The sequence below is a fragment of the Aphis gossypii genome, chromosome 3 (genome assembly GCF_020184175.1).
Source record: "Aphis gossypii isolate Hap1 chromosome 3, ASM2018417v2, whole genome shotgun sequence".
Taxonomy (NCBI): Eukaryota; Metazoa; Arthropoda; class Insecta; order Hemiptera; family Aphididae; genus Aphis; species Aphis gossypii.
The window spans coordinates 50,093,227-50,201,153 of record NC_065532.1 but is presented as its reverse complement, the minus strand read 5'-3'; the positions used below and the strand labels follow the sequence as shown (position 1 = coordinate 50,201,153).

The 107,927-nt window shown below is 26.9% G+C and overlaps 9 protein-coding genes and 5 long non-coding RNA genes across 22 annotated transcripts; 6 read left to right on the top strand and 8 right to left on the bottom strand.

Moving 5' to 3' along the window:
• Window positions 1-7,687: 7,687 nt before the first annotated feature.
• Window positions 7,688-27,120, bottom strand: LOC114130385 (uncharacterized). The gene is made up of 8 exons (XM_027995354.1): window positions 26,924-27,120; window positions 26,586-26,637; window positions 11,108-11,166; window positions 8,681-8,837; window positions 8,444-8,621; window positions 8,192-8,348; window positions 7,976-8,127; window positions 7,688-7,902 (listed from the first exon to the last, which is right to left on the bottom strand). Exons 1-8 carry the CDS (start codon window positions 26,994-26,996, stop codon window positions 7,894-7,896), a joined length of 837 nt encoding a protein of 278 aa, XP_027851155.1. The 5' UTR covers window positions 26,997-27,120; the 3' UTR covers window positions 7,688-7,893.
• A 183-nt stretch (window positions 27,121-27,303) lies between these two features.
• Window positions 27,304-43,233, top strand: LOC114130382 (FERM domain-containing protein 5). 4 transcript variants are annotated; one of them, XM_027995350.2, is made up of 13 exons: window positions 27,304-27,447; window positions 28,618-28,785; window positions 30,856-30,960; window positions 31,150-31,192; window positions 31,255-31,437; window positions 31,512-31,723; window positions 31,804-31,956; window positions 32,076-32,090; window positions 33,143-33,231; window positions 33,993-34,207; window positions 34,870-35,007; window positions 35,161-35,211; window positions 39,246-43,233. In XM_027995350.2, exons 2-13 carry the CDS (start codon window positions 28,690-28,692, stop codon window positions 39,554-39,556), a joined length of 1,611 nt encoding a protein of 536 aa, XP_027851151.2. In that variant the 5' UTR covers window positions 27,304-27,447; window positions 28,618-28,689; the 3' UTR covers window positions 39,557-43,233. The 4 variants fall into 4 exon arrangements, with proteins under 4 accessions (XP_027851151.2, XP_027851150.2, XP_027851154.2 ...); XM_027995349.2 differs by lacking the exon at window positions 27,304-27,447 and adding an exon at window positions 27,523-28,372; XM_027995353.2 differs by lacking the exons at window positions 27,304-27,447; window positions 35,161-35,211 and adding an exon at window positions 27,886-28,372.
• Window positions 43,234-44,773: 1,540 nt separating this feature from the next.
• Window positions 44,774-47,052, top strand: LOC126550808 (uncharacterized). The gene is made up of 2 exons (XR_007604824.1): window positions 44,774-44,862; window positions 46,724-47,052. It is a non-coding gene; the product is annotated as an uncharacterized LOC126550808 (long non-coding RNA).
• A 1,519-nt stretch (window positions 47,053-48,571) lies between these two features.
• On the top strand, window positions 48,572-62,058 carry LOC114130389 (AP-3 complex subunit beta-2). Of its 3 annotated transcripts, none has more exons than XM_027995368.2 (20): window positions 48,572-48,720; window positions 48,843-48,982; window positions 49,830-49,905; window positions 49,974-50,144; window positions 50,212-50,372; window positions 50,488-50,590; window positions 50,716-50,862; window positions 50,922-51,083; window positions 51,377-51,529; window positions 51,586-51,779; window positions 57,003-57,076; window positions 57,191-57,411; window positions 57,551-57,809; window positions 58,254-58,558; window positions 58,656-58,821; window positions 59,389-59,510; window positions 59,641-59,832; window positions 60,678-60,909; window positions 61,078-61,207; window positions 61,406-62,058. In XM_027995368.2, exons 1-20 carry the CDS (start codon window positions 48,703-48,705, stop codon window positions 61,551-61,553), a joined length of 3,174 nt encoding a protein of 1,057 aa, XP_027851169.2. In that variant the 5' UTR covers window positions 48,572-48,702; the 3' UTR covers window positions 61,554-62,058. The 3 variants fall into 3 exon arrangements, with proteins under 3 accessions (XP_027851169.2, XP_027851168.2, XP_050058962.1); XM_027995367.2 differs by having other exon boundaries at window positions 48,815-48,982; XM_050203005.1 differs by lacking the exon at window positions 48,572-48,720 and having other exon boundaries at window positions 48,780-48,982.
• Window positions 55,415-57,067, bottom strand: LOC114130390 (uncharacterized). Of its 2 annotated transcripts, XR_003592916.2 has the most exons (4): window positions 56,943-57,067; window positions 56,438-56,501; window positions 55,639-56,121; window positions 55,415-55,557 (listed from the first exon to the last, which is right to left on the bottom strand). It is a non-coding gene; the product is annotated as an uncharacterized LOC114130390 (long non-coding RNA). The 2 variants fall into 2 exon arrangements; XR_003592915.2 differs by lacking the exon at window positions 56,943-57,067 and having other exon boundaries at window positions 56,438-56,798.
• A 125-nt stretch (window positions 62,059-62,183) lies between the features above and the next one.
• On the bottom strand, window positions 62,184-64,576 carry LOC126550809 (uncharacterized). The gene is made up of 3 exons (XR_007604827.1): window positions 64,023-64,576; window positions 63,553-63,816; window positions 62,184-63,166 (listed from the first exon to the last, which is right to left on the bottom strand). It is a non-coding gene; the product is annotated as an uncharacterized LOC126550809 (long non-coding RNA).
• LOC114130401 (uncharacterized) lies at window positions 63,310-72,797 on the top strand. The gene is made up of 4 exons (XM_027995379.2): window positions 63,310-63,512; window positions 67,278-68,052; window positions 69,428-70,345; window positions 71,726-72,797. Exons 2-4 carry the CDS (start codon window positions 67,448-67,450, stop codon window positions 71,919-71,921), a joined length of 1,719 nt encoding a protein of 572 aa, XP_027851180.2. The 5' UTR covers window positions 63,310-63,512; window positions 67,278-67,447; the 3' UTR covers window positions 71,922-72,797.
• On the bottom strand, window positions 67,970-69,520 carry LOC114130402 (uncharacterized). Of its 3 annotated transcripts, XR_003592918.2 has the most exons (5): window positions 69,391-69,520; window positions 69,132-69,273; window positions 68,802-68,981; window positions 68,597-68,739; window positions 67,970-68,105 (listed from the first exon to the last, which is right to left on the bottom strand). It is a non-coding gene; the product is annotated as an uncharacterized LOC114130402 (long non-coding RNA). The 3 variants fall into 3 exon arrangements; XR_007604825.1 differs by having other exon boundaries at window positions 68,802-69,273; XR_007604826.1 differs by having other exon boundaries at window positions 68,597-68,714; window positions 68,802-69,273.
• LOC126550807 (uncharacterized) lies at window positions 70,307-72,827 on the bottom strand. The gene is made up of 5 exons (XR_007604823.1): window positions 72,761-72,827; window positions 72,249-72,320; window positions 71,712-71,901; window positions 70,907-71,171; window positions 70,307-70,400 (listed from the first exon to the last, which is right to left on the bottom strand). It is a non-coding gene; the product is annotated as an uncharacterized LOC126550807 (long non-coding RNA).
• Window positions 72,828-81,905: 9,078 nt separating this feature from the next.
• LOC114130394 (ATP-dependent RNA helicase vasa-like) lies at window positions 81,906-89,065 on the bottom strand. The gene is made up of 9 exons (XM_027995372.2): window positions 88,651-89,065; window positions 87,000-87,909; window positions 86,719-86,943; window positions 86,454-86,630; window positions 85,202-85,400; window positions 84,834-85,034; window positions 84,557-84,729; window positions 84,258-84,350; window positions 81,906-84,124 (listed from the first exon to the last, which is right to left on the bottom strand). Exons 2-9 carry the CDS (start codon window positions 87,900-87,902, stop codon window positions 84,071-84,073), a joined length of 2,025 nt encoding a protein of 674 aa, XP_027851173.2. The 5' UTR covers window positions 87,903-87,909; window positions 88,651-89,065; the 3' UTR covers window positions 81,906-84,070.
• Window positions 89,066-91,027: 1,962 nt separating this feature from the next.
• LOC114130399 (uncharacterized) lies at window positions 91,028-95,631 on the bottom strand. The gene is made up of 2 exons (XM_027995377.2): window positions 95,074-95,631; window positions 91,028-95,000 (listed from the first exon to the last, which is right to left on the bottom strand). Exon 2 carries the CDS (start codon window positions 94,998-95,000, stop codon window positions 91,116-91,118), a length of 3,885 nt encoding a protein of 1,294 aa, XP_027851178.2. The 5' UTR covers window positions 95,074-95,631; the 3' UTR covers window positions 91,028-91,115.
• A 2,776-nt stretch (window positions 95,632-98,407) lies between these two features.
• LOC114130404 (protein lin-7 homolog C) lies at window positions 98,408-99,986 on the top strand. The gene is made up of 5 exons (XM_027995381.2): window positions 98,408-98,632; window positions 98,720-98,761; window positions 98,867-98,988; window positions 99,060-99,296; window positions 99,368-99,986. The coding sequence occupies exons 1-5, from the start codon at window positions 98,596-98,598 to the stop codon at window positions 99,524-99,526; spliced, it is 597 nt and encodes a 198-aa protein (XP_027851182.1). The 5' UTR covers window positions 98,408-98,595; the 3' UTR covers window positions 99,527-99,986.
• Window positions 99,987-102,312: 2,326 nt separating this feature from the next.
• Window positions 102,313-103,334, top strand: LOC114130408 (protein FAM210A). The gene has a single exon (XM_027995389.2). It carries the CDS (start codon window positions 102,551-102,553, stop codon window positions 103,151-103,153), a length of 603 nt encoding a protein of 200 aa, XP_027851190.2. The 5' UTR covers window positions 102,313-102,550; the 3' UTR covers window positions 103,154-103,334.
• Window positions 103,335-103,943: 609 nt separating this feature from the next.
• LOC114130407 (GPALPP motifs-containing protein 1) lies at window positions 103,944-105,680 on the bottom strand. The gene is made up of 3 exons (XM_027995388.2): window positions 104,941-105,680; window positions 104,498-104,839; window positions 103,944-104,241 (listed from the first exon to the last, which is right to left on the bottom strand). The coding sequence occupies exons 1-3, from the start codon at window positions 105,487-105,489 to the stop codon at window positions 104,086-104,088; spliced, it is 1,047 nt and encodes a 348-aa protein (XP_027851189.2). The 5' UTR covers window positions 105,490-105,680; the 3' UTR covers window positions 103,944-104,085.
• Window positions 105,681-107,927: the final 2,247 nt, after the last annotated feature.

The following is a 107,927-nucleotide window of genomic DNA, read 5'->3' as shown; positions in this document are numbered from 1 at the left end:
AAAAAAAAAAGTATGAAACGAGCTGATATAATCCTGTAAACATAATTCATAAAATAATATGATTATATACAATAGATGACATGAAATAAGTGTTATATGAGAAAAAAATATTTTTATCTTATTCATTGGTTTTAAATATTTGAGGATAATTTGAACTATTTGAAGAGACAAACTTATACTTTCCCCTCTTCAAAAATAAAAAATAAATTTCATTGCAGAGTGTAAGTGCACCCCCCTTATCGGTTTTACCCCTCCTCTCACAAATAATTACCCCGCCGTTTATTACAATCACGTAATAATATTATTTCACAGTTGAACACCATTGTGCCACATAAAGAACCTTGCCGGTGAGCGTATTCAATAGTTCGTCGCGAAATGCAGCTTTTACCGGCTACTACCTACCCTACCTATCCCATTCTGAGGAGAAAAGTGTGCGTTTAATTTGTATAACTCGAAAAAGCTATACGCAAAACGGTGGTAAATTATTTCGTTTATTCGATTTAATTCAGTGTGGCGCAAATAATGATAGTATCTATAGGTACCTATAATACCTATATATATATATTTATAAGAAATATACATTTTTCATTAAAATATAACGACGGAGTTAAATGTTTTATACCTCTACGCAATCGTTGAATAAATATTATATTTGAAACCAGTGACCATAATGCGCAATACTTAGATAGGTACATAATATTAAAATTAAAAGAATGTGAAATATGAATGTTTAGACTTAGGTATTATTACTTGTTATTTATTACTGTAAATCCGAATTTGTATGTTTATTTTTCTTTTCATTTTTTAAATTCTCATTGATTATATTGCTAAAAAATACTAATTGAAAGTCTTTACTAATATGTTATTTGGCAAAGTTTTGCATACTTATTGCACATAGGTACCTAATTCAATGAAAATATTATGCGTCATCACGAAAATATTATTATGTATTATGTAGGTACAATATAGGTACATTATTTATGTGACACGGGGACGTATTTATGGGGTAGGGCTAAGGGGGCTGTAGTCACCTCCGAAATTTCAGATCGAAAATAAATTGTTACATTATTATCATTAATATTATATTTATTATGTACTTATTCTATTTCATTGTTAATTTCGTAAAAACAGCTAAGACTAGAGCAAAAATTAAAATTTTGTAGTTAATTTCTAATTCTTGTTTCTAATAGGTATTAGGTGTAATTGGGGGAAAGTTTACTTTAGAGAAAATACCCTGTCCCTCCCCTAAAAAAAATATATCTAATTACGCCCCTGTTATGACATATACATTGGAGATGGTTGAGGTAATCCCATCGTTTTAAAAGAAATAGCTCACTGAATGTAATCTTATAGTTATCGATGTAATAAATTTAATTTTATATTACCTACAGTGGTCAGCGGCTTCAGGCCATGAAATTAAAGTTTAGTACCTAAATAGCTCTATAGTTACGACCATGCTATAAATTGACACTAACTTCGTTTAGTTTTAAGCAAAGGTCTAAAAGTATTACCTAAAATTAATAAAGTATTATTAGCAAAGAGGTTAAACTAGATGAATTCTATCAAAACCTAGTAATTTTTAGCTCTATAAATAATATACTCCAACAGGCAACAACTATAATAAATTGAAGTTGAACGATTATTTTCGATATATCCAATCATTTATCAGATAACAAAAAGACGCCAATGTTTATTGGTGAAGAAAAGCTTGAATGTAATTTAATAATTTATTTTAAAAATAAAGAATAAAATACATTTTTAGTGGCATTTACTTAATTTACAAACAAAAATATTTTAATGTATTTATCGCATGCTTATTTTTTGTTATTATCGTATTTTTTTTTTTTTTTTGTACCTAATGTAATTTTTAATTTTTAAATATTATGTAGGTTAATATTGTATATTTCAAAAATTGTTACTGCATATTATATGGCATATTTTGATACACCAAGTGTATACAAAGTGTATGCTTCTTTTTTACATAATATATGAGATAGAAATCTAATTTTTATACATAAAATTCATTTCACGTCATTCTGATTCCAAATAAACCAATTTATTTTTGATTTTTTATGTAAATACTTTTTTATTGCTTTTTTTCAATTATTTCTACTGTGGATTTTTTATATGTTTATTATGCTATTCTAATAAAAAAAAAAAAAATAATTAATAAGAAATGTAAAAACCCACAATGCGAGTATTGGTTATTTTCGTTATCGGCTTGTTTATTATATATATTTTATGTATATATTAAAAGTTTAGATTATCGATTTACATAATATAGCCTGCAGTACACATACGGTCAGTATGCCTTTAACATCGATATCGACCGTTTCGAAATTTAAAATTTAGTGTTGTTATTTGAAACCTCTTGTATGCAGTATGCACTGATAACTTCAGTGGATGTAGAGAGTTCGTTTTCTATGTTAAATATTAAATATTCTGTCGGACAATAGAGTCAGTTTCATTTCTGAAAATCTAGTTAAATACCTACATGGAAGTTGATTCTTTTTTAATCTAAATTAATATTTCAAATTTTTTTATTCATTCTTATAACTAGTTTATGTTAATTTTTGGGTCATGTTTTTTTTTTTTTTACTTTTTTTAAACAATCGTGTGCTTTTTCATTTGCTTATTATGCTTTAAAATCCGAGCCCTATTTATTATAAATAAATAACTATAGTATTCTAATTTCATAAATTCCAACCTAATATAGTGTAAGTACTGCAATATTACTTTATTAGTTGTACTAAAGGGTAACTAGATACGGGGATACCACTGATACCCAATTGAGTACGATCGTTATCCCTTTTTGACGACCCGATTGAGTACGATAAAATAATAAATATCGTGCCCAACAATGTCAGATTTTCACTAGTAGGTTGGTACGTATATTGACGAGTAGATCACTAAAATATCTCTTACTAACATATTAGCCTAGAACAATTGATATTAATTAAAAAAAAAACTGGGATAAATAGAAAACGAGAATTTTATCTACGATTGCATAATGCATTAAATTGTGATTAACTGTTATTGTTATTGTATGTACCTACGACTTACCTACGCTATAAATAAGACTTGGTCACAGTCAGTCGGTGATGTTATCCAGTGCCTTCTCGTGTGCTTTCAAAAATAGTGTGTACCTATTTTGCAAATTTTACGATTTATATGATGGAAAAATAATGAAATACAAATTATTTTATCCGAGAGAGGCAAATGTTGAAGCTTTCGAGTGCATCATGTTTATTGTGTTGAGAAAAAACCAATAAAAGATTTTTATTTAAAAACATTTATGTTCAAAAGTATTTTATTTTTTAATAATAATATTGTACGGTAAAAAATGGTAACGTCGCACCTATTTTCGTGCTCAATCGTGTAGTTTTTCGGGGTTTTTTTTAGTTACTACTGTTTGATTGCAACCTTATTCAATACTCAATCGGATTGTGAAAAAGGTGAATCGTGCTCAATCGGGTTCCAGCCACTCATCGATGATGCTCATCGAAATATATGGTGTTGAATGCTGGTGCATTAATGGTAAATATCTATTTATTTTTACAAAATGTTTGGTATTTAGTTATAAGATTTTAGATTTTTGGAAATACATTATATTTTATTTCAAAATGTATTCAATGTTATCTTAGTACCTACCTACTTTAGTTTGATTAAATAACAAGTATAAGTTGTAATGATTAAAAGGGTGGGGAGCTTTCGTTTTAAATTTCGGATCTTGAATCATAATATTTTTATGAATATTTGTCATTCAAATATAAATATCATTATTTAAATTAATATTATACATTATATAGCTTATATTACAAAAGGAGGAAAGTTGCAATAGGATATAACTAAATAGTAACTATGTAAGTAGGCACTCGTCGAAATATATAGTGTTGGACGTTGGTGCACTTTACTTCTCCACTCATCTAACCAATGAAGTTTTAATGAAAGCTTATCTCTTAAACAGTTAAAGTTTGATTAAAATACACAAAGCTTTGATTACCCTGTGTTAAGCTTTGGCATGAATCACAATGGAAATACCCCATTATAACTATGGTAGATACCCAGAACCGATCCTAGATTTTTTGCCACTCAAGGCAAATCTAATTTACACTTTCCTTGGGAGCATACTACTTGCGTCCGAAATTATTATCAGTAGGTGAGTTGCGTCCCTCAAAAAAAAGATTCAAAAAGGTCATAGCGTATTTGCGTCCCGGTATACCTTTTTCTATGACCTAATTGCGTCCCGATAATATCGATATAATCGATATAAAAATGTACATTGATGATACAAATTTAATACAAATAAAAATGGTTATAATAAATTATCATTTCAATTCAATTGCAATAATAATAACATAAAAATTCATGTTATACATTTTGTCATAATAAAATATATAGTATAATATAATAAAAAATAATAAAAAAATCATATGTTATGAATTATTATATTGGTTGAAATTTAAATGAAACGTTAATTATAAAATTTAATGGTGAAATATCGTTTTTTTTAAAACTTTCAATTTGTTTATTTAAGTAATCTAATTTTAAATGTTTTTTTTTCTATAATCTTTCTTTTGAGTATTAACTCTATTAATTAAGACATAATATGTATTAATTAAGTTATTAATATAATATACTATTACAGTACAATTTATGAATTATCGATTTTAGTGACACGATACTATCGATTTTAATGATTTTTGAAGATAATATCGATGATAATATTATGGCTAACTTGCGCCCCCCAAAACGGGACGCAACTTTCCGGTCAAATTTACTACCTGAAAAATATATTTTTTTTTTGGGACGCAAGTAACATGCAGCCCTTTCCTTATTAAATAATTTATTTGTTAAGAAAGATGAGCATAGGAAAATAAATGTAGTATAAAAATGTCTTTCAACGCTTGATACACGTTTTGGCTCTGACATAGATAACAAAAGAGTTAAAGAAATTCTTTTAAAATCGTAACAAAGATGTTTTAAAGCTTGAGACTAAATACAAATGCGTTTATGAATTCTATAATGTAGGTACCTAGATATATTAAAAATGAAAAATGAATTTATCTTAATTGTTAGGTATTATAATACGATATAAAATGATATACCTAATGTCTAATAATAAGTACGATTTCAGTCTAATATTTTTTTTTTCATCTTTTGACAATCCATTTTATTTTTTAATCACCAAATTAACATCAGGTTCGTTGGTTTTAACAATTGTGGTTAGCTCAAGAATATTGCAATTAGTTCAATGGTTAATGATCATACATTTCAAAACAATTTGTGAAACTTTAGTGATTATTATAATATACCTAATAGTGTTATATTAATAGATTTGTATTATTTCTAACTACTAGGCATCTAATTACAATAAAGTGTCCATTTATGTTTTAATAATTAGTTTGAAAATAATAAGTAAACTGAGTAAGCGTTTACAATTTTATTTTGCATGTAATTATTATAAAAAATTCCTACCAGCTGAAAGTGATATTTTCTATTATCAATTAGCAGGCGAATATTAAGGAAGCAAATTTAAACAATTAATTAATAAAATATAAAATAATATAACAATATACCTAATTAGATATTCCTATTAGCAGAAAATATCAAAGAAAAATACCACAGAAAAAAATATTATTTTTATATTATTGTAATAGGGCACTAATAACTAACTTAACAACTTGCTTACTGTACAGTACAAAATATGTGTAAACATAGACATTTTTAAATAAGTTGTTCATTCTTAAAGTGAAGAATTTTGAATTTTTAAAATAAAATAGAAACACTTATCCAGTCACTCACCTGTCACCAATTATGCATACAAGTAATTTTATTGATATAACACTATAACAATACCTATAGTTTTACAGTTGTAAATATGTAAGTATAAACACAGTATAAGTGACAGTATGACTAAGTTAAATTATTTCTGATATGAAAAATAAAATAAAAGAGTACCATAAATGACCACTATAATTCTTGTTTGTTTTTATAGCTAAGAAATAATAGTATTTAGACCCAACAATCAATTATTTTTGGCTCCACTACAACTTTATTTAATACACATACAAAAAAACATAAGTTTACTTAAAACAAAAAATAACAAATAATTACTAATAACTCACTGTACAATTACGATACAATATTTTTTGTAGTCTACACTTAAATTCATAAAATTGGTTTACTACCTTTTAAGATACAACACATTAAACCCGTGGTTTATTAGTTATATAGTAAGGACATTTTTTTTCTTAATCTTTTATATAAAATTAACCACAATTTTTTTAATATTGCATGTTTCTATATAGTTGCCTACATTGGAAGACTTAATCATTAAAAAATAATATTATAACCATTAAAAAAAATTATATTGATTGTTATTTTATTTAAAAATAAATGTATTTAGATTAAATCAAACAATTAATATAATAAATTTCATATAATTTTTACAAAACTTTTTATTTTTATATTTATTACAAATTACAAATAATATTGAACTTCTGACAATGATATTTTTGACACTATATTAATAAATTACAATCACAATAATTACAACACAGACTATAATTATATTTAGAAAAACACTTCTATAAGTACATAAAGAATTTAATAAAAATGTATCAAAAATTTAATTATTAATTTAATCTAATTTTTATTAGTGCAGTAAAAATTAATATTTTAAATGCTGATTTAAAATTTTTCAATAATCATGTTTTTTCTATAAATAAAATTTACAATTATAGCCATTACTTAGTATTGTATGACTACATAAACCGAACTTTTTTTTTACTAACATCATAATAACAAATGTAAACATTTGAAATAACATATCCATCCACAAAAATACAAATAAAATAATAAACATGTAAAAATAATAATAAAAAAAAATATTGACAATAATTTAACTCAAAATATAACTTATTAAAATGGAATGATATTACAGAATATTGTTACTGAATCAATTACATGAGATAAAATATAAATTCATCATACCTACAATAACAATAAAAATTGGTTAATAATAGTTTACTATTGTAATATTGAGTTGAGCAATCAATTAATATAATTAAATATTCTACTCTCTATATGATTCCAATAATTAAATATTGGACTTTTTATAAAAAAAAAAAAAATTATAATAATAACAAAATATAAACAAAACACAAAATATGTGTTAAACAATATCAGATCTATTTCATACTATAAATAAAAAACATGATGTTCAATTTTTTAACGAGTGAAATCAACACTATTGACATTATATTATAATTTATAATAATTAAAAAAAAAAAAAACTAAAATGACTTAAATAATCTTATAAGTATTTTATATTCAAATCATTTATTAATTTGATTTTTGTTAGAAACATTTAAGTTTTTAATTATTTAAATGTGTTGATAATATTATAAATCAAGGAATGTAAAAAAAAATTAAATTTTAGGCACTTTTTCAAAGTTTTACTAAAAAAAAAATTATGTATCTACTAAAATTAATTATTAAAAATATGAATTTTACCTAAATAAAAGAACGAATGTAATATACAATAATAGCTAATATGTAAAAATTATAAAATGTTTATAAATTTAGAGAACATATGGTGCATGATGAATGCTGATCACATGTTGAATCATGGTGGACGGGTGGTACTGGATTATTGGATGGATAACGTTGAGGACTGAAAAAATCAGTCGTTGTCATCATGGAAGTAAACCATCCATGATTTACAGCTGGTTGTCTATTAAACATTGTTGAAACAGGTGATGTTTGTGATTGAAAATAGGAGCTGCCGGAGTTTCTATTAATGTCTGCGGATAATGGCGAGCAACGTTGGCGTGCATTGACCCCACGTACTTTAGACCTCGCCCCGCCAACAGCAGCTCCCGACTCTACTCACATAACCTGTAACACAAATAAATGATACATTTTAAAAGACAATTAAGTTTTATACTTAAATTACTTTTAGTTTATATACCTGTAAAATTATTGTGCCTTCATATGTGTTATTTGGATTTAATGTAATCGGAGTTACCACGATGCCAGCTTCAACACATATCATGTTTGGATATTCATCTTCACCAAAGTCACTCATTGTACTTGATGTTACATCCCATGGGTTCCATACAACTAAAATTACCATACTCATTACTTGATTATATAATTTATAAGAATTAAATATAATTCCATCTACCTGTATCTGGCATATTGTATTTAATCATTTTCATTTTTCTTCCAGATACAACATTTGAAATCACATGTTCCTGTTGTGTATTTTGATAGATTCTATCAGTCCAATGATTAACAGTCACCATTTCTCTCGGTTCTTGATACACACTATTTTCCTTTGTCTAATTTTTGTCAATAAATTAATAAATAATTTATTGATAATTACGTAGTGAATAATCTTTGAATGATATTAAATATCAATTAAATCAACACATACCTTGTCTACATACATGCATCCTTGAAGACCAGATATATTACACTTTCGGACATCTGGTACTTTTAGATACGTATGGAAAAGCATGTTAAATTGAAATGGTTCTAGAGATGAGTTATATAAATTAAAGCTGACTTGTAACTCTTTTTCTCTCAATATCACTCTTAGAACTAATTTGAAACTAAAAACAAATTTGAATTATAGTTTTAGATACATCATTAAAATATGAAAAATATTTACCTATAATTCCACATTTGTTTTGTAATGGAATTGTCCACTAATGAAAATAATGCTTCAATATCACCATTGTCTAACGGTTCAGGTTGTTTTTCAACATTCCATCTGCATGTCATGGCAAAACCATGAAGAGGTCCATAAGCCCAGGGTCCAAAATGAGCTGTGTTGAGAATAAAAACAAACATATTTTTAATTTAAAATTGATTTAAACCTATTTCATAAATCTATTATACAATATTATACACCCTATTAGCATAGGCGCAACTAATCTTCTAAAACAGGGGGTGCTAAATATGTGAATGCATCACAGAGATATTTTTTATGCGACCTATCGGTTAAAAATAGCTCGTAAGCAATATATTTCTTCTTAATGTATACCTTATCGTCCTTATAGTTAATCGTCTAACAATATTATGGGAATATCTGTGTATGGAATGAATTATAATAATGAATTATATTATATGACTTAATATTTTTCAGAAAATTTCCAATAATTTAAAAACATAACATTCATGATATTTCAATAAAATAATAAAAGTTATATATAAAAAACAGGGGGTGCTAAATTTTAACTTGGGGCTGCTAAAGACCTTTATGTACCGCCCTTCTCCTAGTTGCACCGCTGCCTTTAGTCAAGTAAAATGTATCAATAGTAATAATAATAATAATAACATTTATTAATTTCAACTAAAACTGTCAATGATATAACAATATAGTGATAGTTAATATAAAACAGTATTTGGTCACCTCTGAACCATTGGTTGTGGAAAGAGAGTTTGTTCCAATTTTATTTTATAAGATATTCATACATAGATTAAGTATTATACAAGCCAATTATAATTAAATATAACAAATGAACAATGAAATAAATACTAAAAGAAATTATTGAAAAGCATAATTAAATATAACATAAAAACAAAAATAATAATTTTTACTAGTAAGTTCTAATAAATATTGAAACGCATCTAAAATATCAAAAGAAATAAGAAAATGGTTAGGTTAAATTTAAAGAACTAATTGAGTGATACAGAAGTAATTTATAAAAATATAAGTCATTATAATGATAATAATAAATTAATTGAAAATTATAATAATACATTTAATAAAAAAATATATAAGTTAGTTATATTTATTAATTGAAAATATATTATAATAAAAAAATTATTTGAACTTTAACAATAAGCACTTTTAAATATTTACCTTTTAAAAAAATGAATAAATACTATTTTAACATATAAAAAAAATTATCATAAAGTTAAAAACTTTCTTAGAATTTCTTTTATAATATATTTTATTAGCATTTTATAAAACTACATTTTTATAATATTTTATTTAAAAGTTAAAACTATTATTTAAGCATTGCTTACTATGCTTACTAATAAACTAATAGTAATTTACTTAAAAAAAACTCAAATTCATATTTTATTAAAATCTGAAGAGTTCAAAATATAAGCTAATTGTTATACATTTGTAAAGACAACAGTCAAATAATATTTTATCAGTTATATTTATATAATACATTTACAAATATTTTATTCCTTTTATTAGAATATTTTACTAATTTATATTCTTCTTTATTATACTATAATAATAATAATTTAAAATTTTATTTTCAGACAGATATACAACATTACAACACAAATCCATAAAAATACTCAAATGTCATAATTTAATATTCCGAGTGGAATTATTGGTATACAATTAAAAGTAATTAAAAAAAAAAAATGTTATAAGTTTTATCATTCCTTTCAAATTTTTAATAATAAAAATAACACTATAATCTTGTCTAACTTTGTTTCAAAGAGAATAAATTGGACAATCATCAACACCTGGTTTCCATATTTTGCTTTTTTTTTTTTTAATTAATGACTATTGTAAATTATAACCTGCTGAAACTCCATTACCTGTGACACCAAGATGATTTTCATAATCCAGTTAATTGCATCAACTACAAATTAGTACCCTTAACCACATTAGAACCTGTACAGATTTACTACCTGGTTGACAACTGATAATGTTTCATCATTTCTTTAAAAAGTCATAGACAATTTACAATAATTAAATTGAATAGGTACGTATTATACTATTATTAATAATTAAAAATAATATATTAAACTAATTATACAATTAAACCAAACAGCATATTATTATTATAATTGTTAAATAAAATTAGTTAATAATTTCCAAAGTTATAAGTATGTCACAAAGAAAAATTATTATTATTTTAGTATTTTAAGTAATTTGTTTTAAAAACAAGGGCATAACAATTTTTAAAGTGTATTTTGGATGAATATACTTTTAACTATTGTGTTATTATTTGTTAAAGATGTTTTCATTGACTATAAAATTAATAGAAATTTAATTCTTTAACACTTTCTTCAAATTATTTGTCATCAAATGATCTATGAATATGAGCCTGAAGGTACTTACGAAAAACTATTGGAATGCCACCTCGAATTGATTTTTGACCATCAAAAACAGCCAGTTTACTAAACATAAATAAAAAAAATTATCAATAATTGATCAAATTAATAATTTCCAAAACTAATTATACTTATATAAAGTTTTATAATACAATTAAAAACAATCTATTCATTTTAATGAATTTAAATACAATATAATATGTAGGTTTATTATTTTAGTAGTTTTAGATTCTAAAAGAAAAAATACATTTTTTGGTATTACAATGATATTGATATTTAGTATGTTGTTTAATTTTTTGTCCGCTGTGCATTATGACATTTAAAGATAATATAGAAAAAGAAGTTTTGATATTCAACTTTGAGTGTAGTTTTTGATAGTAAATTGGATCTAGTTGGTACTTTTTGAGGGTCAAAGATAAAAGAACTAGCATTAGTTCTCAAAATAGGTAATTTAATTATGAGAGAGTAAAACATACTTTAATTCATATAATTTTGTTATGCTGGAGTGTTTTGATATTTTAAATGAATGAGTGGTTTCAATATAGTTTTGTTTGAAATAATTTGTTCATGATTTCATGAACCATGAAACTAAATAAGTTATTGTTTTTGTTTAAATTCACAATAAATAAATAACACAATTTTTACATATTATTAAAAACCTATTGGTATAAAAATATATTTCTTATTAACTATTATTAAAACCTTGTTTTCAAAATGTATAATGAATTTTACCTCTGTAGAATAAATATTACTGATTTTAAAGTATTTTCAAAGTTTTAGTAGTTTTAATTTTGATGTGGAAAAATTATGTTTTAGTACTTGTATATTTTTAATACATTCAACAAAGATATTTTTGTATAATGAATAATAAAGTATATTTTTTTGAATCTTAAATTATATACACTACCTATACAGTATTCAGGTTTATTATATATTCAAGTAGATTTTGTTTAGTTTTATAACATATATAAATTATTGTTGATATTAGTTGAAAGTTTAAACTCGTTACAGTAATATTGACCTGTATAGTGTATATATTTAAAATAAATACTAAAAAAACAGGGAAAGTCGCTATTTTGTATATTGGGTGTCGAGTGTACCTCATTAATGAGTAGGTCACAGTAATGAGCAGATACTGTATCTGTCTTGTTTGTTAACCTATATTTCTATGGATATTATATTATAAATTTATATTGCTAATAATAACTTAATTTTCTATTAGTAATATGGTAGGCTGAATTAATTTTTGCCCAAACCATATCGCATATATATATAAATTATACAATAATTATTATTACAGGAATTTATAGTTGTTATTAAGTGATACTACAAGTTGTGTGTTTTGAACTACGACAAAATTAAAATCGTTATTTTTGTTTAAATATTTAGACCTCAAAAGTGTATAAAAAAAAACATGTATATATAAATATTTAGATTTTTAAGTTGTTCTAAAAACTTATTAAGAACCTTGTATTCAATTCTTAATTTTAATAGCCAAGGCTTGACAATTGAATACAAATTCTGCATAAGTAACTAAATAACAACCTAAAAAATATATACGTATCATGTTCTTTTAAGGTGTTTAAAGTTAAAATTTTAATGAAATTAGATATCTACAAAAAAAAAACGAATAGTGAAAACTTAAAATGTATCCATATATTATTAATTTATTATATTTTACTATAGATTACGACTTTTTAAAAATATTTAGATTAATTTTAAGTTATAGCCTTTTTATACTATATACACCATTCTAAGGTAAGTCGCTATTGACTCAAAACCCAAAAGTTACCTAATAACAATAATATATGATATAAAATATTATATTCTATTGTAATAAATAATAATTAATATGATAAATGCGATGTTTTTAACAAAACTTAATTTAATTTATCGTATTACCTACTGATATTATAAAAAGAACTAATATAAATTTATAATAAAATATACTTTGACTGAATCTGTCTCCATCTAAATCACTTTTAGTATGCAATGTTTAATTCAGATTAAACAAATACAAAACAGTAACCTACTGAATTATGTAGAACGCTGAAAAGTGGAAAACTCTATATTAACAGAATACCGAGTCCACATTTTTTTTAATTAGATAACAATATATTAGATATCATCACTCGGTGATAACAAACCTAAATTTACATAGTTATAACTATAGACTATAAAGTTATAAATTAGTTCTCCTTGAAACGTTTTAGATAATATAAGTTCTAAGACAACAATTATTATTATTTTTTGTTCAATATAGCATCGTATTTATTAGCTTTTTAAATTTGTAATTATAAAAAAAAAAAATACGAATTAAAAATCTTTTGAATGTATGAAATAAAAAAAAAAATAATAAATTATATATTCGTATATGTGATATTTATATATAGTGAATCAAAAGTTTCAGTAAGTAACCAATATTTCACATTTTATTATAAATACATACTTTCTTCAATTTTTTTTATTAATTATCTAAAATTGTAACATTTAATTATATTACTACAATAAAATATGAAAAATGTCTAAGTATTTTTTTAAAAAAAAAACATTTAGATCATTATTAATTACCCATGTCCTATAATTAGAATGTGAATATCAACGAAAACACTAAAGTAGAACTAATAATGAGTAAAATTCACTAATGTTTCGTAATTTAGACAATTGTGTACTTAGAACTTCTGAGAAATTAAAAAGCAAACTATTTAAAATATGCATATATATTTGTCCAGTTTACAACCAACATAGATACTATATAGACTATAGATAGGTACACAGTTCACGTACAACTTCTAGAACAATATTTCTTTAGTATAATTTAACATATTTTATAAACGCTAAAAATTGCAACTAAATACAAAACAGTTACAAAATAAATATAAATTACTTAAACTTCTTCCATTCCAAATGCTTAATTAAGTTTAAATTATATTTGCATTATAAAATAGATAACATTAAATAATAAAAATATTGATAGGATATTATTTAATAGATTTACAAAAGATTTTAAATAGTTACTTTTAAAAAATATAATGATATACGTTTAAAAATAATTTTGGAAATGTAAAATAATATACTAATATTCGTAAGAATATCTACTGTAATAATTTATTTGTATAAAATTAATAAATTTATGATTTTGAGAGAACATTATACATTGATAGGACAGTACCAGTGATCAAAATACTCGCTAGTTATAGTATTACAAGATTACATGCAGACAATAAAAGTAGTAGTAAACCATATTTATTCCAAACGAATGCATAACTTATTCAATTATACACTACATTGTCTATATATAAACTACTACATATTATATGATACATTAATATACATAGTAGATTAGTAGATAATATTGAAAATATAATTCTTGTGAACGTGCAGCAATAGCATATAAACTCTGTAACTTTACTGCAAGCATGTGTGTGTGATATATATAAATATACATATAATATGAGCACGCGCAATATTTTTTTTGCATCTGTCCTCGAACCTTAAGGGTGTCGGTCAAAGAAGAGTTAACCCTGCAGGTCCACCCAGCCCATCCCATATACGCCGCATCCCTTTCATTTCCTCAGCGTGTGCCTTGACAAATGAGCGTTCGAGACAAAAACCGTCGAACGGCGGAGACCCTTTCTCTTCCTCTCTACCAAACCCCGCAACGTTCTCGGCCTTTGCACCCTCACGCGCGCTTTTCTTCATACTACAACACACGATCCCCTGCCTACCTCACCGCCATAACATCGATTCTTCACCCTTACCGCCACTGTCGTCTCTGGGTTTCTCGCTCGTTTTAATCCATACAGGACCTTTATCACTAATTACAATCGTGGCCACCATCGTCGGTATATTGTTACTGTTTGGACACACCATGGGGCAACATCGACTGCAGCAAAAAACTAGCCATGAACGACGCGTAAACACATTGCAACGTACAAGAGGGCGACATCCTCGTCCCTTAGATATATTATTTTATATATGATAAGCAGCACCGCAACCGCGTCAGAATAATAAATTATCGTCTATTCAGAAAATCATAACGACGATATTACGCGTATATAATAATATATAGATATTGTTGTGCATAGTAAATACTAAATACGTGTATCTATTGTACTCAAGCGTTTACGTCGTGGAGCGATATTGTTTGGAGAACTGAAAATATAAGAGATGGGACATTGGAGATAATATTATTTCATACCTACATGGCTACACACTATACGCACAATCAGTTATACTCAGCATACTAGATAATTCTTTGACGGGTACAGAAACATTCGTATTGCATACTAATTATTGCCTGCAAACAATTATAATATTACATGTATAATAAGATAATATAGGAATAATAACAATTTAGTGATTATCATATGTTTCTAAATAAAAATTGTTACTGCACAATAATATATTAATAAGTAATAACTAATAAGTTGTATAAGCACTACTATCTCGTATGCCTAAATAAATCATTACATAATATGCGATTGATCATGTGTACGATTTCGTATTTAACTATCATAATGTGTGCAATACTTAACTGATTGCTTACTTAAATAATATTATAATAATTTTAAATCGGAATGTCCGAAAATATATTATTTATATTACTTAACTACTAAAATATATATGATAATACAAACATGCTGTTTTAAAATCTAGTAATCAATACATTTTATATTTTCTAAAAATAAAAAATTGATAAAAGTGATCAATTGTAATTTCAAATATTTAAAAAGTTAAAACTAAATACTTTAAACATAATATGAAAACTTTCTAATCAAAAATGATCATTGAACAATTTAAAATTATTTAATGAAGTAAGCAATAAATTTATTAAACAAGTTTATAATATAACGCAATAAAACAACACAGTTCTATCTTCTATCTATTATTTGTTAATTTTGTAATACAATTAACTAATTATTTTAATTATAAGTATCTAATATAAATAATATAACTTGTTTATTTTAATTTTAAAGGAAACTGTAGAGTAAAATACCGAAAACATTTAATTTGTGATTTATACACATTTTTAGACGTTTTCGACGATTGTAGCATTAATATCGAATTAATAAGTTTTTATTTTAGTTTGTAAGATACATGATTGTTTTTTTTTAACTTTTTTAATTTTATTAGTTATTTTAAAAGAAGAAAGAGAAAAATGGCCTTTTAACATTGAACAAAAAATTCAAAAATTCAAAAGAGCATGTCAATGAACTATAAATTAAAAAATATTAAAATCTAAATTACATTTTTAAAAGATTAAAATACTTTATAGAGTTAAGAATTTGTGTAAGTATAAATTATTTAATTAAATATTTCTAACTTAAAATTATAATTTAAATTTTAAAAGAATTATATTGTAGAACATTTATTATTTCTCATAACTAACTGTAATAAGACATGTAATTTAATAAAAATCTTGTCCATAAATTGCAGTACTTTCAGGATATATTTAACAGTAAATACATGAATATTATTTAAAACTTTAAGTAGCTCAATGAACATAATAATATTGTAATGATGTATTTATTTTTTTGTGTATGTCTGAATAGAGTGGAATAGACGATAAATAGTATTAAATAATAAATTCGATTTTAAAGTATTAGCATAGGTAGTTTCTGATTGAAAATTGGATCTAGTTGGTACAAGTAAAGTAAAAATTAAAAATTATCAGTATCTTTCAAAGTAATTGAGAAAAATTAAGAAAAAAACAAAAATGTTTACGCAAAATCATTTTTAATAAAATTAATTATCTTGGCGTATCTTAAAAACGAATAACCGTAAATACTTAAATTTTTATCAACTACTTATGTTTGCATTTCCTACGTACAGACGTTTTCTATTATACATACATTATTTCTTGTAATTTATTAATTTATCAATAAAATATTATCAAAAATACAAATATAAATTTTAACAAATTGAATACAAAGATCCTTATGAGTAGTTATATTGAAACTGACAAATCTAAAAAATATATAGGAAGACTTATATATATATATATATTATATATTTTGATTTAAAATTTGGATGAAATTACCTACATGTTTAATCGATGAATAACAATGGCATTTATTTTGTTGTAATTCAAAAACTTTATTACCTATAACTGTGGTAACTTTTACACTTATTATTACATTTCATACACATTACACACAATAATATTTTTAAATGTAACGTTGTCGAATTTTTTCAGACAACATTACTGTACCTTCTATTACTTTAATAGCAATATCAAAAAACCTATTAAGAAATATACTTGGTGATATAAGCTAATAGACCGTCTTCACTCAAAATTGTTTTTTATATACCATGATTTAATAATATATTATGATACGAGTATAATGTATATAATATATTATACTCCGATACTCGTATCATTGAATTCAAATCCAACATAGAACAGTGACCCACTGTATAGTAAAGCGGTAACCACTGCCCACATTTTTTTTTAGTTATTAATACATCATAATGTTTAGACATTTACATCTAAATTAACCTTATCAGTAGGTATAGTATACTAAATTAAAATTATAATTACATTTATTTCATAAAAATGTTTGTATATTATCATATTTATACTCGTATAAGTATCTAAATAAAATGTTAATCTAATGAATTTTAAGGTGATAATGTTAACTTTATAAAGTGAACAGACCAAATTTGTATAAAGTATAAACTAATAAAATAATTATACTTTTTAATTTTTAATTATAATTTAATACAAAAATTAAGGCCAATAGCGTATAGTTTTAATTTTATATTACTCAAAATTGCATAAAGTGCAAGACACGACATGTATATATCATATTATATACATGTTTTGCTTACTGTGTATGCCATAGTTTAATTATTTTATTAATTTATACCTAATATATAAATTTAATCTTTTTACTTTATAGAATTAAGATTATCACTTTAAAATACATGTAGTGAACTACTGAACTCCAGAGTGATTTAGACAATATTCTGCGTTAAGTACTTTGACTTATTAGGGTTGTATAATCGCCTAACATTTTTTAGTGTTTATGAAGTTCGACAAAAAACGGTCTCTAATAGCGTACTATAAACTAATAAGCTCCAAATTTCTATGTGATTATAGTCGTGTAATTAATCTTGATTTAAAATTCAGCAATTCAATAGAACCCACCTCTTATATAGATATGATATGCAAGGCATTGAAAACGTTTAGAGTTGTAATGAGATTAACTGATAAATTGCCTAGACAAACCTACCTTAGAGTACAAATTAATAATTAGACCCATCACTAGCTGAAAGTGGTTTTTTTTCAACTTAAAAAAGTTGAACGCAACTTAAGATATGTAATGCCACTCGCATGATAACGCTCCAGTTACAAAGATTCTTGGAAATATGGCTAGATTTTTTAGCAGGCCGTAGACGGAAATTAAACAAGTCTTTTCTTAAGCGGTCTATTATGTAATGCTATTTACTCTCCTATTCAATTATCTTTAATTAATTTTAAAATCCACAATATTAAAACCCGTTTACCTATGTCTCTTCATATTTCCCAATTTAAAAGCAATTATACAAAAATAAGCTGATGAGACGCCTAATGTCTATCACCAATAAATATCCCACTTTTCTTGTTCAATAATTTTTCCTTTTGTTTAATTACTTCAAAACTGCATTTTGTTTAGAATTATTCTTATTTTTATTGCTTTTTCTACAATCTATTTTTACTGATATGTATCTACCTACTTTATATTTTAAAAAAAAAGGCGCTGTCCATTTATTGTTAAATTAAATATATAGGATAATTCATTTGAAAGTGAACACTTTTTATTTGAAAAAAAAATGGAAATTAGGTGACCGCTATTACAGTACAATCGTGTCATGTGTACTTCGTCATTGAGTAAGTCTCTATAATATACAATAATATATATGGGCTAAATTTAAATTCAATAATAAATCATTATACGTACAAAAAAACGATCCTGAGTGTTTATAGTATGTCAGTATCATTAGATAATATATTTTTTGATATTGTTATTAAAGTAAATTATTTTACTATAACTATTAAAGAAATTTGATTTAATTTACGCCGAAAAAATTGCATTTATTTTATTTATACTATTAATTATAATATATATTAATTTATAATTTATTGTTGCTGTTTTTAACTTTAAGTAAATATCGCCAAATATTATACCGTAAAACGGTATGAATAAATTAGTGGTATAAATAGGCAATCGCCTAAAATTAATCTAAATGTTTTGAAAGTATCATTGTGTAGGTATATAAAATATATAAAGTAATATACATAAAAATTTCAAGTCCTAAAGAATAACATTTTTGAAAACAAGAAAATAATTAAAACTGATTGATATTATTCGTTGTAATATCTAATTTTGTCCAAATTTTAACTTCAAATGAATAAAAAAAAATTGTGCTTACATATATTTTTATATTTTTTCATTTAAATTAAACTACAGATGAAGAGGGGGGGGGGTCTAAATCCTTAGCTATAAAAATTTAATACTTTATAAATTATTAGCTACAAAATGATTTACAGATGTTCATGATTTGTAAATGTCAAAACATGAACTTCAAATGCTTAAAAAAAAATCTTGACTAATTATTTTTAATATTTTTAAATAACTTTAATAAAAACTTATGAGAATTATTGTATTTAATTTTCAAGCTTATTGATAAAATAAAAAATTTATTGACATTTATTAAAAAAAAAAAATCGAAATTTTAAAATCACTGTAAATATCTCAAGGAGAGTCAAAATATTTTTTACAACTATATTTTATCATGTTCTTTATTGCTATTATAGTAATTGATTTTACTAGTAACAACTACATCCAATTTGTTACCTACTAAAAACTACTCTAATAGTTGAGTATAGTAGAATATTTTACAATAATAGGATGTCTTAAGACACAAAAATAAAATATTTTACAAAAAACCACACATCATTATAAAACTAAACTTTTATTACTCCGCTCAGCAAAATATAAGGGCAATGTAAAATGATAGATAAACATGTAATATATGAAGATATATAGTTTAAAGTTATTTGATAGTTTTTAAAATAATCAGTGTTTACTGTTAAAATAATCACAATGTATTACATGTGTTAACGCAGTTCAAAGCTAGATAACCTATTGGTAGTAAACATTTAAAAGCATATTATAAAGTTATGGAGTTAAAATAACTATTCAAAATTTTAAATTTTAAATAAAAAAAAATCATTGAAATTCAGTTTAATATCTATACAATGCATATTAATTTTACTCTATTATAAAATGAATAAATATCAATTTAATATTATTATGTACCTTTTTTGAAAAACTTTTTAACAGCATAAATTAATCGATTGAATAAATTGAATACATTAAAATTGAACACATATTATGCTTTAGAGCGCTCTTTATAAAGTTTCTTGAAATTTAAGAGATTTGTTTCAAAAAAAGAAATATATCAACCTCGGATTAAAATTTTGGCTAAATCTTGAACTTATGTGAACCTGGTAAAGATTAATAATTTCAGAGTGATGATTTATAAATATTTTCAATCAATAAATCATTAAAAATATTGTTTTGTTTGAGAAATTTAAAAAAAATAATAATAGATTTTATAGATTATATACGATTATGAAAAACTATTGTAATCGCTACCTTATATGTATTGAAAATATAAGACTCATAAGAGGATTCAATTACACTAGAGTTCAGTTTTAAACTTACATATAATATACAACTGGGCGGGGTTAACTAAGTGGATTATCATACGAAACGATGAATTACCGACTAAAAGTTTAAAACATAGTTTAACGGTAATGTATTTTATGTAGCGATATAACAGTTTTGGGTCTTATAGTAACTTGGCTCGTCGAGTAAGAGGTGGCAAGAGGGACCACCCAAAGTAATGGTGTGTGGCGTCAAGTTTTCTCCAATTGTTTTTCACACTGGACTTGGCTAGTATGAACCACCACCGACCATAGTTGCGGAACGTGGGGATCGGTCGTGTGCGACCGTGTAATTACCGAGTGCTCCCTGCAGCTCGTTGGCCATTAATATACGACTGCCACACCGAACGACATTAACAGCCGCCTTAGTGATTACAAAACGGATACAAGCAAAAACCTAGCCATTATCGCCTTTAACGCTGTTACAGCCGATGCTGACATTGTACTGTAGGGTGGACGAAGCAAATATGAGGTACCTATATGACTATATATGTGGAGACGGACGAAGGGGAGTTAACCACCGCCACACTATACTATCACATGCGTGGTGCACCAAAACGCGGTGAATAGCCGGAACAGCCGTACAGCGCGAGTGCAGTGATTCATGTAGAGGTATACATACACATGGGAGAAAGGGGTTGAACAATGGACGAGAATAATGAATCGATCGTTTAAGTTTTAAACGTATGTACATTTAAGGGTATTACATTTGTTATATAATTTACGAATCTTAAAAAATTGATTTTCCCCAATAATAATTTTAAGACCATAATTTATACCTATATTATATGTATAAATACCAACATACCTCATTAAAACGTATACAATACTTATGTAAATGAGTACCTAAAATAATATAATTTATAAATCACATTTAAATGTTAACAGCATATAATATGCTATTCAACTTATAATTTATTATCGATTTTATATCAAGTATAATTTTCAGTTTTATATACTGTTAAAAGCAAATCAATTAGATAAAATACGGAGAGTATAAAAGAAAATCTTCTGGTGTTTAAATATGTTTATATAGCTCTAGGGTGGAGTACAAAAAATGTCCGAGAACAAAGGTTACGCTTGATTATATTAAACATCAATGCCATAATTTAATCATTGTAATTAAACGGCGAACTGGGCCAATAAAACAAAGTCAAAGCTTAAATTTAATCTCGTCCTATGCGTACTGATAATGCTATTCAACTTTATTATGTTCAGGTCGGAGCACCATATATTTAAACAAGAGTCGAGCCGGGTCATTTCAGGCTTTTAGACATCAAACAATTACGACGAGACGAAATTATCGACTCGGGAAAACATTCACAAGTGGCACTTGACCTCCTCGGGAATCTCGTTTATACACAACCTTTTTTACATTCTATTTTTGTAAAAATGTAACATACAATTCAATGACTGCAGCAAAATATTTTATATTGTATTTATTGTGAAATAAAAGAGCCCAAAATACTTGGATTTAATTTTTAAACATAAAATTAAAATCTAAATGGATAAAAAAATATAAAACTAAATCTAAATTATTATAGATTTAATGACCTAATGAGATTTACTTATAAAATATTTTACGAAGCAATTTAAAATGTATTACAGGTTAAGATAACTTTGATATTTACCGACTATTTCTTACGTACCTACAATAATAATTTAATAAATATATTAAGTATTTATTATTTTACTATTTATTAATAATTGTTAAAAAAAAAAATAACTAAAATTTTAATCACAGCTATAGAAATTCTAATGTAAAATCATGGATCAATAATTGTTGAATTCTCATTATAAATATATTAATTCAAACATAATTACTATAGTGACTAACAAAAATGAATAAGTTTAGTAAGTATACTTGCATCATAGATTAAATATTATAATTTATATCAAACCTTCAACCAATATTAAATTATAAATGTAAATATAAATGTATGTATGTGTAAAATACATTCTTAACTTATAAATATTCTCACTAAAATTAAACAATTTTAGTAAAATGAAATAAAAAATATTTAATTATTATATGTTTATTTATTAATTTTATAATATTATAGTACTATGATAGACGCCACCCCTTAAACCACTCTATCTTGTTATGTTATTAATGATTATTATTAATTAGGTATACTAAATTTAGATCTTGTTTTCAACTTGATGATTGTGGATAATCATATTTTTAATTAATAAAAAGTGATGACTGATGAAATTTCCATTCATAGACAGTGGAAAAACTATTTAAACTTGATCTATTTTTTCTAGTTACATTAATATATTATATATATACATAGGTATACTAATAGTTATAATAAAATATACAAAGAGTTCACACTCTGCAATATAGGTAAAGTAACAAAATAGTACGCATCCATCATAATGCGGTGATTTGCGTCTTTTTAAATTCCACCTTATTACCTTTTAAGCAGCTCCTATACTTGTCTACCAGTATTTGAGGGACAAAAGGAGGAGTTATAATCTGATTAACGAGTCTCAAGGGTTGATCCGAGCCAAGGCTATCAGTCAAAAGATGTTGGACGACAATGACTTGGACAGAACGAGAGGGTGCTTACGCGGGATAAATGCTTCATCAGTCATTACCAGGCTGCCACACCCTCAGAGGGGTAAAAAAATAACAACGAAACCCTTTATCTGCCAGCTGCGCAAATTTTGCTTTGAATTGTCTTAAAAAAGTTTTTAGTATTTTTTAAAAATTTAGATAGAGTATTAATAATTTGTTTTATAACATAAATTTATTAATAATAAATACTTCCATGTACCTACACAGTACACATGTAATATAAGTTAATATATATCATATGATTATGCATTATAGCAAAGACAAGTACCATCAATCATCATACATTCATATATTATAATCTGACCATTTTTAAACAATAAAATATTAAAATATAGAGATAAATAAATAAAAAGCTTAAATGGTTAGTCAATACTTTATATTCATTTATAAATTATCGTCTGTAAATACAACGTAATTATAATATACGAATTTTTGTTAATTTCATTTAATAAAAAAAAAAGATATAATATTCAACTTTTTGATACTTAAACAGTTTAAATGTGATTTTTTTCCTTTACATAAGTATGTTTAAATAAAGAGTACGTAATTCAAATTTGGAGTTTAATATTGTCTTTTCAAAAGTTTTTATATCTCAAAAAAAATAAAACAAAAATTTTCGAAAAAAAAATAAAAAAGATATACCACCTCTTTTTACTTTTCGTGAGGACTTTCTGAAATATTATCTAAATAATCTATTTAGAAAATACAGTAAAAAAAAAAAAAAAATGATAAAGTTTTTCGAACCTAATAAAAGAAATGAAATAAATTATAAAAATATATCAACAATTATTTTATAAATAAACTATTTCAAGCTACTTAAATACTTTAATACACAAATTTTATAATTAATTAGTCAAGATTAAATATTTTTAAATAAATATCTATTCAGTTTACTATAATAAATAGTAAAATAACTTAAAAAATTATAATTTATACTTTAAATTGAGTATAATACATACATATATATACATATATTTAAAGATTATTTTAATACTAGGTTTGTATAAAATATTACAATAATACCTAATACTCGATGATTAATAAAAAACAATAAATATTTGAATGAGGGTCGCTGATTCTATTAACGAACAAAATTGATCAAAATATAACTATATAAGTAACCAGCATATTAAATTTAAAATATTTGTAACTACTTTTAACTGTATACATCGAAAATAATAAAATAAAATTGTTTTTTTTTTAAAAAAAAAAAAAATAGAAAACCTTAATTTGAAATGTTACTAGGTATACACCGTTACTATTTAAATAACTCTGAGCTGAAAATATTCTTAATATTTATAACTTACGCATAACCATTTTACTAAAATACTCTACGTTTAACAAGAAAATAAATGTCTGTAGATATGCTTAACCACGCAGTAAATAACTATAATGTACCTCCGAGATATATTTATACTACCAGAAAGAAAAATGGTTCAAGATTTTTATTGCCGTATTTTTAAAAGAAAAAAAAGGTACCTTTATGTAAGGTACCATCTTGAGAATAAAATGGACAAATTTCACGGTCATATTGTTGGTCTTTTGACACGTTTTATGACTTTATAACAGACTAAATAAAAAAAAAATCATTCAACCTTGAAAATCTAACATTTTGTTCAGTTCTGTTTGTTAAAAAGGTCTTTTCAAAATAAATAATAATATATGTTGGTAATCACCAAGTTACAATAACAATTCTTCCTATTTTTATGCACAGAGGTAATATTTTAGAGGTCAAACTAATAACTTATTCCAAATGTGTTATTCTATCCTGGTAAATTTAACTAAAAACTAATTTCGTTACAATTTTTTGTGTATTTTAATCCGCTTAAAACAAATAAATCAAAGTTTAGTTTATTATACATTGGCGTTATCGTCATCAACATTCACTGTGGCCGAAATCAGAATTTGTTTATAGCTAATTTTGAAAAAAGGGTTATTTTGACGTTAATTAAAAAGAGTGTATATTTAAAATAAATATTGAATCAGATTTTAATTTTAATTACACTTTTTTAAATTGAAAAACGATTAGATGAATTTCAAATTTCAATAAATATATTGAAAAATAATTAATATAATAGATATATTAAAAAAATTATTTCACGTCATGTATTTATTTAAAAATAAAATATTTTTTTCCAATGTTTTAAAAATATTATAGAATTACAAACAGAGTCACAGATAATAGTTTTAGTTGGTATTTTAATCAAGATAAATATATTAATTGTGATATAAATTACCAACTATAATAATATGTAGTTAATTACCCATCAATAGCACGCAGAGAGAATACAAATAGATTGTAATCAAATATGGTACATTACAACGTAATAGTATTATTATATAATAACATAATATTATTTTTAAATATTTATTCATACGTGCATAATATGTATAAATGTCAGCATTTTGGCTATCTTATACTGTTATAATATTAGGATTATTATTAACTAAAACTAGGAAGTGATAAGAATTTTATAATATACGTACTTAATACTAAGTAAAAATTACTAACTCCACTTTTTTAATTAGAAAAATGAAGCATAAAACATAAACTGCAATACTTTTATGACTTTCAAAATACAGCCTCCAGCCATAATTTGTTCAACAAGATGATCTTTTAATTTATCCATTACCAAAAAAAAATTATGAGAAAAATTATAGATTATTGTAATAAAAATGAAAATTTAAAAAAATCATGCCTATACATTAAGTCGTAATCTATATATTTAAATATTTAATTATATATATTCTTAAAACTACATTATATTATAATACTTGATAAGTAAATAACTCGGAATATTATTGTGTTCAATTAATGGAAATCGCATGCCCATCTAATCGAAATTATATATTAATTGACCTAAATTACTAAATTAATAGATTTTTTTTATTTAAAAAAAATGTACATCAAACCCAATGAAAAAAAAAACATTTAAATCTATCACTATAATACTATATAGTAAAATAACTAGATAGTTATAGACTATCGAGATCGGTATCTAAATAACGATATTTATTAATATTAAAAAACATTTAATTAAACTAATTTTTAACGATAGGTACCTAAACATGTCTAGATAGGAAATTATTCTATTTCACAAATAAAAAACCTTTGGTGTATTACAATAATTACGAAACAAATAGGTAGTTATGAATAAACAATAAAAAAAATAAAAAACTCACCTGACAAACAACTGTTCCTGATTGTTAACCCTCCAAGAGACCACGGTGGCACCTGTTAAAACAAGAACGAAGGTGATTAACTATAATATGTGTATGAAAAAATTACAAAAAAATAAAAATAATTGTCAAGTAGAAATTGTAACGAAAATATCATCAAGGATCATTGAAGTATTTTTAAAGGGAAATTAATTTTTTAGTAAGGATCAAGGCCAGTGACAGGAGGCGCGACCAGCCAAATAACAGATACCGTCCGGCGCACGAGCAATCATAGATTTTTTTATGATCGATTAAAGTAATATAATATTATTTCGAGTAAAGATGTGAACAATTTTCATTACCGTGCAAGTTGATCGTACATGTTGTATTATTTCCCCTGTCGAGAACGACTACGCTGGACGCAGTTGCTGCCATCGTCGACGCCGGTCAAAACACAAATGATACGAGTTGATAGTGATTAGTGATATCCAGGCCATCCGGAGCCGGAGCCGAGGTCCGCGTTATCAATCGCGAGTCGCCGCCGCCGCCGCCAAGCAAAACCACCACGAACACAGACTCTATAGAATAAATATATTCTGTGTAGGCTTCATGATAACCACCACCACCGCTACCAACTACCCGTCAATGCACCAGTGTAGCCACTGACCAATCTCCAAACCCCGCGCTCAAACCGATTTGACGATGAATGACCACCGTAAACAAATAGTAAGTACTCAACACTAAAGTTTTTACCATATTTACCAGTCAGCGCTCTTAGGACTTAGACACTTGAAAAGTTATATACATTACCTTAGCACTTTCTGCCACAATGACATTTGCATAGAAAAACCATTACAAACGGCTGTGGATATTCACTAATTAACAGGCGAGTATTTTACCCGTTTATTATAAATTTTCTACGATGTACAGAAATGTCATCAGAAACGGACCGTTTTCGAATAGATTATTATTTTTATTGTGTTACGGATACAGCGCCCTATAGAGGCGTAGGACAAGGATGGCCTACCCAATACAATCGGGAGCAAAGGACGATAAATAAAACATTATTATAAAACGATCTATAATAGGAGTTATTATTATAGTTATAGTTCGTAATTCATAAGAGATCAGCTAGTGTATAACTACAGCAGGTCGGTCAATGGTCACCTATCACATCCGTCATCCACTATACGTCTATACACCTATGAATAAAATAGGGCAGTGACCGCCAAAAAAAATAAAAAATTATGTTGTACGACCACAATCCAAGGAGACGTATCCCCACCACTATTAACCATTCGGCAATTATATATTATTTTATTAACACCGCGGTTATTCACGTGATCATAATAATATTTTTATTGTTGTTGTTATTATTGTTATTATCGGTCCGTAGCTTCAGTGACGGACGTGAGTGTGTAAACAAACCGAATCGTTTGGTGGGAAGACTGCCGCCGAGATAAGGACGCGGCGTAATCTTTGAGCGCGACGAATCGGATATTGCGTCGTCCCGTGTTGTGTACACTCTCCACACTTCCCGCCGCCCGAACTTCGTGCGCCGGCGACCTTCTTTGGCCAGCGCTGTGGGCCGGGTGATAGTCAATAATTAGCGGTCGACCGACGAACGAAACCTTTCGCGCGCACCGATAATCGCCCGTAGTCCGTGCAATAGTATTATGCACTGTTTTTTTTTTTTGTTTGTTTTGCCGTAGTTGTCAGTTTTCCACGACGACGCGTCCCCGACTTGTAAGCTGCCCGCACCAAACCCGAATAGGGTAGGGCGACCATCGATTATTCACAATAATACATAGGTAGGTGGTAGCAGGATCATATGTCTGATATATTATGAATAATAACAATAGTGTGTGATGCCGCTTAGGTACGTCGACTATAGCAAAAGGTACGGTTCGCCGAACTGACCATCGACTACCTACTAACTGCTCGGCCGTATTGCACGTTATATTTTCTGCAGTCGCACGACGATTTTTCAATTCGTCGTTATTATTTTCTCTACTCCGGTTATTACACAGTTTTCTTTTACCGTTTTCCCGCACAGGACGTGAACGTTTCGACGGTGTCAGCTGCGCGAAATCGCTTTCGACGGTCGTGCTGCTCTCTCAATTATAACATGATGAAGTTTGGAAGCAAAAACTCCACCAATACGCCAATCAAGTGTACCATCCGCCTATTGGACGACTCTCAGTTGTTGGACAGCGAATTTCAGGTACAGACAGTAGCTTATTCGAGAATCGAGAGAATTAACGTATCATATATCATTAATTCGTTGTATAAAATGTAAATAGTAAACCAGGTAGACTCCATTTATGCCCATCAAATAATTAGATATTACTTGCTTAATGTTACTTCAATTGATTTTCTTTTAAATTAATGTGTATACATGATAATATGTTATGAATGAGAAAATTATTAACGGTCAATTAATTGTTATCAAAATAGTTATGTTAAGACAGCAGTAAATATTTTAATGAACCGGGAACAAAGTTTATTGCTTGTATGTATTAGTTTTCTGTTTCCTAACTTTTGCGGCAATAAAATGTTTTATTAAATCATAATATTACTAATAAAAATTACTATCAGTTTAATATTATAGATTTATTTGTTATTTATAGAGAATTTTATTATTAAAATTAAAAATATATAATTATTAACATGCCTAACGATTACTTTTTATCATAATTATAAAATAGATGCTTCTCATTGATGTGTTAATTTAGATATTTAATTATCATATCAAGGTACAAATATGTTATTTGTATTTATCAATATTTAATCATTCATATTGACCATTAAGGTATTTTAAATTTAACTTATCTTAAAAAATTATAATTTATTATGTAACTATCAACTAATATAGTAATTTAAATAACAAAGCACTAATACTCAATTAGGATAATTCTATTTAGTATTAATTATTTATTAATAGGGTTAAATTTACAGAATATTTAAATTAGGTATTTCTATCATATTTCAACACTACAGTCTATAACAGGGGTGGCCAGCAAGAAGATACTCGCGAGCCACATAATGTATTAATAAATATGGAAGAGCCAAGATAAATGTAAAAAAAAATAAAATAAAAATATTGTATTATTATATAATACATAAATTCATATTAAAAAAAAATTGTTTATAAAAATGTTAGGTACGATAAGATGCGAGCCGCAAAAGTATATGTGGCGAGACGCGGTTTGGCCACCCCTGGTCTATAAATATACATGGTTATGAAAAGATATAAACGCATGTTTAGATAATATATTCTTTTAATTATGTGTGTCTTTTTATTAATTACAAGGAAGCAAGTAGTTACTTAATAGAATAAGTACTTGTTTCATTATTACAATTACAAATGTCTTATTATATATTTAATAAATCTTAGATAAACAATGTATTATATTTATATTAATAGTAACATGTTACATAAATTTTACATTTGTATCAATTTATTCTAAGAGGTATGTGGTAAGGTACACTACAGTGTTTTCTTTGAAATTTTAACACTACTACTAAATAATAATAAAATATAAGAAGAAAAATTCAGATATCATTTTTCAATGTATTGATCTTTGGAAAGAGTGATATCAAAATGCATTTTTTATTTTAAAGTAATTATTGTATGCTAGAATGCTAGATGCTAGATAATTTTTAAACATTATAATGAAAGATAATAAAACAAAGTAAATTACAAACATGCTTATTTGAAATACATAATCAAATGAAATATACATTAACACTTAAAAAAAATTATTTTTACTAATAACTCAGTTTTAATAAATTGAATATTGTACTGTGTAAAAAACTATGCAAACTTTGGTAAAAACTTCAAGTATCTATGCTTGTTCCTTTTTGAATAGCACTAAAAACCAAAATCAATTTTAATAAAAACTAGATTTTTGTGTACATTTCTACTTTTCTTTATTTTTAAGTCCTGAGAATTTTAATTTTGAACTATTTAAAACACAAACTACATCTAATTTTCTATCAGGACCAACCAAAGTAGAAAACCAAAGTATTTTTTGGCTTAATATTGTGTATCACAAATCATAGTACAAACAAAAAAAGAACTACGTTGTGAAATTATTACGTTTATCACTTGATTTCAGCTATACTCTTATGATAGATTGGTATTTAACTTAACTATATTATGAATTTTTGATCATGTATCAAATACACAGTATTAGATACATGTGTTTATTAGTTTATGTTTTAAATTATTTTCCTTGTAAATGTTGTCCTTCAAATAATAATTATAATGTATGTTTGTTTTATTTTATAGATAAATGAAAAAGGCAGCAGTTTGATAAATCGTATTTGCGAACAATTGGATTTAATTGAAAAAGATTACTTTGGTTTACGTTATGTTGATAGCAAACGTCAAAGGGTACTGAATTTTTTTGATAATACTTTGATTATAGTTACTATAGGTATCACTTAATGTTTTCATGATAAGTGCAATAATATTATGGTACCATAGAATAGATTTAATTTATTAATTAATGATTTCATTAAGTACACCTATTTTTTTATTAATAAATAATGTATAAAAATTATTTATTCTGTATTTTTATAGCATTGGCTAGAACCCTCAAAATCAATTTTCAAACAAATCCGAGGTTTGTAAATTTATAGTATTTATTACTGAATATAATTTACTAAAAATATATCTTTATTTTAGATATGGAAGCAGATAATATATTATTTAGCTTTCGTGTTAAATTTTATCCACCAAATCCATTTCGGTTAAAAGAAGATATTACTCGTTACCAAATTTATCTTCAATTAAAAAGGGATTTATTACATGGTCGGCTTTACTGTAATACATCTGAAGCTGCTCTGTTAGGAGCGTATATATTACAAGGTAGTAAATAACAAATAATAGTATACCTATATAATTATTTTACAATATTATAATTATTTAACCTTTATAAATAGCTGAACTTGGAGATTTTAATCCAGAAGAACATATTGATAATTATGTTAATGAATTAAAAATACTATTAAAACAAACTTTGCAATTAGAGGAGAAAATGATGGATATTCATAAAAATGAATTGAAAGGCAAAACTGCAGCTGAAATGGAAACAATTTTTTTGAAAAAAGCATGTGTACTGGATACATATGGAGTTGACCCTCATGCAGTTAAGGTGAACAAATAACATTATAATATACCATTATGACATAATAATTTTCTTTGAAAAAGTTATCACATTTATTTTATACACAGGATCAAAGAGGTAATCAACTTTATTTAGGCATTAATCATACTGGAATACTTACATTCCAAGGCAGTAAGAAAATGAATCATTTCAGCTGGTCACAAGTTCAAAAAATTAACTTTGAGGGTAAAATGTTCATCATTCATATCATTCTCAATGAGGTATTATTAATTTATAATAAACTATCAAAATTAATTTATTTTGTATTTATTATAACCTTTTGTATTTTAGTTTATTTACTTTATTTGAGTAACTTTGTATGTAATTACATGCTTCTTAGGATCAGAGAATCAAGGTAGTTACTGTAATTAATTTTTTTTAGAATAATTAGTATTATAAAGTTTATAATATAGTGTATACAATGACATTTTTTTTTATCATAATAATTATGATAATTATTATCTGATGAATATTTTAGTATTATAGTAGTAGTACTAAAATAAAATAGTAATAACATGATGGGCACTTCTTAAAATTAGCACTTATCTAGTGGTATTTTACTAATTATGAATTGATCATAATTAGAATTTTATAAAAATTAAATTTTTTAACTGAAGTATAAATTTAGTCAATAATATAATATTACCCACAAAAATATTAAAAAGAGAATTCTTGGAGACGTGATTATACAATTTTTTTACCCAAAATAATTTTGGTTTTAAGAAACTTGCTTCAAAAGATATAAATCATATTTAACATTTCTTTCAACTACTATTTTCATATTTTGATTAGTATCAATCAACTTAATTAATTATTAGATTTTTATCTTCTATTAATTTAAAAAAATATATATTTACGTTTATAAATTAATATGTAGATTATTTAGTCAACTAATGTTAAATTCTTTACCAAAAACTAAGTTTATTTATTTTATATTGTATTATCTTATCAATTAGATATTCACTTGTTATATAGTTTACTGATTATAGATTGATTTTAGATAAAATATTAAACAGTATTATGTTTTATACGTAAATATCACAATTTATAAAATTCATATAGTATAAAAATGTAGTTTTAAAATATAATAAAAATATAATGTATAGATATAAAAAGTATGTAGGTATATTATTATTTATCATCAATAATAGTTTTCATCTCGGTTTTAAGAGTTAAAAAATATTCATTTTAACTTCAATTATGATATGTAATGTATAGTCTTTAAAGAATTTCAAACAGACTTAGTTTTTTTTTCACATTTTCAAGTGCTACTATTTTTTTTTTTTTTTTTTTTTAATTATTGTACAATTCAATTTAAAATCTAAAAATTTTAACTATATTACAATTATTAAAAAAAATTATTTTATTTATGTATATTGTATATATTTTATCCTAAAATATTTTCAGAAAAAACAAACTATTGGTTTTAAATGTCCTAGAGGTTCTTCATGCCGTCACGTATGGAAATGTGCTGTTGAACAAATGTTATTTTTTACGTAAGTGTATAATTTCTGATTTTTTTTTTTTTTTTTAATTATAATATTTTGGTTATAATTTATTTTAAAACATCCTTAAAGTGCTCAAGTTAGATTGAAGCTCCTTTACTATTATTTTATTTTTTATTTTTAGTGCATCCCTACAAATTATTTCATTTTTTAAAAGATAGGGGGAAAATAGTATTCTTTTCAATGAATTCCAAAACTTGTTATTCTTGTGATAAAGACCAAGATTATTATCAATTTTTATCCTAACTTACTCTTAGTTACCAACAACTACTAAGTATAATTTTGATTTAAAGAAAAAAAAATTGGTTAAGAAGGTAATTGCTTTGTTGTACAGTAAGTGTAAATGTACTTCATCATTGTAATGAATGTCCTAAATTTTAATTAAATGGTTAATCATTGTATACAAAATCAATTCTTAGTAAAGGCCAGTTAATCTATACTACTTAATATATTTTATTATGTATTTATATTTTTATTAGATTAATGTTTACTAATAACCTTATTATTTATTTAATTGGCACTCCACAAATTTTTGTTAACTAGTTTTATAAATTGGAACACAGTTTTAAATTGTTTATTAAGCTACTCCCCTTAATTTTCCTAATTTAAATACTGTCCATGTAACCATGAATAAATTTTAAAAATAATAAAATTTTAATGCATTTTTTTTAAAGATAATTGTAAATGTTTTAATTAATTATAAATGTTCAAGATTAAACTAAAATAGTGAAATGTATATTTTATTTGTAAAGATTTCCTTCAAGTTCTGATGTTCCTAATGTGGTTTCTGGTGGAGGCTTTTTTTCATGGGGTACCAAATTTAAGTACAGTGGACGTGTTGAAAAGGAAATATTAGAAGATGTGACAATCACCAGGGAATCTCCAACTGTAACACGTGTTGGTAGTCTCAGAAGAAAATCATCAAGTGAACCTCCTACACCTTCTAATCTTGTTATAAATCAAGTTGGTAAGAAAATATTATAGCCTTATACTAAACATTTTTTTTTATATTTAATAGATACCTAAATTTTAGATAACTGCAAAATGCGAAGTAGTTTAATCATTTTTTTTTTCATATCATAATGATTAATGTCAATGGAATATTTATAATCTAAAATAACTAAATCAATAGTTTAATATTGAAAATTCTCCTTAAAATGCATTAAAAGTCAATAATTTTTTCCATCATATTTATTAAACATCAAATGTTAATGATCTACTCTTCTTATGATGAATTTAAATATTTAAATAAACAAATGCTTTTAGGTTATAATTAATACATTTATTGTTTGATACACATTTTGAAGGATATTATTCATATATTTCAAATGGCGATAATATACATTGTACATTAATACATTATATAATACTATACACAGTTAGAGTTTAAAAAGCTGGGTATTAGGCTCTCACCTTGGTGCATTTCTTAGGTTTCTTTAGTTATTACTAATAACTTAAGTATATCTTAATTTAAACCATTTAAATTCATCATGTAAAAAATTTAAAAAAAATTTATTTGGTTAATGACTTATCACTAAGCAATAGACTAAATATGTTAAGTAAATTAAATTAGAAAAATTATTGTTTGCTATATTATTAATTATTATAATTATTATTAATACTTTACAGCAGGATTTAATAGCCTTCCTCGTTCATTAACAAACACCAGTGAAGAATATAATACTTCAATAGATTCATCCAATCAAATTGATAATTCCTCAGTTTTAGAGACTTTATTAGAAGACCAAGAAATCATAACATCTAAAAGTAAGATATATTATTCTTATATTGTTCTTTAATACACCAATATTTGTTATTTATTAAGAATTTAGTATTTTTTTTAATTATCTTTAGATATTATAAAAGACTAATTTATAAATATATTAGAATTAAAAAATATTATTAATTATAATTTCTTAGTTGAACAAGAAGTCCATCATGAAGAAATCTTGAATGATCATTTACTGATTGGTAAGTGTCGGGTATTGGGTCGTATTTTGCTCATAATTGGTTCAATTTCACCATCATATTTTTATTCATTATAATTTTATAACTAAATGCACATAAACATTAATAATATTCCTTTTTCAATATTATATTAATTGAATAAAGAAAAGATTAATCAACAAATGGTGGTTTTATCGTTTATCATAATATTAATTATTTCTTATTTCACATCATGCATAGTTTTCTACTTAATGTTAATATTAATAACTTTATACTACTCAATGTAACACAAATGCCATGTTTTTAAACTAATTGCCGCCTATTTTATTTTGTTATTATCTCAATTAAAAGTCATTTTTTTTTTACTAACAATTTTAGTTTGCATAAACAAAAAAAATAAAATTAATAGCTTTAATTCATTACCTATTTGTGCTACTTTTAAAATTCACAAATTACTGTTAATAATATCATTGGGGTTTTTTTTATCATTTTAAACAAAATCTATAATTTAGAGTGCAATAATGTTATATTTGAAAAATTACTTTAATAAAACTATAAAAATAAAGTAGTGATGGTGCCTTTAAATTAAATACACAATGTTTGTTTTTTACACAGAATTATATTTCTAGTTTAATTATATCTTTGATGCTCTATTATATTCCAATATAAAACTAGTGCTTAATATTTTTACAATTTATTTACAAAATGTATGTTCTCTGAAGTCAAAAATTATAACTGCTTGCTAATTGTTTATAGTATTAATCATTAACCATTATATTTTTTTCATCCTTTATAGTATTTTTGCTGTTTACTTTATAAACTTTTTAAATTTTAAATTAATGACATTCATAATTTACATTTATTCTATGTTCTTTAATTAAGATTAAGGTTTACTTTTTACTTTAAATTTAAAATGTATTAACAAATTCATAAAATTTTAAATGTCACAGAAACACATGTTTATGCATAAATATATGTTAACATACATTTATACTTTGTCCATTAGTGCCATCTTCATTTTTTTCTTCTCAATATATGGTACAATGTCAATTATCTACTCGTCAATTGGAAAATTTAAAATTTATATCATATAAATTCCAATTTTTACGTTCATATTATAAAATTAAAAATTATTTTATTATCTACTATGGCTAACTTTAATGTAGATTATCTTAAACTATTCAAAATATTATTTGAAATAAATATATATCATGTATACATTAGTTTTATTTTTCATTAAAAACATTTAAATTCATATTTATTGTATATTCTTAATCGTTGTTTGATTATCATCACCCCCCCTTCAGACTGAATACGTATGGATAATAGTTGCTCTAGTATAATTATTATGAATTTTAAATAATTTAAATAGTATACAATTACCAAAAATTCATTGTTTATAAATTATATTAGATTGGCATTACACTATTTGTTTTATTTCTGATCCACTTGCAAAAAAATAAATTTACACTTAGCAAAACAAATTTGTATTATTAACTTAAATATTGATATGAATTATTATTGAATTCCAAGTTCAGGGGTAACTTCAATATTTGTTTTCTTTGTCTATCTCCCACATAATATAGGAACAAGAATATTCCGTATTTCTTCAGTCGTGACTCTGGTTCAGTTTAGGGCCAAAGCCCATATTATATATTTTATAAAAAAAAGGATATTTTCTGTGCGTTAACCGTATGGATTTTTTATATTTACATTTTTTATAAATATAAGCATGTTTTAATTTAAAATTATTTTAATTATTTATAACTATTAATTACTTTTTTAAAAATATAAATATTAAAAATCTATCCAGTTAATGCAAAAGAAATATTCTTCTTTATAAAATATATTATAGGTATTATATATTATAAATTGAACCAGAGAGTCGTAATTATGGAAATACAGAGTATCTTTGTTCCTATATTATGTAAGAGACAGACAGAAAACAAATTTTGGTGCGGCCGTCCCTTAAGAACATTATTTATGTTTAAAATGATCATATATTTCAAAAAAGTTAAATATTGTAAAACAGCTAATATTAACACAATATAGATAATGTTTTTAGCTTTAAGTGTGAGAATAGATACATTCACTTTTATGTTAAACAAACATAATAAAATTAATGAAACAAAAATTTAGTGTGTTGCATATGGATCAGAAAAAGAAAACAAATTGTGTGCGGACATCCTCTTAACTATAGGTATTTCTAAAATAGGGATGTTATTGTCTTACTGTGACCAACTAATAATATTATTGGATATTCAAGAGGTAGATTACCATTATAATTAAGGTATTCATGAATAAAACTATACTATCTTTAGAGCTTACTTTCAAAATGTATAGAAAATGGGATATTGGAAGAATATGGGATTTTACAAAATGAAAAAACTAACTAGTACTGTTTGAAATTTTCTTGATTCCTAATAGGCAGAGTTCATATACAGACCAAACCTTATTTAAAAGAATCCTATTAAACAATTGTTATTGTATGTTTCAACATTTTAAACAATGTTGTAATACCATATTAATTTATTTACGCAATCCTTAATTAAATAATACTTTTTTTTTTAATATTTAATCATAGGTTTTTTTTATATTTTATTTTTATAGAATTTAATATTTTTTTGTAAATTTTCACATTTTTTATAATAAATTAAAAATAAATAAATTTTATGAACAATAAATATTAATAGTATTATAGCGAGAAAATACCAGACCAACACCATAAAATATATTTACAATTATTTTTTATTATTTCATTAATGTATTATTGAATAATAGCTTTTATAAAAATTAAATCTGTATCTAATGAAGTAATATTTTTAAAATGTGTGTATTGTTTGTTTATACAAAAGCTATTGTAGATTAAAAATGTTAATTATTTTGTTTAGCTATTTAACTTTTTTATTAGTTAAATTATGGGGTGTAGTACATTCATTTTTATTCATCTCCGTTTCCTATTTTATATTAGGATATCTGTATAACTTACTTATAAATGCAAAGTTTAAATGGAAAAAATGTATTTATTTTAATTCCTTATATCATACAATTTACTAACAAAGTATTATGTATCAAAAAAAATATGCAATATGTTTTTACTAATAATTTGAAATTAGCAAATAATTTACTTTTTATTACAACTAGAACTCAGAGTTATTCTTATTAAAATACATAAATATTCTTTTCTTTTTTTTAATTTTAGTACATTAATATAATTTAATTAAAGAATATGATGAATCAAATTATTTTGAGACATTATGGTTTGGGATGAGATCCGTTTAATTTTAATTAAATGTAGATTTCTCTTTATTCCAGTCTTATGTGATTGTTAACACTTTGATCGCTGATTCGTGTATATTTTCTATTTTAGTTTTGTTATAATTGTATTAAAAACAGTAATTTAAAGTATTTAAGTATAAACATTAATTATGATGCATAGTGTATATCTATTTAATATACAATAGACACTATTTCTAATTACATTTAAGGGACTAGTAAAAATAAGTCTAAGTAACTAATAGTCAATCAAAATGTTAAAAAAAAAAAATATTAAAATAATATTATCTGTTTCGTTTTTATTGCACAATCTCAAAGTTTCTCAACTGATAATTAAATCTGATGATTAAATGCTATTAAATTTGGTTTTTCATTATAAACAGTTACTTCTATAATATGATTTTAAAACAAATTCATAACACATCACCTTTATGCATATTATTATTATATGTATTATATTTATGTATTATACAATTACAACTAATGTATTCAACAAATAGTGTAGAATGTAGATATATGTTGATAATTAAGCAAAATAATTGGCTAAGAATGAATATGATTCAAGATTTACTTCATTTTATTAATTTGGCTATTCTTGACATTGTAAATTCATTATTAAATGAATTATTATACATTCTAAATTGAATCAAATTCATGCAATTTATATTGATCTTATTTTTATATAAATACAATATATTATTAAATTTGTTGCAGCTTGAAACTCATTCAATAGAAGTTTATATTTATCATTGTTATTTTATAAATGTGTTATTTGTTCATAGATTTTACGACAGTAACAGACAGTCCACAATTAATCCAATCTATTTCAAATCAGCTGTCCGGTCAAAAGCATATAGAAACTACTGCAATTCGAAACAGCGGATCAAGCTTATCATTCTTGAGACAGACTTTGCTGCCAGTAATATTTGCATTGTTTATGATGGTTTTAATTGTAGTTATTGTTCTAGAATCTGATTTCGATTTCATTGCTGCTATCAGAAAAGCACCAGAAATTGCTGCTTTTAAAAAGAATTATTATGAACCTAGTAAAGACTTTTTACTGCGGCGTTTTATCAGGTCAAAGATATTTTAGTAAATGACTACTACTTGTTTTATCACTTTTTATAGTAGCTTTACATTCTAGAGTAAGATACATGAAAATTGATTTAAAATTAAGTTCAAGGTGATGGAGTTTATTTGATACCAACTTGACATACTAATTTAGCATTAAAGGTCTATTACTGGGTTGCATAAACAATCACTAAGTAAACATCAATATTAAACTATTGGTCCCTTAAATATGATTTAACGGCCCATAATTGGTTCACTAAATTTTGGTGAAATATTAAATTTATCAATTTGTATACAATTTGTCATATGTGTGCTCAACATTTTAATGACATTGTTTTCAAGAATTTGATCAAATTATGGCATTTACCATTTTTTTTTTTTTTACAAAATAGTTCACTTAGATATTTATGCATTTATCTAATCAAATCGTCCCAATGAAATTTGTGATTTTATAATGATTTTGAGCTTTTACAATTTTAATTATCTTAACATTTTGTGTTTTGATTATTACAGAGCTTTTGTTATTAATTTAAGTGTTTATATGTTATACCACTACATTAAAGTTTCTATGCTAAAGGTGCCACTGAAACTTACATGTACCAATAAATACGAATTTTTTGTAAATAATACATTTTGGAGTTGGTACTATATGAAATATTGGTGCTTAAATCTTTATCAAGTTAATAATATATAGTGTGTTCACTCTAAGATACATTACTACATATTATTTCAACTAATTGGCTATTTGAAAAGTTTGAAGGAGAATTGAAGAATTACAAATTTTAGGAAAATTTCAAATGTTTATCCTTTATGGTATGCACACACAATACGACTTACTTTAAAAACCATTACAAGTGTACAACATACTTTTACAAACTCTATAAGTATATATCTTATCTCTGTATAAAATTAACATAGTTAAAGTATCACTAAAGTTAATTATATTCATAGATTTCCATGGGCATAGGTAGGAAATATTTTCGGAGAGGGTTTTGGATTAGATCAGCGTTTTTCAAATTGTGGGTCGCAACCCACTGGTGGATTGTCAGTCAATTTTTGGTGGGTTGGAAACATTTTTTTTTGAATTTTATAGATTCCAAAAAATATATGTTAAATTAATAATAAATATATTATTATAGCAATCTTGTACCAAAAGTTACGTGGGTAATAAATAGTAATTTGTACCAAATATCTAATAAAAGTCTACACATATTTATATAATACAAATTTTGATTTTTACTACTTTTTGAAAAGTGTAACAATGTGAACTGCGAAAGTTTTTTCAGGGGAAATTTTGGATCGCAGTATTAAAAAGATCGAGAACCCCTATTTTAGATATACATTAAGTTTAATTTACAATATTTATTTTAAAATTGTTTTATCTTTAATTTCGGTGAGTTTTTTAACACCCAAAATCCTTCCCTTATCTTTGCCCATGATACGGTTTCAAGTTACTTTAACCTTATCTATGCATATCCACTTGAAATAAAAATTACTATAGCATTACAAAAATGGTTAATTCTATTACACGAATGTATACCACAGAAGTAAAAATAATTTGAAATTTTCTCAAAATGTTTATTTTCATCTTCTTAAAATCTATTTCAGTCCATTATCTTTTAGCTGAAATATTTAGTAATATCTCTTAATGTAAAAATACTATATATTATTATATGTAGTATGTTCCATAAATACTTGCCACCATTAAATGTTTCCAAATTGAACAAACACTTTTTTTGTATATTCTAAGTACAATTTTGAATATTTATAAATATGTAAATTCAATATACATATTGTAATTATTTATCTTAAAATACAGTTTTTGGTTAGGTGTAAGGTTGGTATTTTTTGGATAATATACTTAATTAGTGATCAGTGTTTCCTATTTATATTTACCTCTAGTTCATCATGTATTTTAATTAATTAGATAAAATAAGAATGCTTTAACTTATGACATAATTTTTTTTGTCTTACTATTTTCTTATGGTGTATACTTGATTGGTGAAATTTTTAAAAATATGTTAGAACAATATATTTATTATTTAATCAACATTTTTATAATTGATTTAAACATCTCTTTGTAGTGTAAGTTGAATGTAGTATAAAATACTAGTCATTTTTAGGTAAGATGACTTTATTTCCAATGTGTAAAATGATTATATTTTTGTAGTTTTCATTTCACTCTCTACCTAACTACTATAGTGAACAGTAAACTATAATAGAATTTAATTTATTTATATTAGTAGGAGTTTTTTGCAGAGATGATCTTTGATCCCGGATTAAAATATGTACCTATTATATGTAGGTAACATTTGCATTAATTAACTTAAAATCTCGATAACATACATTCCTTTCCACTCTAATGATTTCAATTGTGTTGATTTTGTTTTAATATTATTTTATAACTACATTTAATTTTAAAATATATTACTTACAGCAAGTACATTTTAGTATTTTTTTTAAATGGTTTAATGTAACATATTAAAATGCATTAATTCTATGTAATTATATTTCCCATTTATATTACGCTATATTTTTTTAGTATTTTGTCTTTAATTAGGTATTTGGAAGTATAAATCAGGTGTTGGGTTTTAATAGTTCTAGTTAAATTAAGGGTTTTTGCTCATACAATCTTAGAATTTGGTGTTAAGGTTATGTATAATTTTAAATTATTATAATTCTTAAAATTTAATTTTTATCCAAAATCTACATATCACCTGTCATTCAGTCCGGCCGATTTCATAAACTATTGACTATTAGTCTTGTTACCAAACGTTCCAACTAAAAACGTGATCTCTAAAAACCAAAATTTAACAAAAAATTACTTAATGGTGAACTTCAAAAAGTTGTGTTTGAAATTTTATTATTCATTGATACAATCTATTACTAACACAACACATATATTATTATTATTATTATTATTATTATTATTATTATTGATATAAACCACTATTTTTCTACAATTTTGTACTTAAAATTCTTTTGATGGCTTTGTTATTTATCATGATTTTATTTTTGTTTTACATAATATTATTGATGTGCAATTTTTATATTACGTATTTTTTAACTTCAAATTTTTAATTGACATATTATATGTACCTACCACAGTAGTTTGGCTTATAAATTCAATAATGTTGTATACTATAATATTATATTCCTATTAAATAAATACAAATCTACTTAGTATAAGTTATATTCCTAGAATTACATAACATTCCAATATCAAACTATGTACAATATTTATCAATGGTTTGTGAGAGCTGAAGTTTTTATAATTTGTAAATAGTTTATTTATAAACCACTTACTATTACAAAAAATATTCCTGTTCATGTTCATAACTTAAATTTTTATTTAATTTTAAACTTCTGCAAAGTTGTATTTTCCAGTAAAATTGTTCATATTGATCATTTTAAATCTTTACCCAAAAGTTCAATGTATGATGATATGTGTAAATATCAATCTCTATTAAAATAAATCGGTATATCAAATAAAAGTAGTATTAAATTACATGTTCTAAAATCTTCCACTCTCTTCAGACCATTTAATTAAAAACCGTGTTACTCTAGTCCTTAATACTTTAAAACTCATTGTGTTTATTCAGTAAGATTATATTACATTGTTGTACTTAAGTAAGCTTTACCAATACAATTGTTTGATTTACAAAAATAAATAAAACTGCTGTTTATTATGCTACAAAATTACATGTTTTATTTCTTACTATATGTATTTTTATTTTTGTTTATTTATATTCAAATTAATAATTGTTTTAGTCAAATTCTTTAGCGTATGGCTGTGACAACTTTTAAAGAGTATTAAAGACCAGATGAAGAAGAAGAAATTCTTTAGCGTAGCCGTAGCGGTATATACATTTTATATACTATTTTTTTACACCTCAAAATTTAGTAAAGAAAAAATGTTCTTCATTTAGCTAATATGATAACAACATTGGTTAATTCTTTAATAAAACGGTTTAGCGATTGTTTTGAATTATCTCCCACTACAAATGAGGTTATTTTAGAAACTTGTTTACTTGTTTCCATCCATGTTATAAATTAAGATGTACCCCAAATTTCTTATGACCAGAAAAAAAAAATTCAAAACCTATGTGTAAATGCTTAGGAAAATATTTTTAAAATTATTTTTCTAATAATAAGTCAAGTTCTAGTGATGGAGTTGATGAAGATGACAACAACTTTATTGTTTTTTCATTGTAACCAGAAACTGCTAAAACCATTAAAAAAAAACTCACCTGGAAATAGTTACTAGGCTGTAATAACTCCTGACATTCATAATGTTAAACTAAAGTTGAACTCAAATCAGTTATCTCTTACCACAGTTCTATTCGCCTAGCATTAATAATGATAAATCAGCTAATGAGTTAGTACAACAGGTATTAAATATATTGATCAGTATTATTAAATAATTAAAAAAATTACAATAGCTACTATCTAATAAATTATTTAGTATATAGTTCAGTGGTTATACATTTGGCCTAGACCCTGCACTCTGCCATCCCATTCATTTCCAGTTCATGATTTCACTAGTGGCAGTTGCATTATCCATTACTTATTACACCTAGTTATATACTTATATGTAAATTATCTATAACTATATAAGTTCAACTGTTTGCGATCTGACATTATGTTATAAAAATAATCAATACCTAATTATTGAAGATGGTATAGACAATAGACTATAGAGTATATATCTTAATTTCAAAATTTTATCCTTTTTAACCTCCTTAGAGTTTGAATTTTAAAAATCCTTTCTTAGCGGATGCCTACATCATAATAGCTATCTAACTTAAGCTTACTCGTAAGTTATATTTTAATGTTACCTACTCATATTTAAAAACTAAAATTAAAATTAATTTTTTTGTATACCTACACATTTTTAAGAGATATACATAAAAAAAAAATTGTTGGTTATTATATAACTTTTTAAAATATATGAGTGAATAAAGTTCATGATACAGAATAATATATACATATATATACTTTTACTATATATAGACTTTGCGTAACAACTTATTAGATATTTCTTTAACATCTGGAATTTTATCATGTTCAATGCTGATCAGTTGCAAAGGTTATCATAATTTATTCTTATTGACTTAATAGTTAATGATGATCTATATCTTGTCTATAATTTTTACACAGTAAATTTGAGTAGGTATATGATAAAGTTAATATAAAATAATATGTACTAAATTTACCGTCTATACACTTATATTAGTTATATTAGTATACATTTGTATATGCAGCTGTATGGCAGTTAAATTTACACATTATAGGTTTCTAGGTATACCTAGAAAATTTAATAAAAAGGTAAATATTTTATTTTTTAAATTTTGAGCTGAGCTGTAAATATATTGATCTTTAATTTTGAAAAAGATATCTGATAAAAAATTATTTCTAATTAAAAGTTCAAAAAGATTTAAATTAAAAATAGGTAACCAGGAAAAACGAACAAATATTTTACGCAAAATTCGTATTCGACAATTTCCTTTTTATTTTTTCTTTACCCATCTTAAAAACAAGTTGGTAGGTAATTTACTCTTTGAGCTGATTATATACTATTTCAAATTTCAGTAACTATAAACATTTTTCATATTATTTATTTATCAATTACAAATTACAGTTATTACACAGTCTCAAAACTTTTAATTAACGTTTTATGTAATAATTTTTATAATATCGCGAAAATGTGTACATTATTTTGTAATGAAAAATGCAGGCTTCATTGAATTATATTAAGGTGCAATGATAAATATAAAACGTGCTGTTAACTAAACGAATAGGCAGTAGCGGCGGTAGGTAGTGTATATAGAGTTAGAGGCCTTAGAGCCATTTTCTATAAATTATAATGATAAAATAAATATAAACTGTTAAATAGGCATTACAAATATTTTTAATACAGTAGTTTGTGCAGAAATAGTTATTTACAATTACAGGTGACAGCCGGCGTGCAACGCTAATGTTTTAATATTTTTATTCACATAATATAATTAATTGTTTCCTAATTTTTCAACGATAATTTAAAAACGTCGATTGTTATCACAATTAAAGATATTAAAAAATATCTATAATCGTGATTGTTATTGATGTATACCTTGATAATATAAGGTAATGCTAGATAATATGTAAATATAGGTACAAATTTTTATTATTTTAACAATTTTATCTGTAATGGACCCCTAGCATGATTTGGATGTTCACTGTCTTAAAATAAATAGGAATCACCATGACGTTTAAATATTGTACAGTAGAATAAAAATTTGCAACAATTTTTAATCGATCACAATTGGTAATCTGCAATATAAATTTCTGTTTTAAACAATACACAATAAAAGAAATCTACAAAACGTCCATTAAAATTTAAAAATCCTAAAATTGTACATGTGCATTGTGCAATGGATTTATTTATCATTTTCAAAAAAGTGCTTTAATTTTTTACGATGCAGATATCCAAACTTAGCTTTTTAAAATGACGAAATTTAATGTGCTAGCTTAAATATTAAAATTCAAATATTTTTTTGTCTTGATCATATGAACGTTTATACTTTCAAATGAAAAAGCTCGACTATCTCATGCAACACAGAGCCAAATTTTTACTGAGTCTGTGAGTAATATAGGTACCTACACATGATTGAAGTATAATTATTGTCTTATTGAATTGCCAAAATATTATCATGATCGTAAGAAGACAATTTAAAACCACCGAATTTACAACGATCCCTTCAAATCAGCATGTAGAAAAATTAATTGTTAAAATTAAAGATAGGTAGGTAGCTATAAGGTAGGAGATATTTATCATATTCTTATACTTACCTACCTACAGTACCTATGTTAATTCATAATTTATTGGTAAAAAACTTTAATTTGAAATTTAATTTAATCCATATTATGTCAGGTGATTATTTTATCATAAGCCACTTATGATTTCAAAAACAACTAACATTTTTGAAAATAATTGTTTCGTACAATTTACAGATGAAATTGTAGCAATGTAAAATCGTTAAGAAACATAATATTATTACCTATATATTAGGTAACAGGTATTTGTGTTGCGTGTATAGTGTATGGATGGTTTTCCCGTAGAATCGTTATCGACAAATTGTTTTGTTTTTTTTATATAAAATTGTATTATTGTTATTATTACTGTTTTTCTTTTTTATGATAAATGTAGGTACCTACGTCAGAAGTTCAGGACGGCTGTTGCGGAGCGCCGGAGCCCGGAGCTCAGTCGTGAGTTGTCTGCCGTCGGTGGTGGGTTAAATGTTCAGTGATTTCGTTTTATTATGCGTAACGCCTAATGGTTTTTTTTCATATACCACACACATTCCCGTTCATAAATAACTATTATACTTACAATATATTTATATTATTTATATAGATAGATAGTTAAGTTTACTAAAAAATAAAACTATATTTTTTAAAAAATATATATTATTTTAATTTAGTTTAATTTAATCTTCTGTCCAATACCTCCGTATGGGTACCTATAATGTGTTAATGTGATCTAGTGTAAAACGGCAAAACCTGTAAAGCGCATACCGAATTAGCAACCGATAGTTTCATAAGGTTAATTTTTAAACATTTCTTAATTATTCCCATGACAAAATTTATATTTTCATAATTATTCCTATCAATTATTAATACAATAATACTTTGATTTTTATATCCACGAGTTTATTTAGTACCTACATGAAATTGTTGATGCTTCCAAAATTCTTACTTCTTATGTCTTGTGTCTATACTGTGTTGACATTGGGCGAATGTTCGCGCGCGTTTCCGCGAATAAAATTATAATTTGACGCGAATTTTAACCGCGTAAAATTATATAGTGTGTATCTAAGCTTTGTGTACTATCAAAAAAAATTCCAGGCGATTTAAAATCGCGTCCGCGCGCGAACTATTCGCCTAGTGTGTAAGAATCTTTTAAAACTACCTATTTTCAATTATTATAAATAATTTATAAAATATTGTATAAAGGACTTGAACTTTATATATTTTTATTTTTTAAAGTATCAAAGTTAACAACTTCATAATTTGATAATTCATCTGGCTTTTTATTTTATTTTTTACGTTTTCTTTGCTCAATAGTCAATAGTAAATACTATTTCAATTTATATATTTTTTTCCCATTATAGCTTTTTCATTTTGTTTTGTCAAAATTATCAGGCATATATTTGTTTAATTTCATCTAAACACACCCATTCAAAAAGTATTTCAAATACTTTTAAGAAAAAGTATTTAAGAACAAATAAAAATACTTGGTATGTATAGGTATTTAAATACTCTTTTTTCATTTTACCTACTTTTTACTAGCTGGTACTTGGTTGGCCAAAAATCAAAATTAATTTTATATAATCTATTTTAAGACTGAGATGTTACATTCAACACCTGTTACTAAACATTTTTTTACCGTTTTTGAGTGAAAAAATATTTTAAACAAAATATTAAATCTTTCAAAAAAATATTTGATGACTGATGAGTACCTAATTCGTTTAAATTTTGAAAAGTATTTGATTTTCAAATACAAATACCTCCGAAACGGTATTTAATTACATTTACTCAAATACTTTACAAGACTGAATTTATATAGGTATTAAGTACCTATATAATAATATTAATTATACGTAATATTACATTTTATCATATTGTGTTAAATATTAATGTCTTCTTTCTAAACAGTAATTTCAACACTGAAGAGGGTTCAGTCAGCGAATATATTTTTTTTTTTTATAGTAAGTTTGTTCTTTGGTAGTACCTAACTGCCGAAGTACCAATGCCAAATACCGATTTAGACAGGTCACTACCCGCCACTGATCTATCACACTTAATACAATCCTATCCATTTGTATAATAATAAATAATAATATTATCACAACTATCATTGTAATTAGTTTCTTATCAAATCCTACGTATTCACGTAACCACCAACAGCGGTGATAACAACTACTCACAAGCACAGTTTTAAAGTTCAGTGTTCACTCGACACCAACACCTACCTGTATTGCTGTATAACAATTGGTTTCACTATTTATTGCTATACGTTTGAATGTAATCCACTACAGTAGTTTAGGTCATAAAGCTTACAACAGATTTATTTTTAAATAATTGAATTAACTACTTATTGATTCCAATTGGATTCCCATTACCCACATGAATTCTTCATCTACTGTAAGTAAACAATTATTATTATTAATTTAGGATCAGTACGTTTTTAGAGTTTTCATTCAATATACATCATTATAATGATCCATGTACTACCAAGATCTTCAATGCTTTCAATTTCACCACAGAATTATAGTAACATGTCGAGTGGCACCAATGGATCGTATGACAAGAATGGTTTGTCATCATCTACAACTGGGGATGGTGATTATGCGAGTGATCCAGCTTCAGGAGGACTGTCATCCTTTTTTGTGTCTGATTATAAAAAGTAAGTTTCTACTAACTAAGGATGTTGGAAAATACATTTATAACTGACAAACATTTAGTTGTTCATTTCATCTATAATTTTAATTATTAACCATGAGTGTAATTTTAAAATGCATTTAATTTCAAAAATGTCTGTTTAAATATTTTTCTATAAAAATTATTTAAATATAAAGAATAAGTACAAAGTTATTTCACACGTATCTTCTATTAATAATAATACTTTAATAAAGGATATTATCTTAGTAACCATTGTACCTAAATTATTTAACTTTATTTAGTTTTTATTGGAGTTTGAATGTTTTAATATTTAATAATTATTATTACTGTATAATATATACTGAATTATTATAAATAAAAATATAGGCATACCCTCAAATCCTTTAACTAGATATTAACTTATGATATTTTTCTAATAATTAAAATAAACTATAAATCAAAATGATATAAAATTGAAAAAAAAAATTGTGACCAAATGAAATAGTTGAATACTTTTAGGATTGTTACTTATTCACTACATAAGTCTTTGACATACCTATTATAGTTTCTTAATTGTTTCATATTAATAAATTAAAAATTAAAAAATTAACTAAACTAATTTGATCTATTTTCTCAGATGACATATACCTATTTTATGGTATAAAATTAAATATTAATTTTTCAAATTTTCAAAATTTGTAGATTTAATATATGAATTTTAATGGATTTATGCTATATTTTTAATACATTAACAATAACTATTACATCCAAATCTAATTCTAGTTATTATATTTGTTATTTTTTTATGTTTAGTAAATTAAATCTATATTAAATATATTATGTACTCATTTAAATATTAATATTTTTACCAGGCATGATGATTTGAAACAAATGTTAGATTCTGCGAAAGATGGACCAAAGTTGGAAGCTATGAAACGAATTATTGGTGTAATATATACTATTACAATATTAAAATTATTGATAAAATTATTTGATAAAAATGTTTATAATTTTAGATGATTGCCAAAGGAAGAGATGCGTCAGAACTGTTTCCAGCTGTTGTTAAAAATGTAGTCTCTAAGAATATTGAAGTAAAAAAACTAGTATATGTATATTTAGTTCGTTATGCTGAACAACAACAAGATTTAGCACTTTTATCTATATCTACATTCCAAAGAGCATTAAAGGTATTTAAATGAAATAATATAAATTAAAGTTTAAAACAATAAGTGATTATATATTTTATAATTTTAGGACCCAAATCAATTAATACGGGCTTCTGCTCTTAGAGTATTGTCAAGTATAAGAGTAGTAATGATTGTTCCAATTGTCATGTTAGCCATTAAAGATTCAGCTGCTGATATGTCACCATATGTTCGTAAAACTGCCGCGCACGCTATTCCCAAATTATACTGGTAATTTAGAAATTCTATAATTTTAGTTATAAAAAGCCCAGAATTGTTATTTTACTTTTATTTTTAATTATAAACAAAAATACTTAATAATACTTAATTTGTAATTTTATTTTAGTTTGGACCCTGATCAGAAAGAAGAACTTATTACAGTAATAGAAAAATTATTAGCTGATAAATCAACACTCGTGGTTGGATCAACAGTTATGGCGTTTGAAGAGGTATTTTATACAATTTTTAAACAGCAATTATTTATTTTACCAACAATTACATTTAATACTAAATATGATTGCCTTTAAAATATATTAAATATTAAACATAAATATCATTATAAATAATTGTTTAGGTTTGTCCCGAAAGAATTGATCTTATACACAAAATTTATAGAAAACTTTGCAACCTGTTGGTTGATATTGATGAATGGGGACAAGTAATTATTGTTAACATGTTAACTAGATATGGCCGTACTCAATTTGTCAATCCTAATAAAAATGTAAGAATAATACACAATTTTTTATTGAACTAAAAAAATTAATTAATATATATTTACAGGATACAGATGAATGTCCAAAAATCCAAAATTCTAACTTGGATAGCTCTGATTTATCTAGTTGTGAAGAGGCTGGTATAGATGATAAATCAACCGTATTGGATCAAGACCATCGTCTTTTGCTTAGAAATGCTAAGCCTTTGTTTCAAAGCAGAAACGCCTCTGTAAATTTTTATTAAATGTTTAATTGAATTGAATTTGAATTTTGAAAAGAACCAACCTCTTTCAATATTTAAATTAAAAATTCCCTAGGATTAATTTCGAAAGGGATTTATCTCAGAAAACTTAATCGAATTTCCATTTAACAGTATTATTTTGTATGGATATGACATTACAAAATTGTCTGTTCTTATAGAAAACAAATTTCTAAAATAGGTTACTTAATTCCTTTTTGCTTGATAATTATGATATTTATAAAAAATTATATTTGACTCTTTACTTTTATATTTATTATAAGGTGGTGATGAGTGTGGCACAGTTATATCATCATTTAGCTCCAAAATCAGAAGTTAATGTGATAGCTAAAGCATTAATCCGCTTATTAAGAAGTCACAGAGAAGTTCAATCAGTTGTACTAAATTCTATTGCATCTATTTCAATAGCTAGAAAGGTATTTTTTTGATAAATTTAGTAATTAATGAGTTATTTACAATTTGATATTTTCAGAGTATGTTTGAACCATTTTTGAAGAGTTTTTTTGTCAGATCTAATGATCCTACACATATAAAATTATTAAAACTTGACATCATGACAAATTTGGCAAATGAAACAAGTATATCTACAATACTTAGAGAAGTTCAAACATACATATCCAGCACAGATAAGCAGTTTGTTGCTGCTGCTATCCAAGCTATTGGAAGGTAAATTATATTTAATTATTTATTTAAATTTTAAGTGCGTTTGAGTTTTAAATTTTTACGAAATCGCGGAACGATCAAAATTTATCTTCAAAAAAATTAAAATATTTGTTATAATTCGAAAAGTATAAGTCGTAGATACTTGAAAATTTCACCAGTTATTTAGATTGGCATTTTCTTTACATGATTTAATTTTCAAAATATTTTGCTTATTTATAGCAATATTTATATTATTTATTGGCATTTAAAATATTCGTTTTTGTTTATTTTTTTTTTTGTATAAATATCGATTTAATTTTTTTGGCCGAGTTAAAATACTTGTAAATTCAATTTCGAAGTTCCTCATAAGTTAGTCTTATATAGTGGTTTAAAAATTATAACAATGCATAGACAGAATTTATTAGCATTTTAAGTTCCAATATCGACAAAAATTCGTCAAAATGATGAATAATTGTAAATTATTTTGTAGGTATAATTTAAAAAAAGCTTTTGTATAAATAGTTAAGATTTGAAAATTTAATACAAGGTTTTCCACAAGTTAGGCTTACAATAATTATAAAAGAACTTAAATTTTGGTGTATTCAGACCATTAAGACATAAACCACCTTTTTCACCAACCACTGGAAATTATATCCTAGGCTGACAAATTATCTCCATTCAGAATCGTTTTTCGTATTCATTGATACCTCTCATTGGATTCAAATAAAATTCATAAATTATAGTGACCTACTGTTATACAGCAGATCGTTACTCACTTGATCACTTTATTATTATTTTTTTAAAGTACAAGGTATTATAGTTTTTAACCTCAAAGTATTAATTAGATTGATACCAGAAAACATTTTGTGTGTGAAGATCAAAGTATTTTTCTCCTAAAATACACTCACATACACAAAAAAAAAAAAAAATTAAAAAGTTTTATGACCCCACAAATATGTTTTTGATTTAAACAAAATAATTAATACTATTTAATCATCGTTAAAATTCGTAATTTTATTCAAATTTATATTTCTTTAAATGTCTAAAAAAATAATTATGCCGTAACTATATTTATTAGATTTTTTATTTCTAGTATGGAAGTAGTAGAAATATTAAATTAAATTTTCTAACTAAGTATAAAAATTAAAGATTTTTCAAATTACTACTATTACATAGGTAGTTACTTTCGTGATTTTAATAATTTTTAAAAATATTAACTCATTCAATCATTTTTTTTTACTGACGAGTAGAATTTCTTATGCTCAAAAAGTCAAAATATTTTAAAATGATACAATTTATAGAAAATGATTGTATAAATACTTTGTGAAAATTTTAGTTAGTTTTTACAATTAGATTTTCATTTTTAAATTATAAGAAAATAAAGAAATAAATTTTGTTAAAAACTGGTTTAGCGTAAAAATTACCATTTTTCCGTAATTCCCCCCCCCCCCCCCCCCCGGATAATTAATAAAAATAGTGAGCATTTTTAATTTGACCTCGCTTAAGTTTAAAATAAAAACATTTTTACTAAGTACTCCTAAGATGTTGTCAAATAGAAAAAAAACATATTGTTATAAAATCATTACATCATTCCATTTAGAATCTAAATTTAATAAATAAAAAACTCATTATTATAAAATCAATACATCCATTATTCCATTTAGAGTATAAAAAATAAATATTTTTAAATTAAAACTATACTAGTTTAGTTATAACTTATAAATAGTATATTAGGTGCAGGGATCTATTACCTGTCATCACCTATTACCTATTAATAAGAATATTTAAATACTCCACAAATAGATCTTTTAAATAATCGTCAAAAACCGATGATAAGAATCAATTTAATTGTTTACGTTAATAATTTTACATCAAAACATTACTTGACAAAAAGGAAATAATAAGTTGATTGATAAAAATATGGAGACAATGTCATTATTGTTTCCAGTTGATTTAATAAGGGTAAAAATAATAATAATAAAAACAGGTCAAGGAAAAATAATGATTGGCATAAAAAAATCTAACAAAAGTAGGAACGTTCGGGACAAAGTGGGGACACTAACCTTTAAAGACTTATAAGTTATAAGTCACTTATAAAATGAAAAATAGTTGATTTTTGAACCTTAGACTTATAATATTATTTAGGAAGTAGCTATTACTATACGTATGTTTAATTTTGAATTATGTGACTAATTAAGTTTTATTAGAAACTTTTGCTCTGTACCTTTGAGTTCAGCGGGGAAGTTTAAAAATAATAATACATCTTCATAAATAATTATATAATTTATTAAAATAAAAATTTCAAACTAAAATCCATTTTTATTTTATATAAAAATTAATAACAAAGCCGCAGATAAAATTTTTTTTATGTACGCACCGTGGAAATATCCCTAATGATGTACTTAACCTGTAGCTGTGAGTTACATGTATATAGGTACTCACAAATTTATTTTATACAATTATTTGTATGTTAAAATATTCTACAGATTCTATACGGAACTTAGGCATAACAATAAACATTGTTAAAAACCGTTTTATTTCATAAATTCATAATGAATACAATTTTTTTTTAAACTATAGGTACTTTGGTATTTCAATTTATTGACAATATAAATTTCGACTAGTTTTTGTGTATGATTTATAAATGAATTATTACTATTAATATTTATTAATGTATAATTGTTTATGATCAGTTGCAATATAAATCCAATTTCTATCATAACCATTGGTAATAACCATTCTGTAGGGTAGTAAATATATAATGATGTCATAGGCGCCCGCAGAAATTTTTCTAGGAAGGGGCAATGTTAGGATTTTTTTTTATGACAAATAGCAATTTATTTATTTTAAAACATATTTTTGAAAAGCCAGGGGGGCCAAATGCCCCAGCTTGCCCCCCTTCAGGGCGCCTTTGAGTGATTTCATCCATAATATGATTCCCGGTACCTGCCAGAACCCCATTCTGTTCCACGTTCCTAATTACTAATTAGTATAATAAAAATTTAATTAAACTGTAGAAAAAATATATTAGGCGTTTTTTTTTTAAGACATCATTCAATAAGTTACTTGGTGCTAACAACACTTTCTCGTGTTTTACTCATCATAATTCGTAAATAACCGTTATTCAATTATGTATACCTAGTTGAAACTCCAATTATACAATAAACCGAGACTCGTGACTAGAAATTCCACGTGGTGTTCATTATAAAAAAATTTACATTTTCGCATTGTACATTTTTCCAAATGATCTTTATGGAATTACCGTCAAATAACGATCTTTATCGAGTTTTTTTTTTTTAGGGGACACACACTATGTCTAAAATTTTACCAAATATACTACCAAAAAGGAAAAAATTAACAAACTATTTTATGTTTTTAACGCAAATAATTTATTTATATATTTGGTCATTCATCAAGTTAATACATATTTATATAATAATGAATAATAATTTAATAACATCATATAAACAGATATTTTAGAACAAAAAACATTTTATAAGTGTATAAAATAGTGACAATTGTAGAAAATTAATTTGACTAATCTGCAATGTTGCAATCTTCTTGGTGATTTTTTTCCAAAATCCTCAATGATTTCACTTTCTGAAGTGTCTTCTTTTTTTATTTATGTTTACGAATCCGTTTAGTCTATTTTCAGTCATTGTTGGCCTTAAGTATGTTTTCAGTCGTTCTGAACTCGAAAAAGTATACGTTCTGCCGCAAAAAAAATAAATAACCAATACGGCCAATGAGGGGGGCATGACCCATTTGCACCCTTGTATATACGCTACTGCCGTTGATTGAACTAAAATAATATAAAAAATGAAAATTCTAAATAAATAGAGTAAATTGAATGTTAATATGTTTCAATATTCGTAAAATTTACCAATTTTATGACTTTCCCTCTAATACAGACGCCGTTATATAGATACTACGTTGATTACATTATTTTTATAGTGGAATAGACTATTTTGTTTTTCCGCATATGTCACCCACCTGTTAACTTCCTTTAGTATATATCTACTTCAAACGAACACGACGTCGGCGAATGATTGAGTTTATAAATATATATATATATATACATTAACACAAACACGTGTTGATTTATGTACTATATTGTGATAGCCATTGACGACAAGAAATCGTTCTCTTACGATCTTTATACGCTCGATTAATCATTCTTCCGATTCCATTCGTGATCTCGATTTTCGATCTGAAAATATAGAACTCATCAACACGCGTTAAGTTTCTCTATTCCTATACATTACAGCATTATCTAATTTGCTTTTCAATTTTACGGCCTTCCTCGTCAAACCTTTAGGGTTTACAATTCTTGTCGTGATTTCTTGTTGATCGATCTAAATCGGTCCTGAAAATGACCAAATGATAGGTAGTCAGTTTTCTATAAAAAATTATATGATTATATAATATTTATAATATTTTAATTAACAGTTGATGTATATTTTGTCAAAAATATTTCTATATATTATTCTTTATGCATACTATCGACAATCATAATATAAAACTCATTACATAATTAAAATAATTAAAAATCACCTCTGACAGAACACAAATAAAGTTTTATTATACATTTAAGTTCGATAAAAGTTAAATTACCTAACTGATTCAATAATTCTAAATTAAACAAAACTAAACGTAAACATAAATTTATTGTTATACACTACTTGAAGTAAAATGAAGGATGAATATGTGTTTTCTCAATGGCTTATTCTAGAAGTGCTTATTTTTCTGAAAAATAAAAGATTGTTCGTTACTTCATTAGCTACGACCCTCTTTAAACTTTGAATTCACACTTTTAATTAAAATTATTTAATTTTTTTAAGACTGAGTAATTGTTTTTTATTAAACGTAAATAGAAAATCTAATGAATAATTTAACACAAAATATATTTCGTTAATATTTAATACCAAAACTGAAACATAAACAATAGTATAATAAGTGAATTTACTCTAATTATTAGTTGAAAAATTAATACATTTAATTATATTAATTAACAAAGTAAGTCAATAATGATAGATCAATTATCATTACGTTTTCAACAAAATAAAAACTATCAAAATAGAAAAAAATGGTTTTTAATTTTTTTAAATTATTAAAAATTAACAACATACATAAAAATTCTCAAAATAATAAACATATTGTGTTACATATTATATAACTTTGATTTACTCGATTTTAGAGTTGTATAAATGAACATCTGATGTGCAATATGAACATTTTTATTTTCAGATGTGCTTCGAACATCAAAGAAGTCACAGAGACGTGTCTTAGTGGGCTGGTCTCCATGTTATCGAGTCGTGACGGTAATTTCCAATAGCATTATAGATTCGAAATCGCTTGTACACAAATTACGAGTGTACATTAAGTGTGTGTTTTTTTATTGATTTTCCGTTATAATTATATTTTTTACTTTTTAGAAGCGGTAGTAGCCGAAAGCGTTGTCGTCATAAAAAAATTGTTACAAAACCAACCCGAAGCACACTGCGATATAATAAGACACATGGCTCGATTGATGGACTCCATAGCCGTGCCCCAAGCGAGGGCATCAATTTTATGGTTGCTCGGAGAGTACTCGCAATTGGTATCCACCATAGCGCCCGACGTTCTTAGGAAAGTTGCAAAAACATACATCAACGAGGTAAACTTTTAAAATGATTCGATATCGTGACGTGTACCTATACTAGGTATATTTATAGTGCACTGGACACGACTCGTCTCTATTTGCGGGCATTACAGATATTTTAATTCGCTGTTTATTGTTGCGTGTGTGTGCATAGGAAGATATAGTGAAATTACAGATAATGAATTTAGCGGTCAAATTATTTTTGACGAATCCCGCGCAGACAACATTATTATGCCAGTACGTGTTGAAACAAGCCAAATACGATCAAAACTACGACATTCGAGATCGTTCGAGATTTTTGAACAACATACTTTTTCCTCCCGAACAATTCAAGGACAGCATATTGAGCAAACATGCAAATAACATATTTTTAGCTGAAAAACCCGCTCCGTTACTACAGTCCAATTTCGTGGGTAATTATTTTTTTCAAAAAACATTTAACAAACAACAAGTTTCAGGTTATTGTTAATGATTAATTTAAAACTTTAAAATAATTAAACTTTGGATTATTTTTTAGAGTATATTTTGATAGTTTTTACGTATTTAAATCTGGACCCTAATTATTATCAACCAAATATATTAATTGGTTAACTTTGATACTGAGGAATTTTTTTCTTAAAAAGATTTTTTTTGTAATTTGCAGATTTTATTAACTACACATAAGTAGTTTGTCTGTGGTCTGGCAACAGACAATACTAATGACAGTATAATATCAATTTACGTTTACGTTTCATAATATCATATTATAATATACATAATTATTATTATATGCAATATAAATCCTTATTTTTAGTATTTTCGGTTTATATATGTCTCACACATATAATTAATATAACATGTGAATCTTATAATCATAGATCGGGAAGAATATCAAATGGGCTCATTATCACATTACATCAATAGCAGAGCAATCGGATACCAAGATTTACCTCAGTTCCCCGATTTGCCGACGGATTCGAGCGTTCGTTGCGTAGCTCTGCCGGAAGAACAAGAGAAGCCTGCTAAACAGAAGACCGAACGGTCGTCCAATAATAAGAAGAAAACGTTTTATTCTGATTCCGAAAATAATTCCGAAGACGACAGTTCAGAAGAATCGGACGATTCTGACGACGATACCACCGACTCGTCGTCGGATTCTTCTTACGAAAAAATCGAACCGGAGGTAAAGTGATCGGAGAGAGGGTTCAGGGTTAAATAGAATATAGGAATGATAGTATAGATAACGATATTAATTATGTTTTTTGAAATTTATACAATAGACGAACAAAAATCAGGGACGTTTTGTCGATTCTGATGTGAATAGCAGCTCAGACAGCGAATCCGTTGAGAGCGATAGTAGCGATGAACATCCCGTTGCTGTACAAAAAAATGTCCCCAAGCCACCAGCCAAGAGCAATGTAGACTTGTTATTGGAACTAGATGACTGTGAGTTTTTAAAATTACTTTATTATGTTTTTATACCCAATAGATATAATTTACAGCAAAAATGCCAAGCATGTGGTCCTGCGACTTATTTTTATGCGGCCCCAAGTCCAAAGTATAAAAATATTTAATTGTTCATATTAAATAATAATAATAATATTTTTTTTTGCGGTACACAAAATTGTTTGTGTAAATGTTTTGGCCTAAATAATATTTTTAATTTGACGTACCTGATGTACAGAGTCTTTCGAATATTAATATTTATAATATAATATAATATTATATTATATTATGATATAATATAATATCTTATACTCCACTCCATGATATGAAAGACCTTGTGTACGCATAAGTATGTAATATGTCCCGGAACGATTGTTACCTGGTATAATGTCCACAATAAAAGATGTGCACGACTCCAAAAACTATTTTTCCTACTATCGAAATTTAACTAAAATTGCAATCATTCTGAGGAGATATTTACTGTGCGTCTAAATTCTAAACGACCTAAAGTGTTATTATTGTAATATAAAACTGATACAATTTTTCTTATCATTTGAATAAACCTAGTTGCCCCAGTCGGACAAACTACGTTGGTACCGTCATTTGGGGATATTCTCTCTCCGTTGAGCAGTAATCAATCATCGTCACTTCCCACTACACAACAACTAACTCAGCAAAATGTCAGAAAGGTATGTTTGAAACAGAAACTGGCTACTGTATACATTATACATAGAATGTACACTAATATTTTAACTATTAACAGATACATTAGTTTAAAAAAAATTTTACTACTGTGTGTTTTATGTTTATAATATATAGACGGTACCTCCAAGTTTCGTGCCATCCGCGAAAACAGAAATATTGAACAAAATTAACGGACATAATGAACTGAGTATACTGGCGCGATTCACAAGAAGTCCTCACGCAATGCCGAAAATGATCAGCGTGGAATTGACCCTCACCAATCATGATAATAAAGAAGCTCTCACCAACATTCACTGGACTCAAAAGGTATTTATAAGTACACAGTGATAGTTTTCAATTCTATACAAACACACGCACATACTTATATATATTATGTTTATAAACGAGTGTTATAGAAATAACTAGCTTGTATGATTTTAATTTTAATTGGTAGGTATTAAAAAAAAAAAAAAGAAAATGAAAATTGACAACGAAATTTATTGATAGTTATAACTATAATTACATATTTTATCAAATCTTATTTTTTTCATGGTATACATTCTACATGTAAATTGAGTAATATGAATATTTAAATATAGAGAGAGACAAATATAGACAATCGTAAGGTAGACTGTAAACAAACGTCGTCTACGCCCATTTGAGAAGCGAAATCAATGTTATATGATATTTTCTTTATTGCCATACACATATAGATCACATAATCTATGTTAGGACGTACGTAAGTACTATTATATTAATTAATAATTATTATAAAATATATGGTAATCAAATATAATTATTGATCTCGATTTTGCCTTCTTTAAAATTAGCGTATTGACGGTTTTTACAAAGGTTGGTTGTTTTTCTTGCAGCAATACGGAATTCAAAATTCGACATTATTTTAATTTAATTTTTTGAAGAAGAACTAGTAGAACTAAAGTTTATACATAATTTTTAAATAGTTACACATTTATAATATACAACTAAAAATTACATTATTACTAAATGCTCATCATACGCTAATATGTTATACCTCATCACCACTCGTTATATCCACCACTATTATTATCTGTAGTAAAGTTTTCATACTCCGCAGTATGTATATTGTATATCCATCGGTAGGTATTAGGAACTTGTTTTAATAAAATGTGTTTTTATACGTGCCTATATAGAGTTCCGACTTGAGTATTTATAATTCGGCCCCGATCATGCAATTGTTGCCGGGTTCGGTAACCTTGGGTGCACTCGGAGTCGACTACAAGGATTCCATTCAACCTCTCGTTTTGGAAGTCTCCTGGTTCATCGCCGGTATGGAACGCAAAAGCGACGTCGTATTGCGTGTTCCCGCCGGTGAACTCGTTCAGCCGCTATCCATGAGCGAGGACGACTTTATCGGCGAACAAGGTAAACAAAAATTAGTTTAAACAAAAATAGATGGGTCCTGATTTTTTTTTCAATTTTCATTATTATAATCGTTAAATTGATGAATTAAAAAAAAAGCGACCTTTGACTTTTAATATTATATCACGCGTTTAGTTTTCACACTAAATAATAATAATATTTTGTATTTAGTAAAACTTAAAGGGATGAACGAGCACATGGCACAAGTAACTTTGAAAAATGTTAATTTAGAAATACAAAAAGCCGTATTTGAAATATTCAATGTTGCACGTGTTATTACGGAAGAACAAAATATATTCAGGTACACATTTATTTGTCAATATTATTACATGTTCGTTGAAGAAACAACAATAATATTATTAAAATAATAAACTTTAGCACATAAGAAACAAACGCTTTAATACAAATAACATAATTTTTTCACGTTTTGATAATTTCAAAAATAATGTTTCATTCCAGTGGACAATTTTAATTATCATAATTGATGTTCATATTTCAGGTTCAGTGGTCAGACGTTGTCATCTAATTGTCTTGTGTTACTTACTATTACCAAACAAGAGTCTTTGGCAACGGTATGTGTTAATTGTGAGAAAATGGTCATTGGTTCGGTTCTTTTAAACGAAATAAAAGGACTGTTATCTCAGTGAATACCAAACTACAAATGTCGATTAATAAAAAATTACTATTCCAGTACAATAGGTATGTTATATTATATATTTTTAAATAATTTTATGCATAAGAATGATCTTGAATCACAATATTTGTTTTTTTTTTTATATATATTTTCCGAATTGTATTTACGATTTGTATGTTATCAATATGAATATAAAAATAAGTTCATAAAATAATTATTAAACAACGATTATATATATGTAAACGAATCTATACACATATAAGACATAAACTATTTTTTTTTTATATAGTTATACTATAAGTGAATTCATATAATATATATTTTATTTAAATTATTTAATATTTTAAAGTGTTAACATAAAAAATTGTATATAATAAAAAAATGCTTATACAATTGAAACTTTTTAAATTGTTTTTGTTTTAACAACATTCTGAAGATTTATTCTTAGTAATATATTATCATAACAGCATGTTGAAATACCACAATACTGGTGTAATATATTATGACTTAACTTTATATTATTATGATTTATGATGTTATAAGTATTGTTGTCGAGTAAAAAAAAAAATTATACTACGTATATATTATATTCTATTTAATATAGGTACCTAATAATTTTCGCGAAAGCAGTTTCCGCAGCGCCGTCGATTCAAAACTGAAAAAAAAATTAAAGGTACCTTATAAATAATATAAGTAATTTTGGTTTCAATAATATTAAAAAAAAACACACTAGACATAAACTAAGGAGTTTAACTCTTGTATAATGTAATAACGATATAAATTTATTATATTCATTTCATAATGATGCATTTTACAGATTAATAGTAAATAGCTGACAAATTTCCCAAAAATTATGATACCCTTTCGGACTTAGCTCGATAAATTTAGTAATTGAGTGCATTATTTATTAATGCGACAAGTCAATAATTTGATGCACTCATTTATGAATTTTTAAGAGTCGCATTTGAAATATATATTTTTGTGTCGTAATATTGAACTTTGTTCTATATATATATATATATTATATTATATTATTAACTGTGGAAGACTTTATATAAAATAAAATTACACTTAATACACATGCAATAGTATGTGCATCGATTTACGGAAAGTCGAATAGACGAGTTTCTAAGTAAACCGAAGTATATCTATATACACTTAAACGGATTATATAAACGATACATGTGTGCTACAACTAAACACGCGTTTTACCGAATTAAACGATGTAATGATCTAATATAATAGGTATACACTTAGCGGGACTCGACAATACGAACATATTATACACATACATTAAACGCCATGTATACTATATATATATTATATATAAATCGTCTTACTATGTCCGGATCGTTAATTCTAGGAATTTTTTTTATGCATTTAATATCAAGCTGCAGACGTCTACACTTCCGCGGAGAACTTCCTCTACGATTCTATATATACTCGCATACATACATAATATGAATACATAATAAATAATAATAATTAATAGCAGTCTGCAATAATTGCAGTTACAGTTCATCGTATATATAGGTACCTTCACGATGCGTGTGTATATATTGTGTATACAGAGTGGTACAGGGTAATTCGTGTTTGGAAAAAAAATGAAGTTTCCATCGCTCTCCACTGTACAAAAAAATATAGTATAAAAAGTTTATGTTATATAGTGTTTTATATGATTTATATTATTAAAAATTCCAAAAATCAGAATTTGAATATATTCATCGTTATAAAAGAAAAACGGGGATGAGCAAGTTTGGCGAATCACTCTGTACAATAAAGAGAATTACAGTTGTATACAGTCATCGCCACAAGACAACGGTGGTGGTATTTACAGTATATTTTAGAATAGAGGCTAAGGAGGCATTAGCCTCCGTCTGCGAAAAGATCTCCACGTTACGCACAGTGTTTGCTGCGCCGCAGTCGTCGAACGTATATGCAATCCATTCATACCGAACCGTATTATATTGAAGTGAGTATGACAACATTATATTATATTATTATCTACTTACCTATAATATTACACTCGCGCGTTTTAACGTTATTTCGGTGTTATATATTATCCATCGTGTACCATACATAACCCAAGTTATTATATTTTTTTTTACTGGATACAACCCTGCGTCGTGTTCGACTGTTCGAGTCGTGCGTTGAAGTCATGGGGTGTTGTTTTTCTTTGTTTAGAAGAATTAATGTGTTTAAAAAATATTGTACTTGGGTCTCTTTGATCGATAATTGGTAAATATTTTTTTCTATTTTTGTCCAACTACACGTACCTGCAATATATCATATTATATATAGGTAATATAGGTAATAGGTATGTTCGAGTGTTCAAATTTTTTACGGCCCACACATTTAACCGAGAAAATATTTAAAAACAATTGTTAATTCATAGCTCACTAGTATACTGTTCATATTTCCCACGAAACCGCGAAATGTATAATATTAAGTATTATTATGTATTAATTATAGCTATAGGTACCTTCATTCGCGCCGCTGCAATGCATTACAAGTATTATTATTTACTGTGTGAACTCCTCTAGCTGCATTATTAATTTCTTCTTTGAGCTAGTCGTTTTTTGAAGTTTTCTTAATAATTGCACAACTCGTCATGCCACAGACGAAATATGTGTACGACTTAGTTCGATGGCCTATCATTTGCAATGTATTATAATATTACATTAATATAATTATGTTTGGTTTTTGCACAGTCGGACCGGACCTTGCATATACTTGAAAAATTCTAAAAACAATAATATATATAATTATTAATTACGATATTTTTTATGAACGAGAAAATGTAAAGTCGACTCATAATTACCGTTTTCGTTACAAACTCAGTCTCGCAACAGAAGGTATTGTAAAAACTTAACTATAAAAACGTCACTATATATAGTCAGGGCTCAATAATTGTTATGATTAATCAAATTTATATTATATTTTACATCGTTAATAATTTATACTTACCTATAGACACTCGTATATAATAAACAAAGATTTTTCAAACAAACAGAAAGGCCGAGCTTAAATATTGATTTTGCCTACCTTTAACTTAGGTAAATAATTAATTGTAAGTTAAAATAAATTATAATATACATATAATATATACAGTAAGCTTACACAACGCGAGCATAATGAAATAAGTAGGTATGTATTTGTATGTTTTTAGTTAACATATATTGCGTATATAACTATAACAATACATAAATATATAGGAATACCTATAGCATCTCCTCCCCAGGTAACTATTACATTGCTATTACATAATATTCTTAATTCTTATTATGTGTTTAGTTTTTTTACAAATAAATAGTTTCTTCTATAGTGTTTGCGTGAGATTGCGTACAATTAGATTCAGATTAAGTTTCGTACAATATGAACGGTCTAATTATTTATCCGGAGTGACATTATCAGGTACGGATCATCCAAGGAAGTCATAAATATAGGTACATACATTATGATTATACATATTTTTCTTTGTCTTTAACATACAATAATAACGCTCATAAAGCGGGTTATGCGTATACTATGTATACAATATACATATAGGTATACGCGTTTAAACTTAGACTATGTCGGATCATTAACACTTTACGGGTCATGACGATTTTAATAAACCTCCAACATAATAAATGGTATAGCATACCTATACATAAATTATAAAATAATGTGTATGATGTGAGAATAATATGATACAATATTTTAAGGTAACCTAAAACGTATTTTTACCGTCATCTACATACCCGTGTCATAGACAAATTAAGCATATATTCGAGCGATTTAAAATATGTGACAAAATATCGTTTGTTTTAGAATTTTGGGTTAGATGAATAGTATCAATGTATTAGGAACAATAATAAATAAATATTAACTAGGTATTTACAATCGATTTAAAAGTATCATACACGTGCAGGACACACGGTTGATGGCTTTTAAAACGTATAATTGCAGTTATTAATGTTTTATACCTATCGTATGTAAACTTTTTAATCATTAATATATATTATTACACAAACAAAGTTTATTCGACATTATAATTCGAAAATGAATGAACTAATAGTCTGTCTGAAAAAAGTTTTAGAAAATTTTTCAATTTGTTGGTTTTTTTTTCGTCCCCATAAGTAAAATCGTTTCATACCGATTATATTCACCGGAGGGAAAAAAATCTGCGTTTTTTCGACAATCCGCCGCACAAAATCGCTAATTAGAACAGTAAAAACCAATTTTCCACGAAGCAAACCGCGATTTTCCAGTCTGCGTTGTAAAGGGCGCAGAGGATGAGGGTTCACCAAACCGTGATTCCTCCGAATAAAGAAACGACGACTGCCGGGTTCGATTGCCGCCCGGGCGAGTCGCGTACCATGACGCTCCTCATCGTAGCAGCAGACCTCGGTGAGCGCAGCATAAACTTGTACCTACAGCGTTTACTGTAGAATACGACCAGCTATAATATAGTTATTAATATTATTATTGTATTAAAATAATTCATCTGTTTACTCACCGATGACGATAATGACCTAGTTTTGGATCCAATATTATAATATTTATATATATTTATACCAAATCAGAAATATAGAATATTATGTGCGCGACTTGAATTTTCGGTCTATTTCGGTCTAAATTTCACAGCATAACAATAAAATATTATGCGATTATTGCGATTATACACATAATTATCGTATAATATATATTATATATAGTTTGTGTATTGTGTATCTAACCTGTAAAGCTTGGGTATAAATAATGTACATAATATACGCATAAGCACACGTTTTATCGGAAAATTGTTTGGGGGAATAAATTCCGTATATAATATTGGTTAAAAATTACACGAGATAACATAACGCCCCCATGACAACAACATAAAGTTATCGACTAACGAATAAAAATTATTATTATTATTATTATTATTATCCTTTACATTAATATCTATAATTATACTATATACCTACATATTATATATATATATTATACATTACTTAAGATAATGGAGTTTAAGTAACTAACAAACGCGTGCGTATTTATCTGTTAAAAAATTACACGATCGGTTCATATTATTAAGTACCTACTTACCACATTTAAATAATATTATGGGCGAAGTTCTTAAAGCAATATCAAAATATTTCTGGAATAAATATAAATTATAATATTATTAAAATGAAAAATAAAATAAATATTGATAAAATAAAAGCATTTAAATAATCTATAGGAATGTTTAAATTTAAAATATTATGACGGCATTTATACTTATGGTTGGTTCATGTTTTTTTTCGTAAAGGTATACCAAATTTTCTTCGGATAAAATAATTATACCCTTGTAATATTCTAATCGTCTGTACTGCAATGTTTATATCATATTTTCACCTACTTATACCTTCATAAAATACGTAATACTAATACTGTTACTAAAATAAGTAAATTAAGATTTATTTGTAATAATTTTTACTGGGTTTATTTTCAAAAATCTAATTTACACTTACTTGACGAGTATTTGATAACGCCACATGGTGTTATGGCTTTAGGGGATCGAATAAAATATATAGGATCTATTCAGTTCGTTATTAACGCAAATATATTATATATAGACCACGTAAACCATAACTGCAATATATAGGTAAATACCGTTAACACGTACAGTTTGCGGACGATGGAATATGCCGAAGTCAATATAACTATACATATAGGTATTTATTAAAATAAAAAAATAACGTCTTATTTGTTTGATAATTCCATACAGATTAAACGCGGCTGCAGTCATACACACCTCTGACCATCACTCCGCGAGTGCAGACAAAACAATAATTATAATATACTCGAAAAATTCGAAAATAGAAGAAGAAGAAGAAGCAGCAGCAGCAGCGTCGATTCGTGTCGTGGTCACCCTCGCGGTATCGGCGGTCGTACAGGATGAAGGAGGTACTGTTGGTGGCCCTGTTGTCCGTCGTCTGGTCGCTGCGACCGATCGGCACCGAGGCGGACGTCGTGCGCGTCAAAACCCCGGCGCCCGCCCCCGAAGCTAGAGCCAACGACGACGACGATCGCGGGTCACAGCAGTCGTCCGCCACGGTGTCCGACAACGTGGGCGTCGGCAGCGGCGACAACGGCACGTCGCCGTGCGACCGGTACCTAAGGTCGGCCGAGGTCGAGGTGCGGAACCCGCGGAACCACAAGTTCGTCACGTCCAACGGCTGGGCGGAACGGCAGCGGCCCCGGCCCGAGATCAGCGTGTACTCGCGCGTCGAAGAGATCCCGTCGCCACAACCACCAGCGGCCGCCGCCGCCTCGTTCTACCGTCATCAACAGGACAGCAGCAGCTTTTACCAAAACTCGCGCCAACAGCAACCGGCCGTGCAGAGGACGTCCAAAAGGATCATTTACTACGCCACGTTGCCGGACGTGGTCAGGGCGCCGGCCAGTTACCCACCGCTCGCCCCGTATACGGCCGATCCGTTCGCGCTCGGACCCGGCCCGTTTTCCGCCGATTTCCGGCAATTGCAACAGGACTCCGGCAGGTACGTACCGAACGATGATGACGTTTCGCAGTCTCGGATCGTTGTAAAAAAACCTTTAAAAAAAAAAAAAATATATTGTTTAGATAACGCCATAATAATAATATCATTGTTATTACGGAGTAAATTCCAATTGTATTTTAAATATACAAGAAAGTTACACGAGTATTTAGGGGAGAAAAAGAGAAAAAAATACTTATATATAAATCAAGATGTGTGTATACGCTGTGCGCATATACTGTATATAATGATAAGAGGAAAAACACATAAAACTTACGTACGTGAAGAGAGAGCAGTGAGCAGTGAAATAGATCTACATTATTTATGGTCCTATACCTATTAGAGTATTAAAAAGAGAGAATGACGTGTATTTGGACGAAAAGTTTGGTGGATACTGGATAGAAAAGTTATATACGATAGAATAATCTATGTTGATAAGTATTTAAGATACGGTATATGTTTTTGACTATAAATAATATAATATATACTCGCGGATAAATATGTTATTTCAAATAATACTCTTACAGATTTTCGTTTATATACGTACCTATAACGTTTATTTTGTCCTATCTAAATGGAATAAATCGAGTGAATCCACGATTTTTTTTCTAGCAGTTCCGTGTCTTATATTTTATTCGATGTAAAACGTTGTTTTATGGATCAACCTAGATGTAAAAAATCGAAAAGCCGCTTTCGTGTGAAAGCAAAAAAAAAATCATTATTCTAGACGGGATTGGCTGTTATACACTTACACAAAGACTCTCTGAACATTAAACCTCAATGTAACCACGTTGTCTACATTCCCTACTTACGCCACTGATGTTATACGTTCCATTTGATGCGACTAAGAATTGCTCATCTCATTTGAATTTTCGATCGAATTTAATATATATAAGTTCCACAAAAACGAATATAGCTGATATAATATTATCCTAAACATTAAAATACATACGCACTATACTCAATGATCCAAAAAGGCATTATTAATATTTAATAAATATATTATACTATTCAATATTATATAGGTAACTTCTTCTCCGCAAAATCAAAGTCATACAGAGCGATATAATACATAATATTACCTCACTGTCGTAGTAAAAATGAAGATTTTCGAAATTTACGAAAAACATTTATGACCATCGTGAACACGCTATCTCAGTTTTGAAATCCACGCCGTCCTCCTACATGAAACCACGTTAAAAATACGTTTGTCCACCCCCATACCTAAGGAATAATAATTATTGTTTTAAAAATTGTAGGTACAATAACCGTAAATATATACTTAAACACTAGGTACGATGTTAGGTAAAATATTGTCTATAACTATTTATGTATACATACCTACATATAAACTACAACCCTTTTTTCTCGTACACAGGAAAGCGCTGCCGGACAGTTTGCAACGCAACCGACTGACGTCCTACGAGAACGCCTACAACCGTGGCGGAAACGGCGGAAACGGCATCACGTCGGTCACGACCAAGTCGACGGGCTTGTACAACAGTAGATATGACGAACCGGCCGAATTCCGCGAATCGTATTACCGGCCCAACGAGCTAACGACCAAGTACGCCTCGTGGGCCGAACCGTTCTACAAGAGCTGGACGTCGTCGTCCTGGGACAAGGACCGGTCATCGTTCGACAACAACAACAGAATTTCACCGTCGTTCTCGTGGGACAGGGAACCGCTGACCAGGTCCGGTGGCCCGTGGGACCGGGAGCCGATCAACAGAGGCGGTGGCTCGTGGGACAGAGAGCCGCTCGGAGTGGACGGCGGCGGCGGCAGTTCGTGGGAAAACAGAGGTTCGTCGTGGGACAACAGAGGCTCGTCGTGGGACAAGGATCTGGTGGAAGTGCCGTTGCAAAAGCCTTACAGAGGCGGCGGCAACGAATTGTTCAACAACAACAAGTATAATCCGGAAGTAGCGGTCGTTCATTCCGGTGTGATCGACGTGAGGGGCGATCGGAAACCAAACGAATCGCCACATCCCGCGCCGCCACCGAGGTTCACGATCATCGACGTCGACCCGAAACCGTACAACGAACAGCAGCCGCCTACGATGCGGTACGACGAGCGCGTCAAGTCGCCGATGCAGCAAAACATGCGGTACGATCCGCCGCAAAAACCGATGCGGTACGAGACGTACATGCCGATGCAGCAGCAGCCGCCGCCGTCCATGATGCGGTACGAACAACAGTATCGGTCTCCGCAACAACAACAACAGCAACCGCCGCCGCCGTCGTCCACTCGGTACGGGCAACAACAAAAACCGCAAAACAATCAGCCGTCCAACGGGTACGTAGTATATTATTATAATTTATAAAATATAATTATAATAGAGTCAAAGAATCTGTGAAATGCAAACAAGGTTCCTCATAAGTTGTTATTAAAGCTATATATAGGGCGGTATTTAAAATTATTAAAGATTATAATATATTTTTTTATAAGTAGGTATATTTATTTCAAGTTATAGTTATACGATAAATATTAAAAATTTGAACAAAAAATATTATTCGTATAGGGAACCAAATAACTTTTACGTTTATTACTATGTACCTATTATGTATGCAAACATAGTATGCCATTTTCAAAACATTTAAATTAATCCGTGCAACATTGCCTATTCATTGATGTGCCCAAATATTGTATCGAGTATAAGTAATCATACAACTGTGCAGCAAATTACTAGGGCAGAACCGAAGACGCAAATAGCGAATCTTTATAGAGTTTAAGAGTTAAATTGTTAATATTATACAGTTTATAACTATATATGGACTGAGACATATATATTATAAATATATATCATACCTCCATATATTTATATCTGTTCAATATGTAAAGAGGTGGATTCCTTACCTTAGTGTATGCTAACCATAATAACTATATTATAATAGGCGTTAATAAGGTACGTTTTCATTGCGACATCAAACTGTCACAGCCTAGACGCCGATCTTATCTACGATGTTCCGGACTAATGTATTTTTCATTTCCGCATTTTACGGAGATGGATTTTAGTGCAAATTGTAATACTAATAAGCTTGCACGTTCACGGCCACAGCGTACATCATATTCGTAATAAAATATTTTCGACGATTGTAGTTTTTACTATTATAGGATACGGCTGAAAAAACGTATTTTTCGTATATTATATAAGTGCATATATTAACAAACATTCTTTGCTTTAAATTTTAAAAGTTTAAAAGTTTTTTTTACACTATTTTAAATTTGTACAAAACAACAGTCTTTATTTTTTTTAGTGACAAATGACAATATGCATTTTTAGTAGAATTATTTTCTGAGTTAGTATCTACTTTGGTAAATAAAATGTTACTTTGCCTTTTACTCTGCTCATCAAAATTTAAAAACATATTAACTTTTACGTAAAATTAATCATCTGGTGTATAGCAGTCACCAGATGCTTAGGTAGGTGTAATTGGTGTCAGAAATAAATGAAACCAAAATTAATGTTTACCATAGTAATTTTAGAACTACACCACATTAAAAGGACTTAAAATATCGTATAATCATTACACATATAACTATATATAATTATTAGATTTCTATACAGAGAGTCAAGGACTCTATTAAATTAGAGAAATTCCATTTAAACATTTTACTCGGTATTATATTGTTCCTTCGTTTTTAATAATAAAATTATTACCGTGATATTTTCAGTTATTACGAGAGTATAAAGAATAACATCAACACTCATCAATTCATGACAAGTTGGACGGAAGTATCGACTCAGGACGACGAAGTAACGCCCACGCACTCCGTAACCATAGATATTGCTTCGGTCGGTAATTCTACTAGCATTCAAAACAATAGCAGGATCACTCCAAATACAAATACTACAAAAATACCAAAATGAAAACTGTTAATAAATAAATATATATATAAGTATAAGATATATTTTAAGTAGAATATATTTGTAATATTGGATTTTATATAAATAACAATTCGCGAGCATAATAACTATATTACATCGAACAATATGTGTTAAATCAAAATGTGCTTCTAACCATCGTTGTATATTATACATTTAAACAGCGGTGTATTTAGGAATTTTTCACGAGAGGATCCGGATAAATTCCCTAACATAAAAATATAGAAAAAAAATTCACAATTAAAAATATAAACAAAGATTTAAATCAAAACAATTTTTAATAATAATTTAAGCTACGCAATATTATATTACCTAAAAAGTAAGTACTGACTGCAAATAATACCTCCGAAGTTGAATTCTGATTCCACAATTGTTTTCAGCATACTAGTTAAAACAAAATAGTTGGAAAAATTAAAAAAAAAATTGAAGCTCATTAAAGTAGAAAATATAATTTTACCACACTATAATAAATTAGTTGATAACGGTATACCTATTATCAATGTGGATAAACGGGTATATTATGTATTCTAAAAATATCTTAATTGTACATTTGTGTATTAATTTTATTTTAAATTTTAAATTAATATAAGTTGACAACATTTAAAAAAAATTTACTAATTATTTCGGAGAAACCAGGATTTCCATTTTTCTTCTTTCCGGAAATTTGCCACTCCCCTAAATTTGCCGCTGTACATGAGTATTAAGTAACCTAACTTAACCATCTATTCGGTTATATTCTATAGTCTATAATGTCTAGTAAAGTTGTAGTACCTATTATAGTGTACACCAATAAGTATGCTTCTTATTAAATTACCTATACTTACTTATTTTCATTAAATCTAGTTGTATGTATAATTTTTCGTTTGAAATATTGTAGGTCTAATCGCCGTCTGCAATATGGTACATCATAATATATTCATAATGTAAAATCTATATTATATATATTATTATATATTTAAGGTATCGGTCATATGGCTGTATATAGACCAGGTATAGAGCATGTATATATACTCCTACCATAATTTATATTACATATTTACATTTAGTACATACATCGATAAAAACTACTAACCGATTAAGCAATCTCCTAAATTTAAATGATACAATAAACTCATCATACAATTTTTAATAAAAAAAAGAAACCTATAATAGCTAGCTAATAGATTATAACTGAGAGAGTGATTCCCAAATAATAAGTAGGTAAATCGCGTAATCTATACCTTCAGTTCAGTTAGTAGGTACCTAAGTACGTATTGTACATAATATATATATAAACGAACCGATTTTATAATATTTAATTTGAAATTTTGAATGTAAATGTATCTTATACCTATGTATAATAATATATAATATACTAATTTTAATTGTACAGATAAAAAATAAGTGATTGATATTGATTATACTTATATAAATATATGCATGAATAATATAATATATAAGTACATGTATTTATATATAGGCACCTATGTATGTATTATTTTATTTTAGCACATAATACCTCAAGCCGTTATAATTGCATTATCTTAGGCTGTAAGTATTCAATGTTTTAAAATTATAGATTCTGAATTTATGAATTTATGATGAACCTCGAGACGTTCATCCGTTCATGGTTTTTAAATGTTTTAATGTTTGAATTGAAAAAATGGAAGAAAATGACCATGAAATAATGATCACATAATATATTCATCACGATATTTTATCATAATTTTACATAGTTCCAGCTCACGGGACTTATAAATTAGTACAGGTACATTTATCTATATATCCTGTGTTATTGTTCTCATTTAATCCTTAATTTATATTATAACTGTTTCTTCGACATAATTATAATAAACAACATATTATAGACTGTGTATAGCATCGAACTACCCATGCAAGTAAAACAATGAAAATAATATTAACAGTTACCTATATATACTCTCAATGCTGTTTTATTTTTATATGACTTCCGAAGTGGTGATGGACCTAGAAAACATTCAACAAGTAAACATCTTATGCTGTAACTTTGTAGTAAATTCAATTATTTATAATGGCATAAGGGACGGATAGGATTATCGGAAAAACGGGGATTTTCCTAGTGGACCCATGTCCGTACCAAATTTTAGGGTCCCTAATTAAAACACGATATTTTATGTTTTAAATGTTATTACTTTTTAATATGGTTCGGATATTTAAACATAACAAGCAACTAAAAAAACACACATTTTTTTAAAAAAGCAAAAAATTATATTTATTTTAAAAAAAAAATGATCAAAAATTAATATAAACTTATTATAAAAATGAATAGAATTATTTAAAAAAATTCATTTAAATTTAAAAAAGCAGGTAATTATGGGTACCGCTCGTTGTACATTAGGTGCCGTGTGGATCACTATTATAAATTTTAGGAACGTTAAATTTGAATCCAATGATAGTTATCATTGTAAACGAAAGACGATTTGTCAGTCTAAGATATAATTTCTAGTGGTTGGTGAAAAAGGTGGTTTTTGTTTTAATGGCCTGAATACACCAAAATTTAAGTTCTTTTATAATTATTGTAAGCTAAACTTATGAAAAATTTTGTATTAAATTTTCAACTCTTATAGTTACTTATGCAAAATTTTTTATGAATTATACCTACAAAATAATTTGCAAATATTCATGATTTTGACGAATTTTTGTCAATATTTGAACCTCAAATGCTAATAAAAAAAAATTGTGCCTATGTATTCTTATAATTTTTAAATCACTTTAAGAGTTACTTATGAGAAACTTTGTATTAAATTTTCAAGTATTTTGATAGGGCCAAAAAAATTTTATCGACACTTCAAAAAAAATATCAGAAAAATTGAAAATTTCAGTTGTCTATAAAAAGCTCAAAAAAAAAGTCAAAATATTTTGAAAATCAAATCACGTAAAGAAAATGACAATCTAAATAACTGGTAAAATTTTTAAGTATTTACGACTTATACTATTTGAATAATAACAAATATCAAAAATCGTTTGAGGCTAAACCGTTATTTAACGCGGTTTTGTAAAAATTTAAAATTCAAACGGACTTAAAATTTTTCCTATAATGATGCTTCGAGTATTCTATATAGAATATAGATACTTGAAGAAAAACTTGTGGAAAACTTAGTGTTGTATTTTTAATCCTTAGTTATTAGCACAAAAAATTTTATGTTTTTCGAATTCAAAATTACTTGCAAATTTTCGCGTTTTCGACAGATTTCGTAAAAATTTGAACTATAAAAAATGCTTATAAAAAAAATTGTGACTAACGATTTTTAATTTTTTTTAGCTATAATAAAAACAACTCGTAAAAAACCTAACCTTGTATTAAATTTTCAAGTTTTTTTGGTCATCCAACATTTTTTTATCGACACTTCAAAACAAAATCTCATAAAAATCGAAAATTCCAGTTGTTTATAAATAACTCAAAAAAAGTCAACATTTTTTGAAAATTTAACTGTTTATAGATAATACTAACATAAACATTTGGTGAAAAATTGAAGTATTTACAGTGATTAGTTTTTGAATTACAATCATATAAAAAAATCGATATGGTCGAAAACTGGTTTTGCGTAAAAATACCCGTTTTTCCGTCACCTTTTTTTTGTTTTTCTCGATTTTTTTGAAAACTGTTAGAAAAAGTTTACTTTTGACCTCTATATAGCACCATGGATATTCACTTTGCCATCGGAAACCACCCCCAAAGTTTGAAATTTAAGTATTATTTCGACTAGTTGTGCTGTACAGTGTACACAGACACAAAAACAAAAAAAAAAAGTCGGCAAGTGGGTACCGCTCTGCTGTACATTAGAGAGTGGGGTGGACCTCGGACTAGGGTAGGTTAAATTTGAATGCAATGATAGGTATCATTGTATACGAAAAACGATTCTGAACGGAGATGATTTGTCAGTCTAGACTCTAGAATATTTAACGTTACATATAAATTTAATATAAACAATTTTATGAATTTTGAACTACAAAATAATTTGCAAATATTCATGATTTTGACGAGTTTTTGTCAAAATTTAAACTTCAAATGCTAATAAAAAAAAATTGTGCCTATGTATTCTTATAATTTTTTTATCGCTATAAGAATAACTTATGAGGAACTATGTATTAATTTTTCAAATATTTTGACTCCGCCAAAAAAATTTTATCGACACTTCAAAAAAAAATTCTTAGGAAAATTGAAAATTTCATTTGTCTATAAATAGATCAAAAAAAGTCAAAATATTTTGAAAATCAAATCACGTAAAGAAAATGACAATCTAAATAACTGGTAAAATTTTTAAGTATTTACGACTTATACTATTTGAATAATAACAAATATCAAAAATCGTTTGAGGCTAAACCGTTATTTAACGCGTTTTGTAAAAATTTAAATTTCAAACACTCATAAAATTATTTTGTCTGAATTCGGTAGTTTCTTTTACAGATATTTAAAGAAAAATATATAGAGAACCTTGTACCAAATTTTCAAAACTTATTTATAAAAGAAAAATTTTTTACGATTTTTCAACCACAAAATTACTTGCAAGTTTTCGCAATTTTGACATATTTCGTATAAATTCGAACTTTAAGCACTTATAAAAAAAAATCGTGACCAACGATTTCGGATTTTTTTTTTATCACTTTAAGAACAACTTATAAGAAACCTTGTATTAAATTTTCAAGATTTTCTGGTTAGCCAAAAATTTTTTATCGTTATTTAAAAAAAAAAATACTTAAAAAAATTTAAAATTTCAATTGTCTAAAAATAGTTCAAAAAAGGTCAAAATTCTTAAAATTCTTAAAAATTAACTGTGTATGGAGAACGCTAATAAAAACATTTCGTGAAAATTTCAAGTGTTTACATCGATTAGTTTTTGAGTTATAGCAAAAGGTTAGGTTAGGTTGGTTAGAAAAAAATTGAAAAAATTCGATTTTGACGAAAACTGGTTTTGCGTAAAAAATGCCGTTTTTCCCTAATTTTTTTAAGGTTTTTCCCGATTCATTTAAAAAATATTGAAAATTTTTAACTTTTTACCCCCCAAAGTACCAACTAGATTTAATTTCCTTTTCAAAGATAGGGGCGCTAAAGTCAAAAATCAAAGCATTTTTACTGCTCCAAATGTTGTCGACAGACACAAAAAAAAAAAAAACACACATCATTCTATAAATACAAAATAATACAAAATCAATACATTCATCACTCCGTTCAGAATCTAAAAAACACACATTATAAAATCAATACATTTATCACTTCGTTCAAAATCTAAAATAATTAACTATACCGTATATTTCCCTTGATATGCAATACCTAGTAAAACTGACTCTGTGTCTATGGTCCGAAAGAATATTTAACATAGAAAACGAACTCCCTATACCCACTGAATTGATCGGTGTTTGGTGTATACTTCATACAAGAGATTTCAAACTACAATACTAAATCTTAAATTTTGAAATGATCGACATTGATGTTAAAGGTATTTAAAAACATTTAAATAAAAATAGCCGAAAAAATAAAAGATAAATTTATTTGGAATCAGAAAGATTTGAAACGAATTCATGTATAAAAATTATACTTATTCTATCTCTTCATAAAAAAAATAGAATGGTCAAGTGAGTAACACTCGCTGTATAATAGGTCACTATAGTCTATAATGGATGTATTGAATGTATTAAATTTGAATCCAATGATATAGATATCAATGGTATCATATTATTCATATTGTATATATGAAAAACGATTCTGAACGGAAATGATTTGTCAGCCTAGGATATATTTTCCAGTGAATGGTGAAAAAAGTGGTTTATGTTTTAATGACCTGAAATCCGAATAAATGTAAGTTCTTTTATAATTGTTGTAAGTCAAACGTATGAAAAATCTTGTATTAAATTTTCAACTCTATTACCTAGCTATTTACACAAAATTGTTTATAAATTTTAATTACAAAATAATTTGCAAATATTCATGATTTTGACGAATTTGAACTTCAAATGCTAATAAAAAAAAACCATGCCTGTGTATTCTTATAGTTTATGAATCACTCTAAGACTAACTACCTAATGAGAAGAGTTGTACTAAATTTTCAAGTATTTTGACTTAGCTAAAAAATTTTTATCGACAATTAAAAAAAAATTAAACAAAACGAATATTTCAAATGCCTATAAAATATAGTCTTAAAATAAGCGAAATATTTTGAACATTAAATCATGTAAAGAAAATGCCAATCTAACTTGTAAAATTTTCAAGTATCTACGACTCTCATACTATAGAAGCAAAACACATATAACCACACTATTTAGAATGAAAACGAAACATATATCTATATGATCTAATATATATACTATATAATAGTAACAATACCTATGCGTATATCTTTATTTAATTTATTTCAAAAAGGGAATATAATAAGTTACACAAAATAAGTTTTGTGTCTCTCCTCTAAAATAAGAATTTCGGCGTATACCTAATATGTATTATCAGAGGCGTATTTAGGATTTTACTGCCCTGGGTACACACTTTTTTAAACTGTTTAAATCAGTTTAAAAATAAAACCTTCCAGTTAAATTTACTGCCCACCAAAAACGTGTTTCCCCCCCCCCCTTAAATGCGCCATTGTGTATTACAGTATATTAAAATAATTGTTTAAAGCGTATAGTTAAGCAATCGCCCAAGACTAACCTCAGAATGTGTAGGCACCTATGTAGAATCAACAATGAACCAATTATTATCTATTGACGACGTATAATGTATATGCGATGTTACAACGGCTCGATGCTTTGAACGGTCCTGTGGAGTTTGAATTTTTGAAGTATAGATCACTGCGTTCAAACTACGACTGACATACTGAAATATTGACTCTTGAGACTCGAGTAGTAAAGATACGTTAACACATCCAATAAAAATAAGAACCAATAGAAAAGTAGCATAGTAAGTCTTCGGCGCGCTGATTGGCTGTACGATGCGAAGACCCACAGAATGCCGTGCCCACTGTTGTTGTTTAATAATCATTATATTTTTATTCATTTAACGACGTAATAATATTATTATATAATATATTTCCCGGGTGTAAAAAAAAATTGTTTTTATTATCTATAAATATACCTATTTTGTAAAGAATTAATTTAATAAAGAATTTATTAACACATTTAAATTATTATTATTTTGCGTAGGTATAAGGTATATGTATACTTTATAGCACTTTAGGTATAGCAATTTATGATTCGTATTTTGTTAAGCGATTTCGTAAAAATTTAAAGTTCAAAATTTCAAACGCACATAACATATTTATCATAACGACGATTCGAGTTTTCTCTAAAGCTATTTGAAGAAAAAATTATGGAAAACTATAAGAGTTGAAGTTTTGTAACCTTAGACATACCTACCTAAATACAAAAAATGTTATGAATTTTCAACTACAAAATTACTTGTAAATTTACGCAATTTTAACATTATTCGTAAAAATTTTAACTTTAAACTCTTATAAAAAAAATTTGTTTAACGATTTTAAATTTTTTTTTTAACTACAATAAGAATAACTTATAAGGAACTTTGTATTAAATTGTCAAGTTTTTTTTGGGCAGCCAACATTTTTTTATCGACACTTCAAAAACAAATACCTACTTCGAAAAATTTAAAAATTTCAGTTGTCTATAAATAGCTCAATTAAAGCCAAAATATTCTGAAAATTTAACTGTAGGTGAGATTGCTGCTTATAAAGTGATCTATAAAAAAAATTAATGTACCTATAAATTATGTCTGAAAAATTTTATAAAAAATAAAATAATATGGTAGTAAGAATATACACGTCTTGTTTTATAAATGCATTCTGAGTGAAGCGAACAAAAAAATTTTGGTCCCTTAAATTTAATTCCTGGTAACATTAAATAGCCCTATCGCCTCTATCCACCCCTGGACACCATTGCCTTAGTAAAAGTATACGATAAAACAAAATCTTTCTCTCTGCCGCTTTCGATACCAAATTTTAAGTTTAGGTATCAACGGGATCACGATTCATATATGTAGGTAAATGTTGCATTTTAACAGCATATCTATATTTGAATCCCAGAAATATTAGACAATTATAATCAAAACATAACGTGTTAATGTAATGGATAAGTACCTACTAGTACTTACCTAAAGTAAAACACACTACACAAGGTTAGTTCAGTGGATGACTTGAAACAATTTTGACATTATTTTTCTTAGTCTAAAACTCATTTGTGAAATCACAAATAGGTATCTATAAAAATTAATTAGTTGTTGTGTTTAAAGGCTTACAATTAATTTTTTTTTTTTATATATTGAAAATAAGTAACATTTACTGTCTATACATTAAAAAAAATTAGGTAACATAAGCAAATATGTAAACAAGAATAATATTTGACTTGAAGACAAGGAGTAGGGAAGCTATTTAATGATAAAACCCTATAGGTATGCTATAAAATCTGTTTTAAAAAAATTAAGTTCAAAAATTGAAGTTTAAAACCAAACCTATTGTTTCAACTCTAAAGTTATCATAAAGTTTAAATTTTGGTTTAGGAAATAAAATTAGTAATAATCGGTAGGTATTTAATTGAAAAATCAAAAAAGTAATAGATAGCTATAAGTAGAAAAAATGCAACATTTTTAAAATTAAAAACAAAAAACATTACTTTAGTATTTTATCTAGGTATAATAAAATTAAATACTTATATAAAAACTTAATAACAATTTAACTTATAAATAAATTAAAAAAAATGTTATTATAAATTACCTAATAATTCAAGTAAATACATACCTATTAATTAATAGATAAACCCAGTAAAATAATCAAAAAAATAAAATGTTCTCAAAAATATCATTACAATTTAATAGTATTATAGTAATATAAACAGATCATTAGCCATTTATAAATTACTTCTAACATCAAAAAAATATATATTGTTTATACTTTCAATTAAATAAATATTCTTTTTAAACTACTATCAGAAATATAAAAATAAACAAAACTTATAGTTTGAAGTTTTTCTTATAAATTTAAACAATTATGATAAAAATTACAAAATGACAACAAATTTGATATTAGATTATTTTTTAGTGTTATAAGAAACATTACTTGATTGTTGAAAATACTTGGTAGGTGTAATGAGTTCGCAAAAGAATATTGAAATCCAAAAACTGTTCACTTAGAAATTCCTAAATCTTGGAAAAATAATTAAATTTTTTAATTAAAAATTTCATTGAAAAATCACCCTGGTTATTAAAAAGACTATTAAGTAAATTACTTCATTATAGTTCATTTGGCTGATGGCTTTAACTTTCATAGCTAATTATTAACTTACCGGTATCACTTTGAATTTAAAAAATATAAATATAAGTTTATTCTTATAAACAATTTTAAATTTCAGTTATTATGAGTAATTAAAAAATAGAATATAAAACACAAACATCAATATGATAAATTGTAAATATATTAATTATTTAACAATATTAAAATAATAATCTATTATCCATAATAATCAATCACACTGTAAATGTGTTTGGAATATAATTTGTAATTCTTACTGTTACAATGTTTTAACTATTAAGCAACATAATTATATTTTGTTAAATGCTTAAAGGTTTTTCTCATAATTATTGATAGCACCATAAAAAATAAATATTATTTTAGTTTTCAAAAAATAGATTACTATATTATTATTAAAAGTAAAACAATGTATAAACTACTTATTATAAATTATGATTCAATGTATGTTATTTAGACATGATAATTACTATTTTAATTTTGTTTTCATTTATAATACTTTGTGATTCCATACAAACATATTTCAATAAATATACCATTTGAATTCAAATTTAAGTTTAACAAGTTATTACTTATAAGCTATCATAAACTAAAAAAACTTACTAACATCATTTTCTAATAGCACTGGTTGGTCTAAAAATCTAAAAAGTACATTCAGTCATGTGAGCATTTAGGAAATGTTATGTGTTCATAAAAATTACTCAAATTCTTAAATAATATTATATTTTCCTTCACAACCAATCATAATAAGTAAAAATATAACTATAAAATATAAATTATATAATAATTGTGATTAGATTTCCAGTGAAATGGCACTACAACAAAATAAAGTGTTTAATAAATATAATTCATGTTTTCAGACCTGCACCATTAGATTTCATAAAAGGAACTACTAAATAAGTTAATATTTTAATAACAATGAATAATAACTAAAGAGCAATGTTATTACACATACTACTTATCATTTATAAATTAATACATTTTAAAAATTTCAACTGTAAAAGTAGTTGTCAATTTTTAACATTTCATAGAATTAACTGCCAATCTAGCTTGGAACCAAAAATCTCCGTACAAAATTAGTATCCTTGTTATTATTTAAATTAGATTAAAATAGATAGTAGGTACTTGAATAAAATAATATAAATAAAATCATTACTAATTAGTAGTTAATAGTTATCCAACATTAGTAAATATGAACTCGTGATTATGAATCTAAAAAATCTTAACTAGAACAATATTATTCTTGATCTCTTATTTGTTTCTTATATAAATAAACCTAGAAGTTATAATTTATAATACATTTGTACTTAAATTATAATAAACATGTAATAAACAATTAGTATTATCAATACATTAAATGAATCATTTGTAGATAAGAGCTTTTTTTCAGTATTCAATAATAAATATTAAAATAAATATTACTATATTAGTTTTACAGTGCATAGTTCAAAAATAAATCACACTTAGTTTTGTTAAAAAAATTTAAACAAAATAAAATCATAAAAAAATTTAAACACTTAGTTTAGTGTCAGAGTATTTAAAAATTTGTTAACAAATATAACATTTCATTTAAATAAATATTTTGATCTGTTGAATCATGTATAGAAAATAGTTTTTAAAATTTTCTAAATAACAAACAATTATTTTGGAAAAATTAATATTGTCAATAAATTTGTATTTGTATATAATAAAGATTTCACATCTCTAATAAATACATAAAAACACAAAGAATTTATTTGGTCCCATAAAATTTAAAATTTATAACAAAACAAGTTATTATCTTTTATGATGGTTATAGAACACTAATTTTTGATAAAATATTTAATACTTAATACATTATAAAATGCTTTATTCATTTACCTATGAAATAGAACTATTGTTAAATAGTTTTTATTACAATAATACATATTAATAGTTTTTTGTTTTATTTTAATTTGTATCAGTCAATATCAATAATATTCAAAAATTTTGTTTTTACCTACCATTATTAATGAGATTCTATCAACAATTTTGACATCTAAACCAATCCAAAAATGATTCACCCTTTCTAGTATATAATATATATATATGTATATATATATATTATATTCTAATATGTTTAAATAGTATAAACTAAAATATTAATTCATAATATTGTTAGTGCATAAATTTAATTTTAGTTATAGTTTACAACCAATGTTTGGAATTAGAGCTTAGACTAGCTAATAATCGAAAATAAGCAGTAAAAAATGTAATTATAAACACTCATTATATAACATTAAAATTAACATTAAAGGCCAACTTAAAAAAGTTATTACAGTTTCTCCTAAACTCAAAAAATAAATAAATAGGGTCTAAGTCCATAGACCATAGACCATAGGTCTGGCACCCTGTGTCTTATAGATTCATAAATTCAAAATCAAGTGAAATAAAAAAGTAAATCGCTAAAATCTTGAACAATGTTTAAAACAAATTTATATTTATGAATTTTAATAATATTAACTGATTCATATTAAAATAATCACTACCTCCCAATATGAGATCTACTAATGTTTTGTGTTCTACCATAGTTAAATACTCATACTGGTATTTTATACCGTTTGGAAGTCTCTGGAGAACTTAGATTAAAAATTAATAAGAAAATGTGTGGTATGAATAAAAACATATTAGAGAGGTACTTAGCCTAGTATTTGTGGAAAGGCTTAAATTATTTTTTAATTCATAAAATATATAATTTTTTGTTTTTATAAAAAGTAGGTAGGCAGCAGACTATATTGTAATTTGTATTACAGTAAACCATGTTCATTGGTAAACAGCATATTGGGAGATAGCCAAAATTATTACTCTGTATTTATACTTTTATATATCTAAATCCTCAATAACTCAAGTAATCTACCACTCTTCTTCTTCTTCAGTAGCAACCAAGTTGGATGTGACTTCAACATTCTAGAAAAATTAAATAAAAGTTAATAAATTTAAGTATTATCCAATTTTAATATAGCCTATTAGAAAACAAAATGATAATATAGTATTATTATTTTTCTGAAAATAATAATAAAAATATTAATACTCAAATTACCTTTCTTATATCGTTGAAATCGTCCATAGCTGGAGAAGCTAGAAGAATACGTTCAGAGGCATCATTTAGAAATGACGGTACTTCTTGATCTGCCTAAAATATATAATTTAAATACATTATTTTTGTATGATAATTTAAAATATAATATATTTCAATGCTAATTATTAATTACTATTTTTAAATACAATTTAATTTCAAATTTAGCTATTTAAGTATTGTAATAAATTGCATTATACAAAATGTTTAATATTAATCAATTTAAGTTGTTTTTTTAAAAATTGGTATTAATGGAAACTTACTTGTTTGAGAATTCTAATTAATTCAGGGGCTAGTAGACCATCACATTCAGGATCAAAAAATGAAATAGCTTTACCAGCATTTCCTAATCTACCAGTACGTCCAATCCGATGGACATACTCGTCAATTGTTTTTGGTAGATCAAAGTTCACTACATAATTCACACCTTTAATGTCTATAAATACAAAAAAAAAATATATATATATATATACACATAAATATTACAAATAAAACTCTATAGAATTAAGATAATAATTTCAAATAAATACAAATAAATACCTAATCCACGAGCTGCAACAGCAGTGGCTACTAAAATTTTCATTTTATTTGTCTTGAAATCTCTTAATGCCTGTTCTCGTTCAGGTTGTTCACGAGCACCATGTATACTTGTAGTAGGGTAATCCAATTCACTTAAATATGCAGCAGTATAATCTGCCACTTTTTTTCTTTCAACAAACACTATTGTACCTTGACAATTTTCTAAAATAATAACAATTAATGTATTCATAATGGTTATAATGTTCAATCGTGTTTTAATATTTATACAAGCATAATAAATATAAATAATGTAAATTACATTTTATTTTATATTATTTTAATATTAAATTTATAATAAATTATTTAACATTTAACATTAATAAGCATACCCATTTTTTTTATTTCATCAAGTAATGTGTTTTTCTTTTTAAATTTTGTGACTTCCATTACTGTTTGCACAACATCTTTACATGCTCCTCCTATTTCTCCAACAGCTACAAATATATAATCTGGTTTCAAGTAAGTAGTAGCCATATGTTGTATTTCACTTGCAAATGTAGCAGAAAACATTATTGTCTGTCTTGATTCCTAGAAAAATTATACTCATAAAAACTTCTGTTATAATCACATTATAATATATACATAGTACATTATACATTTTATATTTTATACAAAGCAAACCTTATCCCAATTCCCAAGCAAAATTAATTTAAAAGCACTTACACTTTTATTGTATTATATTTATATTATACTACTATAGTTGACTAAAATGAATCAAAAATATTTATTTTGTACCAGAATAGTATATTTTTTACAATGATGTATGACAATCAATAATACACATTTATACTACACAGAGTGGTGAAGTAAACCATATTTGAGATTTTGAGAAGCTTTGTAAAAGGATATCGCAGAACATAACTGAACATCTCATTGTGTATTACATGACGGGAAGTTTAATTTCAATGGCGCAATGAAGTATTCAACATAGCACGCTCACTTGGTGACATTTATTTGAAACAGTGAGTCAATTGTGGCTACACAACTACACAACATGTATTTCGCACACAGCTCATTCCCTTCGCATGCAATTGTTGCCAACCGGCAATCGATTTTAATGTGTATTAAGGATTTTCAGGAACATGGTAATGTAACACCAAAATTTCTTAGACGTGTTCCACATGTAGTATACCAGAAAATACATCACATGTCCAAGTTTCAGTTGAAGAAAGTCTACAACAGTCAACTAGACACCACACTCAAGCACTCAGAATTTTGCAACATTTTAAATGAACATTTGAACTTTAATTAATAAAAACTTTTCAAAACTAACAACTTGTTTTTTTTTCACTCCTCTACTCCAAAAATCAAAATTATGGTGTCAATTAAAAATGTGGTCATTTTTGATCCGCGATCCTGCTCTTTCAGTAATAAAATTATAAGAACTATTATAGTCAAGAAAAATTTAATTATTAATTTATTATTTATTAGGATGAGTTTATGTATGTTTATGGTATAAAAATTATAATTTATATTTAAGTTAAGAAAAAAACCCTATCATAGGCTCATCATATCAGGCTTTATACACAATACTTATTAGTTATTACTTAATATTATGTTGTAAATATAAAGAAAACTTACAATGGGAGTCATAGTTGAATGTGTTAATACTCGTTCTATTTCAGGTTTAAATCCCATATCCAACATTCTATCTGCTTCATCCAAAACGAAAAATTTAACTGAAGAGAAAGTCACAATACCTTTTTCAACAAAATCATTTAGACGTCCTGGAGTACTAGTTAATATGTGAACTCCTCTCTGTATGGAAAAATTTGTTTAAAATAAAAAATACATTTAAATGAGTGGATTTTTTTTTGAATTATTAAATTATTTAAAATTGTATTACCTGCAAGATTTTTGATTTTTGATATGAAACAGATGTACCTCCATATAGTAACCCATTTCTAATATCAGTTCCTTTACTAAATTTCCATACACATTCAGAAATTTGTGCAACTAACTCCCTTGTAGGTGCAATAATAACAACATGTGGTTCACAATGATGTTCGTCAAAAACTAATTGTAATGGTTGTTTAAGTAAATTATGCAAAATAGGTAAAACATATGCTGCCTAAAAAAAATAAAAATTGTACATTTGTTAAGCCTTTAAAGATTAAATTAACTTACAGTTTTTCCAGAACCAGTCTGGGCACTAGCCATTAAATCTCTGCCATCAATGATTATAGGTATTGCATAATTTTGTACTGGAGTTGGTGTAGAGAAATTACAATTAGATAAATTGTCTAACAAAATAGTGGATAAACCAGAACTATTAAACGATGTTATACTTTGTGGAGGGTTAGTTCCACTCACTTTTACTTCAATAGTTTTATACTTGTCAAAATTAAGGCCTGCCTCAATTCCAGATATAGACTCTTCGTTTTCAATATCAGGAGGAATGTACGCTGCTTTAGGAATAGTTGGTTTATCATTTTCATGTTTTTTATGACCTTCTTCACTATTTCCATGCCAGCCACCTGATTGATCACGCCTTCCACCTCTACCACGATTATGCCCTCGCCCTCGACCTCGATGACTAGGGGCAGTGTTATCACCTTGATTATTAAGACCAGAGTCATATTCACCTCTAAATGATTCATTTTCTTCATCAAATCTTTTAATGATACCTCGACCACGACCACGACCACGGCCACGTCCATTATTATTTGAAGTGGGATTATTGCTCCACGATTTTTCATAAGAATTATTACCATTGTGTGATTTATTAAATCGTCCTTGTCCTTTCCGATATCCTGGGTTATTTGTATTACCAAAATGAGATTTTTGTTCAGTTTGATTAACCCAAGTGTTGTTTTCATTGAAAGATGAATCACAGTTATTATCTGGTGTTTTTATATTAGTATTTTCAAATACAGAATTATCATTTAATGTGGTATTATTTAGTGTTTCTGTTACATTCTGATCATAGTTATCATTATAGGAAGTATTATTTTCATTATTTTTCCATTCACCAACAGGAGCCTGATTGATTTCATTAGCATTTGAAGGGCTGACAATATTTTCTTCCATTGTGAATCTGTAGCCATATAAAACATAATTTAATTTAAATATATAGATGATTTTATTTAAATTCTTAACTATCAATTATATAACATAAAAAATATTTTAATATATTTTAATTGGAGTATTAAAAACATTATTGAACTTTCATACATAAATGTTGATTTGGTATTTTAATTTATTTTTATATATTTATAACAAAAAATATTAATAAAAATATATAATTTAAATTCTGAACTAAACTAAAAATCTACACATTTTTAAAACAAATAGGTTTATTTTTAAACCTAATATTAAAATAATGAAATATACTCTAATTTTATAAAAAAAAAAAAAATCCAATAATTAAAAAAACCGAGAATCAAAAATCAATATTTAGTAGCAAATTATTAGTTCAATTGATAACTATAAATGGATTGTTGATAAAACAGTATTGGGATATAAAAATTACTTGATTCAACAAATGTTGTATCTAATTAAAAGTAATTTTTTTTTAAATTTTATTAGTACAATAAGTATTGCCAAAAAATAATTATGTTTTCAACCTCAGACACTGGCGTTATGTATAATAATAAACTAAACTTCCCCATGTAATCCAGATAGGTACAACATTAGTTTTTAAAAACAATAAAAAACTCTTTAGATAATTATGTTATTTCTACTGTGTAGATATGGCATAAAAAATGTGAACAAATTAATGTCAAATCAGAATTAAATTTTATATTTGATAGTACCTATTTATTACACAAATAATTACCTGTAGCGTTTGGACAACAGGTGGAAACAATGTTAGTCTCAATGCAGTTGTAACAATATAGTTCTCTTCTAAATTTAAAAACAAAGCAAAAAATGCACCACACTAAAAGACTGCCTAAAATTATTGTGATGTACTAAGATCTGTCAAGACACCGCTCGGCACCTACACCTTAATCACCAAATTTATATGAATAATGAATTAAAAAAGTATGAAACGTTAGAATCACGCTATCGTGAACCTGTCAAGAAATGTCCATCATCAATGTCCACACTCAGCAATTCTCAATAATTTCCACTATGATACAAACGCATAATATTATGCCACAAGTCTTAAGCTCACAACCTAAAAAAAGATAATAATAACAATAACAAAAAATAAAAAATCTAAACCTAGTCCAATCACAGAACTGTCGTAAACACAGGAATGCACAACTGTGCGCATGTCTGGTGTGTATTCTTATCAATTTGGTAAAGGTTCAGATATAGATATAAATTTTATTGCTAGACACGATTACACGACTCTACACGACTTATAGTCCGTGCGACCGTGCCCCGTGACTTTTACATACCATTGGCCATTGCTGAGTTATGACTAATGAGCTTAATAATCATTAATCTATGACCTTATGCTATAATTAGTATATGCACAAAATAGATTAAATAATACATTTAATTGAATAACATACAGTCTTAAAAGAGTAAAAATCGTGAACGATTTGTTCATAAACAGTAAACACAGTTTACAGGAAAATGTTTTTGATACGTATTTTCATTGATTTTAAAATATATTATATTATTATATTATATTATTTTAATATATAGTATTTGAGATATTTTTAGGCCTTCAGGGGTTAGAGTACAAAATATATATAGTTTCTTTATCACAATATTAATTAGGTACCTAGGAATATTTAATAAATTATTAGAAAAAAGGCTTTAGATATTTTTATTTTTATTGCTTAGTAATAAAAGTGTTTATGTTACTGTGTAAATATACTGACTGCAATAAATAACCTGTGACAAAATTGATTTTGTTTTTTTTTTATGTATAGTAATTCATATAAAACTAAACCTGAAACTTCACCTAATATTAATAATTTTTTAAACATTTTAGATTTTTCAGCTATTGAAATTGAGGAGTATGGAATAGTTAAAACTTGATTAATAATTACAATGCTAAATTTTATACCTCATACGTTTTTTGAGTTTTCAACTCCTCTTATCATAATATCCATCACATTAATTACCTTCATCTTTTTTTAAGTATAATAATACTTGTAATAAAAATGTTTTCATTTATATAAATAAATTTCAATCATGGCGCATAATAGTAGTATTGCATTAATAATTCTCTTAGACTCCTCTACATTTTTAATATCTAATACTTCAATTTAATTAAAAAAAGTTATCCATTAGCATAGAATCAACTAGAATATTCCTACAGTAATCACACAATCTATATTCTATAGTCAGTAGCCCCACAGAATAAAATACCTATTAATATTCTGTGGTAGCCCTAAAAAGGTTTTTATAAAAAATCTTATAGTTAAGATAAACATTTACATATTTTACATTTTATCTGCAAGATAAGGTAAAGTGCTAAGAGAATTATTCATATAAAGAAAACAAATAACAACTATTAACAGAAATATAAAATATTGTTTCATAATATTCCTATAATAAGATGTTTTGGTTTTTTGAATGATGAATACTACTATACATCAAAATCTACATTTAAAATAATCATAATATTTTTAGTTTTACACATAATACAGTAAAACCTTATTAATCCGGACTAATTTGGGTTCTTCGTTGTCCGATTTAATGAAAGTCCGGATTAAACAAATTAACCAAAAATCGTAAATTATACATTAAAAATTTTTTTAGTCTAATTCATAAATCTAACAATATTAAGCCTAAAAAAATAGTACATAATTGTATTATAATCATCAAATATACATACATAAAGTATTAAGGCAAACCTTCTAGCACTTTTCTAGCATAAACTTGTGTAATTTATGTATTATAAACGACTGTCAGGACTAATTAACTCCAGATTAATGAGGTTTTATTGTATTTTGAATGTGAACATTGAACATCATCTTGAAATATTTAACTTAAGTAAAATTCAAAATCTAGAATAACAAAATCACAGCTTGATAAAATGCTAATATTTTTAGTTACTGTTGTTTTATACACCTACATTCTCACAAATATAGTCTACCTATTAGTAAATTTAAAATTTTATAATTTTTATTTAATTCATACAATTATTAATCATTTATTATTTTTACACTAAAATTAATATTACTTTTATTTCAAATTCAAATTTAATACATTATAAAAATATTAACTAAATAAATTACCAATATTTGCAGTTTAAATTCACATTACATTAACATAAAAACTTATTATTTTCAAATACAAATTACAAAATAGTACATGGAACAAAATTTACAATTCAATCTAAATATTCAATCTATCAGCACGCCTTTTAATAATCAATGATGGTGGTTGTTCAGTGGTTTCTTTTTTTCTTGTACTTCTTTTTTCTCTCACTTTTATTTCAACATCTTGTTTTGTAGTAGACTTAACAATGTTTTCTTTTCCAACTTTTTTCTTAACAGTTAAATCATTTTTAATTTTTTCAGTCCCTCTTATCAAAGGTGTTTTTATTTTATTTTGTCTAGAATTTGGACTTTCAAGAGTCAATCTTAATTTTCTTACAGCTGGAGTGACAAATCTAGGAACCCCTTGTGATTTTGTATTCACTCGTAGTTTAGAATTCATTGGGGTCTTTAATTCTTGTACACGCGTTTTTACCACAGGTGAATGAATAACATTTGAGATTGCATGACTCATGATGTTTTTAACTCTAAGTGAAATAATTAGTTCATTCACATAGATTAATAACCAATCATCATGGCAAGATTCTTTAGCTTTTTCAAGATAAACCAAAGACTTAGATGGATCATTGAAAAGAACTAGATGTTCTGCATAATGATATTTGACTAAAGTTGTTTGCCTAACTGTTAAAATGTTATACACTTCATTTTTATTAAATTGTGGTATAGGCAATCCCAATAATTTAAATGTACACTTAAAATAATGTTCAGCTAATTTTTGTTGATTGGCTTTAGAACAGTAAACAGCTTTAAGAAGACATGCTTCAATAACAGAATGCATAATTATTGGATCAAAAGGTCCATTGCTATTGATAGCTTCATCGCAAAATTCGGTGATGTTCATTTGTGTACGTTTATTGTTCAACCGTTTTAAGGAAGGTGATGCCATTTTATTTATTCTAGAGACTTGGGAGCATCTATAATCTGACAATGGAGAAGAACATCTATTTGGAGAATAGTTAACAGTTAATTTTTGCATTTTAAGATCCAACTCTTCTTCTTTAAAATCCAATAAAGTCATTATATGCTCCAATTGTCCATTAGCATTTTCAAAATTACAACACATCAGTTCATTCCAGCAATTCATTAAAAATACATTTAATGCTCTTTTAGTTAATACAGACTTCAGGACAATATTCATTTGAACTTTCAAAAAACAGCGAGCTTCAACAGGTTTAAAAGTACTAACATAAATTAAATTCAAATACGAACATATGCTTAATATTACAAAATGCATTGCCAAATATTCATAAAAATAATCGAGCCTTTTGATAAGACCATGTGCAAGATTATAAGCATCAATGAAAATAGAAAGACATTCGTTTTTGTTGAAATTTCTAGATTCAAAGCACAAGCGACTTTTAAGGTAAGAATATTCTGCCATTAGTACAATATTATTGTTCAATTCTTCATCATTGATACCTTCTAACAATTCTCGTGCATCATTAAACTTTAATTGGTTTAAAAGAGAAGTTGCTAATGCCAATTTATAATTAATAGCCATTTTAGGCAAATATTTAGCTAAATTAGATAATTCTAAAACATCTACTTCGCTAATTTTTGATAGTTCCATAAGTGCTATAAAAGTATGTTTGTGACACTTCTTATTAGAAGCTAATTTGTATAAAAGTTTCCATACTTCCACTTCTTTTGAGTCACCATGCAGTTTGAGTATGAAAGCAACTTCTTGAAGGCTTCTAAAAAGTAATTTGACATCGTGTTCATCTTTGATTGTATCATTTATTAAAGCAGACCAATTCTTAACGGCCCAATTCAAACAATTGAAAAGCTTAGGTTTTATTTTTAATGGCAATATCCAAGAAATTGGTTCATATTGAATAATATTTTGTTGCTCCATACCACGCTCCAACCTCTCTTCAGTATACGAATCCAATTCTTTGCTGACAAGGTTCTGCAAATGTTTTAATAAGCACAAGTAATTTGCATAATATAAATTACCTAACATTAATGGCATACTCTTTTTCTCCATAGATGTTTCAACTTCTAGTTTACGAATGTAATCTTCTAATACATCAATTACTCTTTTTAAACCACTAATACTATTTGAATATAGTATTATGTAAGCAGTAGTAATTATGACCCGACACTTAAGCTCTCTAGATAGCTTATGACACATTAATTCTTCAAATAGTTCCAACACAGCAGTAGTATCTTGTTTAATTTTATTTTGATGATTATGAGCCTTTAATTCTAACCACATTATTTCAGTGCAATCAGATTTTGTCAATTTATAATCGGGCCATTTCTCTTTTAGATCAATATCATTTTCAATTTTTTTCAAAATTGTTTCTTTAATAATAACATTATTTCTCTCCTCTTTGCATTTAAGATAAACCCATTGTTGGGCAGCAAGTTCAGAACGAGTACGCACACACCAATAAGCAATACACCTTAAAGCTTCGTTATTTTTATTTTTATTATACAAATACCGACTTAGAAGAATTGCAACACGAGCAACAAGATCTGAATCAATCCCACAAGGATCGAGTATTGAGTATAAACGTTCAAGGAAATCCAAGCATAATTGTGTGAAATCACCAGAAGTTGTACAAATACAAAGATTGTAAGCACTTGTTAATGAAAATTCGATGAAAGCAATTTTATTTGAGCAGTTTGATTTATTTACTCTATCAAACAGAGAAATGAACAATTCCATCCACTTTAAAACATCTGCAGAATTTAAAAGTATGCGATTAGTACTAGTTATGTGTCGTATTATGATAAATACTATGTTAATTAAACTCATTTCAGATGTTGAATCTTCATTGAGATCACAATTTTTGCTTTTACAACATATCTGACCAATTGAACTGTATTTGCTGATATAAACTAAACGGTGTAGTAAAACAAACATTTGTGAAATTGTTTCAGAAGAATTAATAACCAATCCTTCATACCAAAAGTTCTTTAATTTTATAATAGTAATAATGGCAGCCTTGAACACGTGATATAACATTGTGTTTGGTAATATCATAGTTGGTTCATAACTTTCAACAAATGTTATCATTTTCCTAAGTTCAAAATTTGAATCAAGACCATTTTTAATAGAGTTGTCAATAAACTTGAATAATGATATTAAAAATGACAATGATTCTTTTTCATTTTTATTCAAACAACAAATATCGATCATTAATTTGATATGCTTGATTAAATGATGTACATGCATCTGTCTATGACGCATCATGTTTTGCATTACAGCTACAATGTTTTCAATTAACATAAAGTACAAGTTCATCATACATTCTTGATCATTTTTTTTTCTAATACCACTAGAAGATAACACTGATTCTAAAGTCATATCTAAAATAACTACATCCATAGTACGCCCTTCATGTAATATTAATCCATTCATATTTTTCACAAGCGTTAGTAATGAAGATAATGCATATTCAATTTCTTTTCCAGTATGGCGTTTAACTAAGTTTAATGCAGCATCCCACATAAGTATAACATTTAACTTTTTCAAATCATCATCAATAGGACATGTCTTATGAATATAATGTGCAAACAACTGAACTAAATATTTCAATATATCACATGGAGGAGATAAATTATTTAAAAGATAATTACCAAAATGTACAGCTTCAGCCACATGATTATTCATAAGTAAATATTTGACAATAACATATAAACTATTTTGTAATAGTTTTAATTGAGACAAATTAATTGTTATGAAGCATCGATGAGCAAACTGTACGACATCATTTGTGTTTTTTCCAAACTGCTTAATTTGATTGGTTAAAGTAAATTCAGATTGAAGTTTTTGAGCCAAAACACTAACAATGCCGACTGTACAATTTTGAAATCCTTTAACATCTTTGATATTATTGTAATGAATATTAAAGGTTTCAAGAGCTTCTTTCAAATTATCCTGGTTAATGTAATTCTGTATAAGAAGAAAAATTGTCTTTAACTCACCCATCATCTAAAAAGAAAAAAATGTTCAATTTAAATTAATATTACTTAAACAATGTTAAATGTTAGGTAAGTATAATTACATCATTTTAAAAATATTAATAACTGTTTCAAAAAGTTGATAGAAATTAAATAAACATTAAACGGATATTCGGATGATTCAGACGCAATACCTACGGTTTATCTTTTACAACTATAATAAATCGTTCTGTGCTTTTACGCAGTGGCTACAACAGTACACAGAATAAAATTGAAAATAAATTTATTCTGTGATGGCTATTTTCACGTCCTATCCCCTGATTGGACGTAATATTAATACTGATAGTATATTATTTGATATCGATTACCGTTTCCTACGGAATTTTTATTCTACGGTTACGAGTACGACGTCATCGGCTTTTCGAAAGCTCCGTTAGTCCGTTATCTTTGCTCACAGCGATTCCGATCGGGCCACACGCCACCGCGACTTTCATAGTTTTCTACACCGACTCCTCCTCGTCCGTCGCAACCATGACCGCCAAAAGTACGCGAGTGAAAACCGACTTCGGCGTCTTAGTCCGTGTCTCCGAAATCCCCTTCGAACACGCTCGCGATGCGACCACGTTTTCGCGTACCTCGACGTCGAACACGTGCTCCGTCTCGTCGTCCACGACGAATTTGACGTACGCTTCGAACGTCGTCCCGACGAAAGGCAAACCAGCGCAGTGCGCCTAGTCACGCGATCGCCATTTCTCCGATCGAGTAAATATTATATTCTATTTTTGTATTTTTGTGTACATTAAACGTCTTGTCGCGTCACCGAGAATAGTTTGAGTTTCTACAGTTTTACCACCCGTAAACCTCACCTCTTTATACCTCCTATCGCGGAGTTAGATAGCGCACGCGAACCGTGTTGGCCGCGAGTGCGAGTTGGCAACCTGCGCGCGTTACCTCCACGGACGACACGTCCTCCACCCACACGCTCGGCGCCACATCGGTGATCTAATTTGCAACGTCGCGTTTTCCTTACGACTCGTTCTATTCTCGATCGGCGAACGTTGCCGACGGCGACCACGTGTCGTGTTTTGTTTTCGACGATCCTGTACGACGTGAACTGAGAAAAACTATGCTTCATTGCGGTCAACACGTTGGTGGTAGAGGTTCTGCTCATCGTCCGACACGACTTGGCCCAAATCACGCCGACTGCCGAGAACCGAAGGATCACCCGTTCACGGACTTCACGACGTACTCGGCTCGCTCGTGAACGCCTCAAAAAACAGCTCGTGGTTTTTACTACTCTTCTCGAGGTGGAGTAATGTAACTTTACTGGTTCGACCGAGAGTTCCCATTTTTAAGACGTCAATTGCACTTTATATTATATTCGTATTAGTTATTTTAAATTGTGCTCGTTTTTTATTGTTTTTTTGTACTCGAATATTGTGATTTTCATGTATAATATGTTCCTTGCAATTTAATCAACGGTCTTAGAATGGTCTCATTTTATATGCGCGATAGTTAATGAAAATCTTAAATCAAAACGGTTTTGTTTTTGTAATATACATATACATGGCTTCGCGATGGACGTGGGAATACACACTGAGGATCTTTTATTTATTAGTTTATTACTATAAAATAATGAATAATATTTTATAAATAGTAAATTACTTAATGATTAACTGTTAATTGATGAAATTTAACTTATTTAATGCAAATCTGATGAAAATTAGTTTTTCTGGTCATGAATTATTAACGTAATAAACACTGAATTTAGTAAAACAATGCATTAAAAAAAAAAAATGAATGCTTAAACAGCTATCATATTCCGGAATGGCGGACATTTTCCCCCCAACATATTTTCGATGCGGACATTTTCCCCCCATTTTTTTTTAAGTTTATTATTTAATATTTAATAGGAAATTATTTTTTTCTAGTAAAATATAATTTTTTTTTTATAAATATAATCAATTATACTATAATTACCTATTATAGTAGATGTATATTTTTGATCAATTCAACTACTTGAAAACAAAAAAAAAATAAATATGAAAGACGATTACAAAATATGTGCTTAGATATAAAAAAATTAATCAGAAATTAAATGTTTTTTACAAAATATATCATTTTTATGTCGAAAGTTTTAGACTATATTTCATAAATATTTTTAACCTTTTATACTGATATAATTTTTTTTAAGTTTATTATACAATTTTTATTATATTTATGAAAAAAAAAAATGAAATTTTTAACCTATTTTACTTAATTATATACAATTTTTTTACATTTTAATTATATTTATGAAAAAAAATAATTTCTTATTAGGTAAATAATAAATAATATTAAATTATTAAATAATAAACTTAAAAAAAAATGGGGGGAAATGTCCACATCGGAACATTTTTCGGAGGGAAATTGTCCGGTTACCCATATTCCGATATTCGACATTCGGCGTTTTTATTTAATTTATCACCATACCTTTTATTAGTAAGAATTGTCAAACCCCACAACCAGTTCCGTCTTTACCCTATGGGCACGTGCCCAGGGCCCCCAGCCAAATGGGGTCCTCGAATAATTGACATTAAAATTTTTAGTTGTAAGCTGTAACGTATTAATATTTAATAAATTTCAATAATAATTTAATTAAGTAGGAACATTATTTATGTTGTTGCATTTTTATTATTTTGAAAAATATAATTGAGTATTAAAAATACATGTATGTATATAAAAAAATAAAAACTACAATATGGTTAAAGATTTGGTCTTTTGTTTAAACTTAGTATGTCCTGTAAAAGCCCTGTTAAAAACAGTTTTTACTTTTTACTGTATTATAATATTGAAGAGTAAATTAATTTTCCGTAATTAAATAAATTATAACTATTTTGCTGCGTACGGTGCCAACGTGTGTTACAGTGAAACTTCTATTTAACGAAGTCTCGTGGGAACAAAAACAAATCATATTATAGAGGAATTCGTTAAATAGAATTAACACACGATTAACAATGTTTCACTGTAATTTGTTGACAATTAGTTGTGAGCTGTAGTAGCGATAGACAATAGTGCTATCCTAAAAAAATAGTAAATACACAAACCGGTCTAGATATTTGTTTTATTTGCCTTTACTCTTTAGTAATAATAAATCTTAAATATATATTACGTTACCTATCGGCAGCTTTTATAAAAAACTGAGTCAGTGAGTCACCAAAAATCCCTATACCATTGGCCACGGACTAAGATATAATGATATGTGAGTACTGAGTATGTAACCGTAAAGTACTGAAAAATTTTCAGTGAAAACTGTAAAATTTGAAAGCTGTTTGGTGTCGCAGATGGATTTCATGGCGCCATCTCGTAGGACGTTGCGTTATAATATCGACTTGCGCCTGGTACACCTCACAATGCAACCATGCACACTAAATAGGTTTCTTATCACTATTATAGTTATAATACACACACAAAGTCACAAATTAGCTTTGGACACCAGTATTATACTTATATTTACTTTTATTTAACACTAAATAGTCCATGTACACTGTATAAAATACAAAATAGTTAATATTAGGTGTATTGTATATTTGCATTAATAACACTCATTTCGTGGGGTCTCCTTTGAATCGTCGAGACACCAAAAGATGGCTGTGGCTGGAGAACCTTTGAACTTAGCGAAAGGCGAGTTTTAGTTATCATTTTTGATTTTATATGTAGTTGCGTTCCATACACTATTATAACTAATTTTGATAATTGTTATTTTCACAGATGTCAAACGAGCCATCGAACTGTTGGAAAAGCTCCAAAAAAGTAATAAGTCCACAATTCAATCTTTTACATTAAATCAAAATTAAACTATATTTTTTTATTATATTTATTAATATTATATATTTATTTTATTATATTTTTGTCTAGCCGGAGAAGTGCCAGTAACCAAATTAGCTGCATTGCAAAAAGTATTGCAGAGTGACTTTTTATCATCTGTGCGGGAAGTGTATGAACATGTTTATGAAACTGTCGACATACAAGGATCTCAGGTACTTAACATTAAAATCATGATTTATTTTCATACTGACCTATATTTTAATCATTCTTTTTCTTTTGGTAGGATGTTCGTGCGTCAGCTACAGCTAAAGCAACCGTTGCTGCGTTTGCTGCTAGTGAAGGTCATGCCCATCCAAGAGTGGTGGAATTGCCCAAAACAGAAGAAGGACTTGGATTTAATGTGATGGGTGGACGTGAACAAAATTCGCCGATCTATATTTCACGCATAATACCTAGTGGTGTAGCTGACAGACATGGTGGTTTAAAGCGAGGAGATCAACTTCTGTCAGTTAATGGAGTGGTTAGTTGTTTTTCTTAACTTTCTTAATTGATATATTGTATTTATTCTAATCCTTAAACATATTATTGAAGTGCGTAGAAGGTGAAAACCACGAAAAAGCTGTTGAGCTACTGAAACAAGCCCAAGGATCTGTCAAGTTAGTTGTCAGATATACACCAAAAGTCTTGGAAGAAATGGAAATGCGATTTGATAAACAACGAGCTGCCCGGAGGAAGCAACTAAATCAATAATTACATATTGTTGGTATGAACATTAGTCTTAATAACTATGAATAGTATTTGACCAACTTGAACGGCGTACTTATATTTAGTTGAAGGGTTGTTAAAATATTTTCATAATTGTTGTCACTAAGTCTTTTCCTTTTTCATATTTTGATGTCTTCTAATCAAAGAAAAAATTGTTTTGTGTTCCAAAAATTATATACAATAATTAAATAAGTAACAACAAATTGCGTGCTTAGGTTAATCAATAGAAATAACAATATAAAGATAAGTAATTTTAAATTTATACCCACTGGCCACTATTAAAATAATTTATTGTAGGTTTGATACCTCATATAATAAAATAGATAGAATTCTTAAATTTGGTTATACTTTTCACCAATAAGAACTTTTAATTTACACTTAAATGTAGGTAACTTGAATATTGGTTTCATTTCATAAATAACTTAGTCTTTTTCTATATACATCATGTATTCATGTTAAAATATTAAAAGTTTTTATTTAGTCAAATGTTAAGTATTATATAGGAAAATTCAATCTTATATTAGACTAATACTGTTATCCTCTGCAATAAAACCACATTTATTTTAAATAACCGTTAAAAGTATTATTGAATATGAATTATAATATATTAAATAGTTCATTGTGATTTTGGAGTTTCTAATTTTATTCATGTATATTATCAATGATAGTAGGATGAATTCAGTGATACACCTTTCAACAAAGTTTATATAACACTGAAGTGTTCTTTATATTTTATTATTTTTTGTTATTAATTATTTTATATCATAGATATTGCTTGCACTAAGCAAATACAATTTGAGTTTTTGAGTGTTTATAATATTATAGTTAAACATTAATACATAGTTTTATTATTTTATTAGCATTTTTAAGGATTTGTATTTATAGCTATAAGCCTATTACTAACTCATCAAGGTTATTATAAATTATTTAATATTTAATAGTTTAAGATTATCCCAGTGTTTTCAGTATTTTAGTTTATAATAATATGAAGTACGGTACCCGCTATATTTTGTAAAATAATACTTAGAAAAATCTGCAATTATCATTTATTATTTTATTATATTAAATATCATTATTGTTAATTATTATTAATTATCTGCTTGAACATATTAATTAAATAAATATATTATAATTAATTATAATAACTAGTTGCAATTTGGAGTTTAATTATTAATTCAACCAATTTATACTTAATAGCTAATAAAATCATGTATCATACCTTCAGTTGTCAGTGAAAACTAAAATAGTAAAATATATCAAATAGATATATAACTTTCAGTCTTTTACTATAACTTAACACTTGAATAATTATATTACAAAACCAATCAAGTCAGTCTGCTGTTAAAGTTTCAAGTGTACATTATTACTGAATAGGTCACTATGATGGATGTGTTAAATTTGAGTTAAATAATAGATTAATGCATACAAAAAAATGATTCTGAATGGTAACAGTGGATCATATTAATTCCAAAAGTTGCATTTTAAAAATGTATCAATTTAATTAACCGTGGTTAGACAATAAGCCACTAAATCATGTTTTCCTAAGTTATAATACTTTACACTTAACAGCATTGATTTTGTAACATATGCAGAATTCTAGTATGTTACTATAAAATCAATGCTTAAAAGTCTTATTATTTATTATAAATTATGTATCTGGCAGGGGGAGAATAAGGGGATTGTAACTCACATTGCATGATACAGACAATAAAATAATAACACCAATATTATTGGTTACCTATTCTTGTTATATGCGGTCATGTACACTTGTCATCTACCACACATATACCAAACCAAGTGGCAAGTCAATAATTAAACTTATTACTAATCAAAGTTTTTTTAAATTTATGTTATTTATTTTATCAATTATTTCAATTTAATTATTTAGTCAAAGGAAAATACTTTTATACATTTTAAAAGAAAAATTGACTTATTCAAATTGATACTCATATTTTTTAGCAGAATGATGATAGAAAAATGATAAAAACGACTCATTTTTGTTTTCTATGAGACATCAAATCACATTGTATTTATAATAAATAATTTCCATATCAATATATTACAATTTATTCCTAAATTTTAGACTTAAAAAGCATTTCGATACATTTTTATAATAATATCCTTGTTGAAATGTCAGTCTGATGTACCTACTTTATATACATCTTCATGTTAGAATTATGACAATTTATGCAACAGTGATGAGTGAACTCATTGACCAAAGGCGAATAACGCTTAATTAGATAGATCCTAAAAGACGAGAAGTAATAATGGCAATGCACCTGTCCAACAGTCGTCGCTCCCGTGGCCCGTGACCATAAACTAATAAATAAATTTATATGTAAATAAGTAAATTACTTGTATAGTTGTATGATCACGCCACAGAAATAAGGGGCATGTTGACTTCTCGTGGTGGCGACGGGCTACAACGCCATCTGCCCATCTCTGAAGCGTTAAATGCGTTTCATTTCAATTATTATTAATTATTATCAGTTCGGAATTGAATTTATCGTTTATAATACTATTTGTGGCAAAAACTTGGATCATTTACCAGTAGATGATCTAAGAGCAAAAACCACACCATCTCTAAAATACGTAAAATGCATAAAAATGTAAAATATGTAAATTTTCATGACCTTAGGATTACGTCGGTCGACCACGAATTTAGTATTTACTTACCGGCTGATGATATTGTAAATTAATTTATCATCTATGGCGATACCACGTGATACCGCGATGTCACAGATTGACGTGATAACCGCATGTCGGTAGTGATACTGTGTGATAGAAGCTTGACGACGACGATTGCAATTCGTATTTTTTAAATCACAGTGAATAACAATATTTAAATCATACGTACATAAATAAAAATAAAACATTGAGCCATTAACAGTGCCAGCCATTTTATTAGTCACTTCAAATTGTTGTGCCGGAGTGTCCGGCAATGGAGTTTGCGATCGGTGTTAGTTCAAATTGTTTAATATCATCCGGCGTTCGTAGTTAGCCATAAATATGGTGTCTAGGTGTAACTTTTACTCAATCGCGATGACCAACGCGAGGTTGAACGCGTTTGGCCAGCGCAGGTTGTTCGTGCCTTGTACGGGTTGTTTGTTAAATCGTACAACCTCCGTGTCCGCACAGAGAAAACAACAAGCCCTTCCCAGCCTCGGATGTTTAACCACTGACGTTAGATCGTATACGCTTTTCACATCCGATGGACGACGGACAATGTCGACAACGACAAACCCATCGCCGCCACCAGACGAAAAGCCGCCAAATATCTTCCAGAGGTTCAAGAACATGGCCAAAAAATACTGGTACATTGTATTGCCTGTTCATTTGGTCACTTCAACCGTATGGTTTGGTTCGTTTTACTTGATAGCCAGCATATTTGATGTGCCCGCCTTGTTGGAACACTTGGGCATTCCCGATAGTATCATCGACAAAGTAAGGAATGGCAACTCGTGGACCAGTTACTTAGTCATTGCCTATGGTCTATATAAAATATTTACACCGCTCAGATATATGGTAACATTAGGGGGCACTGGTATAACCTTGCGTTATTTGAGAAGATTAGGATATGTTATTGATGGGACACCTTCAAAAAAGCCATAAAAACATAATAAAGTTGCACATTACTTTATAGTATATTTATAAGATTGTTTGAATCTGTTATATTAAATAGACGAAAAAATGTCTGTTGTGATTTTATTATTTTGTGTAATATTTACAACCAATATAATATTTAAATATTGTAAACATTTTTGATAATATATTTTATTAGTTGTCAATAAAAGCGTTTTTTTTTTCTATCATACATAACAATATATTTTCTAATCCCTAAAATATATTAAATCTTAAGCCCTTGTCAAACTATTAAAATATAATAACATACTAGAGTGTATAGTAAATTGTGCTTACTGGTACCTATGTTACTGATAGGATAAAATTGTCTAAAGTAGTGTTGCCTCAGCATACATCTCGCTTATCCTCAAACAAGCCTATGGATCTACTAGGGGTTAAATTAATCATTTATCGGTCTTAAAATTATTTTGTTAATGTAAAATTCACTCAATCTATCTGGATGACAAGCATAAAAAGATATTATTATAAATTTTTTTTAATGAGATAATAGATATAATGAAAATTAAAAAAATATTCACATAGCTTAATGTGTTTATATATTGAAAGCGTTTGAATTGTATTTTTATTGATTCTAATTGTTATTTAAACTGCAATAGTGCTAGGTGTGAAAATAATATTTAGTAGTGACCTACTTTAAATACTATTATGCCAATAAGAATGGTAAAATGTTATAAATAATATAAGTAATATAATCAACTTATTACAAATCAAATTAAATAAGTGTCTACTATAGTTCATAATTAAATTAAATTTCTATAAGTTTCATTCAAATTATTTGTGAATATATTTTGTATTAAAGTTCAGTCAAGAAAATTAGAAGTACACTCAATAAAAATATTTAGATGTTAATCACTGGATAATACCAACCAGTCATAATTAAATAGTATTAATTTAATTTAGATTCAGAGAAACCTAGATTCGCCTTGAGAAAACCTATTATTTAGCTGACTGGCTTTTTTCAATATTGATTGTTTCTGAGCATCATCAAATTTGTTACATTGCAGATCAATTTCCCTACTAAACGGTCTTCTTTCTACAGGTTCTTCTTTAAGTTTTTCCTAAAAAAAAATAATTAACAAACCATTACTTTTGAAAATTCTAAATATAATTTCATTTAAGTTTCCTGATGTTCTAAATTATTAGTTTTAAAAATGACTAAATTCGTCACATTTTGAACAGTTAATAATTAGATTACTACCTAACTGAATACTTAAATTTAAGTTTTGACCAGCAAGTATCATACTCTATGATCATTGAAACTAGAATTATAAAAATATAATTTATTGGTTAGATACCAATATATTTTTAATTTACCTTTTCCTTTTTTTGTTTTTTTAGTTTTTCTTGGTGCATTTCTAATAATGAATAGGGTTTTCGTTTTACTGAAGTTTCTGCCAGTTTTTCCATTTCCTCATCACGTTTTTGAATTGCAATCAGTTTCAATGCTTCCAAATCAGTTTCACCAGCAGATTTTGGTTCTTGAACTTTACGTTGTTTGTCTGATGGTGTGTCAGTCCATTCCGATCGATTACTCATGTCTGGAGCCTCTCGTTTTCTGAACTGCCTTGCCCCTAAACCTAGATTGGCGGCTTTTTCTGGTGGTAACTCTAACATCCATTTTTCTCGAACCGTTTCTTGTTTGGCGTCATCATATACCTACAAGGAAGTTATAGCGTTAGTTCATTTCAAACGGTCAAAACAGAGTGTGCTTACAATTAATATAATGTTTATGCAAGAAGTAAATAAACTGTACAAACTTCTCCAGCAAATTTTCGCTTCATATACTCGGCTCTCAATTCTAATTGCTTCTGTATGAACAGTTGTTCGGAATCGGAAGTTATCAACTCGGCAGGCAATGGACCAATACCCGAAATGTCGTCGTCGATCTGCTGGGCGACTACACTCTCTTCTAATTTGAAATCTAAAGGCAACGACGGTCCTGGAGCGCGTTTCTGCGGCACCAGATGTGGTGGTAAGCTGGGTCCATACGAGTGGTTAGGTTCACCGGGACCCGGACTTGGTGAAACGGTCTCGTCGTGTTTGCCACCGACGGTGCTGGACAGACCGGGTGGCAGAATTGGTCCGATGTGTTTCTCACCGACGGTGCTCGACAGACCGGGTGGCAGAATCGGTCCAATATGTTTGGCTGCTGCGGTGTCTTTCGACTCGTCCACGGTCGGCGCAGATTTCGGACGCATGTCGCTCTTGAGCGGAACGATCGGAACATGATATTCGTGTTCATCCTTCGATTTGTGTTTGTTCTTTGAATGTTTGTGTTTCTTGTGCTTTTTGTGTTCTTTCCCCATAGTCGTCGTTGTCGGTGCATGCAAACCGATTAGTGTAACATTTACCGAGTTCTACGTTCTCGTAATCCGAAAATTTCAGTCAAAACGAAACATTAGTAATAAATATAATAATATTATTAGACGAAACGAACAGATTTAAAATTTTCAAAAAACTTAATGTAAACAATGAATGTCGATAACTTACTGATGTGTGATAAGTTATAAGTGATAATAAAACGCAAACAATCTTTATAGTTTCCCGCGTCATTGAACATCATTTTAATTCTCAACAATTTGAATTTCGAGTACCTAGGTATTCAGTGTTAGTCATGGCCAATGGGCACCATTGGGTAGGGCAAGATAGGGCACTTGCCCCCCCCCCTGGACAAAAAATATTAAAAACGTGTAGCTCAATAAATATTATCTTACATTAGAGAACTTTTTTTTTTTGACACCCCCTAAAATGTTACCTGTCATGGGCGCCCATGGTGTTAGTGTGTTATTATAATATAATATATTACTCTATAAGTATACTTCCTAGAAAATATACAAGGTATACTGATGTTTATAAAATATATGTCAAAAAGATATAAATAAAGCCATCCAATGTATATCCATGAAATGTATAAAATGGTGCAATTAAAGATATCCTGTGGGTGATGATTATAGACATCAAAAAGGTTTAAAAAATGCTATCACCTGGATATCATTAAGAACTTCATATGGTCCAAATTAAGTAATCTTGTGGATATCTATTAAAAGATGTACTATATACACGGAAATTTGGATAGCCAATAAGTTACCCAGAAGATATCAAAATAAGTTGTCCAGAATCTGTCTTTCCCGAAATTGGGATATCATTTAGATATCGTTTGGATAACTTAGTGTTGTTAGGGTATTAATTAATATTTGTAATGTATAGTTATTGTCTTACATAGTTACATTATAAGCTGCAGTTCACACATTACAAAATGTAACTTTTCACTTAAATTACTTTAGATATAAACTGTTTTTTATTTTATTCGTTCGAATTGCCTGTGCTCTTGCTTAAAATAAAACTATCTTATGTCTTGTCCGAATGCGGAATTTCTGCTTTTTACTATTACTATTACTATTAATTTTCGTTTTTTTGAAATGGGAACTTATATGCTTAACTTTCTCTAAAATGGAACATTTCTACTTTACCGGGCACCCATTTTTTAAGTTTTTTTTAAATCCTCAATTTTAAGCATTTTAAAAAATTTGGCGCCAAAAAAAATTTGCGTAAATCATTAGTTTTTAAGTTATAACCCTTGTAAATATAAGTATTTCATTGTAGTTTTTGAAAATGCCTAAATAAGTAATTTGACACAATTCGATTGTCATTGAATTATGGTGCAGTGGTCGTATTAGTTGGTTACACTACATTATAATTAGGTAGGTACTAAAATTAAAACTAAACTAAATTTAGATAAATATAAAACAAATAATTTATAGCATGTCGTTGACGAAAAATTTAAAATACATTTTTTGTAAAGTCCCACCTGTCGTTGTTAGACATTTGTGATTTCGTGCATTTATGGGTGATGACTGATGAGTTGCTCCTTTCCAGTACTCCAACTACAGTTGATGCTGAAAAATCAAACCAAGTTGTCTAGGATTATATGATTGTTCGTAAGTTAATGATTGGTGGTCATGGGCATACCGTCGAAATCGACGAGTCAAAATTTGGTAGACGGAAACACCATCGAGGCCACCGTGACGAGGGACAATGGGTGTTCGACTGTTATGGACGAGAAACAGGAAACTGCTCTATGGTTTTTGTTGAAAATCGTCCCGCCGACACACTATATATTAAAAGTAATAAAAGATTGGGTGAAACCTGGTACTACTATGATTTCGGATTGTTAGAAGGTATTTCTATAATAGTAAACTTGTAAAGACAGATAAACTTTTACTTACCTGATTTTAGGCTTATAAGTTATAACACTATTTGAACGACGAAGGCTACGTTCACTTAACGGTGAATCACAGCCTTCATTTTAAAAATTCGGATGCAGGAGTTCATTCTAATACAATGGAAAGCTCATGGAGACATGCTAAAGCTTCCATATCTCAATACTGCCTAAAGAGTTTTACGTGGATTACCTGGCCAAATACATGTTTTTGAAAGAATGTCGGGCCTTTAAATTAGTGCTTAACCTAAATTCCTATAATGCACTTCTTATTTTGAGTTCTCTGTTCTCCACATTCTAATAACCCTATTCAACATTTGTAGTTTAAAATTTATCTAACCTTGAAAATACATAATTTATTGTAAACTTTTACTCTACTTAATTAATACTTTGTATTTTTGTTTAACTCTGTATAACTTACTTTCACAAATACATTTTAAAGGCGTCTCAATATTTTCTTATTTCTTATCTATTGAATACCCTAATTTCTATATTGTCTTATGAGTTATGGTCTCTTGCTAATGA

Coding starts and splice junctions, on each gene's coding strand:
- LOC114130385 (XM_027995354.1), bottom strand. CDS start 26,996: ATGGCAGCAACTGCGTCCAGCGTAGTCGTTCTCGACAGGGGAAATAAT. Junction 8,622..8,680: donor AAACAAATGTGGAATTATAG/GTAAATATTTTT, acceptor ATTTGTTTTTAG/TTTCAAATTAGTTCTAAGAG. Junction 8,128..8,191: donor ATACAATATGCCAGATACAG/GTAGATGGAATT, acceptor TGGTAATTTTAG/TTGTATGGAACCCATGGGAT.
- LOC114130382 (XM_027995350.2), top strand. CDS start 28,690: ATGATGAAGTTTGGAAGCAAAAACTCCACCAATACGCCAATCAAGTGT. Junction 31,193..31,254: donor AATTTTCAAACAAATCCGAG/GTTTGTAAATTT, acceptor TCTTTATTTTAG/ATATGGAAGCAGATAATATA. Junction 35,212..39,245: donor GAATGATCATTTACTGATTG/GTAAGTGTCGGG, acceptor ATTTGTTCATAG/ATTTTACGACAGTAACAGAC.
- LOC114130389 (XM_050203005.1), top strand. CDS start 48,795: ATGATCCATGTACTACCAAGATCTTCAATGCTTTCAATTTCACCACAG. Junction 58,822..59,388: donor GTTATTGGAACTAGATGACT/GTGAGTTTTTAA, acceptor GAATAAACCTAG/TTGCCCCAGTCGGACAAACT. Junction 60,910..61,077: donor CGACTTTATCGGCGAACAAG/GTAAACAAAAAT, acceptor TTTTGTATTTAG/TAAAACTTAAAGGGATGAAC.
- LOC114130401 (XM_027995379.2), top strand. CDS start 67,448: ATGAAGGAGGTACTGTTGGTGGCCCTGTTGTCCGTCGTCTGGTCGCTG. Junction 68,053..69,427: donor TTGCAACAGGACTCCGGCAG/GTACGTACCGAA, acceptor TCTCGTACACAG/GAAAGCGCTGCCGGACAGTT. Junction 70,346..71,725: donor AACAATCAGCCGTCCAACGG/GTACGTAGTATA, acceptor TGATATTTTCAG/TTATTACGAGAGTATAAAGA.
- LOC114130394 (XM_027995372.2), bottom strand. CDS start 87,902: ATGGAAGAAAATATTGTCAGCCCTTCAAATGCTAATGAAATCAATCAG. Junction 85,401..86,453: donor ATTCAACTATGACTCCCATT/GTAAGTTTTCTT, acceptor TAATTTTTCTAG/GAATCAAGACAGACAATAAT. Junction 84,125..84,257: donor ATTTCAACGATATAAGAAAG/GTAATTTGAGTA, acceptor TAATTTTTCTAG/AATGTTGAAGTCACATCCAA.
- LOC114130399 (XM_027995377.2), bottom strand. CDS start 95,000: ATGATGGGTGAGTTAAAGACAATTTTTCTTCTTATACAGAATTACATT.
- LOC114130404 (XM_027995381.2), top strand. CDS start 98,596: ATGGCTGTGGCTGGAGAACCTTTGAACTTAGCGAAAG. Junction 98,762..98,866: donor GTTGGAAAAGCTCCAAAAAA/GTAATAAGTCCA, acceptor ATTTTTGTCTAG/CCGGAGAAGTGCCAGTAACC. Junction 98,989..99,059: donor TCGACATACAAGGATCTCAG/GTACTTAACATT, acceptor TTCTTTTGGTAG/GATGTTCGTGCGTCAGCTAC.
- LOC114130408 (XM_027995389.2), top strand. CDS start 102,551: ATGGTGTCTAGGTGTAACTTTTACTCAATCGCGATGACCAACGCGAGG.
- LOC114130407 (XM_027995388.2), bottom strand. CDS start 105,489: ATGGGGAAAGAACACAAAAAGCACAAGAAACACAAACATTCAAAGAAC. Junction 104,840..104,940: donor AGCGAAAATTTGCTGGAGAA/GTTTGTACAGTT, acceptor ACTTCCTTGTAG/GTATATGATGACGCCAAACA. Junction 104,242..104,497: donor AAAAACAAAAAAAGGAAAAG/GTAAATTAAAAA, acceptor ATTTTTTTTTAG/GAAAAACTTAAAGAAGAACC.